The sequence below is a fragment of the Apteryx mantelli genome, chromosome 2 (genome assembly GCF_036417845.1).
Source record: "Apteryx mantelli isolate bAptMan1 chromosome 2, bAptMan1.hap1, whole genome shotgun sequence".
Taxonomy (NCBI): domain Eukaryota; kingdom Metazoa; phylum Chordata; class Aves; order Apterygiformes; family Apterygidae; genus Apteryx; species Apteryx mantelli.
The window spans coordinates 43,780,238-43,924,416 of NC_089979.1; the positions used below are offsets into that span (position 1 = coordinate 43,780,238).

General features: G+C 37.2%; 1 protein-coding gene across 2 annotated transcripts; it reads left to right on the forward strand.

Annotated features, from left to right (window-relative positions):
- The first annotated feature begins 49,900 nt into the window (after positions 1–49,900).
- Positions 49,901–111,552, forward strand: HNF4G (hepatocyte nuclear factor 4 gamma). Of its 2 annotated transcripts, none has more exons than XM_067290567.1 (10): positions 49,901–50,140; positions 93,354–93,522; positions 95,478–95,572; positions 98,955–99,061; positions 102,460–102,615; positions 104,845–104,932; positions 107,051–107,203; positions 107,398–107,634; positions 108,114–108,236; positions 108,633–111,552. In XM_067290567.1, exons 2-10 carry the CDS (start codon positions 93,377–93,379, stop codon positions 108,749–108,751), a joined length of 1,224 nt encoding a protein of 407 aa, XP_067146668.1. In that variant the 5' UTR covers positions 49,901–50,140; positions 93,354–93,376; the 3' UTR covers positions 108,752–111,552. The 2 variants fall into 2 exon arrangements, with proteins under 2 accessions (XP_067146668.1, XP_013798336.1); XM_013942882.2 differs by lacking the exon at positions 49,901–50,140 and adding an exon at positions 90,356–90,473.
- The last annotated feature ends 32,627 nt before the right edge of the window (positions 111,553–144,179 follow it).

Genomic DNA, 144,179 nt, shown 5'->3' on the forward strand with positions numbered 1-144,179 from the left:
CCTGTTATTCAAGATGTGAGCTCCCCATGGATTTGTAGAGTGTTTCAATAATGTTCTCTGTCTTATTCTCTATTTCCTTTCCAATAATTTTCAACACTCAATTTGCTTTTTCACAGCTTCTGAGCACTGAGCTGATGTTTTCCTCGAACTACCTATTATTACCCCAAGGTCTCATTCCTAAATGGTAATGATCAGTGCAGAGCACATCAAAGGGAATTTTCATTTCACTGAAGGAAAGTTTTTATTCCGTATCTGTACATGTTGGGAACAACTGGGCTGGTGACGTTCATTTTTAAATTTCACTTTTTAAGTGGGAATATCTTTAGGATTGATTTAGTGGAAATAAGTAGGATTTCTAACTCCTTAAAAAAAAAAATCATCCATGGTCGAATACGAAAGTGTGGAAGAGCTGAGAGCACATTTTTTTTTCTCAGTTCAGTGGCTATATTTCAGAACATACAATATGAACAATACGAGGACAGTGGATTTCCAACTGCCCACAGAGGGAAACTAAATGTATAGGTTCAGCGAATCCTAACAGCCATCCAGCTTTTCCAGTCCACCTTGCTGTTCATAGTGACTATTGTTCTGAAGCATATATTACAAAAAAATCCATAGAAGAACAAATAAAATTTTAGTAGATGAAGTCTTAGCATCTACTATTGACCTGCTCTTTAGAAATGAAGCACTACCATGACTTGACCAGTTTCTAAACAAAAGCTCTGGTTTTGGTGCCATATGACTTTCCTGAAAGAGGCCAGGCCATCTCATTAACTCATAGAGATTTTGCTCCTGCTTCTACCACTCTATTCAGAGCAAGTGTCATTAATCAGCTTTCATTAATACGGGTGGCTATATCTTGGCAGCAACATTCAAATTACTCAGGACTAACAATTTAGAAATATCCTTACCACTATATTGAATGGTGATTTATCATTAGTGCAAGGAGATGTTAATTAGAGCAGAACTATAGGCCTCACAATATAATCATATTTTAATGGTTTTTTAAATCCTACTAAAAATATTTCCAAAAATGCTTGGTGACAGACTGAAGTAATTAAACTGATGCCTTAGTTTTTCAGACTTTGAAGGGTAGCTAGTTACAGGCAATGTTTCAAAATCAAATCTCATTTTATAACACTCTGTACCATAATTAGGGATGAATAATGGAAATCAATACAAAGGCAGGAACAGGAGATGTAGAAAATGATCCTAGTTAAATCATTCATTAGTATAATATTTTATGTAGAATGTGAAAAAGAGCAACAGCTAAGTTTTCTTTTGCCCATATTTTTTTAAAAAGAGAACCTTTAATGAAGTTGCAACCTAGAATATATTTTCTCAACTGTGACCTGAGATATTGTATTTCTTTAAATACATATCAATTTCAAACCCAAGCCTGCTCTGCAAGATGAATAGAGCTCTCCTAATAAATCATCCATCCTTTGCACTCGTGCATGAAATCATTGTAACATGCATGACAAAAGATAACAGATTATTACACCAAATTCAAAAAAGAATAACGTATTCCTTTATTTTTCAGGAAATACGTTCAAGTAGGATTGTAGTATCTACTTAACTTCTCTACTTAATGCTTGATGCTGAAAGTTTTATAGAATAAAACACAGTTTGGGTGAAAGAAAAGTCTGAGCCCTGTTAACATGGCATTTGCCCCGACATTATAGCTGGCATAGAAAAATGGTTGCCAGGTTGCTTGACTAACAAATTCTGAAAATTAGAATGGGAGGAAATGGAAAAAGAACAATATAAAAGTGGTTCAAAGGGAATAGAAAGAAAAAAAAGTATTTTTGCTAATTACTCGTCACCTTAATGTAATTACTATATATGGCACTAGACTGACACCTAGCGGTATTGATTGGGCTGCAGTGCTACAGTTGGGTGGACAGTCAAATTCTAGTTGATGTCCCCAAGAAGCCATCAGCTATAAATCTTTGAGAAATCTGCTTCATAAACTGCATGAAGGAATCTTAGGATGGATATGTTCAAGAGTCACCCCCTGGCATAGCTGCATACCAAACATACATTTTCAAACAAAGATGAGTTTTCATCCTGAGGAAAATTCGCTTGGAACTAGAAGACAGAAAGACAACGCTCACTTAGAAAAAGCCTGTGGTACAGAAGAGACTACAAGTGGACAAGGAAGTTCATCAGTATAATATAAAATGTTCTCTTTCAAATGTACACGTATTCAAGCACACAGAGCAAATAGCCTGAATAAATCACCCTACAACAGTCACCATACAAAACTCAATGTCTACCTGTGCTTACCATAGTTCAGTATTACCTCTAATGAATTTGAGAAGAAAAGTGCTGACACAACACATGTATATCTTATTAAGTTTCAGGTAACTCTCAAATTCTTGAGTATGGTAGCTTTGAGTAAATTATGGCTCTTCAGTCTTACCAGTCTGCAGAAAATTGTATAGTGAAATGTATCTGGAGGATTGCATCCAGAGGCCTTTAGGTACAAGTGTTTTACAATCTTGATTTCAATATGTTAGAAGTTTAACAGTGCCAACCTTTAATCAGTTCTGAATATTGAAAAAAATAATCTAATCTATTTTCCTCTTCCCATTAAATCTTGCCTAGAGAATAGATTACTTTAGTTCACGTTTTCTGATACAACATATTGGATGAATGGGATTGGGTGAAATTGGTAAGTATGCATCATGGATGAAATCCAGTCTCACAGTGAATTCAAAGGGTTTTTACTTTTGAGTTAAAGAAGGTCAAACCTGAGCTTTGATCAAGTTATCTGACAGAAATGGTCTAATGATGCTATCTCAAATACTTCCATACAAAACACACAGAGGTTGATTCTGTTCTCACAGATTGTTGCTTCATTGAATCCATTGGAGGTACTGCATTATATATGCTGGAACAGGTGAGATCAGAGTCAGACCTATTGTTTTGTTTGATAAGAGTAATCAACCTACTTAGAAAATCAGGTTTGGAGGAGGTTTTTGTTTACATATTATTAAGCTTTTACAGGTGTACGTACATCTGTATGTGATGCACTCCACAATTACAATAACAGTACTTTCTATAGTTCCTATGTGTTACTCAGAGTGCTATACAAGCTCATCATGCAGTTCCCATCCAGACTGAAATATGGACATTTTTAAGTAGACCTACTCTAGCAACATATATGTAGGTTATGAAGTCTGTTGTACTATTAAGCATGTTGATGAAGGAAAGGGGGCTTATAGGATTGTACCTCCGTGTTAAGTCTGGGTGGACACATGTCATGCCCTCCTGAAAGCTGCTGAACTCACTGAGTAATTTCAGCCAATTTTATAGAGAGACAAAGGTCTCAAAAACATGAATTTAAAATAAGTTTCCTGAAAATTAGAAGTTATTAGTGCTCCTCCTGCCTTCCCCTATGGCAGAGGCCTGGAGACTTCTGCCCTGACGCACCTGACTGGGCAATAGCACTGGGGTGGCATAGGCTGCACCTTGTCCTTGGCTGGTGAAATGAAGGTAAGTGGGGGATGTGAAGAGAGACAGAGCTTTGTAAAGGGCCCGAGGAAACTTTGGGAGCAGCGAAAAAGCAGTTCTGAGACTACTGAAGGAAAGTTCAAGATCCTAAGGAAAAAATTTGTAAATCTGTTGTTTTGTGTCTTCAGGTTTTATACAGCTGGTTTCTTTCTAGAGAAACTTTCTGTCTGTTTGTAACCTTGGATACAGATTTTTTGCTCCACCAAACAAACAAACAAAAAGTTTCGATCCATATCGTAACCTGTGCATGTTAGCTATGACGAATGCAAGTAGAGGAACTGTAGGTGACTAAAACAGTTGATTTTTCACAGATTAAAGGGGGAAAAAAACCAAACCTGCACACATACCATTGAAAAGATCATGTAATTAGAAGGAAACTTGTGGGAAATACCTCGCTCTTACTCTAACTCTAAAACGTCCATAGAGTTTAATGAGTTGGAATCATGTCCTTACAGAGGAAAACTTCAGATGTTGTAATATTTACTACACTATAGTGAGTGCAGTGATCAAATAGCTTATACAAAATAAAATAGGCACTTTACATTTATTCACTGAGAAATGGATCTCTGTAACAAAGCAGCCTCTTAGGATTGTTCAAATGTACAGCAACCTTGTTGGTTTAAATTAACAAAAGTACTGTATTACAGAAATATTTTGAAAATATAAAATGATATATAAACTTTTGTGTTTTTATTTCTTTTAAATTGAAAATATACTGTTAGGAGAAAAATCACTTCTAGCAGTGGAGATGATAAATTATTATCTCAAACTGTTGGAAGAGTATACAAGAAATAACAGGGAAAGAGTGTTTTTGAGCTAGCAGAGGTCACATCTCAGGAAAAATAAAAAAGTGGTACAAAGTGGAAGATTTTGATGTAATGTAAGAACTCTTCCTGTGCTATTTTCCATTCTACATTGTATTTGAGACACATTCATAGATGCCATGAAAAAAAAAAAAAGAAGAAAATGTTTCTCTGTTGGTTTGTCAATGCTGAAAAACTTTACACCTGTAAGTAAGCTTTTATAACTAAATGATCTATTTGAATAACATCTACTTTTAACAAATACTACTTTTCCTCTTCCATTCCTTTCAAGATAAAGTTACCGTTATTAATGAAACCATTACAGAAATCACTTAACCAGAGAAGGGACAATTAAAAAAGACTTTTTTTTTTTTTGATGATTTCTCTTTCATTACTGATCTCTTCAGGAGTACATCAAGTGACTCACCTTCTTCTGCCTTCTTTAGAATAAACTTTGCAAATTCTTCTGAAAGACCAAAGAAGTAAAAGTATTGCTTTGTTCTTGTACAGTATCGACCTAACTCTCACTGAGATCAGTTGAAAAACTCAGTGTTGTATCTGTCAAGATAGACCCACTCACAGACTTTTCAGAGATGTATAGATCGCATCACTGCCTGTGCTCTGCCTCATTATTCTTATCAAGGTCAGTTCTGGAGTGATGCCTTGATATACTGTCCTAGGATAGGTTTTACTATTGAAAACACTGTTTTAGGTTACAAGCAAACAGCAGTCTTGAAAGCTTTCCTTCCAAACATCCCGATATTTCTTTCCTAGCTAAAATCACGTTGTAATTCCAGCGTGAAGTTCTACTAGTATCTCTCCTGATGCAGTGTGGGGGAAAACAGAGGCATAACTTGTTCAGACAAACAGGTGAAAGGCCAGATCTGGAGGGAATTTTTGTTCAGATACAGTAGGTCCCACCGTCTGTTTTAAATTCAACCAAATATACCAGGGGTTTGTTCCCATTCCCCCCTACCCATGCACACACACATGCTTTTGGCTTTCCTTTTCTTCTCTTTTCTACTAATGACTTGCAACTTGGCTTAATGCACTGGAGTGAATACGTAGACTAGCACTGATAATCTGGAGATTCCTCATTTGCCTTCCACTTGCTTTCTGTTGCTTGCTAAACCCTGTGGCTATCTGTCTCAGGCTGCCATTAACCAGTGCTCGGCCAGCCTCCTGCTGTGTTGTCTGTCTTTTTCTCCAGGCAAAAACCTCTGGCCATTGTGCAAGAGGCACAGCCATCCAAATATATCATATCTCTGTAGATAACCCGTGACAAAGTGATTTTAAGTTATACTTTGACTGAAGAATAAACAAATGTTTTGGGTTTTCTTTCTGCAACCTGGTTCCTAAATCTGAAAAAAACCACTTTCTAAAGCAGCATTTGTAATTGCTTGTGACAACAAGCTGTGCAAACTGTCCCTTAAATATATCTAAGAATATTTGAATTTTAACAGGAATTTTCTTTGACTGTTTTTCTAACCTGACTGTACTCATTATTCAAGGTGCCTTAGCATGTGGATTTACTAGCAGGAGTGCTGACCAGAACAAATCATCTACAATACACATTCACAGGTTCTTCTTTGGCTGATACTGAATTATCGAGAGAATGGTAAAATAACTATTGGGCTGATTTTTGAAAGTAATCAGCTCACACAATCCAAACCAAATTCACATAAGTGCTTTGCTTCCGTTTGGGCTCCTAGCTGATTTTCAGAAATATTTAGTATATCCAGTTCTTGCTTCCAATATTAAGTATGGAGTACATTTGAAAATTTGATTACTTCTTTTATATATATAAATGAGAACACTCTCTTCAAAAGCAGGGCAGTTATTTAGGTTCCTGAAAAAAAAAAAAAAGAATTCTTTTAAATGGGACCCCTTGCAGCCTTTGTACTCAATCAAAGAATATCTGAAGAAATATAAAGTACCATTCAGGAATTACATGTAGAAACTATTCAGTGTATTTGAGTATCCTATGAGGGACAAGAAAAAAGCTAAAAAAAGAAAAAAGGTAAATAAAATACAGGTTAAAACTTTTCAGCTGGGTCTATGGAAAATTGAATAGTACATTGCAACAATGCAGTTCTAGTATGATATAATGCTGTTTTGTGGTGCCAGGCTTCTATGCTGATATTTAAATTAAATGGACATAAATACTTGTGGTTCTATGGCTCTAGCTGCCTTTTTCTCCAGTCTCTTCAGGTTCACACTGTCTCAGACACATGACTCACAACTTCTGGCATGTAAAAGTCTGTCCAAGCACCCTCCAAGAGCTTCAGTCTTCTTCCATAGAGTGACTCCACAGGAACGGGTGTTCCTCTCCTTCATTCTTAACCACATTCGAATGCACTTCATTCAAAACCTGAAAAGGAAGCTCATATTATTACTGTGATTCCTGTAGGGGCAAGCAGACCTTTTCATCTCTATGTTTAATTTAAATACTTATGCAGCATAAATAAATCCAGACTATTTGTACTCTTTTTTCTGAAAATTTGGAATAATGTGTTTATATTTTCCTTGATTTCCTTTTATTACTCATATGACTTGAGATAGTTGGGAATATTCTGTCTGGACATGCTGCTTGACTGGAAACAAAATGTTTCCATGAAAATATGAAAACATTTTGTTCTTTTTTTCTTTTTTTTTTCTTATAAGATTTGTAAAAAATACAAATTTTTGATTTTTTACATTGCTTAAAAAACAGTTTTGATTTTTCTGAAACGAAGTCCTCAGTGGAATTTTTTCAAATGTTTTAGAAAGAATGCATTTCACCAATGTGCTCCTGTTGCCATTGTATCCCAGCATGAAAAAAGTCAAAATGGAAGATTACCTATGAAACTGAGAATACAGCTCCCACCTAGCTCAGGAAGGAAGGAAGGAATAGCAAGATTAACCACATGCACTCTTAAAGCCATTTATTTTCTTTTTAAGGATCAAATATTGATAAATAAAACTTTTCTTTAAAAGATAAAATTATTACTCCTACTTTCTACATGGGAAAATCAAAGAAAAAAATTAGGAACAGCATTTGCATTAAGTGCAATCAGTGCTGGATACCTCATATTTGGGATGCTCTGTATTCTGTGGGTGATGGATAGTTCTGAGGCCTTTTCAAAAGGTGATCTGAATTAATAACTCCAACTTAAACAGTAAAGAAAAAATCATAGTTCTTTTGAAGTTAACAGCAAAATTTCCAAAGTTTTCAAGGGAGCTAGGTTTTTACCATAAATCTACCTAATGTAATAAAACCTGGATCATCTAATTTCTCATCCTGGACTATAAGCACTGGACTTCCTTTTTACATGTACTGCTGAATAGTTCAGAATTGTAAAGAGAATACTTTTTCCCTTATTGATGTAACATCTCAAGGATCAGTAAATCTAGGTGGTCCTACCAGCCCTAAGAGAACTGAAATTTTTAAATGGAAATTGGAACATAGATGAATGAGCTAACAGCAGGGTTCAATTTTAATGACAGCAACAAGGAATTCTGTAATTAAGCACATTAAGGCAGAACATCCTCTTTGAATTTCAGAATATCTCTAGTTCATGCTCTAACATCTGTTTTTCTTACATTGCTTTAATCTGCATCCGCCCTTCAGGCATCTTACACTAAGGGCTTGACAGGCTTTCCTCGATGACAGTAGCTGGCATCCTTTTAATTGACAAGGGAGACCACTGTTGAAAGACATTGGGAAGAACATTCTCTCTTCCCTGAGGGTCTAAATGTTCTGCTTTTGCGGAACTCCTGCAGGACCTGCTAGCTAAAAACCGGACCTGAAAATGCAGCTTTCACAAAATCCAATGAAGAGTTCATGTGAGCTTCTCTCATATTCTAATGTCTTTTACTTAGGATTTTTGCCTGGTGTCCCAAGTGGAAGATGTTTTGTGTTTTATTCTCCATGTATTTGTTTATTTTTGCAGAAAGCAGGATAATCCCCATTTTTACAAAGCACTGAAGCATATGCTTATAGCCGGTTGAAATCAGATAGGAATGATGGTAAATGAAAGTCTATCTAAAATTCTTCTTGCGCATTTGGTTACAGGATTGGAGCACAGACCCATACTTTTTTGCGGCATCAGGCCCATTAAGCGTACCCTTGAGAAACTTATAAACCTGGTACAGAAAAGTATTATGTGTTGAAAATCACAAACAATCACAAGAAAATAATTTATATCCTATTTTACAAAATTCATTCACAAATTTGCCATCCAGTCATGCTGGTTTTCTTGGGCTTGCTCCCATCAAGTGCCTAAGAACTCTATTTAGATTGTATGCTTCTGGGCAAGGAATCATACCTTCATGTTAACATTTAATGCATCTGGTACTATGTAAATAAGAACAGTGGTTTTAATCACTTCTCCTCTTACTTCATAATTCTAGTTATTTTGTTTGCTGGCTGTCTATTGTTTAATCATTGCTGTTGACTGTATCCATCTTGTTGAATAACCACTACCTGGTGATCTGTTCAGGTTAATGTTGCATATTCTTTCCAAATGCTATTTTATGTGTGATACCAATGTATTATATATTTCATGATCTGATCTCCCATGAATGCTCATGGTTAGGTGCTGCTGACAAAAAAATCAGTTAAATTTATACATGATATTCAGAAAGACTGAACATTAGGACTGTTGCAGTGATGGTGGAATGATTATGGTTAAAACTAAGCTGATATTTCCACTTCTGCAGCCAGTGTTCCTGGTTTTATTATTCTGGTCTTCCAAAGAATGAAAATGAATTGTCCAGATGACTTTATTTTAAGAAAACAATACTCTATATCCATTAATCTAGTCTTTCTTCACTTGTAAAACAAACCAGTTCCTCTGGATAAAATTCTAGACATAATAGCACATTAAAAAAATAAACTGGTAAAGACAGAGATACAGCATACATTGAACCTTGCTATTAAAAGACTTTTGAAGAGGAAAACTTTGCTGAGGTGTTCAGAAGCCATTAATGGCAATTGTTCTCACTGTTGGCTCGACTCTGCATCCTGTTTGCTACTCATTTTAAATTCAAATACCTCACTCAGTCCAATGTGGGAGCTAAGCTAGCTACAGATTAGAAATATAAAACAAATAAAGAAACTTCCAAAACAGTGATAATTAGCATCAGGTACTGGTTTACCTCCCCACTGTACCTATTGGTTTTGTTTGCTGAAAATAAACATTAAAAAGCAGGCCATGCATTCCAAAAATGGCCATTTTTCGTTAGAAAGATATGCTCTTAAGTATATATTCCATTAGGAAGTGGAAGCCCTAGGCTTAATACCACAGAAAAATACACAGAGTGTAGTGAGAAAAACTAAATAAATGTTGCAAATCACTGTCAAGATGAGATGTACCTACACACCAAGAAGCCGCTCAAATGGAAATGATTTCGTCTAGTGGCTTATTCCAGCACTCTTAACCTGGACCCTGTTGAATCCAGAACTTGTCTGGCACACAGTCCCCCAGCAGAGGACTCCCCAGCACTGACGGATGCTTTGCACAGCAGCCCACGAGGAAAATATTTATTTCATCAACCTACAGCACGCTGAATACATAGAGAAATCACACTATTTTGCACACCTCTGTTTTGAAGAGCTATCCAGGATAAGTAATGTTGGCCAGTGCTATGAGCACCTCCAATTATTTTCTTCACTCAAAAACCACATGCAAACTAGTTGGCCCTTGCTGTCTCTTGTCATCTGATGTTACAAAGCAATCTACACTGTCTGTGAGCTTCAGAACACATACTGACAAAAGAAGTAGTTTCCTTGGTAACAAGGACCATATGAAAGCTTTCAGAACATAGCCTCCCCAGGAGTTAATTTGTTTCAGATGGGAAAGGTGATTACTTATAAGAAAAAAGGGAAAACAGCTGAGCTATTTAAGGATGAAATAGTAAAGAATAAGCAGTGTTATTTGTTCCACTTTCACTGTTTTCATTTACAAGTGTATGAGATATATACATATAATATATTAAAAATACATGTTTTTATTTGAATTTTTATATGAACTCATTGCATAAGTGCTAATATAAGTCCTGTAACAGACTTGGCTGTAAAAACCATCTCTGAGGGCTTCATTATATCACTAAAAATGAAAAATCCTCTTTCAAATAAGAAGCTTGAATATTTCACAAAGATTCCAAGGATATTAAATGGTGAAAACACTACTGGACCCATGCATACAGGTTTAGCCAAAAGATCAGGAAATGCAATATGGTTGGATTGCTAAAATTAAAGAAATAAAAAGCAGAGCAAATAGTGGAAAAAGCCACAGCAATATTTAAAAATAAAGCTACAGTTGAGGGTGTTGATGTTCATACTCATATATCAGTGTGAGGAAAGGAGTTAATTCTTTTCCTTCTAGAATAACTGGAAGTATTACGACGTGATCGATCCAAATGGTCTTCCAAATGTGGAGTATGGGTTATTAATGTTTTGTGGCACACTAGATTTCTCAAACAAGTACTATGTGACTTGGTTTGAAAATAAAAGTTTTCTGTGCATTCATTAACAGGGGAACCAATGTTCTCCCCAACAGGGAACAGCAGAAGGCAAAGAATGTTGCAACAGTCGCGTGGTTAAATGTGATCAGGGCAATGAACACTTGGGATGATCACTGATTCAGTAAAGTATATGTGCTGAACTGTTAAAACAATTATATCCATGGAGATCCTTTGTCCTAACATTTCAGTGAATAAGTATTCCTGAATCTTTTAACAAGGCCCACTTCTTTGAAAATAGGCTAAATAAAAGACTGAGATGCCACTGGGAAAATGAGCAACAAACAGATCAAAAATCTTTAAGATGAGAAGTTCTACCTGCATATGACTATTTATTAAGAAACAGCCTTTTTTGTTGGAACTTAAGTATTTTTCATCAGCTTTTTGTTGTTGTTCTGTTGTTCTGTTTTGCTTTTACTGAGCTGTAGGGAAAAACTGTAAAAAATACAGTTTTACCTTGGCCTTTAAACAATTAAAGCTGAATTAGGGGATATTAGGAATGTTGAGGTCTTTATCTACATTGTCATAACTGTGATTGTTTATGGGACTTATTTCCAAGACACTGTAGCAGTAGCAATCCTTTTATAAGGTTAAATCTATTTATTTTTCAGTTAGCTCTTAACAGCATTAACTCAGTCAAACCTCTGAAGACAGTATAAAGATTTCTCCTTTCAGCTGAAGGAGGTATGAAATTAATAACTGGTTGAAAAAAGATCCAAATAAGCAGTTAATGATAATTAACATATTTCAAACCATTTTATTGCAAAAAAGACATGACAATGTCTCTTTAATGTCTCTGTTCCCAGAAGAGAAGACATGAGCTAACTATTCCTACAACTCAGTCATATATTTAAAATGCATGAAGAAATTCCTATAAATCTTACTCTTTACAGTGTGCCACACCTCAGATTATTTGGAAACTTGAGCTAAGCTCCCACAGAAGGCTGTGGTTTTCTTGCTGAAGAGCTCTGCTTTCGGCGAGTATGTGTATTTCAGAATTTCTTCTTGCTCTCAGAGTGTTTCTGGTTAAAAATCAAGATATTGCTTTTGTTTTTAAAAGACATAACAGACTTGGAACAAAACTTTGAGGAATGTGTAAGTGGCTTCCAGTTTAAGTCTCAGTTTTAAAAGTGATTTAGACACACAGTACCTAAAGACAGATAGGCACATCAAAAGATTTCCAAAAAGGCTAAGGTGCTTAATACTCTCTGTGGGATGGCCTCTTACTGTATGGCTCTATTCTTGGGATGAGTTATTCTATAATACAACTCTCTTAGGTCCTAAACTGAGTGATGAGATGTCTTAAATGTCTTTCTATCAGCTCACACACTGGATGAGTCTCACCCATCTATGATTGGACCTCCTTTTATGTTAACCATTAGAGACCATTTGAGAATTTAAGAAATTCCCTTACTTCATGCCTTTATCCTTTATTCCTTCTCTTTAGCACAACCACTCTAATCCTAGATAGTACAAGTACTTAGAAAGTGTATTTGCTAATGTACACAAAATAAGAGAGATGTGATTTCCATCCCTTCTCTGAGTCTTTCTTGTTGCTAAAAGTCCTTGGATTCCATCAGTTTTCTCTAGGGAAGATATTATCTCCCACATCTTGATCTTCCCACTTTAGAGTCTTTGCCACTACTAAAGGACTGTGGCTTGAGGAGCCCAGTCTCCTTAATGGAAGATAAAATCACTCACACACTCATTTTTTACAGCTGAGCCTTTTGCTTCTGAAGGGCTGCCTCTTATTGAGATGACCTAACTCTCCTAAAACAATCTGTGACACCTTTTTCATTTCTGTTCTTTTGCTGCAGCTTTCTTCTCTCTCTTCCCCCTTACTTTTGGATGGAGAGTTGTTAAAAGTCAATGACTCAGCTAGTAGCAGCCTCATTGTCCTACCAGGGCTATTCATCATTGATGACTTCCTACTTGCCTTCTTTTAGCTTCTATTTGTGCTACAAATTGGAAGTTCTAAAATATAGATTACACCAGCAAAAAGGAAGATGCCAAATTAAAAAAAAAAAAAAAAAGGACTGACTTCCCATATTAATACAGAAATATTTCCTGGACTGACACATTAAGTATTAATATATATTGTTGTTTTTTTAAGGGTTCATTCTGTCCTACCTATCTGCTTTTTGGATTTGTCACATAGTCAAAAAGAACCAGGACATATCCTTGAATTAAAAGGCTAATCCATACTCTGATATATAGTAATGAGCCCTCATGTTGAAGAAAATCTTCTATGTTAATATTTAAGTATGGCATTTTTATTTTTTTTTTCAAAATTGATTCAAGATGCATTTTATCCACTTTTTCCAAGGGGCAGAACAAGAAGATATGCCAGCAGAATAGCTGTTGATAGCATAAAGCCATAAATACCATCAAATAGAGAACATAATTTCAAACTAAAAACTGGAATCCTGTCACAAACTAAACACTCCATCTGGTGCCATTTAACTGAAATAACTTCTTCAAGGCACCACTCCCATGAAACATACAAACTTCAAACATTATTTTACTACAAATGTGGGCTATAAAACTTGACAGAAAAAAAGGAAACCATAAAGTCCTCAAGTTTCCTCTGAGCCTGAGCTAGAATCCAGATCTTCTTGAATTAAGTCACTTTCAACATGTTGCAACAGATCTTCAGATGGCTTAGGGTCCCAGCAGATATAAGTTTTATTTTCATAATTCATCCTCAGTTTGGCTGGGAACAAAGTAGCCACCTCCACATTTTTGGCAAGAAAACTTTCTTTACTGGAATAAAAGTCTGCCTCTTCAATGGGGTGTTTGGCAAGAGATCAGGAAAAAAATAATATCTGATTTCCTTTACACTTGACTTCCTTTTTTTTATTTCGAGCTTTAGTAAGAAGTCTCTCTTTACCCTTCAAATTCTCCAGCCAAAATATAATCGCTTTGTTAGCTCCTTTCTGATCCATTCACATACCCAGTCATTTATATCTGCTTTACAGATATTGTATTTTTAATGATACTGAAACCCACCAGCTTTGGAAACCATCTTTTCTTTGCCTCAACTTCACAACTTACTAGAATCTGAAATTCCTTCACCCACAGGAAGATTATTATGCCAACATTATAAACCTGTGTTTTATTTTTCAAGCTTAATGAAGAGTTTTCTCTTCTTTTACTAGACTTTAAACATTCATCAAGGGACTCTGCTTGATATATAACCTTTGTCCTTACCATGTCCTTTCCTGGGTAATTTTCTACTCTAATTATATACCAATTTATGCTGTGGACCCTATAGCCAAATTTAACCTTACCAGAGACATCATGATATTCCTTCAGCACTAGGCTCTCGCATATTTAACACTATTTAAAGAAATGTGAGGGATTGCTACAATAATTAAGCCTTCATAAACTGAACATGAGTGATACTCTTGCACTAAGCTGAAAGAAAGCACTAGAGATTTTTGGTGCTAGTTAATAAGTGTAAAAATTATTCTGTACAAGTTTGTTCTTACACTGGTCTGAGCAATAATGAGAAATACTTAACTACTCACATAGCAAAACTGACAAATCAAGAACATGAGACCTCTGTAGACTTCTAAAGAGCACCATAGGCATCCTGCTATCAACAACAAATTTCCCTTGACTCAGATCATCTGCCTCATTTCCCTTTGAAATAGAAACTGCACAAAACCCTGATGGAAATTCTCTGACTTAGGAGAGAAAGCTAAGGAGCTTATGGTCTTGGAAAAAAAAAAGCTTATGGAGCTTGGAAAAAGCCATGTTTTACCTGGAGGCCATGAAATACTGTGGACTTGAACAGAAAGGATTTACATGCCATGCTGGAAAACTCCAACAAGAATAAGTTGCAGCTATCAGGTAACTCTGTTACCATGGGATTAAAGTTAGGATGGTTGAAAGATGCATCTATTAAATACAATATAGATCACTCAAAATTTAAGCAAAAACAAAACAAAACAAAACCAACGCCAACAACTTTTGTGAAAGTTGCAAGCAACTGAATATGGAGTTTTACATTATATTACTATTCTCAGCTTTATCCCATACCACGGATAATAGAGAAGAGTAAATTTGTTATTAAGCAACACCATGGTGCTACAGGGGAATTGAGTACAATAAAAACTAATAGAAAATTTAATAGTGGTGATGCGCCAAGGCCAATTTTAAAATGCTTATAACTTTATTTTAAAATCCATGGTACTTGCACATATGTATATATCCAAGGTTTTAACAGAATGAGATGCTGTGGGAAGCTCTCAAGGGTTCCTGGAAGCAACTTGTTAAAATTCTGTCACTAAATCAAAGGGAAATTGGGGATAATTTTAAAGCCTTTAATGCCATTCCTACTTTCTCTGGATAGAAAAAAAAAATCCCTTCTAGAAATGATTAGTCCCTGGAACTCATAAAAACAACTAACAAAAAGTAATTTATTTTGGCTTTGGAATGCCCAATATTGGTCCCAATTACATTATCAAAAAAAAGTCTTGAGGAAAATATAACCCAAGAATCTACAAGGTCTTCACCTTCACCACCCTTTCAATAACATGAGCTGAGGCTTGTGCTGTCCTATTACAAGACTACATACATTTTTTCTTCCTTGGTCATATTTAAGAGATTTTTTTTTTTCTTTTAATGGGAAAGTAAATGAATAGATTTTCTGGTCTAGCACTTCTGTCAAAGAACGAGGGTGGTAGGTAAGTTTAATACAAACTATAGGAAAAAATGTATTTTGGTGCCTGCTGGCAGTAGAGTGTGGAGAAGGAAAGCATTATAGCATTGTCCCCTTGACACACCTAAATATGCAGTGGCTTGCATATGATCCTAAAGACTTTGTGATTGACTTTGAAACAACTCTGTGCTTTCATCTCATTTTACTGTGTATTGTACTGTGCCTGTACCAATACAGAAAGAGCTCTTGTGTGAAAACTTCAGCTTCAGTCCTGCAAACACTCACACAAGCACTTAAGCACTGGAATAGTCCCTTTACTTTCTGAAAGACCACTCATTTATTTGAAGTGAAGCATTTACATCAGCATTTGCAAGAAAAGAGTTTGCCGAAAGTATTTTAGGCTATGTGGATTATCATTATAAATGAATTTCTGTTCCTAATGTGGTCCTTAATAGACTTTGAAGGTACATGTGGCACAACTCATTATCTAAGAAAAAATTAAGGTAGTCTGTTTGAGCTAACACTTCAATATTAAACTATAATTTTTCTGTGTAAGAAATATACAGAAATATTTCACCTAGCTTTTCAGTGGTGGCATATTCCAACACTTGAATATTGTAAAGAAAGTCTTTATTTCTATTTGGCTAAATTTCATAAAGACGTAGTCAATGTTCAGATTTTTCAGCAGTAGCCACTTTGAATATCAATAGTAATCTTGCCTTTGGCTTTAATAACAGCAAATCAATGTCATGTTAGAACTTATACAAATGAACACACAAAGTTGAGAAAACTGGAGTTTAGTCTGAACTGCTGTTGTTCAGTCTTACTGCTGTCTTCTTAGCTATCTGCATTAAAATATATTTTTTTTAGTACATGATTTCATAGTATTTTTTCTTGCTATTGCTATCAGAGCTACAACTAATAATACAACAGATATAAGGTATTTTTTGAGAACTGTCACCTTAGCTTGAGTTCAAACATGAGAGATTTCAGCTCAAAAGGAAAAAAAAACTTGAAAATAATAAAATACTTTTTCAGGGTTATCCCTTTGTCACACCACAGTGGAGACCAAATACATGTAACTGATCGTGTTGTGGTACCAACTCTGCCTGATACACATATAATCAATGCAATACTAGCAATGCAAAATGATTGCATTTTTCAAGTAAATATAACAACTGTACGTAAAGTAGAAGTTTCCATAGCCTGGGTCTAGGTTTGCTCCCAGTAAAATCAATAGGACCTCTGACATCTTATAATAGCAGAGTTAACTGGAAACTGTTATGTTCTTTTGACTAAAATTCTGCAAATATTTTCATTGCACAGCTGGTGCGTTGTATTTCAATCAAGCTACATTTCTTTTAAATATTCCAGTCATGCTCCAAAGCATTGGCATCATTCTTTCCAAGTAAATTAATGTGTAGAAGGAAATGAAATTATATGAACTTTTACTCAATTACAGTTTCAGCAGATAACACCGTACCATACATCACCACAATACCTCTCTGTTTATCCTGGTTTAAAGAAGGTTAAACTGTGTAAAGACAGAATTCAGATGTTTACTATAAGTAAAAGTCCTTTACAGTAAATGATACAGGCCAATGGTCACTCCTAAAGACAACACAATCTGTAAACATCAGGTGGACAGAGCAAGCTTTCAGATTTACTGGCTAAAGTAATTGTGACAACAGAAACACAAGACAGTGTTTTCTGGGCAAATTCTCCGTAGTCTTAAAATCACAAAATAAACATTATGCTCTAGAAGCTATAGTTCTGAAAGACATTCAAAAGAATCCTTGCCCGTAGCTTACAAAATGCAAGTTGTAAATAAAACAGACCCATGTGATCTTTTCTTCTGCAAGTTACAATTCCACACTTTGACATTAGTTTAGTATTAACCTTCAATCAATATCTTTTGTACATCTTCACATTTGCTTCAAGAACAGGCACAAGACTTAGTAATCTGCCTAAAGAAATTTTACATATGTGGAAGGTCAAATGCCAGCTAGAACCAATGAACCAATATAGCTTGTTTTGCCAGCAGTTAAAAAATATTATTATACTGCATATAGATATCTTGGTACAACCTACAGCTAAATGCTAGTAGACTATTGGTGAAATGGTTACTCAGAGCTAACAAAAGAGAATTAGCCACAATAAATTTTAATTGATAATCAAAAGCTGAAAAACAGGTAGTCAAAGGAAAACACCACAACTATCTTAGCACCCTGTAGTTCAAAATTTTTTCAAAGAATATGGCTATTTCGAATACATGCACTTATACATACAGTATGCAAGAGATGCAAAGCTAGGCATTCAACAAGTGCAAACCTGGAATAGCTCTGTTGATTATACTCAGCCCAGAATTCATGCCTGATTTGTCCTAATATAACTGAGATTGTTTCCTTAGTCTGAAAATTGAAGTTTTTCCTGCAGTAGAAGTTTTCCAAGCACTAGAAGGTAACCTTTAAAACTGGGGTTACAAATCTTGTGTATGGGTGGAAATGTAGAATTTTAGAATTAATATTGGTCTCTGTTAAATGTAAAATTTAGGTCTTCATCCAGTTGATACATATTCTTAGTATTAGTCCTTTGACAAATTACAGTTCTGGCAGAATTAGGATTCTTTAGGAGAGTGAAGGTGAGCTGCTTTTGGTCTTTAAGTCTGGCAAAATGCTTTTATGACCACCCTTAGGAACATGTGTGGTGTTGGGACTCCAGGTGGCTTCAAGCAATGACTAAGAGTTTTTTATTTCACTTTAAGCTATCCTTTTTTGCTGGAGACTGAATTTTAAAGATGAAAATGTTATAGGTTATAGGACAAAGGTTCAGCCTGAACATCCAGTTTCCTTGTGGGCTTCAGTAAAATAGTTTTTGCGATTTTGTTCCTAAAAATGGAATCGACTGTAACACAGCAGGCATTGAGTAACACAATGCAGACATTCAAAAACAATTAAAGTGGCCCCAACTTTATTAATAGCCAGGGAATATTGTATTTTCTAAAACAGATGCTTTAGTTATACCACAGAAATTTAATACATGACAGTTGTTATAGAAATGAGTCATATAACAGTGGTAGTTATTGATCATTAATTCTCTTAACATAATTGGCTTTATTTGAGCATTCACCCACATTCTTTCAAAGACTATATTAATTATTTAAGCCTGAAGAAGCTGATAGTGACTAATTACTCCTTAGAATAAACCAGAGTAATAGATTTTTTAATCGGAAGAGTAGTTTTTATCCCATGTACCAAAGTGAGAAATGAACTTAACTAGATTAAGCCACAATTCTTCAAGGTATTTGGGGCTAGAACACACTGCAGACAAGGGAAACATTACACAATGGGAGCCCCTAAGAAGAAAAAATCAAAACATGGCAAAATTTATTCCCATTATTTAATACTATCTAAACAAATTTGTGGTTGTTAGTTGGAATTCCAGGCCTTTTTTTTTCCCTCAGATACATACTGAAAATATATTTCTACTTTGTTGAAAGCATATTTCACCTACTAACTCATCCATAACTACATCCTATTGTGCTGTCATGCTTCTTTAGATAACCTGGTAATTTCAAGAGACAATCAAAATGTACTGGAAGTTTTGCTAGTACTTAACTTAAAGCCCTGTATCTCTCTGAGAGCCTATGCAGATCTTTTATTTGCATAAGATCTGTATCAGTCCTTTCTCTGATTCTCTTGGTCGACTTCTGTCCTCTTCATCAAGCCTGAGCTTCTGTGCTTTGTCTTCAACTTGTCCTTCTTTGTCATCCCATTACAATCTGTCTCAGCCTTTGGGGTTTTTTTTATAACTTCTATGTATCTGTTTGTCCTGGAATCAGTCCTGTGTGCTACTTATGTCAATTAAAATACTCTTTAAAATTAACTTGTTCTATGAATTCCATTAATACTAGTTTGTTCCAACAAAGACATTGTTACCTACTCAAATAAAAACACTGAAACACACTTTTGTAGATCTCTGCCATGGATCTTCCTATGCATGTTGGGATTGATTTATCTGGTCTGCATATTTAGACTGTAAAATCCTCATGGCAGGAGTTATGTCTCCATCTCTTCCTGATTCTGTGAAGCAGCACAATGCTGGCACCTAAAAAATGATCTGCAATAAGAATAATAATCTGTGTTTTGCCAGGAATGATCTAATGGTGTCCTTTCTAAGGTTATGTGGCAAGTATCAGAGTGACAGGGTATTTTTTTTCTGAGAAAAAATGAGGATTTTTTCTCAGAAATATTCACTTCTTAAATGGTAAAAATGACTATTTTTATGTTTAACCAAACTATTCTTTTTCTGACTAAAGCTGTTTAAACAATACAGCTGACCTGATTCTCACCTCAGATAACTGGCAAGTCAGACAGTTCCAAATATGAGACTTTTAAGTTTTCCAGAAAAATCTGTCCTGGATTGCTGCTGCACATTTGAAGGGAAATTAGACCGTTAAAAAGGACACAAATGAGCTCTAAAGGTAGAGAATGCAGAATTTAAAATTCAGGTAGCTATAATCATACCATTATAATAACAGCCAGATTCTTTCTCCTTGACACTCAGGCTTTGATCCCTCTGACTGCCTGGGACTATTCAAGCTAATAACTAATAACATAAATATTTGGAAAATTTAGGCTTATTTTTGTATTGTATTTTACAGTGCATAGTATTTTTTTCAGAGTATAGACACCTTCTCTCTCCCCATAGCCCAACCTCTGTGTGCATATGTAAATGTTAAAAAGTGTTAATACTTTTCCCTACTTCAGTATTAATATATAAGGCAAATCATAGCCACACTTTAAGAATGTTTTTTAAAGTTTGCCCTGAAAAACACCCAATGCTTCAGCATATGAAAGCTGAAGACACACAGTATCTGAAAGAAAGGTTGCTTGTCAAGTGTTCTTGCTTTCTCTTTGGGAATGAGGTCTTCCTCGTTTCTTCTGACAGTTCTCCAGGCTCTCCGTGACAGCCAGAAGTCTTGCACAGAGAAAAGTCTGTTCTATCAGCCAGAGAATTTGAGTGGGGGGAGTCTGCCAGGAGAATTTTCCTGTTTATGATACCAATTGCTGGAAGGGGTTACACTTTAATGCACAATAGCACAAGAAAGAGGAAAAGGGAATGCTACCCTTACTGTTTTGCCAAGGATTTTGTCAACATTTCTATCAGCTGCAGCAGCTTTGGTACTGTTTGTAGGCAACTATTGACACCTCCCATTGGTATGTTCGTTTGTATACAACTTCTGCAAATAAAATACTATTCAAGTACGTACTTTAAGAAAAGACATGGGGACTCTCAGGATGAAGAACAGTTTTACTTTTGTTTTTTAAAAATTGCTGGGTCAGTGAAATGGCATGTAAAACATCCCTTTCTAAATATTTTGTATTATTGTTCCAGAAGACAATAATAATCATAGAAAGCCTAGAGCTATCAACCACCGTGATTATCTCAGCATTTCAGCTAGTTTCACAAAGACTGATTTAATAAAATCAAGTCTGTCAGAAATATTTTTAAGGAAAGCATTGGCCAGACACATGTTTTCAGGTAACACTTCCCATCCGCATACAAACTGTTCCTTCTTGATCATGAAAGGATTTTTATATAGCTAGTTATTTGTATATATTTTAGCTTTCATACATATGTATATATGTATATATTCTAGATTTTAAACATAGCAAGAGAAATATATCTGCACATTGAGGAAGGAACAAATTTTATATCAGAAGCTGTGAAGTATTAAATAAAACATTCAAATAAGTGAGCTTGGGCTTATGTGAAGGACGGGCTTGATTCTAGAACTTACGTGAAACCTACTGAAGGCAATGAAAAATCTTCCATTCATTTTTCGGTGTGTTTCTCACACAGGTTTTAACTGTTAAAACACTTTATCCTTAGACCCATAACCAAAGAATTATGGTGCTAAGCATACTTTGTTTTTTGCTCTAAATTTATAGAGTGAGACATGTGAAGAAGGCAGAAGAGAAAGTTGTTCAGAATGCTTCTCTCAGCATTGCCAGGCTGTGGTCATTTTTCCTATTTATGTCTAGAATTGTATGGTTCTACATATAACTGCTTCCAGTAAATTTCAAAGTCAGGGCCTGAGTAGGAACAATTTGGCTGTTCAATGGACTTTGGATCAGGCCCAATAGCCAAATCAATAGTCAGAGCAGTGATACATATGCAACAGATTTTTTTTAATTACCAGTGATATCACATAGCAGCTTAAATTACAGTTCATCACAATTTCTCATATTAATATCATGAATACACATCTTAGAAACATACACATTACAGTGGCTTACTTAATCTTTACCTGGAATTTTAACTGTTTCTGAGATAATGGGATTGTAGAAAAAAGAGTGATCAGTCTTTTTCTGACTTTCTTCAAGGGTGGATGGTGTAAAAGGAGCTTATGAAAAGACATTACAACTGAGAACAGCAAGTATCCGCAGTCAGTAGTTATACACAAAACATGCAAGCAATGCAAAATATCAAGGTGCTACTTCCCCTTGCTCCTGGCCATGGACACTTGTGCTTCTCCACAGCAGTCCCTGCAGGTCCCTTCTTTGCTGGCTAATAAAAAGAAGTTATTCTTCTTTCCAAAAATTCTCCAAATATCCTTTGTGACTGACAGGCTGGGACTGTTGGCTGGTAGCTTTGTTTCACCAAACCACAGATTACTCAAAGGCTTCTGACATCCAAGTCAGGAACTCAAAACAAGATGAGTGATAAACTTATATCGACTGTCATGCACAGGCTGGACCAGATCACCTACTGATCTGCCTGGCCTCAAATTACATAAATATCTTTGAAACTGAAGCTGCACTGCCTTCTTCCTGAATGCTTTGAAGGGAGAAGGTTTATACAAAGAGAAAGGAAGAGCTCCTGGACTGAAATAATTTATTTTTAAATTCATTATTAATTTCAATAGGAATCTTTTATAGGCAGAGCTAGATCAGGCCTTGAATTAGAAAGGTGAACTATTGAGAAATGACAGCAGAAAATCAATGGAGAGAGCAGAAAGTAAAAACCATCGAAAACAAAAGGAGTGGAGAAAGCTACATTAGAGAGAGCATCATTTGCAAAACACTAAGGTCTTTGTTCTTTCATGTCTTTAATTTTGTATTCAACAAAAACAGGTTAGAAGTGGACAGAGGACCTACAACTTAGTGACAGGATAAAAACTGATAAACAGGAGTTTTAAGAAGAGACTTCATGAAATTGTAAGAGGTTGAACGACTCTCAAAAGGAAAAATGACCTCTGATTAGTAGGAAGCAGCACAAGCCAAGGATAAAATGAGGGGGCTAAGGGGTAGACAACAGCAACAAATCATAAAAAAGGAGAATGACAGAAAGGAGGGATGAAAGCATGACTATGAGGGCTTCAACTCTGTGTACAAAGACAGGGAGTCAGTAGACTGCCTCAAGGACTCAGAGGAGAGAAGGTGGGCATGTGATACGGTGAAAATGATTAATAGGAAAGTGGTTTGCCCAAAAAGAGACGCATACAGAGATGAAGATAAAAAGAAACATAAGGCAGAGTTTATTTAGAAATTTAACTGTACAAACCCTTGACCACAATTTTGCATACACTATGCGTTGTTTCTCAGATATTTAGCGAGAAGGACTGTTCTACATGAATGGAGTGTATCACAGAAAAAGCCTCTATTATATTTTTTTTCTGGAAGTTGCTTAAGTGGAGTCTTTTGCCATACTTTCCAATATGCAAATGAACAACAAGGTTGTCCAAACAGTAGGAATTTCAGAAATTAGAGACAAGGGATCTCCGAAAATGAAAGATTTTATCAAAAGATAGTTTATCAAATAATAATAATCCCAGGAAATAACAATTATTTGGGGACTTAAATGAAGGAAAAAAATCTCTAATTACAGTGAATTCTCCTTCTAAGAAACTCTTTGTTTGAAAAATAACAAAATTAAAGAGACAAGTCTATTTGTATATCTTCATAAATGTAAGGAAAATCTCAGGTTCCTCATATTATTAACTTTAATGTTACATGAGCTAATAACCAACATTATTAATTTAAAGTGGTCTTTATAAATCACAATTTTAAAATGGGAATATGTTTCTTTGTTGTTAGAATATGTCTTATGAGCATCAAATGAAAAAGTTACCACTATCACTTCTCTCATACTTTCCCCTTCTGTAAAATAAGGATAGATTTTTTTTTTCCTCCTTCCTCCATCTCTACCACTTAAATTACAAGTTCTTTGAAGAAGGGAGTCTGTCTTCCTATTTTTCTGTGGTGTGCCAAGCAGAGTGAGAATTTAACCTCACCTGGAGCTTCTAAGAAAAGGAAAACTATGAAGCTGATATTCAAAGCTGCCCACAAATGCCATATTTATAAGAGCTGTGAATGATAAATATTTACTTTGTGTATTCCATATAAATCAAAATAAACCCATTGTGTCATGTGACATTAGGATCAAAACCCCTTGTGTTGTAAATGGGTCCATAGTAAGACATAAAGATCTATTATTTCTGTTCACTGTCATAGTTTGGAATCATTCCTAATCCCAAATCGTAAACTTTTATTATTGTCATATTTTTAGACTTTAGCCAGCTCAGCATATTTTCAACATAATTATGAGTTGTGAAATTGGTATTTTAACATGCAGTATATCTGTATAATTGCAATCTGTACCTCAGAGCTCACTTTTCAACTGCTAAATTGAACTACAAACCTCTGTGGTATTGTTTATGGAAAATTCCATATGCTTTTTAAGACTTTTGACCTAGATTCCTTAATGTTTTCCTAAGCAGAACTTTCAGGACCTTACCAAGAGACTTGTTAGGTAAAACACACAGGAAATCAAGGAAAATTACATTTCAGTGTTTTGTTTTCTGAAGTTAAAGATCTCATAATCCAGAAGAAAACTCATTTCTGTCAAAACATTGCCACTGTACAGAATAGTCATCTGTAGGACCAGTATCCTATCATTACAGACATAACACAAACTCAAATAAACAGCAACTACAGTTAAAGGAAATGAGAAAGTTATTGATAAATGAATGGAGCTATATGAATAATCTTATAAAGAAATGGTGCATTACATACTGCCAGTGGAGAAATGCAGTCACAAGGAAGACCTAACAGTTTATAGAATTCCTTTTCTTTATCTTGATAAAATTCTCAAAATGACTTTTCTGCAAGGAACATCAGGTTCATAGTCTAAGAAATACATATTAATTGATAATGTTTTGCTGAATGGTTTTAGCTGATGGTATCACCAGCGCCTAGAGACTTGTGAAGTATTATTAAAAAGGGTTAGCTTTTTCACTAAACATTTGCATGAATATGCAGTGGTGCAAACCTGAAGAAAAATCTTTAAGTGTCTGATCTCGGGTTACTAGAGTCCTTTTCCTTAAATACTTACTTGACCTTACGCTGATGTGTCAGCAAATTAGATTTAAGTAATGCTGTTCCCAAGAGCTCTCATTATGGCTCATATGTATATCCTGCAATTCATTAAAAAAACATGCATTATAACAGCCTAACTGTATACTTATTTGCATACACATCAAAATAGAATCCGAATAACTCGAATTTACTGAATAGCTTTATTTTTTTGAAATATTTAGGTGTTTCATAAATACTCATAACTATTATTCATAGCTGACATGCATTTCTTGAACTGTCTGGGTAAGGATAATTTACATTTGTTTTTGGAAGTGGCTGGCACAGATAACTGGTCTGCTCAAGAATATCTAGTAATATGAAATATGATTCTTAAAAAAAAAAAAAGAAAGAGCAGATTGCCCTGGGTATGACATCTATGGAGGACAATGAGAATACAGTAATGAGAATGGCTTATGTTTGCTATTCCTCATTCACACTGCAAACTCGTCATAAAAATGGATTACTTGCAGTTCTGTGCTGTTTTCAATTCTTGTCTTGTCATGATAATAAGACATCAGAAGTTTAATGTTTAATATACCCTGCGAAATACAATAGCATATAAAAATGCCTAGATATTAAATATTTGCTACCTCAACCTCTTCTCTTTTCCTCATGTATCTAGAAGGCTGGCAAATCAGCATCACTTTTGCTGTTGCCTATACTTTTTAGTTTCTTGGAATAACATTACATGCTTGCAAGGACCATAGACATCCTCCTTAACCAAAAAAACCAAAACAAAACAAAATCCCTCAAAAAATGATAAAGTTTTGGGTTGCTGGCAACCTTCAAGTTTGGGGTTACCTAACTAATATTGGTAATATTTTTTTAGTGCCTGAGCTGCACTTCACCTTTTTTGACTCAAGAGGGAATTCTGCAAGGTGCTGAGTGTCTCTTGCAATGTGATGTCAGTTCTTGGTTTCTAGTGACAACAAGGAGACCCTCAGCATCTTATCAAGATGACTTTCTATTTTGCTAATTTGCTAACAGGGTTTAGTATTCAGGATTGATCTCAGTGAAACAAAGGAAATTAAGGATACCAACTAAAAACATTCAAGAGAGAAGCTGAGCCATAACACCTTAACTCACATTAAATTAGACTCGATGGGCCACAGCTTGACAGGTACTTCAAAGGTGATAAAAAGGACCAAAGTATTTGAGTGGCTGTGGAGGAAAACCCTAATTTCTTGTTGCTGTTGAGGGCTGAATCTGGTCTTTTTTCCACGAAAAGTGGCCACATTACTACAGATATAGTTTTACTTGTGATTTCTATATTAAAATGTGGCAAAGGCCCCTCTAATGCTGGTATAAGTACTGAAGAGTTATGTTTATTTATGCAGCTATTCATTATGAGTATCTGTAGTCTATCTATAGGTATACCTCACCAAGGTTCGCAAGTTAGGGTGCTATGGCTTCTCTCCCATTTAGTGTGTTGCCTCTGCCCTGGGAACTCTAGTAAAGACAATTCTATTTGTGGACTGACACTGCATTTACTTGGAAGGGGCAGAGGAGAGTGTTGAGTTAATGCTAGTATGGGACTGAATCCGTATCTAGCAACATCTATATTTCAAAATATTTATATTTATTGAGTTTTCTGAGCTCCTCCATTCAAATGTTGCTTGTCTGAATAACCTCAAACATAAAAAAAAAAAAAAAAAGCAGGAGTACGGCTGAAAACGTCAGGCCAAAAAGAGCTTTTCTGTGGCAGTTAAACAAAAGCAGTGCAAATTTAGGTTAATAATAGAAAAAGTGTCTCAATCTTACCCTATAGAACCATTGCCATAGTGTGAATGTGTGTGTAATCCTTCTAAAAATGTCATTAGAAGAGAATTTGTCACTCCAAACTGTAGTTACATTTACAGTAGAATATTTTACAAGCTAGTCACTGAAATACATCTATTTTGATTCCTTAGTAAAAAGAGAGGAAAGGCAAGAAGCTCTAGCCTGTGTTTACCATGGCACAGGCTCAAAATAAGCCTTAAAATTACCTTTTGGTGTCCAAACAGTGTGGTTTCCCCATCAAAAGGTTATTTGTTATAAAAGAGCTTTATTTGGCAAAACATTGGGAACATTCACTTTTTAATTAGAGCAGCAAACTTCTGAGCAATCTGAGGCCAGACTTATGACATTTTATGATGCTTCTTTCCCTGATTATAAAAGAAACAACAAGTGCAACAGAATCTATTTCATCCCCTGGGAACTCCCTATAGGTCAGCTACACTATGAAAAAATAAACTAGAAACTGTAACACTGAGTATGCTTTCTTAATGTCTTGAGGACTTGTTTAAATCCTGTGAAGCTGCAGATTAGCTCCTAGTGTTTTTTCTTTGTTGATCCTCATAGTGTTAGAAATTTTAAAAACATGTTTCATTATTTTCCTTTTTATAAATATATACATAGCCTTATTTTTAACTCCATTTTTATTTGCATTTAATTTTATTGGTTAAGTACAAGTAGGTCAAATGTTGGTTTAGGTGACTTTTTTTGTGTGTGTGTGTCCTTGAAAGAATGGGAGCTTTTGTTTCACTAGATATTTTTAGTACCTCTCTGCTCCCAACTAGACATTGTGCTGAGCAGTTATAAGTCTTCAGGTAAAACTAATTCAAATTTAGGTCATCGACTCTGAAAATTGTATCCAGACTTCCCAAAATAATACATAATCACATGAAATAGTTGACATAATTGAATAAATACTAGATAAACCAGATTCACTTTTTCGGGGGGGGGGGGGGAAGAAGAGATGCAACCTGCATTTGGCTTTTGGCCAAAGCAATGACACCTGTCCTTTCACATGATAAGGCCTAGTAAGCCCATTAATTAAAACAACCATAGTGCATCCACAGTAGTTTTGAATGAATGCAAGGTTAAAATTGTCCTGTCTCTCTTTATGGATTAGAATTTTATTGAGAAGGTCGGAGGGGCTTGTTACCTGCCCCAGAACACACTGCAGCTCAGGTGTTTGCTGTTCTCTGAGCAGGATTAGACACAATGGTGGTTGTCCAGATTGTGTTTATTTTTAGATTTTGAGTTTAATAAAAGTCTTCTTTAAACATCCCCCATGACTGAAAGTGTAACATTTTGCAAACCACATAGGAGAAGTTCAATTGTAATGTTTCAACTTTTGTGAGAGGAACATCTAACTAAAAACTACTATAGATCACTGCAGGGCTGCAAGGTGAAGATTTATTTGTCTGGAAGCAGTATGTTTAGGAAAGAGTTAAAAGGCCCTCATATAGAGGCAAGAGAATTTTTATATTAGTTTTAGTTTTACCAGCTTTCTAAAAGATATATGTAGCTCTGGGCAGTTCTGGAATAATTAAACTAGAAACAATACAACTACCAAAAAGCTGATTTGTTTTGTGGTGTGGGAAAAAAAAAAAAAAAAACAAAGATGAAGCTGCTTGAAATATATTTGGCATAAAAGAAATTAAAAGTTAAAATCCTATGAAAAACTTGTCATACCAATTTTCTAGACTAATTGCAAAATTCTAAATTTAATACTAAATTCAGTGTTAACAAAATATTAAATTTAAAGGAGAGCTTTAAAATAACCACAGAATCATCCATCATGCCTAAACAGTTTGGCTTATCAAGCTAAAATAAGTTTTGGAAAAGGCACAAAAGGTTACATTTAAGCAGAGAGAATAGAATTAGTCACTAAGGCAGTTTGTGCAGGAATAAACCTGAGACACTACTTGAAGGGAAAGACAGATCTGAGCCTGCCTCAGCTGATGAGGGTTTTAAGGCTCTCTTATCAGGAAAGGTATGTAACTGAATTTTTCATCAACCCTTAAGAACTAAAACAAAACAAAAACAATATTCTTAGGCCACTATTCAGCTTTGTGTTGGACTAACATCTTGAATGCTATGTCCACTGTGAAAAGGTTCTAGCATAACTAGAAAAAGTACAAAGAAAGGCAACAGGGATTATGAGTGGTATGGAGCAGCTGAACAGAAGTTATGTAAACTAGGACTTTTCAGCTGAGAAAAGACAGTTGAGGAAGGCTCTGATAGACATCTATAAAAATGAATTATGACAGGGCAAAGAGGATGTGGCGTGCAAATTACTGTACAAACAAAAGGAAATGCTTGCGTAAAGTAGAGAATTAACTTGTGGAACTCAATACCACAGGATGCTCTGGAAGCCAAGAGTATAAATGGCTTCAAAAAAGGACCAGCTGACTTTCATGAACTTTCATAGGTCCATTGGTAACGATTAAACACGATGGTCTATGCCCACAGTCTGGTACAAGATGTCTTTAAACTAGTGACTGCCAGGAGTTGAGAGACAACACTGAGGAACCATTTTAGGAAGACTGAAGAGGCAACTCATGAAAAAACAGGTCAGCTGAGGTCATAGATATAAAATTAGGATACTGTGTGGCAGTATCAAATGCTCAAACAGTGGCCACTAGCCTACAAAGGGTTCAGAAGATATGAAGACCCAAAGCAACAGAAATGCGGTCATATCCTGCTACTCATCAAGGATGCATTCCAGAAAAGTGTGGCAGTTAGTGATATGAGAGGAAAACAAATTAATTTAATAGTGAGGCATTTTAAAATACACAGGGATCACACATTGCAAGATAAGATCTTTCCCACTTGCTTTTGGTCAACCCGATGTTGTGAGGATTGTGACATTTTCAGAAATAGCCATGACTTCCTGTAAAGAACTCTTTCTTCCCCAGGGCAGAACTCATGGACTTCTGCCGCCTCAAGGCCATAGGCTTTCAGCTTTCTCCTTTCTGGTGAGCTGACTCACATGCCAGTGAGTCATTCAGCTCTTTCCATTCAGCTTTTCAGGCCAGGCCAACAAATGTTCCATTTTCCCCATGACAGAGCTTCTCTGCTGTATAACTTGCTTTGACAACAAAAGCACATAGCATGGTCAGAGGGCTGGAGCACGTGTTCTAGGAAAAGTTCTTCCCCTTGGGAGGACCTAGTAACATCCTTCCAGTATCTATAGGGAGGTAGGTCAGAGCATGAGAAACAATAGGCATGAGTTGAAATAAGAGAAGTTCAGAGTGGACATAAGGGAAAAAAAAAAATCACTATGCAGACAGTCAAGCAGTGAAGCAGACAGACCAGCAAGGCTGTGCAGTCTCCATCCTTGAAGGTTCTCAGGACCTGACTGGTTAAAGCCCTGAGCAACCTGGTCTGATCTCATAGCTGACCCTGCTCTGAGCAAGAGGCTGGACTAGAGACCTCCTGAGATCCTTTCCAGCCTGACTCTTCCTGTGTTCCTACAATCCTGTATTTGTCACTCTCATGAATTCAGTCCACACTCGCAATCCATAAGAACTAGTTTAACAAAGAAAGAAAGCATGAAGGATTTAAAGACCTCCACAAAGTTTAAATACAAAGAGGTAGTATATTACTCATTGGCCATACTTCAGAATGACTGGGTGGCTCAAGGATGTTTTCAATGGAAGATGGGTTCCAGGAGGGTGAGGGATGGAAAGACTAAATGATTGAGGATGAAAAGGCAAAACTACTGATAGACAAGATATATAGAGTGCAGTGTTACTGTAGCCCTTTCCTCCAGTGCTCCTCCTACTCTGAAGGATGGTTTCATTCTAGATCTATTATGGATGATTTTGCCAGTGGAAGACTAATGAGGAAGTTCTGAAACTCTGTGTGGATCCCCAATGAAGAATGCCTGAATCAGAAGGTGTAGAAAAAAGTGAAGGAATGAGAAGACTGCTTGGCACACTCAGTGTAAATAATGAATGCATTTTCCCTTTTCCACAGAAGGGTCATGACTGGAAACCTTAGGGGAAGGTGTTCAAGAAGGAAGTATTATGAAAGGCTTACTTCCTAGAAGACATCATGGTGTAATAGAGTGGATGAGACCTGTCTATAACTCAGGGTTTATCCAGTCCCTCTGTCAGTAGTCCATGAGCTTTTCAGTCACAGCACCTCCCAGAATACCAAACTGCCTATGCTATCTATAAACTGTTTTAGGGACTGTACAGGAACTCTGTGTAGAAACCCTCACAATGGCTACAGTGGAAATTGTCACTGAAAACAGCTTGCATGTTCTAAGGAGATCCTGTTAGAAAAATAGCAGCTCAGCATTGTCTGAGACACCTCCTGTGTGAATGTAAAAGAGCTGTTTTGACATATCAGAGTCCTTGGAGGCAGGGAAGGAAAGTATGTGTCAGTGTATTCTGTCTATCGCAGAGGTGATACAAGACTAAGAGGTACCTATGGTTGGCGTACAGCAGTGCTCATGTTTCTTAGCCCCAGCTCTTTGTATGAAAGAGCATTATTTGCTTCACAGGCAGCTTAATCTATAATAATGTCTGTATTTTATAAGATCCTTGAACAAAGTGTGTTCCTTCACTCAAGTATGCATTGTTGCAGGAGGTGGATTCTTGAAAATCTCTCATCCCCTTTCCCTGCCTTTGGCTACTTTTGCTACCCTTCATCTGAGTCCATCATTTCAATTATGCCCAGAGAATTGTTCATGAAGCTGTTCTGTGAAATGAATCAGAAAAATGATTTGGATTAAAAACCATGCTCCAAAAGCTAGGGTTATTTTAGTCTAAGGCAGGCAGGGGGAGATGGGAAATTTAGAGAAAGCAGTTGAATAACTGGTAAATTCAGTAGCAATATTCCTTGCCAGTGCTACTTTGTTCTTTATTTTATATCTAGATACTACCTACTAGAAGTGACTATGTATGAGCTTATATTGTTATAGGATTGCAGTCTGTTGGATCTTATTCTGCCACAAACATTTCTAAGAAGTGTTGCTACATTTTCTTGGGAAAAGCTGGAGTTTCTAGCAATTAAATGGCTATAGCTGAGAAATTTCATGACCTCTTAAAAAAAAAAAAAGATAATCTTCTATATTTTGAAGCTGAACACTACAAAAAATAGACCACAAAATTAACTGACTTATTTCAATGCTAAATATTGAACAATGAAATGTAATCTGTAGGCAGGTGTTTTCCATATTGATATGAAAAAATAAGACTCAGTACATAGAAGAAACAAGCAAATTATTGCTTATGGTATCTTATAGTTTTTGGATGTACAAAAGATAACAACATGTTGTGACCCATAGATAGCAGTAACTGGCTGGTAACTTGCAGTTAATAATAGGTAGTAGTCTACCAATTCTGCCAACAGGGTACTTCTCTGAGACAGTGATGACACATATCCTATCAGATGATACCTGGGAAGTGCAGAAGGAAAAGCTGGTCATTTTCTTCCTAGATTTTAAAGTACATAGCTAGTAGTTAAGAAAGAAAAGCAGACAATACAGAAAGATCTTAGCACTACTCTGATGGTTACATTTGATAGCGATTGAATATCTAATTGCAGAAACAAATTATACATCAGATGATTCAGAATTTCAAGAACTATGTGAATTTATATAAGTTTGGACATGCATTAAGCAACAGGAAATTTACCAATATCTTTACTTTCCACTAAATATGGTAGTTCTGGCTGGCCCCTCCGAGATTGTATAACCACACAAATATGGCTTTGTCATACTGGTTTGTTCAAACCTGTTACAATCAGTTCAGGCAAGACTGTGGCAGACAAGTTCCTAAATGATTTTTTTTATTTATAAAATTTGATTTCCTGAAGAGGATTTACCATTTAAAATATTTTTTTATATGGTACTATGGCAAAAGTGAAATCCCACACACAAACGCATAAGGCAGTGGGAAAGTAGGTGTGTTATAGTATATCGGCTTCAACTAGAAGAATGTAAAACAAATTGGGATGTATTTCTGAAGCAAGAGGTTTATCTTCCTGCCATCACATATAAGTAGGGAATGCTTCTCTTTCTATTTTTTATATGGAAGATGATGTGTGCTTAGTGATATCTCATTTTTTTACCTCTCAGCTTGAATTTTTATCTGGAATCATCATTAGTGAGGTGATATTTATTAGATATATCCTAAAGATGTCTTGTGTGTGCAGTGATTTTGAGCTACGCAGTTATTCCCTAGATCATTGATAATAGTGAACTTTCTCAGTCTCTCAACTAGGACAACTGTGGCTATGTATCCTGAATCTGACTATGGACCATACGGTGAGAAACTAAAAAAGTGAAAAAAAAGTGCAAATATGAAACATTGGTAGTCATGCAAAATATGGATTTCCTGATATTTCAGAAAACTTGTCCTGGAAAGAAGCCTGTCACTTAAAGATGAACATATACCCCCCTGCATTACAGTGTAGTTACAAAAGTAAACTGCAAGCTCAGGAAATCTGCTCAAGTAAGCCATTCTATGGAATTCGATACCACTGTAATTATAATCTGTGACCTCTATTTGATAAGCATCTGTAAGATGCTCCATGTGGAATAAGTGGCTGCAACTTTGTGAGTTTATTAAACCATCCTACTACAATGTCAGTGATTTGAACAGCCACTATAGCATACAAAATGTGAAAGTGCCAGTCACGCTGAAGAACAAATACTTTTATGGGCCACCCCCAAAAAGCAATACCTGTTTTTTGATGCCAAACAAATAACATTTTAGGCTGGCATCTGGAAAATGTGCTAAAGCTTTACTGGCTCACTTTATGTTGGGTGTTGCTCTGTGCATGATCTGTTTTCCAGTCTCCCCTCATCCAACTCCTAGTCCCTCAGACTAGATAGACTTTTGCCCTGACCCAGGCTGACTGTTGTTACGATATGCTTGCATTAGGTTTCCTAATCTCTCAAAGAATGAAATAAAATCCAGCATCCCCAAGACTTCAGAAGATCATTTCCTTCCTGTGATTCACCCAGAAAGGAAGTGCTCTTCAAACAATCAGAGCCAAAAAGGAACCTGAACATAACAAAACTTGCTTGCGTACATGGTAGCAAGATATCGCAAAGGTCACCGACTTTGCAAAGTCAGCACACCCTTCCACCTACTGATTCTGCAAATCAAGAAACTCACAGACTTCTGCAAGTAAATCCAAATCCTATAAACATCAGGAACATGAAGGTTCCAGTAAATAATTCCTGTCAAAGTCAAGTCTATAAACAACTTATTAAAATATGTCAAACTGTCAGACATCCTTTATATTTTCAATATCCTTTCCAGTACAATAGATAAAACAAGAACTTGCTGATATTACACTACAGAAGGCTGTTGGGCTTGATGGTACCTTTCCAAAGGTCCTTAAGAACTTTGGACCAAAGGGAAGGATCTGCCAAATTTCTTTACAAATACTCATATCTCTGGCAAATAAGAATATAAAGTTGGAAAAGTTATAGCTTTGGAAGCAAACAGTCAGTTCTACCATCTAGCAGCCAGTGTATTTTGCTGTACAGTGTTTATCACAGGTTGTTAAAGGGCCTTCTCCTCAAGTGACATCAACCAGGCTTTCAAAACACAAGTCCTGATAGAGAAAGTGAAGATCTGATTTAGTAACAATAGTCCTGGTAAGGTTCTAGCATAGGCCACCTTTGCAGAGCTCAGCTACCAAAAAAAATTTAAGGAACAGTTGTATTAGTTATGTCCCATTTGCAGGCAGTAAGGTCTGTCAGTTAAGCGTATGTTACTTATATTATCAAAGATCCTTAACTTCCACCCAGCTCTTACATTGTTCAACAATGTGCCCAACAGTAGAAGACCATACATGCTCACCTCAGTAATCAAATCTCAGCAGATAGGCTCACCCAAGACCCACTGCTTTTCAATCATCAGTGATATTTTACCTATCACCCCCTACAAATTTATATATGCAAGTGACTTTGTGCTTGCAATCAAGCCCAGTGCCTGAACTGAGGTCAGCAGACACTTCATGATGATCCTCAGAGCCTAACAGAAAAAATGAGCCAGAGACAGCTCAGCCCTGAAGACAAGTCACATTGCCCACCTCACATCTGGGCATGGAAAAATACTCTTCCCCTCCAGAACAGGATGGCTGCATATATACTACCTTCTGGGAATGTCTTTTTGGGAACGGCCACCTGTGCAAGAATATCTAAGCATTTTTCTGTCAGTTGTCAAACAAAGTCCTAGTTGGTAGAGGCTAAAGCAGTGCTAATGGGTAAGCTAAGAATTAAATAGCACGGACAGTTCTGATGCAATGCTCAGCTCCAGCCCTTCTTTATTCCATAGCATAAATGTAGATACATACTTCATAATTTGGCAACTAAAACCAGACCTTAGATTCCATAACTTTTGCTTTCGCTCAGAACAGGTAGAAAAATCATACGTAGTTATAGAAAAGTAGTAACTAGTAGAAAGTCATAAAATGGCTCAAGAGGTTTGTTCAGGAACAGTAATTACATCACAGAATCATAGGATAATACAGTTTGGAATGGACCTCAGGAGACCATCTAAGCCAGCATCCTGCTCAGAGCAGTGTCAGCACTGCATTCAGACCAGGTCAGAGTTGCTAGCTGAAGTACTTTGGAATCTGCCTGAAAGCAACTCACAGTTACCAAGAACATTTTGGGAACACCAAGCAAAAGGCAAAAGGCCAAGTAAATATTAGAAGGTAATAGGAACAACTTGGGGTAGTAATATATACGCCCTCAGGATTTTAAAACGAGGATTGGTCCTATCTACAGCTAAGGATTGCTCATCTGTTTGTTATAACAGTCTTCATACATAGTTGATCCCCCCTCAAATAAATAGCTCTTTGAGAGTAATAAGCAGCGCATTAAACTCAAATCCAATTCCTTGGCTTTCAATACTATTGAACATTCTGCCATTCAAATATTAAACGTGAAGCAGCTGCGCTATAGGAGTGCCAGAAATTTATGATCAATAAAGATCTGCCACTTGAGGCTAACATAAACGAAGAATGAGCCTTCTGCCTAAAATCTAGAAAACTGCTTTAAATATATGTCTCAAATCTTTGGGCAGTACATAACGATCTCACATCTCGATGGTATTTAGTATAGGTTGCCAGTAGTATCCTAAGAAATGCAATAAGAAATACATTTTTAATCCCACATGAGTAGTGCCAGGATTTACCATACCTCAGCTATAAAGGACTAAACTCATTTGCAGCCAAATAATTCACAGAAGATGTACACATCTGCATAAGTGGACATAACTTTTTGAAGAGAACTTCAGACCAACAGCCACATTATTAAACAACTCTGGTATGTACAGTGATGTGGGGAACATAAAGAAATTCATCAAGCCCTCCCAAAGCCTGGTGTAGCTTTTCTGTGAATACATAGTATATTGTTGCTTTTTTGAATGCCACTTATAAGGCAGAAAGAGCACGCTGATCACTAATTATGTAGATACATGCTATTTTATAAGATATCAGGTATTTATGATTTTAGGCATTTATGATAAGGCATGTTTGATTATTTCTGCAATTAAGTGCTAGGAGTTCTGTAGGCAATGGGCCTACCACTTCCAGAAAGGTTCCCTCTTACTCTAGAATGAACCAAAAAGAGATGATGGAAATTTCTATCCTTTCTAACAGAGCTCTTGAAAACATAGAAAGAAAAAGACTCCACAAGAAGAATTCTTTTTAACCTGAGGAAGTCAAAGGCTCTGTTAAAAAGTTGAAAACACAAGGACTAATGTTCCATTTTGTTGCTAGGAATTTTGGAACAATATTGCTTTTTCGAGGAAAGAAGACTTTAACACTTCTACAGAAATGAAAGGAGGATAATATCTTCCATCAAATTCTTTTTGATGATTCAAGATTTACAAATAAAGCTTAAGAAGGTATAGGTGCTGAAAGAAAAGTATGCATTTCCAAAAAGGATAGAGCAACCCTTGTCCTGAAGCAACATGTGTGAGGATGCTGAGCTCTTTTGTTTAATATAACATTTGTTATCAAAGAGATCTACGCTTTGGGACTGCAACACATCCATAGTATTCAGATCTTCTTACAGAATGATAGCTATGAAATGCATCTTAAAACAGGGATTAGCAATAAATGAATATTCATACATACCATGAAGCAATCTTACTTCATCAAAATAAGCTATGTTACAACACCAGAAAGTACCTTGAAAGGTTACTTTTGAACTATTGCGAGACATTTTTCTTTTCTACATGAAAAGATATTTTTTTTAATTGTTTTTTACTACATCTCATTTAGGACACAGTATGCAGTTATCAGGTACAATAAACAATTCTGTAATCCTGGCCCTGCTGAAATCAGTCTAACATGTGCTAAATTTTCTAGAGAAATTACATCACATGATATTATTTATGGTCGTCAAGAACACTATAAACTTTTTTTCATAATTAAGTTTAAAACATAGTAAGAAGAAGAAAAAGCCCACATGGCCATCTAGTGTTTACTGTGAGAAATGCAAGTGATCAGATTATTATTCCCCATTTGTCAACGACTTCAGAGGTCTCCTTAATGGGGAAAACACTTTCGCCATGCATGCTATTTCTGCAAATCTAGGATCTGAAATTCTGGCTGTAACGTCAAAAACCATATTAAACTGGCTTATCGCGTCGCTTCAGTTATTCCTATTAACTACGTCCTTCTATCTAGACTTTCACAACACACGTCAATATGAAGCAGAGACAGGTTTACATACAGGAAGGATTTTCAAAGGCACTCTCAGGAGTTAAGTGAAAACACTGAATTTCAGCTGTCGAATGGTGGTCGAGTATCTAACTCCATTTGGTTATGTAAATAATGCCACTTGTTATGCTAATACTCCAAATTATTATTTGAGGCCAAATAAAGATTTCCTGCCTCTTCACATGCATAGGCTCTCTGAGGCCAATGGCTACATCCACACTGCTCTGAAAGAGACTTGTCCTGGGCAGCCCGGCAGCTCTCTGCCACACACAGATGCCAGGTGTACCCCGACACATGGGGTCCTGACAACATGCTGTAAGCCTCAAATCTGGTCTTGCTTGGAGGACAGATTTAAACCCATAGCATACAAGATAAAGACAGATCTTCAGGTTCAATATTACTTAGAGCTGAACCAGAGCAAGTATTTCCAGAAGATCCATATGTCAGAGAGTGCTTATGGCTGTCAGCACATTTCAGGGTGGAGTTATGATAAATAATTGTTACAATTGTATTATAATGTTTGCCTGTACATTCTATAAACATATTCAACGGAATCAATTCATATTCTGCCACACACAAAAGTAGTTTTGTTTCCTTTGAAGGCAAAAGGAATTTTGCCATTGACTTTGGCAGCATTACATTTCTTATGACTTTGATTCATTTGTGCTAATATATATTTACAATATTACTTACTCTTCACTCTTCAGTTGCAGAAATGATCATGGACTCATGGAATAATTTAGGTTGGAAGGGACCTACAGAGGTCTTCGAGGCCACCACTGATGATGGGCTGGAAAGAAGGGAGAACCCATTCTCCTGTCATCAGGATACTTCCTGACAAGATCACCCAAAAACTCAGACTGAATCCCTTCTGCAGACTGACAATATTTTTAATACGCATTTACTATTTCAGTATGTTCTGCCTGTCACTGCTTGCTTCCATGCAGAAGCAAAGGTAATGACCAAAATTTTTCAGGAAAATCAACAACTCTTCCTGGAAAGGGAAATCTGTCATGAAAGCAACTTTTAATACATCTGAAGATGCAAGAGGCACAACTAAATGTCTCATCAGTATATATCCATTAGAAATGGCCCTTTTGTGCATAGTGAGTTTTAATTAGCACTACCCTAATCCCGAGAGGCGGTGTTCCCAATGACAGCTGAGTTCACTGGCTTGCTGTCATTCATAAACAGTGATGTGTGCCCCTGACATGAATCTATTCTTTACTCATATATTTTGGTTCTTTCTTGTCCTACCTCTGCCTTGTTTGTTAACTATAGCAACAGAGAATTATGCCATCAAGCTTTTTTTGAAGGCACTTTCAGCATAAAGATGGAAGAAATTAAATGACATTATAGCTAATGAGGGACCACTTGAGCCCTTTAGCAATCTCTACAGACGTATGGGATCTCGTGGACTATTCAAGAATGTTGAAGAAATATCTGAGGTGATTTAGCTCATTAAATAATTCCCTAGGTTCTCACTAAGTACTACATATACGCAGGTCACAGTGTTCTCCTTTTCTTTTTTTTCAGTATACAATTAATGAGATGGCAAGCTGAGGAGTGGCTGGATTTAAGTATAAGAAGAGATGCCACATATGCAAATATCTTGAAGGAAACTCAGATAGGCATTCCATAGGAAAAATGTTAGTGTAGTGTGGTACAACAACATTAAGGAATATAGATAACCGGATTTACCACAAAAGAGTGAGTATTACACTAAGCTAAAGCAGAAATCTTTTAAAAAAAATCTTAGGGGTTAGACATACATCTTCCAATAGATTTAGTGAAAAATGTGGCTAAGTCCCCGAAACAGTTTGAAAAATCTCATCATCCTATCATCCAAATATTTATCCCCATCACATTTCAAAAGACGAGATTCAAATAACCAGAATTCAAATAACCAGAATTGCAAATAACAGTATGCTGTAAAGAAAATGGTAGGACTTAGATGAATATGATGGGAAGACTACAAGCACTTCTAATTATATCTAATATGTCCAGCACAACCTGTGGCTCTTGTCACTTCAGTGTCTAGATAGGGGATGGTGCAGAAAGCATAGAAAGCACTATAATTATTTTCTAGCCTAAACTCTGAAGTTTTCCTTCCCATAAAAACCCAGGAACAGAGAAGAGTAGAGGTAGGACTGTTGACTCCTAGGTCTTACCCAGGTCCATTAGTGTGGATATACTTCAAGGGCCTAAACTTGTTTCTGCTAAAAACTGTAGCAGTTTTGCCTCCTTTTTAGAAAAGACTGAAATGAGAGACAGAATCTCCACCTTCCCAGTAAAAGCAGAGGACAATGTTTACAGCAAAACTCTTTACTCAATACTGCAAGAAGAGGAAAAGCCCTTCACTGGATGTACCTAACTCACTGACTACTGGAGGACAAAAGAAGGGTTTGATCTGGACAGGCTGCAATGATTCTAGGGCCGTATGTCCACCTTGTGTGCTTCGCAGAAGTCAAGCTCATGCCAGTTTCCAGTCCCTCATGTGATCCATGCATTTACACCTAACAGATAATGCAAAGCAGATTTCTGTACCAGAATCCCAAATTGTCTTGATACTGCTAACATAATTCCATGCATCCACCAAATGAAAATTCCTGGAGATCTTTGTGTCCACACTGCAAGTGGGGCACTGGGGATGATGGCCTAGCGTGGCACCTCCACTGGGAAAGAAACCACTTTGAGCGTTTCATTGCTGCACTAGAGTGCGTACCACCTGAAACTGAGTACAGAGGCAAGGCAAGTTCTCGCTCAAACAAGAACCCCTCCGGCACACTGGATCACTACTGTAGATGCAGCTGTAGTTCTCACATTCTCTTCCTCTGGACTTCAAGGAGAATGGCTCCATGCTCATGCAGAAATACAGAAGTACACATATAAAGAGATCAATCACCACAGAAACAGGTGTTATTTTAAGTAATTGCTCTTCTAACATTTCCCTGCAGCCATAACTGAGGAAGGGAAAGCCCTTTAACAATTAAAGGATAGATTCTGGCATAGTCTTATCTCAGCTTCATATCTGACTCCTTTATTGCTGCTGTATCAGAACACTTCATAATCTCTCTGTACTTGTCTGTGCACTGTATGACTCCAAGATAGGGAAGTTTTAGCAAATTTTCCTTACAGATGAAAGACAGAGGCATAGAGATATTTCTTTCTTTTGTTCAGATCCACAAAAAGAAACAACTGAACTAAAATCTTTGCAGTCACAAGGCCCAGACTGACTATGGTGTAAAATTCATACATGAAAACATAATTGCAATAGTAACAAAATTATTTAGCTTATGAAATTCTGTTCTACTTTCTCATTTAGTGAATTCTCTCCATTTTCCACAGTAATCGTAAAATCTTACTACCAGTTTAAGAGCAGCTTATTGCATTGAATTTAACTTCCTTAGTTGTTTCAAGGATTTCCTGATACCTTTTGAACTGCTATTAGATGCCATTTTGCAAATGAAATTGTTCAGGGGATTGGTAACAGAATACACAGCCCTTCATTTGCTGGTCTGTGGCTGACATCTAACTTCTATCAATACTGATTATAGTAATGTGTGTTATCTTAGCTAAAATAAATTGGAATTCCAGCTCAGCTTGCTAATTGACAATAACTACATCAGAAAACTACCCTGATGACTGACATCTAAGTTGTGATGCCTCAATAAAATTGGTAAAAGAAGAGTTACCAGACTTCATTGTTATCCTTCTGGGACAGGGTTAGATCACTGGATAATTTGTGGAATTACATACTACCCATACTGTATCTAGTCAATGACCAAAGAGAGAACTTCACTTTCCGGAACTGTCAATCTATCACCTTTCAGGAGCATTAAGTTCACTTAAAAAAATTAACTTTAGCAGAAAAAGGATGTTATTGCTTTTACTGAGGTCACTGAAAGGGTAATACCATTCTCAGGGATGCTAATGTGAAGGTACAGGGGTGAAATAAGTTAACTGCACAGTTACCACTCTATTATTGATTTATAATCTCCTGACATTCACAGAGAAATAAAATAGAGTTTACTTTATACACACTCTATCATGAACTATAGTCACAGAAACTACTGTAGAGGGTGGGGCGTTGAATTATTAAAATTGTTCTTATAAGGGAATGAAATTAAGAAAAATATATATTTTCTTTTTAAAATTTCTTTCCCTGAAGCCTTAAGGCTATCATTAGGGGGTTTTGAATGAAAGCAGGGAAAGGGGATTCATTTACTGAACTGGTCAACTTTTCCAGTAGCTTATAGAAATGTTCTGCCTCTGTGACTATCATAATTGTTGTAGTTAAGGCCCACAGGAGGACCATATAAATTTAGTTTGGTTTACATATATCCAAGTGTCAAAAAATAAGTATCTTCAGTAATAGATGAAGCATGAATGTAAGTGAATTGGTGTAATCTTACCTGTTTGTACTCTGACTATGACTCCTACTAACTCATGTAAATAGCTGTTCTTCCCATCTTTTGCTCAGTTTGGTCTCTTTTGTTCATTCATAAGCCAGGACATGAGACTTTTTGAAAGCTGTACTTTTCGAGAAGTCTCAGCACATGCAGGTTCTGCTGAACTACATCTGAAATTTGCTTCAGCCATAGGAATGGTTTAAAAATCACATGCTTCTGAATTTCCTTCCCTGTTTCATATAGTACTGTATGACTTAGGGTACCAGGAAGTGATGCCCCTGTAGACAAGCAGGTCTGAAATTCACTTCATAGTACACATCTCCAGCCCTGGGGCTCAAACAAGATAACAGAAGATGAAGCTGATATACGCTGATGGCTCAGATGCAACACAGACAGATCCTGAAAAAGAAGGCTCCAGTGCAGGTTTCATATTAAGCACCTGAAAAATATACCTTAGGTCTACTTATATGCACGTTCTGTATACTTATCTCAATTGCCATGCTAGACCTGTGGAGTGTACAGCTTTGTCTCTAGGCAGCATGGAGCCTGTTTTCTTTATTGTGTGTACCTAGCTGTCTCCTAGGTATTTCTACTTCTCCCAACACTAGGAATGTACCAGCTGTATGAATCAGGAACTGGAACACGGAGAGCCTAAGTGATGTAGTAAGTCTGTTGAGAAAGTAGGGGCCTCAGCTATGTAATCTCAAAGCTACTGTCATAACCATTAAGCCACACTTCCTCCTTTCAGCCTCCCACGTCTTTACCATTTTGAGTGCATATTCCACATAAAAAGCTGAACTGTGTCCCAAAGCGTTCTCTCAACAGTAACACATAGGCTCTGTCACAAGAGGCTCCAAAAAAAGAAAATACAAATGTATAAATATTGATCACCCCTCAAAGTCAAATCAGCTGTTCCATGATGATAATAGCACACAAAACAGAGAGGCAGCTCCCCAAGGACATCCTTCTTGGAGGATCCAATATATCCCACCCTGGTGAGAGAGTTTCCTTTCCAGGTACTCTTTTCCAGCATGCCTCTTTTGTTTTGCCTTTTTTGTATTACAGTGGCAAATCAATGAAATCCTAAAGCATTTTTTTAATAATGAGTTTGATGCATCTCCATTTCTTCTGACCAGCACACCATCCAACTCATATGGTCTTTTTTTTCTTTTTCCCATGAAAATGTGGACACTCTCAAAATTCATTTTACCACAAACTGGATGTGTTAGCATGATATCAGACTACATATACAAACTTTCCAAGAAAAAAACAATTGGAGTACTTTACTAAAATATTCTACTGTCAGGCTGGCAAAAAATAGGCATCAATCTTTCCCATCCCTTGAAAGAAAATACTTGTTTCTACAAATCAGTATAAGAAAAACACACTGCAAACTAACAAGTGTCAATTTATAGAGTGTGATATGATTTGTGCAGTGTGGTTATTTTTTATGGTGACCTTGACATATTTCCTTGTTTTCAGTGACTGTCCTCTACAAATGATTTAATAGATAAATATAGCTTTCTCTTAGCAATCTTAAGTAATGCTTACTTTTACACTTTTTTTATTAAGCTTTTAATGTAAAATATTTAAATAAATGACAACCTATGGTTCATGATCAATAATATAAAAATGTCTATGCTGTAATTAGGCTTTAGGCTAGAGTTAAGGGAGTTTGTATTCTTAAGAAGGTTCCTACTGGGAATGTAAACACTGAGTTTTGGATCTATAGCTATGTTAAATATCAATGCTGAAGACAAGCTTGCTAAAATGTCATTCTTCTCCATGTTTATATTAGCTTAGAAATTAAAATTGGTTTATATTGTTAACATAAATATGAGCATAATGGAATCTGAACATGTCTTCTGAATCTTGCTGTGCTCCATACAGAGCATTAGGAACATACAAAAATCTCAGAGATGCAGCTGGGTTCCAAATAACTTTATTTGGTAATTATATGAGCACATCCAAGGTACATATAGAATGAGCTAGCCCTTTTGGACCTGGGGACTTCAGAAATCAAAGAAAAAGAGAAGTTCTCCCGCTCCCAGATTATTGAAGTCATATCTCCAAATTTTTAAACACTGCAGTTGCCCTAGCATATAGGTACTCTCCCTCTGCTGCAAGCTGCCTGTCCCCTTTTAATGTATATTTTGAAGATTATATCCACCCTCAAATCTGCTATCAGAACTGCATGCATATTCAATTCTGTTAAAATAATCTGATTAAAGAGCGTTTCATTGCTGCACTAGAGTGCGTACCACCTGAAACTGAGTACAAAGGCAAGGCAAGTTCTCGCTCAAACAAGAACCCCTCCGGCACACTGGATCACTACTGTAGATGCAGCTGTAGTTCTCACATTCTCTTCCTCTGGACTTCAAGGAGAATGGCTCCATGCTCATGCAGAAATACAGAAGTACACATATAAAGAGATCAGTCACCACAGAAACAGGTGTTATTTTAAGTAATTGCTCTTCTAACATTTCCCTGCAGCCATAACTGAGGAAGGGAAAGCCCTTTAACAATTAAAGGATGGATTCTGGCATAGTCCCTGGATTAAGCAACAAGATCAAAATAATGTCTCCAAATACACAGTTACTTTATTTTGGGGGGAATAGTTTTCACTGTATTCATTCTCATTCTATCAGTAACTACATTTGTGCTTCCAAGTTCTCATTCCTGCTTTAGTCTGGTAGGATTTTCAATAATAAATAAATAAACACGGTGATCATGATTTGCACTTCCACACATTCACTGCTATTATGTTAATGATAGTGTCCTAGATGATAATGCGTCCCCCCTTTATTTGCATGATCAGAGGATGTGCTTTTCCTGGCTGGGGAAGGAATTGATAGGATCACGGACATGGGTCAGGTGGAACAAACAGGACTGACGCCCCGGCTCTTATACTCTGTTTAGCAATCTATCTACATGATGAATAATTGTAGGGTGAAAGGGTCGAGATGGGGGGTGGCGGGGAGGTGAATGAAGCGTGTAGGTAGTGGAAAAATCTTTTGGTAGTTGGTTGTTTCCTTTTCCCCGCAAAGCTTGGGACGCAACATCGTGGCATCGGAGCAGGCTTTTTGCTCACTTTTCTCCTTTTGAAAGCGGCTGCTAACGGGCGGTGCGGTCCTTCCGCGCAGCTGGTGGCTGCCGCGATCCTGAGGCTCGTGCTCTGCGCGGCCGCGGCGGGGGCGCGGGGGGATCCCGGTGCGCGGCGGCCTCCCTCCGCGGCGCGGCGCGGCGCCGCTAGGTGGCGCGGCCGGGTCTCGCACGGCGCCGCGGCCGCGCCGCCATCCGCCCGGCCCAGCCCGGCCCGGCCGCGCTACCTGCGGCGCTGCGCTCCCGCGGGCGCATCCCACCGCCCCCGCACAGCGCAGCTCACTAACTGTCCCCCCCCCCCCCCGGTATAAAGCGAGCGAGACCGGGGCAGCAGGAGCCCCTTCTTTCCTCCGCTGCTAATGAGGGGAATGAGGGGGGGAGGGAAGGGGGGCTGCCGGGCATCTTAAAAGAGAGACAGCAAATTACCATGGGAAACGGCCACGAGGCTGTTTTTGTTTCTCCGCTCTTGCAATAAACTCTTGTAATCTGCAGTCATTAGCATAATCTTCAAAGATGTTTAGGAGGATAATCTTTAAAATGCCTAGGGTGCTCGCTTGTGAGGCTCTTAAATACAATATCATTGGAGGACTGTCAATATCCTTTGAGGTGCCTTTCTTCAGATTCGAGGGGTTCCTCTTCGCCTTCTGTTGTGGAGGACAATAATGTAATCTCCGCCTTGACGGGGGTCAGGAGAGTATTAGAGACGTGAATACTGAAATCTGCTCTCTCGCGGGCTTTTAATTTACAAGGGGGAAAGGCATATATTTTCCCTCGAAGTTTACTTTTCGTCAAGGGTAATTATCTCACTTGCATTTGAACTCTTCGGGGGACTAGAATGAGTTTCCAATCATTTGATTTCCCTGCCTGAAATCTATAGCTCTTTTGTGTGAGCCTTCAGAGCTCTGGAAATGAACAACCCAACCCGCGGTTTGCAGAAATGTTCATTGCAGCGAAGGGCGTGTTTGGAGAATACAAACAGCACCCACAGATAGTTGCCAAGGGCACCTAATACATCTTTGCATTACACCTTGAACTAGTCTGCTCATATCTCCGCGTTTTATTGCACGGATCATAAATGATTGTAAAGTCTGCAAATCTTTCATGAAACCCCGGCAATTAATAGTTTAGCCAGGGAACCTTTAAAGAAAAGAGTCTCTAATGCAGCCCTTGAAATCAGTTCATAGCCGCGTGGTGCCGGCGTAATCTTACGATTCAGAGTTTTAAGAGGTTTACAGCTTTTCTTTTTCTTTTGAACAATGCACTTTCTCTCTGTGTTTTTCGAGACACAGGGACGTTAGTTAACACCAGAATGCCAGGTGTTCTCTGACCGAGGGAAAAAAGGCTCTGCAGAGCTCTACTTGAACGCTCAAAAAAGAACCTGTAAAATTTCCCATTTATGGTTTCAGGTAACCACATAAAACTAGCTGTTTCTTTAAACCGGTTTGGTCCTGGTCGTTTCCTGTATTGCTCTTTTAAAGCCAGAAGCACCCCGTGACCCTAAGTGACTATAGTTCCTGGCACCCGTTTAGATGGTGTTTGAAGGCACGCTGGGGTTCTTTATCAATTATTCGTGTTAACAAAGAAAAGACTCTTGCCTGAAGATATGAAAGTTTTCCAAGGGAAGCTCCTGCGAAGAGAGAAGTAGTGCCCAGTTCCCCATAAATGATTTACAAGGGATGGATCAGTAACAGGGAAAAAGCAGCCCGGAGAAGGGAGAGAGGGCAAACAGTTGCTTCACCCGGAGGTTAATGATACTGAAATGAATCGAGAGGAGGCAGTGAGGGCTGCCGCGATGGGGTGCCGTCGGCCCCCGGAGCCTGGCTGCACCCGATCCCCTGCCCGACCAGCTGCAGAGCAAGCCCCATAAGTTCCCCGTGTTTTCTTCCCAAATTAACTGCTAGGTTCCTGGCCAGGGGAAAAAAAAAAAAAGAAAAAAAGAAAAAAACCGCTGCTGGGAGCAGGTCGGGGAAGGGCAGATCATCTCAAAGGTGGCCGGCGGCTGCCCTGCGGGAGGGAGCCGGGGCCGTGCGGGCGCAGGCTGCTCTCAGAGAGGGACGGGGGAGGCGACCCCGCCGCCGCAGCCCGGCTCCGGCCGCCGCGCCCGTGTCTGCAGCCGCAGCCAGCGGCGGCCAACTGCTCAGGGGGACTTCTCCAAATCGGCGCAGAAACTGTACTGTCTGTGACTTTCCCCTTGAGGTCAGCCCCCGGAAATACTCGTTATCTGCCCTGTAAAAGGCTACGCGGATTTCCTCCCCTCCCCAAACTCAGAGCCGTCGCACAAACTTGCCTCCCAGCGTGTAGTTGAGGGGGAGACGTGGCGAGCAAAGAGATGGCACAGAGGCGTCGCCGCCTGCCCTGACGGCCCGGGTGGGGGTCCCAGGCAGAGGGTCCCCGCCGCTACCCCGTGCCTGGGTGCTTCCCCCAAACTGGTGGTGGTGGGGGGAAATGGGGGGCAAGACTGCAGGCGGCGGAAGCCCCCGCCCTGGTGGGAAGCGGGAAGGGTCCCGGCCGCGGGGGCCGGGGCAATTCACAGCTACTGCGACTCTTTTGGCGGTCGCATGATTTCGTCGTGGAGATGACACGTGAAAATGCTGCTTCAGAGGTAGCACTGGCAGCGAGGTGACCGTCAAGGGACTCTATGCTGCCCCCCACTCTTCCTCAAAAACGTTGCTGATAACTGAAAGAGGCAACCACTTCATAAAAACCATTTAAGGAAACGCTGAAGTCGAAATGAAAACCACTAGTTACATTAAGGTTAAATCAAACGTGGCCTTACGTGATGAGAAATAAGCGCAAATATTCCCCGCACAGCAAAGAAATTCCATTTACTATTCTGCAAGCTATTTGCTTTTGGTACAAAGCAGTACCTTTCCCGCAGAAAGAATAATAATAACGTTTGTATACTCTGAAGTGACTCGAATCAAAACGTCCTGAGCCCCATCATTAAATCTGTCCGCATCTGTTTTTACGATCCATACATAGTGTGGATATATAGCTGCTACAGATGACCGTACGGCTTTAGTATGTTAATTTCATTCCAATTAAGACGGCAAAGAAATTATGACCAACCCTCTTTATTCATATAAGGAAATTGATTATTAACCCCTGGCACTCTTAAGCATAGATGAGATTATAAGAAAAAAGGTAAAAAGAAAACAAGAAAAAAACAACCCCCACGCCTCATGTAAGTGACAGTCACTTTTTAAATCGGCTATTTGCTCCTGCAGATTGCTCCGAGGCGCGCTTTAGCCAGCAGCAGTAACGTTTATTTCACTGTCAGTACTGCCCTTGCCTGCAGTATTTTATCTGCGGCAGGAGATGGGCAAGAGCTCTTCAGAAACAACTCTTCCTAGGTGACTTTTATTGACCTTTCAAAAACACCTTTGAAATAACACGGGAGGACCTTGGGTGTATTTATACCTTCCTGGTGGATAACTGGGCAATTATTTTCACCGATTACTAATGTTTCGTAATGGGGGGAAATCGTCATGCAAAATTCTATCTGTTTGCCCCAAATGGCAATCGAAAGCCCCTAGAATTTGGATCCAGAATTCCCACGTGCGAACTCTGGAAATGAAGAATTGGCCATCTTAACGAGATATAATAGCATGGCAAGGTACCATCGGTAAGAAAGTAGTGCAAACTTGCTGATCTCCTTTCTGGGGAAACCAATCAATCATTGGCAGCTTTCAAAGGCTAGAGGAAGGAGACATTTTTCCTATATTTTTTTCAATCTCTTTCCTGTGTCAAACCTGCGTAGTCTTTCTACTGCGAGAGTGTCGTTAAATCATTGACACGTGTCTACTGTTATGGGAGTCAGACATGTTAACACATCCAAGGCAAAAGCGAGCCCCTTTGCACCGGGACTTCTTTCTCGCACGTGAACTTCTGCCAATTTCCTTCCCCTCGCACTCCCAAGGAGGCCCCCCCGGACGATACTTAGAGGGACAAGACACCACCTTCACTACCTTGAATTATTTCTTTGCTTCCTGATGCCTGTATGGGTGTGAGCTGGTGATATCATAGTCAAGGCATTAATTATTCTTTCGAGTCTGTGAATGTGCAATGTCAGAGGAAAGTAACTATTATTATTTTATAAATACTTCCTTGCGTCACGACTTTCCAACGGCAAGCGGCCGACAAAGTGCCTCCAGTGTCAGGAACCGATAGCTTGTAATGGATGCTAGGGTTTGCTCCAGTTTCAGGACATAATCAGGCGCCTGCTAGAAAAGGGTCTTTTCCCGTGACTGCTTCCGCGGAACAAAGGGAACGAAGCACGATGGGGAACGCGCGAGGTCTCGGCGCCCCCCAAATCTGTGGCTACTAAACAGCTGCAGAGAGCCGAGGGCGGCGGGGCCGAGAGGAGGGGAGGGCGAGCCGTGCCGTGCCCCTAGCCGAGGGTCGCGGGTGGCTCGGGGGCGCCGCGCGCAGCGGCTAGGCTCGGCTTGGCTCGGCAGCCGCCCGCGCCGGGGAGCGGGGGGTTATTTCCGTGCCCGAACTGCGGGACCACCTGCAGGGTCACTGCCTGCTGCACCGAGGTGGCTCCTCCCGACGCCGCGGAGGGGACGTCGCCGCGCGGCGCGGAGGCGCCGGCGGCCGGGCCGCACGTGTCCGCGCACCGCGCACCGCGGGCGGGGGTGCGGGGGGCCCCAGCCCCGCCGCCCGGCCCGGCCCGGCCCGGCCCGCCGGGAGGGCGCACGCCGCGCAGGTGCGGCCCAGCCGTCCGCACCGAGCTCACCGCGGCCGGGAGCTGCGCCGGGTTGGGGCCGTGCCGGACCGGACCAGGCCGTGCCGGGCCGGGGCTGCCCTGCCCGTCCGCCCACTGGCGCGGCGCGGGGTGCGCGCAGGGCAACCCGCTGTCGGCAGCAGCTTTCAGTTTTCATTGAGGCTGCTGGTTACTGTTTAACATCCCCACCCACGTTTCAGTTTGTTTAGTAAATCGATCCGATGCTTGGGCTGAGGCTGCTGCCCTGTCGCCACTGAGCAAAGTTAATTCCCCCCCCCCATACACACACACACACACACACACACACTTTCTCTCTCCTCCCCCTCCTTGCCGCTACAGCATATGGTAAAGACGGTGCCAGCGACACCAAACAAGTCGCGCAGCCCAGCGCCGGGACGCCCGCGGGAGCCGGGGAGCGCGGGGAAGGCAGGCGGCCCGGGGGATGCCGCGGCGGCCGCCGCCGCCCTGAGCTGCGACCGCGGCGCCGGAGGCCGAGGGACGGCGCTGCCCCGCCGGTAAGTTTCCCTCGGGCTGGCGGCGCCGGCGGTGAGTGAGTGACAGAGCGCCGCGCAGCCACGCGCAGCGCCGCGGCCCCCGCCCGCCGCTGCGGCCCGAGCCGCTCGGGAGCAAAGCTCCCCGCTGCGGAAGGTTGGCCCGGATCGCGTGAGAACGAACAACAGCCGCTTCCGAGGATTTATTTATTTATTTATTTTCTATATACTTATGCATACAGACAGATATATATATATATATAATATATATATACACACACACACACTTTCATACTGTTGGGGGGGTTTTTTGGTCACGTGCCTGTGTTGTCAGCGCCCCGGAGCAGGTCCCCGGGTGGGTGTGTTCGTGGCCGGAGCTCTGTCTGTGGGACGAGGCCACGGGAGTGTGGCGTGGCGCCCCGCGGGAAAGCCCAGCCTACGGTTTGCACTTTTGCACCCCAGACGGCGGCCTGCTTCCTGCCGACCGCGGCGTGGTGTTCCCTGGTGCTGTGCAGGTATTTGTGACACTTCAGCAGGTGAAGCCCCAGGTTTACATCAGGTTTAGGAAGATTTTTTTTAAAGACTGCTTCTGCCTCCCCTATTTATTTCTCACCGCCCCCACCCTCATGATTACCTGTGCAGCAGGTGGATGTATTATTGTAGGGCTCTTCCTAGCAATAGTACTTGGCCATTGCTAGACACCTTGTTAGGGAATCCTGGAATACTTCCCTGGGGCCAATGGGAGGGGACAACCAAAAAATAAAAAAATTAAAAGGACAAGTCAAGGATGAATTCTGTATACAGATCCAGCAGTGTCTGTGCTGCTTTTACACTGTTACAGGTGCACAGTTTACAGAGTACTTCTGTAACTTTGACAGAAGCCAACCTGCTGGAGGAAGTAGTTCAGCCTGTGAGCCTAACATCTGCTCCTGTACACTGACATGGGAGATGTAGTCAAACATCTGAAATAGACAGTAGATTGCAATGATAACAGTATTTTAAAACAACTAGTCTCATATGCAATAGCAAATAGTACCCCATAATAAACCATGGTTATCTTAAATTGAACTTTCCTTTGTGTAGGCCATTTTCTGTACAATGCTGCCTGTACTTTGGCTTATTGTGATTTCTCATCCATATTAAGAAGACAGTAGAGTAGTTTAAAGTGACATCTCTATTGTTATTGCTGCTGACTTTGTTAAAGCTCACTTAGTGAATGACTGATTATGCTACACAGCTTTCCGAGTCCCTGAGTCTCTTACATGCCTGAGAAAACTACAATGTGCTATGTAATTCTCCATGTTCCTTAAGAACAGTAGGTCTTTTGACTTATATAGGAGGAATATGAAATATTTATATACATACAGGTGTTTTTCAAATATTGTGAAGGCTAGATTGGTCATTTCATTCTTTACCTGTCTCCTTTTTTCTAGTCATATGATAAAGGGAAAAAGGAAAAAAAATGCTTAAAATGCTCTATTCTAACTTTGTTCACACCTCCCATCATCCTTGAGTCTCTCTGAGGCTTTGAGAGGAAAAACAAAATAAAATACATAAAAAAAAAAAGCAGGTGTAGGACAAGATCAGGATTCATTTTAGCAGCTCACACATTTGGAGCAACATTCCTGGAACTAATTCCTTCATACAAAGCATAACTTTCCTTCCAAATTATCTTTCATACCTAGAGGAACATCATAGGCCAAATTTTGCGCTCAGTAGAGTCACTATGAAACTAGAACAATGCAGAGGTCCAACTTGCATTTCCAGATGGCTATTACAAATACCGATGTGCAGTATATTGGGGAAAGCTTCATGTGGCATTGAGCTGGCACTGACGCGCAACAAAGGTATTCCTGTGGTTTGGCAATATCTGGTAATATATGAGTGCTTGAATGGTCAAGTGTGAATTAGGGCAGCCCTGATGCTGACTGCTATTTTCCACATATCACTAAATCAGTTCCAGGCCAGCTCCTTTTTAAAGGCACACTAGTAGAAACCCATCTCTGTCACTCCCATTCCCCAGAAGATGGCCTAGTACTGGTTGGCCAAATTCGAATTTCTGGATCGTTTCCTATTTGAATCCATTGAGTTTAGCAAGAAATTGCACCAGTAAAATATTAAAATTTGGTCTTTGTTCTGGACATGACGTCTGCTTCAAACTTTGCTACAGAACTGCTCTCTATGTGGTGCATATTGGCTTGATATTACCACAGGGTGGGTATCACCAATTCCTGTTGTCTCTCCAGACCTTTCAGGGTGGAAAAATGGGCTGCAGAACATATCTTTAGTGTTACTTGTAAATCTAGAGTCATATGCATCCCTTTGCATTGGCTTTTCATCAGCTACAAGGAATGAAACATTACTTGAAACAATACTAATTCTTTTTTTAGATCTCATCAGTTAAAAAAAAAAAAACTTGAAAAAATTCAAAACTAGTAATGCAGTACCCTACCCTACAATTGTTCCCTCCACACTGAAAAGATTCTACTAACCCTCAGGACTATGGGAGTTTCAGCAAAATTAGCTTTTTTTGTTGTTTTTGTTTATTTGGGATTAAATCTATTATAACAATAACAACAACAACAATAATTCACAGCTGAGTTAAGGCTCAATCAGTGCTATAATGTTTTCATTCTGAGTTGAACAGCTTATGCTTTTACATCTATCAAGTAACAAGGGCAATGTACTCCATCTATTCATTGATAAATGCATTTTTTTCAGTGCCGGATCTCTCAACCTCACTTCTCAATAATTTTAAAGTTCTGTTTCTTGCTCATGAGCTATGAAATATTGGTTAATTTGTTTTCATCTTTTATTTAATTAAGTGGTTCAACTGTATGGAAATCCTTCTTTTGCTCCCTTTGTGTGTTAAAAAGTGAATGAAGCAATCCGCATTGTTTGATATTAAGCCTGAAAATTAGTTTGATTTGCCTATGCTGTGTCGTGTTGTTATGAGGTATTTGATGTTAGATAATTACATTATTCCACTGGTAATATAGACTATTTTTGCATATAAAGAAATGTTTTACTTTTGTGGTAAACAGTTAACTGTCTTATAAGAGACAGAAATGAATTTCACAACAAAAATATTGCTGCAACATAATATAACATTACAGGAAGACATGATTCTTAGCTTTTAATTTATCTTAATGAATGATGCATTATGTAACATACAACAAGAAAATATGGAAAATGTTTTTCTAACAGATTAAGATATTTAAAGACATTTGTCTTTCAACAGGTTTGATTCAGTCAAATATTTTTCATTTCAAATTTTCACTCTTAAAACAGCACATCCTAAAAATCAGGTCAGAATGCTGTGCGCAATGTCAGAGCTGAGATCTATCAAACTGAAAGGCTCCAACAACATTTTCAAATCTTTCTCAATTGTCAATTCAAGTTAATTGAAAAGGAAAGGTCTTAGTTTCAGGATTCAGCCATTTAAATGGAAGCCTGCTGCTTTCATTTTGTAGAAGGGCAATCTCCCTCCACATATGTGTTTTTAAAAGGTTCATTCATAATTCTCCCTTCACACTTCTATTGGAAATGACAGAATTCATTATTTTGAGTTCTTGAACTATTTTTCTGCAACTTGGGTGATGAATTGTATGGGATCTAGTTCATAACATGACACGGCAACCCACAAGATTTAAAATTCTCAAGGCTAGATCTGTCTCTTTATGGCACTTGGCTGGCAATGGTGCAAGAAGCCTCCACGTGCATCTTCGACATGTTATGAAGTAGTAGGTTGTGATTTTTTATCTAATATTGTCTAGAAAAGAGACTTGCACCCTTGCTTGGTAATTCACTAGGGGTATCCAAGCAACAAGGACATACATTACAGTTAGCAGCATACAAGGTGCTGTGTGAATTTTCTTTGCCGCCTGCGTATCTGGGAATCTGACTGCAATAGACCTATACAAATAATGCTGTTTCCACTATCTATTCCTAGCATGGTAAAGTTTGCCCCTAGACTTCTCTTTTATAATTGTATTTAATTCTCCGACAGAAGAGGATTTCTCAATGTGTATGTGTGAAAATACCTGGCCGAACATAGGGATTAGGCTCAGGTGGGAGAGGGACGGAGAGGTAGTAATAAATGCTCTGAACTGTGCCCAAGAATAAGTTCCACCTACATGAAAAGGCAAATAAGATTCGGCTTACAAATGATAGTGCATCTATGACAGTGTTGCAATGAGAATCCCTTTGATCATTTTTATATAGGGTTGCTAGGCTACTTGAACCTGGTTTCTGCTTGGCTGAGGAAAAGCTAGTTACACTGTCCATCAGTAACCAGCTACTTGTTAATCAAAATGGTCCTTACTTACAGTAACTGATGCAGATCTTTGAACTTCCCTAGTCTTTTTTAAACAAGGCATTAACTCATTAATTGTTGACATTTAGAGTATCAGCACTGGGCACTGAATGGGACCAGCTTATACTCTCAGAGCTGTTCCAGATACTTGAAGATTGCTCACTGCAAGAATCATGTTTCTGCACAGATCTCAGGGCATTTTGTGCCTCTAGCAGCCAGAGATTTTCTTTTATTAGAACTGATGATTCTCATGGAAAGGATGGTTCCTATTCATACCGCCCTTTTTAGAATCCTGCCCAAAATTATCTTGTAGACAGTGTCTTTTGATGTGCTCTTCAGAATAATCGTATCTATTCCTCTTGTAAGGAAAATGTCAGGTTGCCATTGTATTAACAGATGAAATTCCTTCAGTAGAGAACTAGAGAGTACTCAGAGAAGTCAGACGGTGACCACACTGTCACTGCATGTTAACACCTACTGTCTTCTGTGTGCACTTGATAGGTGTAGTCAAGTGTTGCTTTGTACCTGCTATTGAAGTTACAACAGTAAAATTATGATTTTATGAATTGATAGCATTTTGTTCACCTAATTGCTAAGCATTTACTCTATTTATTACTCCCCCACTTCTAACTGCCAAACAAGGGATACAAAACAGTTGTAGTTTTTTTGCAGTTAAAGGTTTAAGTGAACTGATTTAAAATTAAAAAAACACAAAACTTTTGTACTTATTCAGTATAGATCAGGTAAAAGTTGGGGCAGGGTAGCAGCAGTATATAGTTTGTTTATAATACCTCACCAGATATTTCATTTCAGATTTGGAGATTCTTCTCATAAGGGAGAATAACATCTATAACATCCTTGGCCAATATGCTGACATTTCAGCACAGATGCAAGTTATATTTGTTTTTTTGTATAGTGATGTTTCTTTCATTAAAATTTCAGAGCTACGATAACATTATTCAAGTTACCACATAAGCATTAGATACCATAAAATCAGTTCATTATCAGTCTGGGACAGATTTCAACAGAGCTGCATGGAGCAGAAAAGTTCTGTATTTCATTTCAAGTGGTTGTAAACCATTTACTATTCATCAGTGTCAGTGGTTTCTCAAATAAGTTGAACGGAGTCTTTTCTATTGGACTGTTTGGTAGGCATGCCATGACTGTGTTAGGTTGGTTAGCTACCTCTTATGTTGCAGGCCAGATCAGTAGTTTCATATGATTTCTGGTCAGTTACCCTTTGGTCTTATGGTGTTTCTGGTCTTATGGTCTTAAGGTAGTTCTTACCTTGCCATCATCAAAATGAAAGGTTTTTTTTTTTTTTTTTACTTACTAATAGTGAAAACAAAACATAGTTTTTACTTCTAGATCTGATTTTGGTGGTAGACATTGTCTGCATAATAGGTGTGTGTATTCTCCTTGTTGTCTTTTGGGAGAACAGTGATATTCCCATTTTTAATGTCCAAATTCAAAACATTTCAAAGAGATTTACATTTTTAAAGAGCCTTTAATGTCTTCCAAGCCTCTTGTCTCAGTTCACTTTAACAGTGTCTTATATTATGTTATTGCTTTTAACTTTCTTTTTTAACTTTATTTCCCCCCCCCCCTTATTATCTGGCTCTTTCTTTGAGCTTCACTGACTTTTTATATTAATATTAAATATGTAATTTTAATAAGTGGTTTAGGGAGACATGGAGACAATGCTTTTTTATTTTCAGACAGTTTTGAAGTGCCAGAACTTGATCTGACGTACATTTAAGGCAGAACTTTAGATTTGAGTATTATGACAGGAGTAATTTTAGCCATGACAATAAGAGTGAACAAATTAATAAGCTAAGAAAGGCATACTAAGTTTTAGTATGAGATTTACACTTCTATCTTTCACTGCAGAATCCTGTAGATAAATTACAGGAATTCACACTAGTCCTTTTAAGAATTTGGGGTCGACGCCCAGCTTACATGGTAAGCCTAGTCATTATATCAAAGGCAACCCCCCATCTGCAAAAATAAAACAAACAAAAAAAGGCGGTCTTACACTGGACTTTCCCCAAATGGCAAAAAGTAGCAGCAGGATTATGGTGAAGTTCTTACAGTTGTAAAAACGTAAAATGTATTTGGCTAATTCCAAATGTATTAGGCTAACTTTGTGTATTTTCTTTTGCTTATTTTCTTTTTTGTTTTGGTTTGGTTTAAAGCAAGTCAAGATGAAAACAACAGATCTCATTAAAAAAGCAGTTACTGGGTCCATATCTCCTTACTACTGTTATTCAGCATTGAGTGTAAAACATAAATGGAATAAAACAGAGCCTCAGCTCCCAGGAAGGTACAGTCCATATTACATATAAAATAGGTGCACTCTGGACTTTGCAGAACACAAGTTTGGCTTGAGCTTTTGGATTGGTTTGAGATACATCTGCCCAGCCAAATTTGTCAGGCTTTTTTCAGATACCTTTCTTCGCAGGTAAATAAAAGCCAAGAAGAAACAGCAGGAGCTTCCTGACACAGGCTGACACAATTCACTTCCATTTTCAGACTCAGCTGAAATAACCGAGGCAGGTTAAGGCATTATTGCCACTTGCTTGTCCACTTCATCTCCCACCTCTCCTGAAGGTTATTGTCCCTATAACAAAAGTAACAGAATTAGTACAAGTCCTTGTCCACAGTTGGGAGAGTAGCTTAAATTGGTGAATACAGGGCAGCTTGCATTGATCTAGTGGATGTTGAACCGGAGGTCCAGGTGCATACCTGCCTCTGCTGTCCCCGCTGAAGGGAATGGTCACTTCTGAGGAAAGCTGAGGCTGCTGTTTTAAAGCATTGCAGCCAGACCTGAACAAATTGTTCTGTCAGAAAAAGCAGTCATTTCTCTTCTTGCCAAATGAATGAACTACACTGGTGGATGGGTATTTGCCTACTCGAAAACTGACGGAGGGCAACTCATTTCACATTTTTAACAGCACGTTGATTAGTGGTTAAGAGGAGAACAAACATCTCCACTATAGTAATCTTTCCAATAGCAAGTCAATAAAAATATCTTTAATAATATAGCAAATATGGGAAACTTTAAATTAATAGGCTTACATTTCAAGGGCAATGAAATGTAGCAAGTTGCAGGTTCTGGCTGAGAAAGGAATTCAAATTTTAACAAAAATTTCCTTATAAATTTTGTTAGTACTGAACTTAATAGTGGAATTTTAATCTTTTTTTAATCCAATAGGTCAAGTAATTTATTTCCCAAGATGTATTTGAAGCTGAAAGAAGGTAGAAAATGAAAAACCCTCCCAGTGATCATTCCCAAGTTTCTATGGTACCACAGAGTGCAAATGAGTATTCTGAAATTGATACATGTATTAATAGCAAAGGTAGAAAATGAGCACAGCTCTGACTGTTTGGAAGAACATACCTACAAGATTACAGCAACGATTTTAACCCTTTAGGATCTCCTTTTGAATGTAGTAGCCTCAGTTTCTTTAACTTCCATAAGTTTAACTTCCATAAGAGGAAGAAAAACAGCACTGTAGGGCAGTTCAAGTCAACAAGGCACTTGTTAAAAGTCTGCTTTAATAGGAAGGTCATTGAGGAAAACCTCTCCTTATGTAAATGTAGTTCATTAGTTGAGCAAAATAATGTAGTTACATAGATGTGGGGAAGCTGCCGTTTAGTAAGGACTAAAAACATCACCAGACTTGGAAAGATGATGTGCTCTGGGACATCACTATAGAAATGGCTTCTTTACCTGCCTGGTCTGGTAATTGTAGGTGATCAAAGTAATAGATTTCTATTTCTCAGTCTACGAGCTCTATTCTACCTAAGGCCAGTATAGCTGAAAGTAGAAACCTTAGGGAGCCCTGGCTTCAACCCAGTAACAGTTTAGAAATCTTGAAAATGGATTTTATGGTGTACTTCTCCACAAAGGATACGTCTGCCCACCACAACCACAGCTTATCATCCTGAAATATTAAAGATGCTCCATTGATCTTAGATAGATAAAGAATCCAACAGGTCCTGTACTCCTTAATGAGACAAGATCTATTTTCTCAGATGTCAAGGATATCTGTGGCTTGCTAGTGGCTGCTGTTTGCAAGAATCCTTAATTTTTACTTAAGATGCTCTCTATGCAGAGTTTGGATTCAGTGTGCCAAAGAACCCAAACTCTTCATCTTTGCCTCTTTCTCTGTATTCTGTCCTAACCTGACTGAACTCAAAATTCTAAGTCATTTTGGGTCAGGCCCAGTGTTGGTTATCTGAAACGGCCATGACCAGAGGGTCTATGAGGTTATATTAGAACTGTAAGAGGAGCTTGTGCACGTACAAGGACACCTTCTAAGTGGAAACACTGGGAATGACTTGTAGTGTATGTCAAGCTTTAGATAAAGCATTTGGCTGAGTGTATATTTTCTACAGTTGGGGGTAAATCTGCACATAATACGAGTCTGCAAGTTGCTTGCCTTCTTGCCCTGACACAAAACATTTAATCCAGTTATTAGTATGTGACATAGTTAGATTCCTGTTGAAAATCAATAACCTTCCTATAAAGTGAGCCTTGCAGCTTTTCCTAAATCCATGTAAAATCATTTTTATATGCCTCATTAGCCTTGCAATTTAAGAAAGAACAAAAGATAAAGAAGACAAACAAGCCACCTACTGTGAAACAAGGTATTTCATTTAATTTTTCCAACCAAAGGGGATGTTTATGATATTACATGTATTTGCTAGTCTATAAATACCTGTGTTTAGAGTTGAACAGAGCAGTGGTTCTCAAACTGAGGTCTGTCAAATGCTTAGTGATGATATACAGTGTACTGTACGGTAGTATGATACTACTAGTACATTTCTTCCTTATTTCATCTGCTACATTGCTTTCATGGGAACTAAATGTACTATATTAAATTCATTTCTCAGGATTCTGTGCAATTGTCCATTAGAAGGTGGGTGGTTAATGTGAATACATAGGGAAATTGTTTTAAAGACAGGCCCTTTGCTTAAGCACAGTCAAAAATTTAAAGAAAAAGGTATTGAGTTCCTGAAAGGAAAGATACCATGCGACATGGAAGAATAAAACTGACTTTAATATAATATATAAATATATAAATAAGTTATATAAATATATTTTTTTAATGTAAAACTTTCATTTTTTGGAAGTTCTTTGAGCAGATGACAGTGGGACAAAGGGTCATCTACTTTTATACATACTTGTCAACCTTTAATGATACTGAATCTTCAGAGTTCTTTGCAGTAACCCTGTGGGAATTATGCCAAATGAATTAAATGGGATGGGATTGATGATGACCTATAGAGAAACCAAAGATAGGCATTATTTGAATTAGAAGTATATTGAGTGTCATATGTAATGAATGTGTAAAGAAATAAGATTTGCTATCCTTATAAGGACAGCAGCACCTACTCTTTAATGTAGTAAAATGTCCAGCAATGCCAAAGCAGATGGAGCTATACTAGATATAGTTGCAAGGAAAAAAATACCTTTAATAGCTGTTTTATTAAACAGTTCTTCCTTTTTATAATTTTTTTGTTACTATATTTATATTTCTTTCCCACTGATAGTCAGTGTTTAGGAATTTCACTTACCTAAATTAAGCTGTTTGCTCACCTAAATTTTATTTGTTAGAATAATCCCCATCAAAATGAATCTAGAAGCAATAAATAATTTAAAGATTTGGATTTTTAAATAGGTCCTTAAAGTAAAGTTTAAAATTAAATAATAAAATTTAAAATAAAATTGAAAGAAGTTATTGACTAGTCTAGGTCTTGGCAACAGATTCTTCAAATTCCTTCGTTTCTAGGAACTCCACTTAGAACACTTTGGAATGATGTTCCACATATATTTTATATCATATTAAATTTATTTTTGGCTATTATTTAAATAAAGAATAGAGGTTTATTAAGCTATTCTAAGAAACAAAGTTGATTATAGTGAAGGAAAGAATCACGCAGATTTTAAGTTTCTTGAGTAATTTTTTTGTGTTTCGTCCTGTTGCTTTTTATCACATTCTGTGCCCACACTGAGAGGTTTTACTTGATAGATGTTCTGTCTGTGTTGACACCTGTGTTCAAACAACTAATTTCAAACTTTCTATGTGTGTCTCTGAAGAAGGAGAACAACTATGGACACTTATTTTAACAAAACTGTAAATCATTTACATTATATGAAGGTAAAACTTGACTGTTGCCATTATGTATTTTCCCCCCTGTTTTTCTAATATAGCTGGCTGCTTCCTTCAAGATTGCCTTACCCTACTGAATCAAGATAGGGTTGGGCAAGTTATTTATAGACATTAGTACTAATAAATAAGAATAGAGTGCAAAGATATATTTTTTTTCTGTACAAAAGCTGATCATATATGCTTTCTCTGGTTGTTTATTCTTGAGTAGCCCACCAGCTTTTGCTAAAGACACAAACAAAGCAAGTGGAATATTAAATGCTGCTGGTTGGTTGGCAGTTGTAGAATAAAAAAATGTGGCACTTCCAAGCAAATACTTTGGAGAGGAAGAGGGTGAATGTTAAGGAAATTTATTCTTTCTTTGTAACTTATTTTTGGGGGGAGGAGCAGGAGCATCATTCTATATGTTAAAGGGCGGATTAAAATCTGTATATTGTAAGACTGGAGAGCTTGGGTTTAGGGCAGAAGGAGATGTAACAGAATTGAAAAAAAAGATGAATTCCAAGATGACAAATTTGTGGAAGATGTGTGTACGGTCTGTTTCCAAAGGCTCTACTTTCCCCATCCTGTGTTTGAAAGGAATATAATAGAGTGACTGGCTTCCAGCAGCTGGACGTGCTATGGCCGGGAAGATATCAGGTTAGACATCAGTCCTAGCGGATACCGAAAAGTGGAGGACTTCTAGGTGAAGGTATTTTTGAAATGTGACAAAGCCTGCAAAACTCTCCATTGCAAGGTCTCTGTAGTTAAGCATCACTGAAGTGAGTACAGTGATTAAGTTACAGGTGACTCATGACTTCAGGTGAGATGCTTAAGAAGAAGTAGCAAGGTGATGGGAGAGAACAGAATAGAGGGCTCATAACTAAGCCTTGCAGGACTCCACAAAGGAAGGATTCTCTACTTAGAAGAAAATAAAACACTGAGATATGAAAAATGACTGTTTTCCAGATAAAGTAGTAACAGGAGATTTATTTTCCTGTACAGCATTGAGAAAGTAGAAGGAATTAGAGAAATATATATGTATTAAAATGAATGTATGCATATGCATTTTAGGTTATTTTTAATATGTTGCAGCTTGCCAAGTTCATTAAGATCTCATTCTATACCACATGCACACTTAAGGAGTCACACCAGGGTAAACCTGTTAACAATGAGGTACAGCCCTGAAAAGCCATGGAGAAATGCTGGCAATTTTCAAGAGCAACCTAATTTTTTAAAAGGCCAGCTGAAGAGTCAAAAAATCGCTTTTTTTTAATAACATACCCTATTTGCAGGTGAATAAAGAATTCTAAGTAATGCTTTTCAGCAAACTGTGAAACTTTTATTGGTCATGGAGACTGTAAGGACATCTGCATCAAACTACAGTATGCTATTATTAGTACATCACTGTTTACTATCATGTGGGAACCATTCACACCAATTCTGCATACTTGATTTTTTTTTTTTTTGCTAACCTAACTTCAATTAATTGAGTTACAGCAGTTTAAAATCACTGTGACAAAAATGAGTTCCACTATTTTATTTAAGATTAACAATTATTGTGCAAAACACAGTAACTTTTTAATTCAGGGATAACTCTCCTTGCATGTAATTCCAATCCAATTGCATGGACTTGTATAGATTGTACTTTGACAATGGTACCATATGGACACAATCAATGACTTCTTCTTGATTGCAGAAATTACCTACAGGCACTATTATCTGACAAGTCTTTTCTAACTGTAGAGAACTTAAATAGATCCTTTGTTCAATCCATTTAACTTGCAAGTCCACATGTAGTGGCTCAGTTTCAGTATATATAAATGTTTGGTACATAAGTGTTTTATTTTTGGTATTTTCCAGAGTTGCATTTGGAGGAAAGGCTTCATGATCTCGTCCTATGAGTTACAGCTATTACAGATTTCTCGGGAAGGCTTTTGCGGGTGGGGATCCTAAGAAAACCATTGTGGGCATATACAGAGACACATACACAAAACACATACAGAGAGTTGGGGGCAGAAATTACAAAGCTTTCAAAAGGCTGTCTAAGAAATGCAATGAATACCATACATCTTGAAACAAACACAAAATAATACTTCTTATCTAAAAGTTCTATAAACTGTGAGATCTGCTGTAGCTTAGCACTCTGTGTAGAGGTATAGGGAGCATAAGTGTAAAGCTTTTTCTTGCCTTCCTTGTTGCTAGGACTGTTAAATGTCTCATAGAAAACTCAGAGGAGCAAAAAGGATTTCTAGGTATTGCCGTTTCAATAAATAATTACTATTTATAGCAATCATGATTTAGTAAGTAATTCTGCCAGATGTGTGACAGTATGCTTCCTCATTTATTCAAACAATAGAATTTCTGCTGTTTGTATTTCACTTTTAAGATCAAGAAGGATATTTCAGTAGTGCCAAATCAGTGATTAATATTGACACTCCAGTGTCCCTGGAAGAAGTTCTTGTTTTATTAACACTTTCTCATTCGGCAATGGGAGAGGTGATAGCACCTTCCTGTAGTTCAGGTTTACTTGATGAAACAAAATAACCTGCAGACCTTGTGAGAATGGGACCCGCAGGATTGGTTGTCGTCCACTTTCTCATTTGTGATTTTCTCTTTTTCATTTTGTCTGAGATGATTGAATTTGAGAGAGAGCTTTGTTCCGGACAGTAGTTTATGGCAGTGGGCTGAAGAGATGAGATTTCATTGAATCATAGAACTAATACACAAAAAGAAAATATGTGAAAATTGAAATGACAAGGTAGAGGAGCTTGGTTGTTGAGGTAGATAAAATAACTAGGTTCTCAGGGAAATGAGGTGGGGATTTTTTCATGAACTAGATTTAGTCTGAAAGAGAACAGTTGAGATGGAAATCCTAGACATTATAAAAACTTAATAAAAATAGGGGGAAAAAAGTCCTTCTTTTTCTCATAACTTTTTGTTGGAGGATTGTGATGTTGTGATCCCACAGCCCAGAGAAAGCAAAACAGAGTCCATTTTGTCAAATTAACACAGTTTAAAGGAATCATGAATATATTTAATGAGAGGAGATTTCTTTTTACTTCATTAACTATGCAACACTGCTGTCAGAGCAGCTTGTGATACTGGAATGCACAGGAAAATCAGTAGTACTCAAAGAAATATGTGTGTTCTGCCAACTTTTTAACCTAGAATAATAGTATATTTATTTTTCTTCCTTTTTCCTTTAGAATCACTGGGGCAAGTTGTGACTGATCTAAGACATGTGAAGTACCTCTTTGTGAACAGAAGAATAAAGTCAGTTTGGTGTAATCATGCTGCAGCACTGACAGAGATGTACTATTTTGGGCTAAAAAAAAGCCAGGAGGGCTGCCAGGACTCTCCAGTTTCCGCATAACTGTCCAGTCCTCTCTGATGTGACTCGAAGAAGAGGAATTATTTTGCCTTTGATTAATAAACAGTTAATTTCAGTAAAGCTTCCTTTAACCTTTTTACAAACGCACAGGGAAAAACAATCGGCACTGGCATTGGTGGCACACAAGGGAGTACGCCTTAGGGCACGCGGAGCTTTGTATTGAGTGGAACAAGCCTGGGCTGAACCCCAAGCAAGGCAGAATTTCTGATTTTTTTTTTTAATTTTCTTGCTTTCAGTGCTTGAACAAATGTTCATGACAGTCAAATCTCACTTATTTTGAACTTAGGAAAGCTGTAAGAAGGAGATCAGATTTTGTCAATTTGTTAAGGTTTCATACAAAGAGATATGCTTTTTTTTGCTTTTAAAATTTTGAGTTGCTTCCAGTAGATTACCATGCAGTATTGCTTAAAAATGCATCATGTTTTGCTACTTTTTTCCAAAATTATTAATCTGGCACAAAGCAACCAGCTTCTCTTCCCTAGACTCTCCACTCAGAATTGCTTCACCTGTGAGGAACACTTAGCAAAAAGTGGCGGTAACTAGCTCCAACTACTCTTCCTCACATAAGCAAGTGGTGACATCTCACACTATAGTTTCACTTTTCTATTTTGCTGATGGCTAAATACTTCTGTTGAAAGCTGCCTTAATTTGGAAATATCTATGGGGCTATACAAAAATATATGACGGGGAAGTTTAAAAGTCAGTAATTTGATTTGAGTGCTGACTTCTTACTTTCCCTACATCTAAGGCTCAGAGCAGACCCAAAACTCATTTGGATCATTATTGTTTTTCACATATTACAGTGACGCCTGTTGGCCTTACTGAGGCTGCATGCTGTGTGCTGGCATAATAAAAAGATAGCCTTTGCTCTAAGACCTTTAGTGTTTTCTAAAGTATTTTCTGTAAAGTTAATATTCACTATAATAATAGTGAAGGCCTGACTTTCACAGCCCCTTCCCTCTATTTGCCAGAACAAATCAAATTGACTTCATATTCCACATGTGGACCTTTCTGGCAAAACTGGGTTAGATTTTGAAAATCAGAGTTTACTTATCTATTTGTTTGCCAGGATGACAATTTGCAAACAAGGGAGAACTTTTAACTTTCTGAAAGTATCTTAATATTTAGTTTTGTTTGCAACATAGAAAACTTTTGTGTTTTTTGGTGTAAAATTAATTAGCTTGTCCTGCTTGAAAAGCACGAGTGCCTCTGTTTTGAGAAAGCAGATGGGTTTTGGAAGTGTTAAGTAGGTGTATTAACTAATGTGTAACTTTGAAGAGCCACATAGCTCAGCCAAGATCTGCATTGTCCAATGTGACTGTAACAGTCTCCGTAATAAATTGACTGAACATTGCAAAACCAGTAAAAATTAGAATTTTTACTCTCTGATGACTTTTTACAAATTCTTTTCCCCCGCGGTTCTTGCTGCCACCTGCTGAGGTGGTTTTTGTTTGACATTGACACCTGGCCACAAGGAACTTGGCTGGAAGTGACTCTCTTGAGTCTTCTGGGGACAGTTGGTTATTTGTTAAACAACCTAGTGGGACTGCCAAGTTCCTTTCTTAAAACCCACAAAGTTAATTAGTCACCATGGATAGTACAAGAGGGTGATGAGGCATATTTAATATGAGTGAGAAGAGTGATCATCATAGGAGATAGGTAAGTTGACTAGGGTAATATTTTCATTAAGTTCACTTTTTCATTCTTATGTTGTACAATGTCATAGATACAAACAGCTCTGAGAGCTTCCCTAGGTCTTCCTACACTTACTAGAACACTGCTACAATTTAGGCTGCATTACAGAGGCAAAAACTAACTGCCATGGTATCTTGAGACAGGGAATATGTGTGATTACTGGGAGGTACTGATGCTATGACACTCCCAGTAAATCTACACTTGGTTTCACCCCACACAGTAGGTAATAAACTAGACCAGAAAGGTATTTTCAGGCTTCCACCACCATAGCTTCATATCAACTAATTTTGTTTTGAAGTACTTTTTGTTGCACTAGAGAATTAAACCTTTTGAAAGCAGAATTTTACTCCCTGGTTCAATAACAAGTTTATATAATATTTTATCTTGATATTATAAATCTATATGTTGCAGAAGGATTCAAAATGCACTGGTCATTGTCCAATAGTGGAGGAAGACACAGCCCTTGTCCCAGAAAACAGTTAATGTGATGAACATTTTCAACTGACTTTAGAAATAAAATTGTTTTCTACAGTTAGCTTGTCTTTATTCTTATCAAAACTGTGGGGCTTTCCAATGTCAGGACACTTAGGTGGGTGGATACTTCTCAGAAGAATAGAGGACTTATCAGTGTTTGCTTAGGATCTATTACATTCTCAGCCATAAAAGTAGCTATGTTGTCTATAGCACTCATAAATCTTCATCTAGTCAAGGCTACTGTCTCTTTCCTCATTCAAGCTTGCTTTTGAAAATATGGGCATAAACCAATTACATGAAGTAGTTATAATCTCAAAATACCTGATTTCTTCATTGCCAGTTTTAAAAAGTGATATCATAATTCAGTTTGCAAAATTGTCCAAATACTTATTAGCTCTGCCACAAAGTCTCTGTCTTAAACCTAGTAATGAAAGGATATTGCTAGGGCCCGTACTCACCAGAGGGCACTGTTACACATATTCTTACAGATAATTTTTCTTTTGGTGAAACTAAAGTCTGATCTTTGAGGAGAAGGTATATTAATGTTAGATTTTGATGCACACTTTATTTAGGGGAGCTGTTGCTAATAAGCTAGTTTCAACTCTATGTAAGTCTCTTTAACTGGATAGAGTACATTCTGCCTATTGAAGAATGTAGTGAATGAGGTGAGGTGGCCACTGCTATGAAAGTTGAACTTTCTGAAGAGGTTCCATCTTAATGTGTGTGAATTAAGAAAATTATGGCAAAACTCTTCAAATAATTTTAAAAGGTAACGTTTAAAAGCCCTGAATCTGTAGATTTCCACTGAAACAGTAGCAGAAGGGCAATGACATTTCTGTTCTTCCTGTTTGTTTGGGTGTTGAAAAGAACGGACAGGTAATATCAAGTAAAACCAGTAATTCAGCTTTAGATAATTAATATGTCTGCTGTTTATTAATTAAAAACATATGCTTAGGCATTGGGGCAACAATACGATTACACAGGAGATTTCTTGATCTACTCATTTACACTGATTTCCATTGCTATTAGGTGAATAAAGGTAGATGAAAAACCAAACAATGGTAAAGCAAATGCTTCAGGCTATGTTTTATTGTGTAAATAGACTAGTTTTGCCAGCTTTCTTAAGAGAATCTTACTCCAGTGGCTTTTTGGCATGGTTATGTGTTTCCTGAACTGTTTGCTTATATTTTTTTGTAGCAAAAGGTGTTTCAGGTTCTCCAGTATCCATTTGGGCTTTTGTATGTATATTTTTCTTCTGTTTTGTTTTAGCTTTTCCAAATAAAAGCATGCACACAACAAGCTTAGCATTACCACAAATTATATATGCATTTCAGAAGCCCTAGGGTCAGAAAAACAGGCATGACAGAGGAGGAGGGATTGGGTCTGAGAACCGATAACAGTTTGGTTCTGAGCCCTAGCAATAGCATCCGAAGTTTGTTACCACATGACAGCTCCTTCATGTTAATAGAGTATGCCTTCTCAGTATGATTCCTCACCACTTTAACAGTTGACATCTGTAATGGCAGCTTGAATTTGTCCCCTTGCATTTACTGGGAGAGAGTTAAGTGCACTTGGGCCTGTAAAGAATGCCCTAGCAGGTGCTGTCGGGGGGAAAAAAGCCCCCACAGAACATGAAGAAAAGCATTTAGAAAAGGAAAAACAAGAACAAATAATAAGAGATTTTGGAAGAATTTCCTGGAAGCCTGAAAATATTTTTGTGTTAGTAAGCTCTAAACCTGAGAGCAGAATTTCTGGTTTACTGTCACTGCTCAGGTCTAACTAGTTCGCCCTTGTACATAGAGGTTCCCTCAGTGTTTATTCTTGGGGGTACAAAATGCTTCCTGTAGGTGCCCTGGGACTGACTGAAGTTCACACTGAAATGTTTTCATTTGCCTTCTCATCTGACCTAGGCAAAACCAAAACTGTGAAGCAAGTGCAAATGTGATGGCTTTTAAGAGGCTGAATTTTCTTATCTCTGTCCTTCTGACAATAGCAGAAATTAAATAACATAAGTTATGTAAGATGAAGCCCAGCTGTACTATAGCTACTATACAGTCGTCTTCTTGATCCCGTTGCCCCCCACCCAAAAAAACCCCAAACCACCATAATGAAATAACATGCACCATACAAAAGAGACTTTTCTCTGTAAATAAGAGCAGACATTTGTTAAAGGCCAGATATGTTTCTTGTTTTTATTAAGTGTGCTCCAATGTCTATTATTTGTGAACTTCAGTATTTTTTTGATAACAGAATGGTTTTTTTTTGTTTTTTAAATGAGTTCATTTTCACTGATCTGTTTGGCTGTGGCTGAAAGAGAGAGAGCTGCCATCTAGAGTCCAAGCTGGCTACTCTTCATTTTGTATTATGAACGGTGAGGTGGTAATTTCCTTTGTCCCTGTGGAAGCAGTCTGCATGACTTCAGGAACTGGAGAACCAGTATTCTTTTTGTTCTGCCTTAAATGTTTTCTGACTCACCTGTTAGACTTTTCCACAAGAGGTTATTACACAGTGCTGGTAAAAAGGTGTGTTATTTTAGCATGCTTTTCACAAGTAGGAAAGGTACCAGAAGGTTTTATTATTTCAACTATCTTATTACAGAGTGATTCCTATTCTCTGATCTGCCTCACTGCTCTGTTATGCCACCCTATATCCCTGTATCAAAGTACCAGAATTTTGTGCAAGACAGTAAATGCCATGCAATTTTTTTTAAAAAAGGACTCCACTTAAAATCTGAGGAAGTGTAATGTGAGCTCTGTGCAGAAGAACATATTTAAATCTACAATAAATAAAATCTTCAGTGGGAATACACACTGTATAACCTTTGAATTCTTTTAAGGAAAAAGAGATATTATTGTTACAGGTTATGCCTCAGCTGACACCCTGGTGTTCTACGCTCCCTTTGTCCTGGTCCCTTGATTGCCCTGTCCTGAAAAAGTAAGAGGAAGCCATTGCTCTTCTTCCACCACCAAGGCTAGTGAGAGGGAAACACCTGCTGCCCATCCAGGTCTTGTCCCAGTACAATTTGGGGCACAGCTGAGGTATATCAGGCTTAGGAGCTTTGAAGTGCTTTCTGGTCATGGTTTTAGACGTGGTCACAGTACACATAATTTTACATATGGAAAATGTAGAAAGTTTCATTAGAAAAGGCAATTAAAGAAAGTAAGCCAGCGTGGGTTAAGATGGAAGTATTTCTCATAGATTAATGATTGCTTAATAGATAGGAAACAAAGGGTAGGGCTAGGGTTAGGCTTAAGGTTAGCTTTCGTAATGAAAGGAAATTGCTAACAAAGTCACACATAGATCTGTGCAAAGAAACAGATATTCCTGGGACTTCTGCTACTCAAAATATTCATAAGCGTTTTTTGAAAAGGGTTGATTCATGAGGTGGTGAAATTTGTTGCTGTTGCAAATCTATTGCCGCTGGGTACAGCCAGGGTGCAGCCACATCTTGAGCTGTGGCCATGGATCTGGCAACCTACTTAAAAAGATTTAAGAGGACTTGAAAAGATACACTTTACATGTCATTTTGGTGTCAGTCAAGACAGCAGCCATCAGGGTGGTACTGGACAGGTTTTTGTAACTACTTCAAGATTAATAGCTTTGGGAAAGGAGCATGATAGTTATGCGCTGACACATTAGTTCTGTTCTCCACAGACTCAACTCTAGAAATCCTAATAAAACGGATGTGTTAAAGTAGTCAAACAATGCTAAGTTTGTGGGACTTCTAAGCATGTTACTTCCTTTTGTATTAAGTGTTCTGTAATTTCTAGTGAGTTTTCTGCAAGTCCCTTTGATTATACTTAGCGCAGCCTTGATGCAGTGCGCTTGAATTGCTGTATCAGTGAGATTTGCTAAAATAAGTCACACATGAATTGTAGGCCGTTATCTATCATTAACTCATCTAGAATTCCATGGTGAACTAAGTGCTATGTATAATGTGTTTTCTCAGTTGCTATTCGCTGTGTTGACTGGGTACAGCAGAATGCGACTATACTAAGCCACAGGCTTAGTCCAGTCACGTGTAGTTCTAGTACATGGGAACTAATTTGGGGAGAAAAATGGGTTTATTTAATAACTGCACTTATTTAGAATGATTTCAGTTATTTCAATTAATTGAAAATCATTGTAATTAATATTTATTATGTGTTTATTTTACACTTATTAATTGCATACATTGCCCATGAAACTAACATTTCTATCCATGCAAAAAAAAAAAGAAAAAGAAAAGAAGAATGGAGCTTGTTTGGGCTCTTTTTTTTCAGGATATGTCTATTACAAAACTGAATTTTCCAGTTAATCAGTCCATATTTGTATTTTACAAGGCTTTGTTTTATAAAACAGATTTCATTTTCACCTAAAGCTGAGCTCTAAGAATTGTCCACTAGCCTTTATGAGTGCCTTAATTGCTTACAGTTAATTGACAACTGATGAGCTCAAAGCAAAAAATGGTCTAGCAAATGCAAACTCTTACGATTCATACTTCTCCAGGGAATACTTAGGACCGGAGGTCAGATTTTCAAAAGGGTTCATACATCAAAAGATGCAAATAGACAGCTAGTGAAATACAACCTGCTTATCCTATGCAGTGTCTGTAAATTTGGCTCCTTATCTGTCAGCAAAAAGGAGCAGGGTGATCAAAACTGTCATAAATAATAGCGGTTGCTAATTCTTTTTCATGTTTAGAATGGCATTACAGTAAATGCTCCATCTACCTCTGTGTGTGTGTGTGTGTGTACACGTGTGTTTTAGGGGGAATCCTCTTCAGGTTAGGAGAAGTCCCCATACAGGATACCTGCTCTTGCTTCAGCCTCTTCTGAATGAGTGTTCCTCTCCTTTCCTCTGTCAGTCTCTCAGCTGAGAATCACATGTTGCAGCATGCTGGTTCCCAGCAGAGTGTGGCCAGCTGCTACCAGGCGCAGTAGGTGCTCTGGCAGCACATATTTGCATCTTAAGGTTCCCGAATGCTTTTGAAAGTATCTGTGGCTCCTTTAATGGGGGAACTTGATCTTCTGCTGGCCTGTTGTCTGTGTATGTTTCTCTTTCAGTTTGTCTAGTGTTGTTTTGCTTAGACGAGTTGTAAGCTGGTCTAAGATCTTTGCCCTCAGTTTCTTTGTCAGTGTTTAGAATTGATGGGGACAAAATGTGGTCCATAAAAAGCACATTACTAGACTGGTATATTTCACTCTTTCTATTTCATTTCATTTCATTTCATGGAGACTAGCTAGTGCTTTGCTCAATGTTTTCTATACCATGTCGTGCAATAGTTAATGGTCTCTTTCAACTAAAATCAATGGCTACCTCTGAAAATGAGTATTTTTATGGCATAAAACAATTGCAGACTTTCTTTTTAGGATATAAAACAATTGCAAAATTTATTTTCTCTGGGTAAATTACAATTATCTTTTAATCAGTCTTGACATCAAGCCACCATCTGAAGCTCATCCTCAGACTCATGTGAGCTTCTATTTTTAGACTTATATGTCTTTCCTAATCTTACTTATTACTATGACTTTTATATAGCTTTCCTCCCAGGCTTGTTTGAAAGAAGCATCCTGAATGGTGCACCTTTTTGTAAGCTTAAAAGGGATTGTGCTCTTCTTTTTCCCTCAGTATAATCTAGAAGATGATCCGTATTGCTGTTTTGGTAATTGTGGTACTGCATTATCATAATTTGTGCATATCGTGTGTGGATTTGGTTTCTGAGCAGTATACTCTATGACTACCTTAAATTAAATTTTGGAAATTTATTGTATGAACGTATTTGTTTAGATTAATAAGGATATGCTGGAAAATCAAGAACAGTGGTTTAAGAAAGCACCAGTCTGCTAAAACTTGTGTCATTACTAGAACTGTTGACTTTTGCATACCTCAGGCCAGCAAAGATTTCACCGATGAACTTATCAATGTGAGTGGTAAAGTCTATGTTCATTAACATTGGAAAATAAAAGCCTAATAAGACTGAAGAGGATAAGAAGCAAGAGGGTTGGCATGAAAAGGTAACAGAATGACAAATTTCAGGGGGTTGAGTGACTTGGAAGGTAAGACATGATTACTGTCTCATCCAGATGTTGTAAAAAAGCTGGCTGAATACTCTGTTCCTCACCAGTCACAAGTTCCCAAAGAGAAAAATTGTTAATCCAGTTGGCCAGCTGGGTAGGTGGACTGCACTGTACTGTAAATCTGAATCTAATGTAGGAGAAAATTTGCATAATTTCATAGAAGAGGTAAAGAACAGGGAGAATAGGGAATAAATGTAAAAAAACCCAGTGAGTTTGGTGTTGCATCTAACTATTGTTAGAACAAGTTAGAAATTTCTTTTTTTTTTTTTGATAATGGTTTAAAAGATATTTTTTGCTTACTTTGATTGATAATTTTTCATAGCACTATTTGGTTGTTTATTTAAGAACCTGAGACTCCAACTAACATTTAATGATTTTGACAAGGAACTTGATCCTTTTTATCATTTTTTACTGCCAGTCTAATTATTCTGTGGATGTTTTTTCATAAAAAAATGTTGGATATATCAACTAAAATTTTGACCAAGTCTGGTAGCTATCATTCACATTCTGGAAAAGTTTTCCTGAAAAAAAAATTGAAAAATAAATCTATTATGTTTCTATAAATGCACATCTTTCAACCTTTCAACTTAGCAACAAATTTCTTTAAAGAGAATAAAGAATAACCTTTAAACATAACCCTTCATAAAATAGTCACCATCCCAAGCTGCATGACACTCACATTCTCTTTCTCTCTCTATATGCACACAAACACGCATATATATAGATAAAAATAAATATCCTAATACAAATTTTTCAGGCATTAATATACTTATATATCTTAGTTTCAGCATCCAGGCAAACTGGCACTGTATTTCATTCTGGAATCTAAAATTGTAACTATTAATGTGAATATATTTGCTTATCCAAGACTTCAGTGCCAACATTTGCAATTAAGATTAGGTAAGGTACATGTTAGCCAATGTTTAATTTTAACTTTGAGTTCTTAAAATAGTTTAAATATGTAAGTAAACAAGCCACAGTGTATATAGGCAGCGTCATTAAAAAAAAAAAAAGTAGAAAAGGTCATCTATGGAAGTCGGCTACAAATCACATTTTCTTTCTGTTGCCAGTCAAGTTTCATTGCCACTATTTATGTTATAAAAGTTCTATTTAGATATATTAAAACCGCTTTCGAGTATGTTATTGTTAGATAATTCAGACTTCATTATTGGCATTGCTTCCTGATTTATTTTTAGTTTCTTTATTCAGAAAAGTTTTCTAAATTTAGAGAGACATAAAGTTGACATAAAGCTGCGTGTGTTTTCCCAACTCTATTCCAATTGTCTGACACTTTGTCGACAGTATAAAATTATGTAGCAGAGAGTAAAATATGGATTAAACAAAATTCAGTCATCCTGAAAGGGGCACTCTTTTGTTTTGTTTTTCTCCTATTATTTTCTTCTTCTTCTTTTTCTTTTTTTTTTCTTCTATCTTTCCATGTTTTGTTCTCCCCAACTTTTAAACAAAATAGTGTGATTTATACATGGTGTTTTGCTTTGGACCCTGGCTCAGTGAAGTAATTCAACACATAGCTCTTTTTTATTGTGTTTTTATTCCAGCAAGCCAGTTTTGCACAATAGCATACTGTCTGGACACTTGAAAATTCATGTGAAAATGGGAGACTTTTTTCTTCAGGGTAGTTTTTGAGCAGCTTTCTTATTTAGAGCATGTTTTTTAGAGAATGTTACCATGCTATATGACCTTTCTATGTATCGTGTACACTTGCTTATGCAAACACAACGTGTTGTATCTTATTGCTTACAATATTAATGCAACATATCCCATGCTATTCGTGTCAGGTAATTTATTTGTTCTGAGCAGTTGCTAGTTTATGGCTGGGCTTCCACATCTTGTGTAGCTCATCCCAGTTTGAAAGAGAAGGACAGGTTTGGAGTGCTCACAGAAGAGGAACAAACCACTGCTGAAATCTCTAGTAAAAACAATCACTGACAAAAGACAGGGAAGAGGGAAAAATCCAGAGAAGATGGAGAGAACAAGAGCAAGCAATATGGTTCTGTGTTAGGAGGAATGCATTTAAAAAAACAAAACAAAACAAAATATTTAAAAGAAAACTGCAAATTTTATTTTGCATTGAAACAGACTAAAAAGGGAGTGATTCAAAGACCTGTTCAAATTGCCGCAGGAGTTGTATAGTTGCACTCAAATGCATTGCTTAAAAATTTACTATGAATGTTTTAAAGAAGACAAAGTGAAATCTGCTCACATTTCAGTAGGATACAGTAAGTAATGCAACAGTCTTTTCCCAGTTCAGGACTATAATGATTCTTTGGTCCTGAAAAATGCTTCCATGAAAGATTTCCTCAAATTTCAATACCAAGCTAAAGATGTGTTGACTTCATGATATATGCTATTTTTAATTAGTTTGATGTGCTTTTTATATGCAGGGAGTTAATTATGCAAAAGGGCAAAATCAAACAGAGAAGAGAGTGACTGAAAAGCAAATGGGGCAGGTAAAGAAGAAAGAGAAATATTAGGAAGGAAAGACTGGAACATACAGAGCTCATGGGTGAGGTGAAAGTAAAGTGACTCTGCAAACATTTTACGTGATATCAAAAGGCAACTCTAAAATGATAAAATAGATTAATTTTTACCAAAAAAAAAGAAAGACCCACAAAAAGACCCCCCAAAACCATAGAAGCCAGGAAAGGCTGAAAGGCCTCCAAACTGAAAATGAGTTACTGTTATTTGCCTTTGACAGTAATTCACCCCTAGGTTTTTGGTAGAGTCTATGTCATATGTCATCTTTAAATCAAAATGGGTTATTTGAAAGGACAAGCACAAGTTCTTGGTTCATATTAACTCAAGTCAAATTGCATTTTTCTGTGTTATTCAGAAGTCAGTGAAGAGTATCAGAATTTCCCCTTATGGGAACTGTTTTTTAAAGCTTTTTAGAGAATACTATAAATGGAAAAGTAAAGACAGAGGAAACTCTGCTTAATTGTTGATAGCAGATTATAGCTATTTTAATTGGAGAGATGTGGTATTTTAATAAGAATGGATTTTAGATCAACATAGTAGTGATTGTAACAGTAATCACAACATGTTATAGTTAGTACATTTTAAATTTGACTGCTTGTCAAATATTTTGAGGTGAGGAAATCCTGGCTGGCCATCAGATTCTCAAGCACATACTTAGATTTTAAATACTTTTCTTTTCACTAAGGATAAGTCTAGAGACTAATCACTACAGCCATTGAACACTATTCAGTATTTCAACCATTTGTGTAGGTGATTTGGATAATATGCTCAAAGATTTAAAGCATACACTGACAAATTTTAACACAACTTCGGTGCAGCTGTATGAGTCTTGCATTGCATCTAACTCAAATCCAGCCAGGTTAGAGTATGGGCAACAGAATTGTAATCTGTACCCGCCTGTAGAGACAGACCAGATGTTCACCTTCTCTACCATTCTGCCTCCACTACCAACACTTTATGTATTGCTTTAAAAGAAAATTGATTTTTGCTGAATTTGCAAACCCTTCTTCATAAAAGTAATCCTCCTTTCTGTAAGGGTCCCCCCCCCCCCCATGGTTTGTGTGAGGCAGGCTTTAAAGCATTGGACATAAATATGAGAATAGTGGTATCCAGAGCTTTGAGACAGAGGAGAATTAGTAGCAGCTCCAGGTATCACTGGGTACGAAGGTCTCTGTCATTAAGAACCACAACTAAATAAACATGCTGGGATATGATTGCTTTATTGCCCTTTGCTCATTTTATGTCATTTTATTGCCTTACTAATGACTATAGGATTAGGTGTGGAAGGGAGTTCTGAAAATGTAGAAATGAAAGAGGTATATAAAAAAGTGTGTGCTTCCCATAGAGATTCTAGCTTTTCCTAGTCGTGGATGATGAAGAGACTAATTTACCTTGCATACATGAAGGAAGGTAGAGAGAGAGATGCAGAGTGACTTAAATGCATCCATTTCTAGGCTTCGTCCTCACTTCAGTACAGCTGACGATTTTTATATGCCTTTATAGTGGCCCCAGGGGGAGAGGCTATGTTATTGCAAGTACTGCTCTTTTCCTCCATGGTTAGCCAAGTGGTACATTTCTGATCCATGGTCTATGTATGAAAATATGCTCACAAGAATTAGTTTTATATACACTTAACTACTAAACTACTAACTACCCTCTCATTTCTGATATTGCCAAAATCAATTTGGGATACCGGTGTTGCACTATCACTTCTGAGGACAGAAAGTACTGATGGGCTAATAATTTTACTGCTTTCTATTTTGCATGCACTGCAGTTTACAAGATCAATAAAGAATATAGTGCCTCAGCAGATCTACAATTTAGACTGTAAGAATCTCTGTTCCTGACTAAAGTCTTGTTGTACCTAAATAAGGGGAGCTATTTTCATCCCTGGTGTCCAGAAATGATTTTCTGTGTTGTCAGTTACTTCCAAGGGAAAGAACAATGTATGACTCATAAGGTTTCTAGTAAAATGAGAAGCAAAGCAAAGAATGCTGTTGTAGCCGAAGCTACTGGATTTTTTTTTTTAAATACAAAATCCTGAAAATGGCACGCTTTTATTTGAAATTTAATAGCAAGGAGTTAGATTTGGGATGCAGAAGAAAATTTGTCTTTCAGAACTTTATCAGTGGCCAGTGTATATTTTGTTTGTACTTAAGAATTGCTCATAAATATAATGAATGCATGTATATACAATGTATAGAATTAATAGGTAGCCTTAACATAAATATATAAAATAAAAAGAGATAATAATTCCCCAGCTAAGGCTTAGCATTCAAAACTGTAAGTCAACTCAGAAAAGTCGGTGTGTGTACAGAAGATGTAAAGGAGCTCTCAAGGTTACTGTAAAACGTCCTTTTGTTTCCCTCATAACTTCATCCTTCTTGAAATCCTCTGCAAATGGCCAAATTAAACTTATTTTTTATTTTGGGCTTTTCTACTGCAAATCCTATTTTAGTATGTAGTTTATCCAGTACCTAAACATTAGAGTCATCCAAAGAGCAGGGTATCTTTTATTCATATGCTTCTAGGTGTCAACAGTACTGCAGTCTTAAAAACATTTTGTCTTTTTCCCTATATTTAATCCTTCCAGATACTATTTCAAGACATTGTATAAGTTCTATGCTCTTTATTCTACTCTCTTCTCTATTCTCTTTTATTCTATTCTTCTTCTAAGTGGAAGAAAATCTGACAACACTGTTTGATGACTTAAGCATTTTCTTTAAGTTTTTTTAATCTTCAGAGATGCCTTTATACTTTGAGAGAAAGCACTGCACTCTCAGCCTTTATAAAACAAATAAGGATTTTCTTTAGCAGCATGGTTTGTTTGCATTAGTTTAGTATTAATTTTACTCTTGCTGGCTGCACGTATTAGCTACATGTAAGAATGGAAATGGTCTAGGAAATCAACCTTCCATCATCTGTATATGGAGAACTGAAACTACTATACTCTGTTGCTTTGCTTTTGAATGTAAGTAAAGATTTGCTGCATGCTTCAATAACCTACTTGTGTGCTAGACCCTACATAATTAACTGCCCAGTTTCAACATGCAACTCTTCCAGAAAATGTTGAGCAGTTAGAGACAGAACTGTTGGGAAGATAATGTGCTCCTGAAAGCCACATAAGTACCTATTTCCAGATTGTATTACCTTTTTCATACTATCAAAAAATGATATTTTGTCCCACTTTTGGAAGGCTTAGGGAACAGGGCACATGAAGGAGCTACAGACTCACTGGAGAAATTGGTGGCAGAGTGATGGAAAGTGCGTACACTTTGAAGATTTTGCCAAATGATATCAGTATGTTATTCACCTAAGGCTGTGTGATCCGTTTGAGGCAACTCTCATCATATATCCCAGCTTTCTCCAGCAATACGTATCTTCCAATATCCTTCTGGGAAAGATGAACAGAAGACCTGTGGACCACTAGTTTCTTACTCCTTTTTTAATTGGCTTGATTTAATCAGCTAAGTAGGAACTTTGCAACTCCCACATGTATTGCCCTTTCTCTCGCTTTCTTTCTTGAAGATCCAGTCCTGAAAGACGAGGAATTTTTCTACCGATTTCATTAGGCATTGAATGATCAGAAATTCTTCAGTTCTGGGCCTTAAATATACAGAACTTAAAAAGCATTTTTCCCTTTGCCACTGTTAACATTTCCCTCTCTCCCCCAGTGAACTCCATGATTCTTGTTCCTTCCTACCCAGCAGCAACTCACATTCTTTTGAGTTCAATCCCACTTGGTCCATCGGGATGACTTCTTGCACATTTTTCATGTTTAATTATATAATGTTTCTTTTGTTCAATTTGTGCAAACATCCTTTAGACTTATTAAAATTTGATTTTCTGTCAGGGATAGTTCCAAAGAAGAGAAAATGATGGGCAGAGGAAATGATGCTGGTGTATATCTTATTTGCAATTCTAATAACAGCTTTGTGAATTCGAACACATTAGTAAAGAGCACTTCAGTGAAGTGCACATTACTTTACTGCAGAACTTGCTAAACATGCCTAAGAATAATGCTACTCCAGTCTGGGCAAATTAGATGGATAACATCATTTGCAGCACTTGTTAATTATGTATCAGCTTCAGTAACAGCATAATTCTATTAACTGCTTATCACACTAGGTTAGCTTTCTGTCATTCAATGTTGTTTAATTCATAATTGGAATACCATGCATGGTATTGTTTACTGACTGATTTTTTTTAAAAATGGTCATGATAAAGATTTCAAGGAACATAAGAAGTAAGACTAGAAGAGATCTCCTGAGTCATCAAGTTGGCTGATGTCACTAATGCGCTACCAACATACTATCCCTTTCATAAATCTCTCTCTCTTAAAACCAGTTATGTTCCTTGCCTCTGCTACCAAAATGGAAGTTTATTACAGTGCCTTAATCCTCTCGTGTTTAGAAACTTTCCACTTCACAGTCTAAATTTTACTCCTTTGTGTCAGCATTGTCTTATTGTCTAAATAGTTTTTCCCCCTCTGTGATGTTTACTCTGCATGATTTGTTTGTAGAATAATCTCCCTCTAGTTTTACGCTTCCCTGAGCAGGGCAAACCAACTCCTTTTTGTCTGCTTCTGTAAGGTGTACGTTCTAATGCCGTGAACATGGCTGGCAAGCCATCAGTGCTCCTTAACTCTGGCTGTAATGGCAGCTTTTACACCCCCCCCTAGTGTAGATGGAAGTAGAAATACTGTTCACTCTCAGATGAATGACAGATAGCAGGAGGTGTAGAGGAGTTCTGATGGCTCTGCAAAAGGTATCCAGACATACTGGTGGAAGCGACTGGCTGATTTCCTATTCTGGCTAAGTGAGCAGCTACAGCAGGGTCTTAATTAAAACTGTCTGAGACATCTGAGTCAATCTTCTCAAATCAAATCCATCATGGTAACTTAGGTAACTTCTCCTTTGAGTCTTCTCTTTGCTCTTCTGTCCTAACAAATGAAAAATGTGAATTTACTTACACAAAATACAACTTTGCTTACAACAAGGATTGTGTCTTCATGTATTTTTAGGATTCCATTATTCTGAAGACTTTGGGGTCCCAAAACAGTGATTTCAGACACAGTTCTTCGGAATTGTCAGTCTTCATATTTTTTTAAAACTGTTGTTTCCAAGACGTGCTATAGTTTTGCTTCATTTTTTTTCCCCAAGAATGCTATTCAAATCCATTAGATAAGCCACATCAAAAATGTTTGTACATTTTCAATGGGAAAATATTTATCATGTTTCCTATCTCTAACCCTTATTACCCAAAAAAGCATAACAAGAAGTCACAGTGTTTTAGTTGTACTTATCCAAAGGCCTAGGCAAGGGTTTTGTAGCAGGAGGTGTCATCTTTTATTAGACCTAGCAAGACTACAGCAGTTCCTCCAACTCCAGACCTTACATCACCTATAAAAAGAAAATTCTACTACTTGTAGATTTTGAGAGTTTTAAAATATTGCTGTATTTGTAATAAAATCTTAACATAATGGTTAGGATACACACAGTAGTGACCTTCCTTTCACCTGTCTAGGTTAAGTCACCTTAGTTTCCTTGCACACCACGTCTACTGAGTCAGCCTTCCTGCTTCGTAAACAAATTAGTCCTACTGTTCTTTCTGACTAGGACCTTGTTTACTACTGTGCTTTTGCTTATTTTTGGAAGTTAAAAGACTAACTTTTCACAGGAAGGTATTTTTACCATTGCCCCAAATCAGTTAGGGGTATTTAAATACTAATGTATTAAATGATGATGTATTTACAGAACCTATTGATCAAGTGGACTGTTACCTTGTGTATGTTCTCACATAGCTAATTAAAACAATATTATTATGTGGAGAGTTAATCAGTTTTAGGTAGTGAGGATTACCAGAACATTTATTCAGTAGAGAATACAGTTTACAGCTGCTTTTTCTCCTTAATCAGATGAAAAGATGTATATCTTCACAGAATCATTTTCAAATATAACCAAAAACCTAGTGTGCAACAACTTTTATGTCTCTCTCCTGAAATATATTTAACAGATTAGATGTGATTTCTTCTTTCATTCAATATAGAGTATACTCTTTGATAAGGCAGCTTAATCTCTAGTGAAAAGCTGCTCCTGTGGGTTTTTCTACACTGTGGGATAAGTGTTTCACAGCCCTGGCCCCAGAGAATACACCTGAGTAGTGTCTCAAAAGGGTGGGGAAGTGAGCTGTGTCCACAGCATGCTCTGTATTTCTGGGTCCCCAGAGCAGAGGATGTATTAGCTTGGCTCTGAGCCAGTCCACGTGCTCGGTTTTCTTTCCAAAGGAAACTATGGCAGATAGAGGCGTATCCTCAGGTTTCATCACAGCAGGGATTTGGGATACGCATTCACAAACAAGGACTGCAGGCAAGACCGTGCAGTATATCTGTTCCGCATTTAAGTATGGTCATTCCACGTTTGCCTTGTTTATTACTGTTATGAGGAACATTCTTTACTTAGATTATTTTTTTGATTTTATTAAATATATCACCATTTTTATTGAATGGAGATATACCTGGATATGATTCTATTATTCATCACTTGGTACAGTGGCCATCATTTTTTGACTGCACACACAGCTGTTCTAGGTTGGCTGACTTTCTTCCTAAAAGCTCAGGCATTCTGAAACACGTCTTCAGCTCAAGAAGCATCCATTATATGAACTAGGACAATAATAATATTTTGAGTTTGTTTTAAAATGTGATAAAGGATGTGTTTTATCTGTTATTCATAATGTGTAGCAGAGGAGTAGTTTCAGTTTTGAAAAAGTACGATGGAGAGTTTTGGAGTTAGGGCTCCATCCAGGGTCTTGGTCTTAAATTCTGTCTTCTTCTGTGTCTTTTGAGAGGCATACGGGTGAGACTCACCTCACCTAACCTTAGGTATCTGCTTTGTATGTGGAAAGAAACTGATGTTTTTGAAAGATGACTCAACTCATCGTACTGTCAAAGATAGATTTGATGAATCTCTGTTTAGACACGCCTGTTTCTCTTCATTGTTTACAAGGGAGTTAGACAGCTAGTTCATATATAGATGACTATATTGCAGAACCATACAGTCAGGTGTCATAACCCCTTTTTTTTGTTGTCCTTTGCCTTGTTTCTCTGTTCGTAAAACAAGGAATGCAATTCAGCCCTCTTTGATAGGTACAAAGATAGTGTTACTGACTGCAAAATTCTCAGATATGGTGATGGTGGAGCCTATATGAACACATTAAAATCAAGGAATATGACCATGTGAATATTGCTGACATCAAGAAAACTCAACCAGACACAAGGGGTTATCTATAATATTTAAGATAGCATTGATCTTGTAACCTAAGTTGTTGTAGCTACACATAATTTTTCAGATTGGACCTTGATGATTTGCATAGTTTGTTGACCCATAATTGCACCTATGACCATTTCTCAAAGTTTCCTCTTGCTTAAGACCAAGTACAACTTTGCAGCACTGCTTCCCTCATAGTTTCCACACCAGTGAATTTTTCATGCTCAGCTCAGTGTGAGTGTTTTGACGTTGTTAATAAGAGATGCAGTCCATCTTATTTTTATATTTATCATCAGGGTTTTAAAAGGGACTTTCACTGATTTTGAACTAATTAAAATTACTGTTAAAAGTTCTGTTGGGATCAGATTTATTTGTAGCTCTTGGAAGGTACAGTAGTTAATGTTTTATTCCTTCCTAGGAACACACCAAGCATCCATTAAAACTAAGGCATAACCATTGGCCAATTGCAGAGCTGATCGCTACGTGTACAGCAAAGAGCAGACTTTATCTCCTTCCCCCAGAAGTTTCTACATTTTATTTGCAGTGAGATCTGAATTTACTGCACTTACAACTCAGATGCCTCTGCCCATAAACATACCAAGTGTACAGAACCTTCCAGATTCTTAGGACAGCCCTGTTGTTTCTGTTTTCAAGGAGATACTTCTGTCCTTTCACATCTGATGAAACCAAGAATGACTTGGTTCTCTTTGGAAAAAAGTAATGTAATAATTTTAATGTGAAATTTCTTGCTTTACGACCTAATGTAATGATTTTATTGACCCAATTTTTGTTTTTTGGGATTATTCATTTTAATAGGCTTTATGAGCTAGATTTTCAACAGTACTCAGTCCCATCATTAATTATTGTTCTCAGTGGAAAAAAGTATCCCTTTGAAAATCAGGTTATTTTATATACATTTCTCCCCAGCAGATGAGTTGTTCTAAAAATCTTCACATTTATTTGGTGCATAAAATGGACTTATTTTGATACTTTAAAGATCTGACCCCAAATATCATTAAAACAAAATGTATGCCTTTAAGCTTTCATGTTGTTCCTTAATTCAGGTAGTATTTTGGATTTTCTGTCTCTTTACTGTATTTTAATTTTACATTCATAGTCTTTAACACACTCTGAACTTCTCATTAACTGATCTTCATAACAATAAAAATGAGAGTTGTTGTTAAGCAAAACACAGTCATGACAGTGGCCTTGCAAGAGTTAAAGTGAAGTGTGTTGACACAATGTTTTTTCTGCAGGAATGTGATGAGTCAGTTTAGACTCTAGTTAAAAATTTTAATTTTAAATAGAGTAACTGAAAATAATGGGACTTGTCTGATTATTCAGTCATTTAAGTAGCCTTTTACTTAGGACCTAGAGTTATATAGTCACTAACATGGGCAGGAGTGTATTTGTGCTGAAACATTATGTAGAATATATATTAACTCATTCAGCGAGAGATAGACTATAGAAGACATGCTGTGATTAATTCACCACGCAGAAAAGAGCTGTTCTAGGAAAGCTGAAAAACCTTACCCAGATACTGGATAACCCTTTTTCAACTCTTGTGATGTATGACATAGACAAGGCTGTTTATCTGTGAGAAAGAAAAATATATGTCATTAGATGGTATCTCTGAAGATAAACATGGATGATTTTTATGTAAAAGTTATCTAATTAGCTATATAAAACATTGTTTATGATGAAGCTTGAATAAAAATCTGCCAGGAAGGCTTATTAAGAAATTACAAATCACGTGAGGATTTCTTTAACAGGCATGTTTAATCTTACTTATCAATATCATGATGGTTTGGTTTTATCTTACACCTGAACTCTCTCCTCTTTTCTTCTCATTTCATTCGATTTTCCAGGACAAGTCTCTGATTAATTTTCCTGTGTCTATCAGAAAATAATAAGTTACCTAATCTAAGCAAATAATTAACAAGTGGCTCCAGTCATTTAACTGTAACCCAGCAAATATCACCACAAAATTATATGCTACAAAAATCCTTTAAGCTCTCTAGACTGACAATACCTCGTGGCTATTGTGAGTTTTCAAAATAAAATGAACTAAAGAATATTCATTTAAAATATTAATATTAAATACTAAGGTCTACCTAATAGTAATTCACATACCTAACAGTAAACCTTATCTGCTGTCATGTAAAAAGCAAATGTATCCTACTTTTTTATCCTTTCTCCCCAGGAAAATGTACAATTATCTAATAGTGTCTGCTAACCCCAGATGGGGTTAGAATATTTACTGTTAATCTGGGCACAAAGCAAGCATTGGAATGGATTGAAGTGGCACAATACAGCTTTACTACTAACTAATGGAGAGAATCTGCACATGCACAGTATACTGTCAAGAATTAGTAGGCTCCAGTACTTAGGTAACTAGTGTCAAATGAGATTTTTTAGAACAAGAGTGAGAGCTTCCCCCTGTCAAATCCATTTTTGTAGGTCTATTCAATGATAATTCATGAGCCAAATCCAGCTGTCACAAAAACACTTAAAAGAATTTCATACATACATACATACATACGCACACAAATATATATATTATATATGTATGGATATATATGTGCGGAGATACATAAAACAAGATTTTAAATCTGCATGAAGTTTGATATCTACATGCGTCTCAAAGTCCAGTGTGCCTGTGCTAGATGCCTCCTGGAACTGCTAGATAAAGGAATATAACTACATTGTGTCCTCCGTCTTTATCTCCTAACCCCCATACCTGGCATACTATGTCCTGACTGTCATCAGATTTCCACTTTTTCATTAGCTGTCCCTCTAAATCTTGCCTTGTAAATGCGCTTCTTCAACAGGCACCATCAAGGCCTTGGGTTGTGCATCACGCAGACACGCTGCTCTCCATCAGTGTAGTTGCACTGCTACTGACTGACATTTTGTGGTGGCCTGTAGGCAGTGGTCCATGTGTGACCTCTTGGCTGAGAGCTGGCTTTCACTGGACTATTTCCTGCTCTTTAGTGGTAGTATTCCTTGGTGTAAAGTTGTCCAAAATCCCTATCCTAAGGTGGAGGCCAAGTAATCTCTGGGGAAAGTTTCTACATACTAGCTGCTAACATACAATTATTATAGATATAATCCAGCTCTCTGTAACTGAAGAAATTTAACACAATATGAAAGTAATAAAGGAGTAAAATAATAACAATAGCAGAAATCTTCCTGAATCTGGTAGTAGCTCAAGGGCTGGGGAGTGCAGCTGCAGGACCACCACACACACATACATCACTCATTTCACTAAACCATTGACAGAGAGTAGTACAGCACATGGATTAATGAATGTGAAAAAGCAAAAGATATTATCTTAATAATTTTGGTCTGTGCAGAATTTGGGTGAATGTGATATGAGAAAAGCCCTCAAAACACACCTTTCTGTAAAAGAAAGAGAACAACTAAGGGTTTACTATCTGAAATGTGTCTTGTACTTTGCAAGATGCTACACAAGACACTCACTAACATTCTGCAAACTGATGTATGTGTGTGTGTGTAATTGATCGATAAAATCAGATAAACCAGATAGCTTTGTTTATCTTGACCTTACAGAATGGGTTTAACATCTTCCCTTTATATCTGGCACCATTATATTACTGTTGCTATGCCAGTAGCATTTCCATTCAATGATACACTGGAATACAGAATGTATAAAACTTTTATTCCTTTAGAATAAGTTGTAGAGAAAGATATTTGGAATATGGAGGGAGCATCTGAAAGTCGGCTAAATCTTCAGCCAGAGTAAATTATCCTCAAAAGCTGCAGCAAGCATTCATCACAATCAAAATATTTTAGAGCTTTAATATTCCTTTGGTATGTTCCCCCAAGTACAGATATGGCAAAGACCTCAGTGAGTGCAAGATGAAAATTATAAATTGCAATTCATAGGATTTGGAGTATTGAATCTCCCACTCAGTTTTAAACTCTAATGTAGACTAGTCATTGACATCTCCATAACTATTTTGGACAATGTTTTCAGCTTGTCAAACAAGCTAAATATGGTGGGTCTGTAATGTTCCAAAAATCAGAAGCTGGGCATATTCTTTGTTTTGTGTCTGTATTTGTATTTGTGGCTGTTGAAGTTACAGCTGAATGTTCTGAAAAATGGATTCTTTACGAAGCCAAAAGCACAAAGACAATTCAGGTATCACAGTAATGGTCTGTTCCCTGTTACTCCAAAATGAAAAAAATACCCCTCATCATACCTTATTAAAGAAAGCTATGTGCTTTTTTTGCTGTATAATATAGCTCAACATAAAGAATCACCAATTCAAATGAAAATAGAGGCAGATTCAATATGTACAGGAATCTGGCTTTTTACAGAGTGCTTGGGGTGGTCTAAGTGTCCAAAAATGTGTATAATGGAAACAGGCTAAACCAAGATTTCCCACAAAGAAAGATTTATACTTATGTTTCACCTGGCATGATTTGTTGCAGCTAATCTTACTACCTAGCCCAGTAAGTGTGCCATGAAAACCTGTTATTCAATTCCGGTACTGGCTTTGCTTTTCTAGTGTTTTATTTAACCACTTTACCTCCAGGACAAAGTCAAAAGAAAGATGCAGCATGAAAAAAAGACACAACAGCACCTAAGTGCCATAAACGTATCCACTAAGGGTGATAGCTGGTCCTGAGTTTGAGAAGGGTGTATTGGATTGTGCCTTTGATCAGCTTACTCAGAGCAGTTGTTCTGCTGTGCATTTACTCTCATGATTCAGAAATTGTTCTGAAAATTCCTGTAACATTAACCAGCTCAAAAAGCAAGTTTGTTCTTGTTTGTCTCTGAACTTTTTTCGGGGGGGCAGGGGGAATGTCAATGTTTGATACTTGCTGTAATGTTTTAGAATTATAGAGGACTGCAGCCATGTTTCCATCATGGTATTTAGGTCTTAAGCACAAGAGGCTATTTATTTTCCAGAAATCTAAGAAGTCCGGTAATGCACATTTAGATTTAACATTCATTTTTAGATCTATCTGATTCAATTCTGACATTTTAATTATTATTTTCAAAAGTAGCCAATGATCTCTGTCAGATAAATATACTACAGTATTACAAATCTTTACATGTCAAACATTCATAATATCATAATCATTAGAATCCAAACAAATATATCAGTCATTCCTCATCGATCATTTATGAAACAATTAGGGGTGGGTATCGGCAGGGCTGAGGCAGCCGCTCTGTGACTGTGACTAGCAGTATTCTGCATAGCGTGAAGGGTGCGTTACAGGAGAGGAGCATTCAGTCTCCGATACTATATGGAGGTGTGCCTTTCTAAGCCAAAGGTGAGATTCCCTGCTGCAGTGAGGAAATGCACACACAGCTTCCTGTCTAGCAAGCTTTTGGCAAATAAACAGAAACTCTAACTTGGAGATCTTTGGCTCAGCTTAATAAGGTGACGCTTTGGCCTGGTGCATAAGGTTTCATTAGGCTCAGTTAGTACAGAATCCCTACATATGCGGCCTCTCCTGTGTGCCTGCAAAGGGGAGGAGAGAGCTGTAACAAAATATCTGTTTTACCAACACACTGGATAACTATGCCAGCTTATTGACAAAAATAGCATGCATTCAGAGTAGGTCCACCATAATTTACTGTTCTTATAAAACAAAGAGATGCTGCGATAATATATTCCTTACTCAGAGTGTATTACAAAAGCATATTGGAAAACAGGGGAAAACAGCAGCAACAACAAAACCTACCTTCAGATAAAGACCTTCTTATAGGGACCTACATTCCAACTAAGCAGGAATAATAAAAGGACCTATTGCTGCATTAAAAAAAGAAGTTTCCAATAGAGATAGTAGCTTGAGATTTGTTTTTCTTTTCAGGAAGACTTTTATTGAAACAACCTTGATTTTATTAGCTTGTTTTCTATTTTATACCATAATCAGAAAGAATGATTACATCTCATATGGTGAGCTGAACAATTAACAGGCTTAATAATCCTAAAGATAAGATAGGAATGCTTATTGTATGTGTTTGAGTGCAGTTTTAAAGAAAAAACAACAAAACCACATGAACAAAACCATTATTGTGTAGCTTCCTCGTTCTTCAGAATTGCTCCAAAATTAATTCTGAAAAATCATTTCTTACTCAAGTTTACAGAATCATTTATCTGCAAGGAGTGTTCTGCAGTCTGACTAGTTACACAGTTTTAAAAGTTCTGCTTATCTAAGGCTACTATTTCTTGACTGTCAGCAGTAGATGATTTGACTTAGAATTTGAAAGAACATCTCATACTACAAGCTGCAAGGTCTTACAGCATTTGAAAAACACTATAAGTGTCTAGCAAGAAAAGAATACTGCTGAGTGTGGGTCTGAATGCTAGTGAGCATTATAAAACTTGGACTGACATAGGACCAAAAGCTGTTGTTCATTATTGGCATCTCTTCTCAACCCTTCTAATTGCAGAACCGCACTGTGATCCACCTAAGACAGAAAGAAAGCATGTTAATATTTTACAGTAGTCATTTAATGTACCTTAATTGTTCATGATTTACTTCATGCCAGAATCCCCCCAGAATGCAGATTTTTATGAATGCAAGATTTGGCTGTAATAAGTTTCTTTAGCAAAACATGAAAAGAATAGTATAAAGAACAGCTTTCCTGTACTGTACATTTTTCCATATTAAAAAATCATTTGAAATGAGTTTTTATATGACAGAAGTACGAAGGGTCAATTCATTCCCTCTCTTCAGTAGTCACTGAGGGGCCTGGTTTGGCAGCACTGAAGAAGTTCTATTAACAGTGGTAGGATTTTATCATGTCATACAAGATACCTTCCACCTTGCATTCATTCCTTTATTTTAAAGTTATTCACATGCTGAAGTGCTTTCAGGGCTGGAATTTTGAAATATAACTCAACTAGTCTTAGATATCTTCATATTTGTGCAACATACAGGTTCTGTATGAAAAAGCCAGAGAAAATCCTATCAAAAATATGCCTTAAGAAACAAAGATAATTCTAATTAACACTAAAAACTGTATATCATTTTAAGTAGCGTACTTATTGCATTTTCATAACTATTAACTAGTTTTGTAGCAATTACTGCATTGCAACAATTTCCGCTATTGAAGAAACTTTTCAAACTGTGATTTCCTAAACAAATATGGGCTTTCAGTAATAAATATAGCTTTTCATCAATCTTAATTTACAAAAATACTTAATCTGTTTCTTTAAGAAAAAGAAAAAAAAAGGTAGCTGTGGTTAAAGACAGGGAAGCATCATACACTTCCAATTCTGTGAAATTATACTTTCTGAAGAGAATTTCTTCCATGTTTCTAGACGTGAAACAGTTATTGGCTCTAATTAATTAAACAAACTGGACAGTTCTCCTATATATGTAATCTTTAATGCAACTGTTGTTCAGTTGTGTAAAGAATAGCTTTCTGTAATAAATTACTTGAGATATCATATTGTTTGAAATTCTGCTCTCCAGCATTTAAAAGCTGATTAGCAAGTCAGATTCAGATATCTTCTTCCCTCCTGCACAAAGACTCAAATGGCTTTACAGAAGGGTTTTTACCGGAGTTTGTACATGCCATGTGTACCAACTAATGAATAATGAACTTGTCCACAATTTCTGCCTTCTTTTCGGAGAAGGTGAATATTTGTTTTCCTGTGCCTCTCAATGGTGCTTGAACACAACGTGCTGCCATGACATCCTTGTATGAAGAAGAGTAAAAGCAGGAAGCTCACCTTCTGAGAGTACGCGAGGTCCAGTGCCTAGAGCCATCGCAACAACACAGTTTGTGGTGGAGAGGGTCTTTAAACTGACATTCCTTGCTGCAGAGGTTGTGTTGTGTAGGGTGTCTGAACAGCCGATTCATTGCCACTGTTAAAGAATGCTAACAGTTGTAGAAATGGGAAGTTTGGCAGTTGTCTTTTAAAATGTGATGATGAGTGTATTGCCCGCTAAGACAGTCCATACTTGTATCACATTTTCTTACTGCTCTGAAGAGGGAGAGCAAAATGGCACATGGAAATACAGTCTCTTTACAGGAAATCACCAGAGTGGTGGATTTAGGACCCTTTACACCACACATTCACACAAAGCATGTAGTAGGGGATAAGAGACAGGAAGCTTCCTGGACATACTTGAGTTCACTCAAGAACTGGAGCCAGCACAACTCTTGATAAGGTTATTCCAGAAAGCATTCCAGGATTATCAGAAGGGTTGCACTGTATCATAAAAGAAAAAAATACAGGCAGAATATAGCATGCAGAAGCAGTTTTACAGCTCCTCCCACTGCAGCACGTAAGTGACACAGTTATAGTTAACTTTGGATTATCAATCACTGTGAAACAGAATGGAACGCTTGTACATTTGAGCAGCTTTTTTACTGTTTTTGCATTCAATGATGAGGCTCTCGGAACCAATGTTAGACATGGAAATGGCAAACTACAGTGAAGTTTTAGACCCAACGTATACTGCACTGGAGTTCGAAACTATGCAGATTCTATATAATGGCAATGGTGAGTTCTGCTACATGATGCAAAATCAAGCCAGTTAACAGAAAAAGGAAGTTATAGTATAGAAGTTATAAGGTGTTAGTTAAACGTTTTATTAATGGAGCATTTGGGGGTTGTTTTCAAACTACAAATCTGTTCTTTTACATATCATCACTAACTCTAAGTTAATAACATTATAATTCTTTATATTAAGGAAAATAAAAGAGAGGTTATATGTAATAAAGTAACTGAACTGTACTGTCATCAGTCAGTTAATCAAAGGAAGAAAGTGGTGTATTCAGCAGTTGTTTTATTTACTGTAAGACAAATGGATAACTAGTATTGACAGTTTGTACATGAAAGTATATTTCATATACAACATTCAGAAGGACAGGACAAAATTATCCAGAGGCTTGTGAGGAAATTAGGTCTTGCTTCTTGATGTCTAGTTTATAATTATTGGATTAATATTTTATTTATTTAAATGTTAATCTAGCCTTTCTAGATATGTGTACATACAAACTAGAGTGATTTTTTTTTAAACACATTGGCTTTCTACATGCTAATGTTTAGCTGAGAAAAACTATTGGTATTTGGCTAATGTAACTTTTTAACTTAAGGTGGAACCTTTTAATGCAATAAATTTTTTAGAAATTGAATTTAAAAAGTTATGCCTCAAACAGGAAGTACACGCTTTCATTTTACGATCATTGAGTACTGATAAAAATTTCAGTCTATTAAAGAGAAGAAAATTAGATAGAGAATTAAACTACTCTAAAATTACTTTCCTAATCTTCTATTCTACTTCAAAAATTGTTTTATTATATCATAAAGTATAATTCTTAAATCTATTATTGTATATAGATTATTTTAAAAGGCAGAACAAATATTTAGCGATTTGCAGGAAAAATACTTGGTATGTGCATTTCCATATATTGTCTTTGATCGGGATAATGATTGTTCTCAGTGCCTGCCATATAGAACCCAAGTTAGTTTTTATTGTTGGGTCTTGAAGTTTTATTTGAATTGCTGATATTACTTTATAGCACGCTTAGTAAACAGAAAAGTAGATTTGATTATTGATTTAGAAAGAAAAATGGACCTTCATATCCTAAGTGATTTTGAAGCTATCAACAAGGATTACATAACTTTTAGATGATTTCTCTGCTGTTTGTGGTCATTTGTTGTTTTTGCTGAATAGTACCCTTTCAGACCTGTTAATATTACATGAAATGGGAAAGCAGATTAGGAAGGTTTATAGTGTTGGTGATACAGCTAGTTAAATTATTCTTTGTAAATGATTAATTAGCCAATTATTGATTATTAAATGCAGCCTCTTTTTGGAGTTCACTATGAGCTTTGTGTAAATATTGCCCGGATAATTTATAGAAAGGTTGTCTTTTTACAGTGCTAGTCTGGAACTGAAACTTGGCTCTTCTGACCTCTATATGTGTCTTTTCTAACCTCTTAATTAATTAGAACTCTTCAGAGATATTTAATAAACCACATTCAGGCACATTATGCAATTCTTTTGAAATCAGAGAACTTTGCAAAATCATGTCAATTTCCCTGGCATTCTGTTTCACAATAAAACCAATATCATTATTTTCCTGATATCCTATTACAACTTATATTGCTATGAAATATTTCATTATTTAATCTAGATATAGTATTTTTTTTTAATTATTTTACTATATCATTATCATACAACATTTAAAAAAGTTCCAAAGGAAACATTTTATTTCTTTCCTAACCAAAGTACTTCTGTAAACCTTTTTTTTTGTAAATATTTCCCAGTCATAACAAACCCAATTTTAAAATAATAAAATCTTCACAGAACTGAATATTTTTCATTTTTTCATCTGATCGATTCTTAATCTGATTGCTCTCAACTATGTCTCTGTAAAAAAGGAAAAATTGTTGCTTCTTCTATCTTTGTCTAAAGAATTCTACTTAAATTGTAAGCTCTTTGGGACCCAATCAAAATGTTGTTGCATGTTTGTGTAATACATTTCAGATGGATCTACTATAATGAGAGTAATGATATATATGATTATACACAATTTTACTTTTTAACCTGTCCATTGTTCATGAACTCATCATGTCCTTAACTTTTTATGCATGCTTGAATAAATAACATGGCCCTCTTTCCTCCTCTCTCCTGACTGCTTAACTACAAATGTTTAGGACATACTGCGACAGTCTTCCTTTCATAGAACCAGAAGTACACGTAGAAAACAGCTATTTTGCAATTATTTATTTGAACACATATCTGCTAAACATTGTGACTCAAAGGAGAATAAATGAGGTAAAACAATATGTCCATTTGATTTCAGGTGAATTTCTTCAGCTCTGTTTACTGTATTCAATGGCTAAGTATTAATCACATGTAGATAATAGTCTCTTATATAAAAGTCTACACCAATGTTCCTTTGGAAAATTTGTTCAAGGAAATAACACTAAGATGGTCTTCTTAACATGTATTTTTTCATAAGCTATAACACGGAAACATTCTTTTCTTTTTTTATGAAGTAAAATGTACTTGGTTGAAGTATGCGTTTGAATCTTTGTATGATAGTTGCCAGTTATTGCCAGTTCTTAGGAGATTTGATTTACAAGGGCTTTGCCAGCTAACCAGGCAACAGTGCTTTATGCCAAAGTTCCTCTTCATGATAGTAAGAACATATACGTAATTATACATGCAGAGTTACACTTTAATTTTTAACCCCTTTCAGTCTGAAAGAATTTAAACAGTCATTTGTTGCTGTGAGCTTCATAAATTGTGCTAACCAGCCAGTACGCATTTGAAAGAGAAAAGGCCAGAAGAAAACGTGTAGATTAATCATGGCGTGGTTGTTGAAAGTCTTATCCATAACTACATACATTGTTCTTATCTTTCCTCAGACAATTCAGGAGAAGCTCTCAACATGAATGCTGCTGACAACGGGGTCAGTAGTCTCTGTGCAATATGTGGAGACAGAGCGACTGGAAAACATTATGGTGCTTCCAGTTGTGATGGATGCAAGGGATTCTTTAGACGCAGTATACGGAAAAGTCATGTTTATACATGCAGGTATTTAAAAAGTTCATCCTGTGGCATTAAATTAATTAATTTAAGCAAAAATCACTTTCACACCTTTCAAGATTTTTCATAAATATGTAGGGATATTTTCAGCTTTTTCTTAAAGGATTCTAATCAGCACTTTTGATAAAGCATGTGGTTGATGGTTTATTCTCATAAGTTGGAAAAAATTCCTTTCATTCAAGACTACTGAAGTGGATTCTCTATAATTGGATTCTCTGAAGTGGAATCTCTAAAAGAGCATACACACTCTTAAAGACAACGTACTAAATTAATATTTACTCTCATACAGGAGTCAGATTAATTGTTATCATTTTTTTTCACCTATATGACATGTAATCAAAATGGTAAGATTGAAAAGTTACTAGGAATAAAGTTAGAATCAAGATAGTACTTTTTGAAAGTCCTATCTTAATTCTAGAAGTTGGGCAGATTTTTTGCTATGATTTTTGCTATGAATTATATTTGGGCTATCTTTGATAGAACCAAAATGGTTATACAAGGACAGATCCTCAGGTGTGTTTTACTGGGGAAAATACGCGAATGTCACAGTTTCCAGATGCTTGTTGATGTCATTGATGTCATTACACCACTGAAGAGTCGTTTACTCTTTTATTTATGATTACAAAGGGCATCTCCTGAAGAAGAAAAAAAAAACAAGTTTTGACACTACTGGCTTTGTGTAAAGTTTGATTTCTAACTGTTTTCTAACAATTCCTTTTTTATGCTATTTTTCCTTATGAAGGCAGTTTCTGAAAAGAAAGTCTGATATTCTAAGAACTGTGGTTTAAAAACTGTAGAACTGCACATCTTCCCACTTTGAGTGACACACTGCTCCTTTTAGTGAACAGTTTCCCCCCATCAGTCTGAATGGCTATCTGATAATATCTGGATGCCTGGCTGCCCAAATTGTCACAGTGCAGGTCAGTGTGCAGTGTTCAGGGCGATTGCTTCAATCATGCGCAAAGAGTCCGTAAGACGTTAGTTTTAAGCCATGCACAGAACATATACAGAATATATGCAGAACATATACTACTATGAGTTTAGACAGATCAGTAAAAGAGAAATTTTCTTGTAAGAATGCCTTGTTGCTAGAAATGTTGTTTGCTACACTCTTCCTTGGTTGCTCAATACTCATATGCTTAATACTCTTGTAAGGAAGTATCTCCCTTACAGACATACCATAGATGATGTACCCGTAAAAGGGTGTGGCAGAGGCTGAGTAAGTGAATCCAAAAGGAGCTCTGGAACACATAGATTGATTTATCTGTTCATCTAAAGGTCTAAAACATGCACAAACAAAGGGCAAAAGCAAATGGAGAGGAGGGGCATGTCTCATACATATTCCCCTGATGTGCACCTGTATGTGCGCAGGAGAGCTTGGATAGGTTTGATTCAGCCCAAAATTTTTCCGAGCTGGAAGATGCAAACTTTCTTGCAGTGTCATGCTCTATGTGCTGTTAGATAATCTTCCTCTCATTTCCTGTTCAGGTTATCATCTTAATGATATAACATGTAGTTAGGTCATTGGTTCCCCCTACAAAGAGTAAACTCTGCCAAAGGCACTGTTTTCCCAGCTAAGGGCTCCTCAATGCTCTTTAACCAGTGACACTTATCATTTTCATTGATTGTCCTATCTTTTTGCTGTTTGTAGGTTTTCTTCTTTTTTTCCTATTAAATACTCTTTTGTGCAACTGTTTACTGGCATATCCCGTAGGAAAACTGAGGTGTAAATGATACACATAACTTCAAAAATTTTCACATATATTCCTGCAAAATGATGAGGTAGGAAACACCTCTTGAGACCAAATAATGAGAGAAAGAAAGGAAGAAATTCTGTGGTTGTAGACATTATTTTGACAGGCCATATTACTTGGTTTCCTCTTCATAATCAAGGTAATGTTATATTAATGCTTTATATATTTACCCTTTCATGTCTCTGATAGATTCAACCGGCAGTGTGTTGTTGACAAGGACAAAAGGAATCAATGCAGATATTGTCGTTTAAAAAAGTGCTTTCGAGCAGGAATGAAAAAAGAAGGTAATAGAGTTATTTATTATTTGATATAAAAAGAGAAATAATCTGAATGAGTGTTAAAATTTAATAAAAATTCTAAACAAAGCAATAATTCAATGAAAAAGTCAGTTGTAGTGCCTTCATGATGAAGAAATTATTTTTCTGATATAAAATATGATTCATTTAATTTTCAGGTGGGAAAGCTGTTTTAAAACTTGGACATTATCAAGCTGAAGGTTTCAAAGTGAATTTGCAACTGTTTAATCCATTAATATTGGCAATAAAACGAATTAATTTCTAACTTTTTAACCATATGCCTGGAAATGTTCAAAATGTGGAATTTTAATTTTAATTTTAATTTTGATATATAAAATCTGTATTTAGGATTTTATTTGTCATTACTAAGTAATGACAGTCAATGCCAATTTACCGGTTATTCCCTTCAATTTAAATGTTTGAAGTCTTTAAACAAAAAGAAGGAGTGTGGTGCTGAGAGGAAAGTAGCGATGAAAATAGTAGTGGTGACCGTCAGTGAAGGGTTCACATTAACTTTTAAATTTTCTAGATTAGGTCTTGATATTTGAACATGGGAAGATCGTTACTTATGCATCTCCCTGACAGACATGAAGAAATGTGGGTGTCACAGTGATCCTCCTCTCAAAGTGGAAGGACCAGACCATCGCAGGAACAGAGCAATAGCAAAGGAAACTGTCTAGGAATATCACAGGGGATTTTAGAGCTTATTGGGCCTATTGCTTCATTGACAATTATGATGTAGGGGCAAAGGGGAGCCTGACCTGGTTCAAATAAGCACTCAGAAATGGTTTTCTTCACTGAATTTCTGTTTGCTGTGCAGTTTTTCTGCAACCTCTTGCTACGGATCAAGTTTTGGTATGAGACTAAAATGGATTTTGCCCTTGCAACTGCATGGGGATATTCTTACCATAGTTACACTCATGTATCTATGAAAAAGGCTGGCTAATTTCTGTGGATCTCCTTGAACAGAGTTTAGCCCTTTGCATCTAAGCCATTAGAATCAGTAACATGTTGGATATATGTTATCAATCTGATAGGAAGGAAAAGGGAGACCGTTGTCATCCACAGCAGTCCTCAAATTTCTGCAAAAAGCAGAGCTTCATTGACTTTAAAAAACTGGAATCACAGAATAATTTAGCTCAGAAGGGACACCTGGAAGTCATCTAATCCAGGACCCTGTTCAAAGCAATTCTGATTTCTAAGTCCAGTCAGGTTGCTGAAGACCCCATCTCATCCAGTTCAGACTGTCTATAAGAAAGGAAATCATGCAGCCTCTCAGCAACCTCTTCCAGTGTTTGACTGCCATCATGGTAAATAATTTTTTTTCCTTGCACATCCTGTGATCCAGCCCCCCCATCATCTGGACTCTCCCCAGTTTTTTAGTGTCTTTTATCTACTTGGGAGCCCAAAACTCCCAAGCTGTGGAGCACGCAGTACTACAGATGTGGTCTCACCAGGGCCAAACAGAGAGCAATAATCACTTTCCTCGACCTGCTAATGCAGCCCACTTTGTGGTTAGCTGACACCATCGCAAGGGTGCAGTACTGACTCATGTTTTTGAAGTGAAGAGATGCATCCTGTACAAAACTTTTAACCTAATTTACACAGCTCTGCTTCCTCTGGTCCCACTACCACTTTTCCATTGTGTTCAAGCAATGTTTTTTCAAGGCTTCCCAGTCCTAAAATAATTCAAGAGGCTGAACTGTAAATTTCATTGCTCGCACATTGTTGCTGCATGTTGAGAGGCATGTATGCCTCTCTACAACATCAAAGGATGTCTCATAGCATAAATATAGCATAGTATACATGATGTCTTCTCAGCTTGTTTCCAGGGGCAAATGTGAAAAGTGCTTCAGCTGGTAGAGGCTATAAAATGTCTTTTTCAGCAGATATTCCCCCTTCCTCGTAAAGTCTCTCTTTAAGGTAGTTTTAGCCTGTATAGACAAAAAAACTATTATAAGACAGAAAATCCAGTCTGCATACACAAGAGAAAATTCAGCATTTCCCTATGATTCTGAAAGTGCTACCACTACATATTTTCACTAGTGACTGTCAGAATAGCTTGCTATTTTCCTAATGCTAATCAGTGCTGACCTTATTTTAATTATCTATATAGTACTTAGCTACTGAGATTGGAAGTGAATGGGTTCTGTTTCTCCGTTCTCTAAAAAAGGTTTTTTGCTTCATCTCTACATGAACATTTATCACTTTGTGTTCATTACTGCACAACTTTTCTCTTTATGACCTAAATAAAAGGCCCATCAGTGAACATCCTTGGCAAAAGTTCTGAGAATCTCTGGAATACAGTAAGTGCATTGTTCAGATAAACCCTGAAAACTGTTCACTGCATAGAGGTTTTTCTTTTTTCTTTTTTCTTTTTTCTTTTTTTTTTGAAGCCTTTGGTACTACTCCTAAATTCTGTAATACAGATTGTTTCCCACAAAATAACAAACATATCTTTGGAAATAAAGCTGTTGCTCTCAAAAGATGATGAGATTCCTTGTGCAATAAAAAGATTTTGATCAGGGCAATTCTGTGTTCTTTTTTTTTTTTTCTTCTTTCTTTCTCCTTGGCCTAACCTTGGTCATGATCTAAGTTTTAGAAAAACCTGAATGATAGTTTTATTTTTAATTCTTCCTTGAATTAAAGCCTTCCTTGAAGCAAGCCTTGTGGCTTCATAAACCTTGTCTGTGCTGATTAAGGATTCCTTATCCACAGTCTTTTCAACCACAATTTTTGGACCTGATAAGGAGAAACTTACCTTCTTGGGCCTTTTTTGGTGATTTTTTTTTTTTTGACCTGGTTAATATTCTGTAAACAGGCTTGGCCCTGAAGACTGAAGGAGATAACAGCCTTAAAATTGTCTTACTAGTGGATTAAGTTCATTATTCCTTCCTGTTTCAGTGTTTCTCACAAAAAAAGCAGAAGTGGGGCTTTCAGAATTTCTCTGGTTCAGATATTTTGTCAGTGGTGGGGCTGTGCCTCTTGACCCATTCAACAGTCTGGAGATGTCTATTTCTACCAAAAAAACTCGTTAATTAATGTGGGTAGAATGGCAAAACAAGCAAATAACAGAATGTGGTCAAGTTCAGAGGAAGAAAGATGGGGTTGTACTGTAATAAAGCCAGTCCACAAAAGTGCTGATAATTCGGTATCTATCTATAATTAGTTATACATAGTTTTACAGGCAAACATTGTCATGTGGATGAGGACCATAAATACCCATTGTCATTCCCTCTCATTACTCAGAGGTAAAAACACAAGGTCTTTCTTGAATGTCATACCTTTTGATTTCTATAGTTATACAACATCTGAAATGATATTGTGTGGCACTGTCTACAAGTCAATAAATCAGATAATTCCTTTTCAGCTGTACAAAATGAACGAGACAGGATAAGTACAAGAAGAAACACTTTTGATGGCTGCAACATTCCCTCTATCAGCACACTGTCACAAGCTGAGACACTCTCCCGTCAGGTACTGAGATCTATAACAACATTATTTAATGAATTTAAGACTATTTTTCCTATAGTTAAATACTTTTCTGTTTCTCATTGTATTAATTTTAATTATTGAGATTACTTGGGTATTTTTCTTCCAAAATGCACCCAGCTTCCTCTTTCTAGTGGAAGAATGAGTAATAGAATAAATTTTTAAAACAAAGTCAATAAAGAAAATTCTACTTTTGTCTGGACAGTATGTCCTAGGTGCCTTCCTTAATAAAACTTTATAATCCTACTGCTTTTAAATCAGTTGCTGTCTCAGGCAGCTGGTGGCATCTATCCATTCCTTGAAGCTGGATTTTCCAGAAACATTAGGGAAAAATTGTCCAAAGTCATTACTTTTCAAAGGGGCGTGGACACTCATTTCCTTAAAATTCCATTTTTAATATCCTTTGACATTATAAATAGGGCAAACAGAAGTGTTCCAACTGCAGAGTCTATTCACATCTCACTTTTAAATTTTCTTTGTCTCATATGAACTTGATTTTCCTTCCCCCCCCTCCCCCCATTCAATCAATTGCTGAATGGAGCAGTCTCCAGTCCTTTTCTACAACTCAGATAAATAATGGTCATTGATTCCGCATTCTTGCACCTCTTGCTAACTTACTTAGAATTTAACTGCCACCTTTATGATTTCATGCTGACTGATTTACAACCCCCCAAATGTTTTGTAATCTTGTGCTTTATCGGCCTCTCTCCTAGCGTGGAACTGTCTCTAAAAGAATTGATGCAGGAATTACCGGGTGATATTCTCTGGCACATATTGTATGTCAGGGCTGTCTAGATGATCATAATGTTCCTTCCTACCTTTAATACCTATAGAGAATCTATTTTTACCTCCTTAGTAATTCTTTGAACTTGCTTATTGTGCTTGTTTTGTGCTACCCCCTTAATCATCTCCAGCTGACATATACACTTCAGGAATAAGAGCTGTCTTAAACAGAACCACTTCTTCAGCCTTTCCTGCCACAAAGATCTTTTCAGACAGTAGATTTCTGGCCTAAAACATCAACTTGCATATATGAAATGCTTTATACTTATTATTTGGTTATGTTGTAGTAGGAGAGAATTGTTCCCCATATGCCAAGCAAATATGAAGGTACACTCTTGGCCTCAAAGACCAAGAGGTGACATTAACAGGATGGGAAAGTAAAGTCTTAAAATTCTATTTTTCTCTCAGTCAATAGGCCTGTAGGCTGAGTTTAGTTATGAGGAGAGACTTGGAGGAGAGGAGTGTCACAGGTCTGGCCAAATCCTTCAGCTGTGAGAAATAAGCAAAAAGGTGTAATTTTTCCCTTTTTAAATTTCCATGTGGAATTAGAGAAAATAAATAATTTTGTCCCTGAAGACACCTTACAAAAGTAAATTGTCTGAGTTCTTCTACTACAGACTGAAGAGAGGCTTCCAGGATTATACAAATATGAAAGGGACACGCTGGAGTCACGCAGGAGCAAAGATGTGTGTCACTGACGGTCTCAGAACAATAGGGATATAGTGCTACAGTATAATGTTCATCAAGTCAGCGACTTCCACGCTGCACCCCAGAAAAGAGGGACAGGCGTAAAAACAGTAGAGAAATAGGAAGAGGAATGCACATAGCTTCATCTCCTTGTGTAGTGATGCAACCTTAGGAATTCATAATGAACTCTGTGGGAGTCATCCAAAGAATCCCCAGAAAAAGTTCACCAAGTAATTTCAGAGCAAAGACCATAATTTGTCCTATAAGATATAATTTATAAAGATACATAGCTTTGATTAAAAGATATTGAATGATGGAGAATGTATTAAGTTTATGAGTCAGTAATTCTAATGATTAAACAAACTGGCTGTTCTTTGCCATCTTGAATTAACTTCTGGTTGGTGCACCTTGCCATTTCTTTCTCTGGTAGATTAGAGAGCCTTGTACTATCAGAACCCTCTCTCTGTGTAGGTGCTTTTGAAATATGATCAAGACTCCTCTTACTCTTCTGGAAAAAAGTGAAATATATTGAATTTCCCTACTCTTTTACTGTACTGCAGGTTTTGTAGACCAAATCATTCTAGTAGCACTTATCTGAATGATATTCAAATTTTTCAACTTCCTTTCAGTAGAATATGTGCCAAAAATGAGCTCATGATTACAGCAGGGATTTCACAAATGCTCTGTCTACAAAGAGATAATACCGCTAACCTTTTCCTACATGATAAACTTTTTATGTGTTTGAGGACTTTTCACCTGCCTGGCTTCCATATTCCCCTGGGAACTAATGTTCAGCTGGTTAACAACCATTAATATCTATTTTTTTCAGTGTTTTAGGCTACTGAATTATTTAGGAAGCACTGAGCTTTAGTTCAGAAGTGCAGCTCCTTTGACCATGCAAAGATAATGGGATTTCACCATGGATTCCACTGGGGGGATTTAACATGGATCTGAAAGTGAGGAGGATCTGGTAGGAATTAACCTAAATAGTATCAACCATCCTGAAATTTGGAAGGACACAGTACTGGAAGACCAAACTAATTTTTTTGGATAATCAAACCACAGCATTTCCTAAGGATGCTTTATTAAAAAGTCTGTAGCGTGAAATTCAGTTTCGTAGGCCCTGTGCATGTTTTTTTCTGGTATGATAGAGCAAGGACATATCTAACTGTAATGTGACCTCCTCTCCTCAGACCTGATTTTATCTTAAGTTGCCTTTCCTGCCTGACTTAATAACAAGCCTGGTATCGTTCCTTTACTTGAAAAGTCATTAAGAATTTCAGGATTTGGCTCAGTGATTTTATCAAAATGCACCAGCTTCAGACCCAGAAGGATATTGAGCTCTTCTTATTTCACACTGTGCATTGCAGGTGTCCCGATGCACACTTGCATTCACTGCATTCCCTGAAACATCTCAGGCCTCGGTCTATATTGCTGCTTCATCACTACACACCATTCTCCTCTAAGCATTAAAAAGCCCCTATTTTACCTTCTGAAGTTAATTATACTTACGTTTTCACTAAAAGAATATACTACCCCTCTCTCCCTTCGCTTAACTTTATTGCAAGCCTCTATGAGCCGTTTCTAAAGTGAGGTAAATACAGCCATTTTAAAAGCAAAACAATAGTACCTTCCTTCCCCTCACCCCCAAAACAGTGAGGACCTGGGTGTCTTTAAAAATAATATCTTGCAATGGAAGATCTTATAATTCTGAACACAGTTTAATATGCACTGATAATAATGAGAAGTAAAATTTTATAATTTACATCTGGACTAATGGTTTGCATGGTCAAGGAATTTCCCAATAGTTTGCACGATTACTGGTATGATTTTTATTAAATACACTCTTAACCAGTGAAAATGCATTTATATGAAATTTAACACTGTTCATTTTTCTCTCTCAATATGGCCAGATCTCAATCACCAGTCCTGGTGTGAGTACTGACATAAATGTTAAGAAAATTGCTGGTATTAGTGATGTCTGTGAATCTATGAAGCAACAACTTTTGGTCCTTGTGGAATGGGCTAAATATATTCCAGGCTTCTGTGAATTGCCATTGGATGACCAGGTATGAAAGGAGACCAATGAGAGAACTTTAATTACCATTCTGTTATTTTTGTGATATTTAAAATTACATGTAAACACTCATTTTTTGACAGATCAAATAGAACTGGGCATTAGGCCCCCATTTTAAAACAGTTTTGAAATAGGATCACCACACAAAACTAGAAGTCACCAAAATGGAGCTGGCATGTTAAAAAAGGAAGCAAGTCTTCAGCAAATCAGCATGTCTTTCAATATTTTGTGCTTTCTGTATTTTTTTGGAAACAGAAATATAAAGCTAGAGGCAAAAATGAAAAAAAAATCCTGTAAAAATAACATATTTTTTCCAACCTTGCAAAACATTTATTTCATGTTCACCTTTCATTGTAATAAGGTTTTAGTCAGCATGTTATTTAATTTGAAGCGTGTTTTCTGCACTTGCAAAAAATAAAAGCCATTAGAATCTTGAGCAAATGCCAAACATATATTGATGGCAATCTGTAGCAAATAATCTTTCATATAATATAATGCACTAAAATTATATTATATATTACAAGAACACAGGGAGAAAAATCATCTAACCTTGAAGATTCTTAAGGATTTTTATGCCAGAGGTCTGACATATCACCACTTCTGTGATACACCAAATGTTCACAGGCTTTCAGAATAAATTATAATGAGACATTCAGAACCTCTGTCTTCGTGTTGCAGTAAGCAGTTCTGTCACTAGCCAGCTGGGCAGAAGGTTAATTCATGCCTACGAATCTCCTGATTCGGGTCCTCTGAAATCTTTTTCAGCTTGAAAATGACTCTATTAAATGGCATTGTGTAATTCCTCCTCTTTGTCTCTTCAGTCTCTCATTTTTTAACAAAGTCCTATGAAGAAGGTTGTATCACAACCTGGTTTTGACTTGGTTTTGACATTCAAGCTGAGATCATTCACTCTTATACTCTTCTTCAAGAATATAGAGGTGTTTCAGACCACAGGAGACCTCTCAAATTAGGATTTTGACAATGTCTTTGCAGATCCATAGAATATAAGATACGTGCCCAAGCTCAAGATAGTGGAACAAGTTAAAAATCTATTGTTCATGTAAAAGAAATATTGCTTGATATTTAAATGTCCTGTTTCCAAAAGGGCAACAAAAGCAAGCAAAAAATATTGCTATTTTTACTTGTTAAGATGGCATGAAGGAATGGGAAAAGGATCAGACCTCATGAAAAAGTGTACGTATTCTTTAAGAAAAAGCAAAAAAATATATATATATATATATATCAGCTTAGAAAAATAATAGGTAACAATTCAGGCTGAAAAACATGTCAGCATTGTTTAAAGAGTACATGTGGGGAAATATTTCCAAACTTTAAGTACCTTAGAAAAACTGATACTTTGTTATTTAGGAATTAAAACAAATGATACTTTTGTATTTGTGATAAACTCTTTCTAACAGGCATTAGGCATTTAGCTATCCAATAAACCATCCAGTTTTGAGCAAATGATTCCTGACCTTGAAATCAACCTGGTTTACAAATCATAGAGAAAGCCAAAGCAGATAAATTAACTCTATTAAGAGTCTACTAAGAGTGTTGAAAAGTCTTAACACATCACAGAATCACAGAATAGTTTAGAAATTTAGGGAACTGCTTGCAGAAAGAGAAGTTCCATGAGAAAGTAGAGGTTAGCGCTAAAGCTTCAAGCAGGCATTAAAACCAAAGGGAAGTAACTAGATGACAGGGTAAACTAGTAACCATATTTTTAACTGCCCTCCTGGTATGAATCAGGTTTCTTCTTTGTTGACCGTTGTGGATACTTTAGCATATCTGAATTTGTTGGAAAAAACATTTTTTAAGTAAAAACATCACAGGTTTTTGGTTCAATGTGAGAAAAATGAAATACTGGTAGTGCAGAGTTTAAGGTAATAGTTCATTCTAGCCCATTGGAGTCTTTAGTATCAACTTAAAATTCCAGAACAAACTTTGTTAAGGAAATAAGCACTAGGAAATAAATGCAAATATTGTATTTATTGAGAAGTGTTTTGCAAAGCTGTATGTTTAAAGTCTAGACCAAATGCCAAAAGTGACAAAGTATGACAATTTAATTTTACTGTACTATTAGTACAATGTTACAAAGAGAAGGTTTTTACATTCACTTATATTATTCATTTTATGTTCACTGTGACATACATGCTAATTTATCTTGTCCCTATTGGAACTTATTGCTTTATCCTCTAATGAGCATGCTGTTTTTTCTAAGGTTGCCCTGCTAAGAGCACATGCTGGGGAACACCTGTTGCTTGGAGCAGCAAAACGGTCCATGGGGTATAAGGACATTTTACTTTTAGGTAAATATTGGTTTTGTTTTAATTAATAATAATGATAATATATTACACTAGCAACCATGTAATCATGTAAGTGGGACAACTGTTCTGGCACAATCAAAGCAATGCCTTCTGTGGATGCTAAACAGTTATTAATGACATCATGTCATGTGCTGTGTTCCAGCAAAAGCAGGTGGACAGTTTCCTATGAATTAAAATCACCAAAGGTTCATTGGATAGCAAAAGCCACAGCTTAGAGAGTTCTTGGCAAAATGTTGCTTTACGTTAACATCTTTTCTGGCACCTTTGCCCATTAAAAGTAAATAAGAAACCTTTATTTAAGAGAAGGTTAGCCAACCTGTGGTTCACGTGCTGAGTTCAGTCTTGGTGAAAAAAGTTCATCTGGCTCGTTCCCAAAAGCCCTTCTGACATGGCCACAGAAGAGGCTACAGGCTGGAAGAACTGTTTGGATACAGTTCCGGGTAACTCTCTTTCCTGAGGGCCTTCTCCCTCCTGCCTTGCCAGTCACAGTGTGGCCATCACATAACCAACACGCAGGCTCCAGCCATGCGAGAGATGTGCCCATTCATGGCACTGCGATAAGTCTCGTGTGCATAACAGGCCAGGAGAAACTCATGTTCTTGGTCACTGAAAGGACCCCCTTGTCTGATTACAGACGGAGAGCGTGCCTGTTCATAGAAGGGGGCATCACCACATGGTGGATGCATGTTTTCCATTCATTCACGCACCAGAGATGCAAAGTCGTATGATGAGATGTGTGCCTGTGTGCATAGTAATGTGATGAATGCTTATCCAGTCATTTGTTAGCATTATCTGACAGTATTCTGTCAGTTTGAATGCACCCTGCCAAAAATGTTTTCATTAAACATATGCAGTACTTTGGCTGTCTTGTGAGAAAGTGTGCAGGTCTTCTTGGACAGGATCTTTGATGCAAGCCAAGATTATGCAGAATATAGACTCAGACTAGTTTCTTCATTTGTGTTGTGGTACAAGGGATTCTCCCCTGTTTGTTCTACTTCCTTTTCAGGTCTGCCTTTTCATAGCTCTAAATCAACTTGAATTTACTTTTACTCATACCATAACATTGAAGGGACAGGAAGGGCTTGCTCTGGAGATGTTACTTGCATCAGCAATCTTTTCAACTTAAACACTATAAAGATGATTTTTTTGATCTAGTTCTTTCCTTCGATGCAGTTTTACTGACAGAATTAGCAAAAAGAAAAAAGAAATATTTATGGTTTTATTGGGACTAACACATAGTAAGGAAAAATAATGAGCAATTAATAACCAGATATTTATAGTCAGCATTACCAGGGTAAATATATACCACAAGAAGAAACAACCTGAGGTACTAAGGCTTATCTCTGTAACTCAAAGGTAGACATCTGTATAGCTCATGAGTCATTTTGGCATGGATTCTTTTGACATTATCATTGGCTTTTCTTCCTGAGAACTGTTTTGTAGCTTTTAGAAACTCTGTGGCTTTCCGACTGCTATCATATCTTATGTTAGGTGAGTTTTGGACAGATGTCAAATTAAATCATTAATTATATCATGATGATGTCACACCAAAAATGGAAATTAAAAATGAAATTAGCAGGGAAAATTCATTCTTTACTGAAAATTTTCTGATGCTTCTAAATTTTATTAGGAGTAACATAAGTGTGTTATAAAAAACACATTCCTGACATCTTTTCTGACGGAAGGCTTCTTTGTCCATTGACAAATTCTGGTCAGTCATCCTGGAATATATTATTTTTATGAGGGAAGAAGAAATTTAAAATCAGTTTAATGCTATATATCTTTTGCATAGACATGAAGGCCTACTTCATCCATGTTTGTGCATTCAAATAATGACCTCAGTCCTGTGGACCAATCAGGACATGATGACATATTCACATACACAGATTATTTTGATGGTGAGAGCTGTATTTTGCCCATATACTGTATTTTCAAAATAACAGTTTTGCATGGTGTGAAGGAGAGTTATTGCATGAAAAAAAATAATGTTCAACAATTTGATTATGCAAAAGGAAACGTGCTTTTGAAAATGCGCTTCCTCACTTTACATCTAAATGTTTACGAGATATCAATTCGTTTATTGGTATTTTTCTCTCCAAGGTAACAATTACATAATCCATCGCAACAGTTCTGAAGTAGAGATCAGCCGAGTGGCAAATCGGATTCTGGATGAACTAGTTCGACCCTTCCAGGAAATTCAAATAGATGACAATGAGTACGCTTGCTTGAAAGCAATTGTGTTTTTTGATCCAGGTACATTTTCCAAAATACCTCTCAGAATTATTGTATATGTGACTACAATGAAAATAATTATTGTTGATGTAGCATTGCTCACATTGTCTAGCATCTAGCTGGATGGAAAAAAGAAAAAAAGAAAAAAAAACACCCTAAGATGATACTCCCAAATCATAACCTGCTTTGACCTGAAGCTTTTCTCATTTTATAAGATGCAAAGGGCCTGAGCAATCCAATCAAGATTAAGAACATGCGGTTCCAAGTCCAGATCAGTTTAGAGGATTACATCAATGACCGTCAGTATGACTCCCGAGGAAGGTTTGGAGAACTTCTGCTTCTATTGCCTACACTCCAAAGCATCACTTGGCAAATGATTGAGCAAATACAACTGGTCAAACTATTTGGAATTGTTAAAATTGACAGTTTGCTTCAGGAAATGTTACTAGGAGGTAAGTTAACAACATTTTAAGATTATCATATTATATTGAATTTACCATATTGGAGAATTGAGGGAATCATGATGTAAGCATTGCAACCACTGGCCAGTTGACTGAGCTTTGGAGTCACATAATTGTTGGCTAAAGTCCTCTTGTCTTGGCTACTCATCGTTTCCTCACTCCTACATCCTCAAATTGTGCTGTGTATTTCTCAGACATTTCTGGTTATCTAGACATACAATTCCCTAGGCAGACTGAAGAATCCATACAAATATTTCATGAAATCCCGTATTAATACAGTCAAAGCAGTGAAAATAAACACAGTACTTAATATGGTTGAAGTCTGGTTAAATTGTTTAATGAATACCCAAAGGCAATTATTCAAATTACCAATCAAAATATTTGCTCTACAGAAATGTAATTATTGCAGTATAATTTGCTGACAACAACATGCTCTTTTGAATTGATATGTGCTCGTGTTATTTTTGCAGGTACTTCTAATGACGCCAGTCATCTACATCATCCAGTACATCCTCACTTAGCCCAGGATCCATTAACTGGCCAAACTATCCTCATAAGTTCAATGTCTGCTCCTGTACATGCAGAACAGATTTGTAAGTAATTGCAAGTTAGTCTTCTGTCATAACATTTCACTGTTACATTTAAATATATTAATTAAAATGGTGGCCTGTCAATGCTTGTAGAGTTATTTCATTGTCATTCTTAGTATTAAAATAATTGTGCACTAAAAACATATGCATACAAACAGTGCTATACAAGAAGCTTGACTTAAATTTAATCTAGTTTTAAAAGTTTGTCACCATTCTGATTTTATCTTTGGTTTCACATGCACAGTTTTTAGTAAACTAAAAATTCTGGTAATTAAAATGACCTATTTATCTAACATGACAAATGTAAAAGAACTTAGTTTGGGGCCATTAGCATGTATATGTGCATGCAGATTAGGCCAGAATATAAAAATTCATAATTGTCTCTGAATTCTTTTTCAGCAACTCCAGAAACTCCATTACCTTCCCCTCCTCAGGGCTCTGGGCAAGAGTACAAAATGTCTACAAATCAGGCTTCAGTCATTGCACAGCAATCTATTTTGAAACAAAAACCATTGTGATAATGTTTCTCTCTCTCTCCCTTCCATCCCTCCTTCCCTTCTTCCATCCTTTTTATGCACTAGAAAAAATTGTTAGGACACTTGCACATTTAATATCTCAGGATAACAAAGGAGATTATTCCCTCAGCAGCCACTACTGCGGGTGTTTCTCGTGACTTTTCTTTCATGATTCAGAAAGTAATACTGTTCTCACTGCAACATACAACTGTAACTGTACTGCAGTCTGAGAAATATGTATAGAAGTTGATATTATTTTTAGATCTTTTAACTGCACAGATTCATTTTTTACTTCCTGTTTTAGCTGTCATCTTAATATTATTGTTTTAGATGTGTATATAATTTTTTTTCATTGTGACTGAACTGGTTAATGCTTTTTTAGCTGTGAATAGTAGACATGAAAAAGGGGGTTAATCAAACATAAGATTCTATAAATAATGAAACAGTAAAAGTAGATGTATTAAGTAGAAAGGAGAAAATACTTAATGGACAGAAGTACCCAATTCATTTTAAAAATCCTAATATGAAAGAACTGTGTTCTTCAACTAAAATTTCAACAAAAGGTTTGAATGTGTTAAATAAAATTATCCTATCCTTACCTATTTGTTTGAATGAATCAAAGGGCCTGCTACATGCAAATATGTTTGAGGTTTTGCATACACAATAATGTCTATATTAGTCAATTAAACAGTGCCAAGATATGGGTGCAGGCACCAGTAGGCTAGCATTTATATTGTTAAATTGTTAGAATGGGACCTGGTATGCTTTTGGTCAGGACTAACTAGTACTCTCCCAGTTTTTGGGCATGGCCTCCTTTCTTTTGAGGCTCAGAGAGTATAACAGTATGAATATGTTCAGACCATGCCACTTGACCTCAGGGCTGGAGAATAGACTTTTTATTGTTTAATTTGCTAGTGTAAACATAGCCATTGTGTTTATTTGCCTAACAGGCTGGCAAATGCATGTTTTAGCAATCGCTCTGAACTTTACATACAGAATAGTTATAGTTATGTAGTTATTATGTGTCTGGAGAGATATGGCTTACTAACTGAAGTGGCAAACACACAAAAGTTTAGCTCCATATGTTCCTAGTTTGAGCCACAGTATTTCAAGCCAGAAGACAGCCAGCACACAAATTAATTAGTCTCTGGATTTCAAACTCTTATAGTTTTCAGAAGCTTACGATGAACCCTCTATTTAATGTGATGAGCCCCCTTTTGCTCCTCTTCCTCCCTCTCCAGTTTGGGGGGATCCAACAGTGACTAAACTTCTGTGTCTGGAGTCTATAAAATCCCATCTGGATTTGTACCCTCTGTGGATTTCACAAAGGAGACCTTATGACACATGCTCACTTGGGCATATGTTCACTCATAGTTAGAATTTGTGAAAATTATCTAGTCTGATATATAAAGTGATTCCATTGTTCATACAATATTGACGTCATAAGAAAATCGCCACTCTGCACATTTTATTTATTCCAGACAGCAATGGTTTTCCCTTTGTGCTTTAAAGTAAACATTCTTCCCAGAAGCTGTGTAATAGAACAACAGGGAAACAAGGAAGAATAACATTTTGTGGTTTGCTGAATTATTGAAATGAAAAAAGAAAAAAAACCCAAAAACCACTGGAGTCAGAAATTCTACAAGGTGAGATATTGATCATCCTGAGCCAAACACCTTCATTAATCAGAGCGTCAGAAATTCATATATCTACCATAGCATAGTTAAACCTATGGCTTTTAAAGTTATTCAAACAAACTAATATAATCCTAGAGATACTTTTTCACAAAGAGGAAATGCAAAAGAGTAAATGCTGTGCTCATCTGAACATTCAAAAGGCTTTAATAAGAGTACACTTGCCATCAGGTAGATGCTGTGTTTCTTTAGGCTATTTTGAAGTAGTTGCTTTTGTACTTAAATCTGTGTATAGTAGCTCTTAATGTTTCCCTTTCACTTTTTAGAGAATGCTTTTCTTTTTGCAGAGAATGTTTTCCTTTTTGCCGGTTACTTTTTTTTTTTTTTTTTTGCCAATGCATTTCTCCTTTTTCAAGGCTTTTTTAGCATGAGTTTTTATGACAGAATAAAGTACCAAAGTTTTGCCATTAACTTTAGGAGGATCAGGACTGCGCTATTTTTACAAGTAGGCCACCAATGTTTTTTGATGAAACACATAAAGCATGCATGAAAGCTGACTGACTGGGGTCACTTTGTGTATCTGTCGTAGGAAGAGTGTTTGTCCCCAGTTGGATCTGCATGCATTTAATGGATCGGATTAATTAAGTCAGATGCACAAACATGGTGGTATTTTTCTGGCTTAAAACATTCGACTGAAAAGAAAGATAGTCCATAAGTTGGCCACCTCTGCCTTATATAAGCAATGCACGGAGTAGCTTATTGGGTTTAGTTTTCACACTGTAGTTTAGATATCAGGTGTACAATAAAATGCTTTCACACACTGCCAAAATGTACTGGATAAAACATACTTTAGTATTTTATCTTACTAAAAGCTGTTATCTATTTTGTACGGTATACTACATTTTTGAATAAGAACACCACTGTAATTTATTGGGAAAAGCTGATTTATTTTATAAATGTAACATTATTTTTGTAAATGTAATTATGCAAAATCAAAAATGATTAGCTTTGTTAAATATTAAATTATAATAAGATGTAACATTATATGTTTGAACTCTGATACCAAGTTTTTGTGTTGAATATTTGGAATAGAAATGGTTGCTGGAAATGTTTCAAATGGACTGTTTTTCATCAAAGATCAATAAAGAAAAACGAATGATCTAAATGTCACATTTGCCTTTTGGTAATTTTTTGACTATTTACATAAACAATGATGACGTTTTATATTGTTTATCTTATGAATAAGTATAAAACTGTAGTATGCTTTCTTCTCTACAATATTGAAATCATATGAAAGAATACGATGGCAATATTTAGCTGATTCTACTGTAACATGGCTAACTATTACATAGCTATAGTTTTCAATTTTTAGTTCTGACTCAGAAAAGAATTCATGCACATGCTTAATTCCATCTGTGTTTAAAATGAAGCATGTGTTCAACAGTCTTCTTTTTTTCTGGACAGACCATTGCCTTTAGTTGCTCTAGTGCACTGTTATTTAAGCTAATTTGGTCACAACTAAGCATTTCTTTGTTTTATACTTAAAGATATTTTAACATTTTAAACTCATTCTTTCCAATATATTTTTTGTTAGGTAATCAGTATCTACTCAGCCTTGCAAAATACGTTTACTAGTCTGTCTCTTTTGAGCAGATTTCAAATAGTTTTTGGTTTTGCTTTTGGTTTTTGGGGTGAGGGAGAGGGGGATGACACACAGAGTTGGGTTGTTTGCTTTTGTTCAGATATCATCTATGCTAGAGTGCAGAGCTACAGGGCAAAGCTGCCATGGGAGACAGAAGACTTCTGCTGGAGATTTTCAGGTTCTTCTGCTGAAGACTTCTGGATGCTGGAGATCTTCAGGTCCCTTTGAGAAGCTCGTGTCCGTAACTGATTATTCTAGAGTAAGAATTTCTCTGTGTTTTACTTGTAAATACTGACTTGGACCAAAGAAGTTAATTTTTGAAAGAAGACAATGAAAGAAAATAATTTTAAGGGATAGATTTTATTTTTCAGCCTACAATGGAGAAAACATGGAAAATCCTCTAAATCTTTGAAGTGCTAACAGACAGACCCTTCTGTAAGGATTTCTATAAATCTGCTTTACAAACAGCTCCATATGTGTATGCACACTTATTTTATATAGAGAGAGATGGATGTACTAGTTTTCAGTTCTAATGACAGTAAAAAATTCCTCCCAATAAAGGAATTCTGAATGTGGGCAATGTATTTATTGAATTCCAGGAACCTTTTGTGACATCAACTTTAACATTGTCAGAGTCTAAGAAGAAAATCCATTATAGATCTTTGTTAATATTTGTAGAATTGGCAGTTCTGTTTTCACCTGAAGGATGTCTGTCAGTCTCTGACTGAGTAAAATGTTTGTCCTTCCAATAGATTATTTCTAGTTGCACATCTCTATTATTTGTATATACTTATCTAAAGTATATAGAAAGCAAAGACTTAACTCCACATTTTGCATTAATTCTTCCATAAGTCTTCTGTATTGGTTTGCAAATTTCTACATATTTAATATTCTCCCTGATATAGAGTCCTGATATAGCTTTCTTCTTTCCCTTTATCCTCCCTAACAACAACAACAACAACAGCAACAACAACAACAACATTATTTATCCAAGAGTTTAAACTCATTGTGTTAACAGATTTTTTCCTCTTTTGCCAGTTTTATAATATAAAAAGAAAGGGAACATATTTCTCATCAGGAATGACATTAATCACTACTTCCTTCTGGTTCCTTATTGTCTTGTGGCAAATCAAAATATTTTCATTAATTAGAAAGTCTACTTATAAATAAAGAGCCCTATATGAAATTAAAATCTAAACTTGATTACTGTCAGGAGCAAAGGTGCTGAACTACAGGAAATATATTTTCAAAAATCTCTTCCACAGAAATTAAATTAAAATTCATACCTGATTTCTAATCAAAATAATACATGTTTATAAGAAAGGGTAAGAAACTTAGAAACATAACACAATGAAAGAGGACTTTGGTCTTCTATAACTAGATGGAAGGAGACAAACCGTTTTCATTGAATACCAATATGTATAGATAGCATCTAAACAGAATGGACAAAAATCTCATTAAGATGGGGGAACAACTTATGCTTAAAATGTTATTTATGCTACATCTAAAAAAAAAAAAAAAAGATGATGCTCTCTGTTCCATAAGGTTGGGGTGGAGCTACAGTTGCTATTGACATTATCTGATAGTTCATCAGAGTTAAGGGTCAAAGATGCTACATCAACACTGATTTATTGGTGGAGCTAAGAGGGTTGTCAGCTCCTCACTAACACTGCCCGATGTGGCAACTGCTCCAGGTCACATCATTAGGGAACAGGCTTGTACCAGCACAGAGCTCTTAATTGCAATTGCTGATGATTCTGGGCTTGACACCACTTTTTCCTTTGGCAAAGGTGAAAGTCACCAGTGTCTACCATAATAGGGTGTGCTCCACAGGGTGAACAGCAGCAAGTCTTGTTGAAATTTCTTCACCCAATCTGATTAAGGGGTGATCTCAGCTAAAGCTCAGGCAAACTACTGGCTGTGCTCTGAAATTAGAGAAGAAAGCTTAGAAATCCACATTTTTGTATCTCTGTGACTTGCATCTGAATAGTGCTGGCCATAATCATGTTGTCTTTGAGAGCAGACCTTTGAACAGTTCAGAACCTCATATGTTTGAGTAGGCACAGTGGCTTTGTGGGGTTCGGCCCCCCACATAAATTCTACCATTTTGGTATTGCGTTGGCCTAACCGACAGCAGTTGTTCTAGTATGCAAATCCTGAACGTCTTCAAGGAAATGTAGCAGCAAAGATTGTACAGGCAGATGCATTTCAAGGAGTGAAATTATGTTAAAAAGTTAAAGGAGATAATGACTGGTTAGAGAAAAAAATAGAACAGAACGTATAGCAAGGTCAACTACAGACTTTCAAGAGAATTAAGTAAAAGAAGGAAGAAAAGATGGGCTGCACAAATCTGACAACACCACCAATTCCTTGGCGGCATGAAAACCTCTGCAGTGGAGATGAGAGCTTGGACAGCTTTGCTCAGTAGAGTATGGTTTGTGTTCTAGCCTGTCATTTGTTCACTGCAAATTTGGAATAGCTGATTCATTTGCAATTTTTCTTGAGCAGGTCATCAAACACACCCCAACAGCTCAGTATGCCCCCAGATGCCCACAGACAGCTTGTTGGCTATCTGTGGGGCAGATGTGCAGGCAGACCTGAGTGCCTTCTGCATCATTGCTCTAAGAACCTCCTTTAAGAGTTATTTAAACACATTCCCTATCATTGGGTACCAATGGCATAGGAAGGCTGATGGGCATCCTTGCACTGGGAATGAAATGGGACCTTCTGTCTAGCCCACCGCAGTGCTTGCTGTTTCTGATACCCTTTTTGTCATAGCAGCTTGTTCCCTGTGGCGTTGCTGAACCTGCCAGTCGCACCACCTGCATATTTGTGTGCCCTGACCACTTTTCCTGGAGCAGCTCTGCAGATTCACCCATTCTGGAAGCACTGAAAGACAGGAAGCATCCAGCTGATGATGGCCAGGAGCCAACCAGCAAAGCGATCACGGTTTCAGCTGAACCATTATGCTAATACAAGTATTTTTTATACTTGTCCCAGGCTGACTGACATGAGATAAAAATATAATCATGTTTTAGTTTATATATGGATAAGATCTAAATTAGAGGCAATGTCTGAATTTGATACAACTTTGTAGAAAAGACAACTGTTGGAGTTGGCAATGCCATTTTGATCTGTCACCTCAACAAGTGGTATTAGCCACAGTTGAAGCATTTTGTCTGTGGAGTGCTTGTGTCTCCTATTAGAATGATGTCTATTTCCTGCCTGTTTGAATAAAACAACTAAATAGATTGGGTTACAACTGCTATCAAGCTAAAAGTATGCCAAATTCATAGACAGCCAGTTTTGAGAACATATAAATACTTTTTTTGAGTCTACACATTCTTCTGTATGAAAATGAAATGGCACATCTTATGTTACGTTTTGAACAGCAAGCAGTTTTTTCCCCTGTTTTTTTGACCCCCTCACAATGGAATGAATTTTCATGAATATGACTGCCCAACAAAGAATCCCATTTTTCAAATGCCTGCCTTTTGTAATTTCAATAATGCAAGTATATGAACATAGAGATTTTGCATTAAGAGGCAAAGGCAATCTTACCAAGCTAGTTTGTTCAATATATTTCCAACATCTATTCCAAGATATAATTAAGATTACCATGGCTCAAGACTAATTTGCTGTAGTTTCCAAAAAGTGTAGTAGAGAGCAATTGCACTAGAGGATAAGAATTTGCCGTATAAAATTTTTCATTGTCATATTAGATTTTTAATGAGCATTAGTCTTGATCAGAAATGTAATAAAAGGGCACAATACTCTAAAATATGCAGACAGATGTATTATAAAATGACAAACTTTACATATTTAATTTATATACAATGAAGTAAACTTTTCTCTTGCAACACAAACATTAATATCCATTTTAATCTCAGCAGCAAAAACACAATTTAACTGTATCATGATCTGTGCATTTTTTAACTCCCTTTTTTTTGAAGGTTGATTAAAATTGGATCATGTGATTAAATACATATAGGCAGATATTCCATCCCTGTGATGCTGTATCTGTTCAGGGACCAACAGCCTGAGCTGCTGCTCATTAACCAAAAAAATAATTTGAAAATTAAAATAGGGACAGCATCCTTCTGAAAAGCAAGAGAAGAAGCCACATCTCCCTCATCTTGAAGAGAGCACTATTGGAGCCTTCCGTAGCTGGCCTACAGAAGGAAACATCCGTTTAAGGAGAAATTTGCACTTTAAAGATAGGGAGAATAGTTGAAAAAAAAAATCCCTTAAAAAAATAAAGTGTTGCTCATCTCAAGGGTACCCAGTTAGGGAGTATCAGTTCAAGAGGGATTGGTGACCACAGAAAGACAGTCAGTCAAGGAACTAACACAGCACTATTGCCTTTTGTAATGACTCTGGAGGCATATGAATTTGTGAAAGAGAATATTTATTTTTCCTTGTACAGAGCAAGCATCACGGCATCAAGAACCTCCTCAAACAATGAAACTTACACACATAAAAATCAGAAAGCATATTATTTAGATTTTGAAATAATTCAATATATTAATTTTTATAGAACTCAATCTTTCTGGTATTTTGAGTACCATTTCAAGATTTTAAGTGCTTGGAATTGACCGTGTTATGTCAGATGTCATCTCTGTGTTCTGCCTGGTGAGGGAAAAAATGAAGACATTAGAAGGCTAAAAGAAAAAAAAAAAACAACAATGGGAACTCTCAGGCCCATAGAATATGGCTCATTCAGCCCACTAAATAGGCCCATGGGACCTACTTCAACTAAAGCATGTTAATGGAACTATTTGCTCAAATTATTGTGTTCAGTCCTAATAATATTGCTTACTGGTGATACAGACTCTTTAGTGTAATAACTATTAATTGTATTACTCTGCCTTCTCTCTCACCTGAATCTTATCTTTCCCAGAGTAAGAGTCCTTATTTCTTTACAGCTTAATTTATTTTGAGTCCTGTCTCTGAGAATCCTTGAACCCATCAAGCTTACAGCACTTGTGTTGTCACAGCTACTAGCCCTGATTCACTTGAGCTCAGGCTGAGTTTCCTGGGGCAAATAAGCACCTATTAGAATAGCTAGAAAGACAGAGCAAGAGAAAATACCAGCAGATTTAAAAGGATGCAGTGCTTCCTGCCATTTCTGTTACTCACTGCCGCTGAATACACTCTCTACTATTTATGACCTCTGAACATGTTAGCTACTGCAAGCTACTTCCTCATGTCACAGGAGACCTCTCCATGGATGTACTGTGTGCCATGTCATGCCCTGTTTGGGGGTCCATTGGATGATGGACATCTAGGGGGTCCCAGCATCAGAAGGGACATAAGATTATCTATCCTCTTTTTCCTTCTTGTGTTAGGTCCAATAAATGGTATTTTAATCAGTACCTTACAGAGTCTGAGTGCCTTTCTTAAAACCATCATATGATACATAAAGAACAACTAGCCTTGGCGTCATGCACCCGTGCACAGCAGAGACATATGGTGACACAAAGGTCTATATGTTGCTACTTACTTTCTCTATGCAACCTATATTTGCATTGGTATGGGTAGGGGGTGTTTGGAAGAATGTAAGCAGCTCACTTAATTCATGCCATTTGTTTGTTTAAGAAGCATAAATGCATAAATCATCCTTTGTCTCTTTGTACTTTATTTCATTCCTAAATACTGATGCTAAAGTACTAGTAAAACGTAACATTTGGACAAGATCCTTAGCTGATATATTTCACTTTATCTCTGACTTATCCTGCTAAAATCAGTTTTCAATAGTACTCATTTTCTAGTACCAATGAATTTTATTACAAGGTAGTCTAAGATTTTAATCTAAGATTATGATGTGTGACTATGTGAAGGTAATGAGGAATACCAATATTACTGTAAAGGAGGCATATTACAGTCTGAGGGTTTGCATCAATGCTTTCAAGCTGCTCTTCTCTGAAGTTCTGTAATTTGGGTTCAATGTGTATTACAGGTTAATCCCCAGTGCACATAAACCAATTCACCAATTTAAACCTCATTATTTCATGTCACTCTGCTTTATACTACAACCAGCGCACAAGACAAAGCTGTGCCCTGCGTCCACTGTCATTTTCTTTATATATGGAGACACTGAGAGTTATTTGTTGACCTTTGAAGTAGAGTGTCAAGCTCCTTTAATATTCTTTCATTTCAGATGATGAGGGATACAACTGAGAGTGCTCAGTCAGTCCCACGTGACTTCTGTCCTCTGTGGTAATGAGGCTAAGTGGTGCAGATGACCCTTAATGTAAGAAGGGAGCAGCAGAATGCCTGCTCTAGCACGTCTGTAGGGCTACATCACCCTGTAGCTGGAATAGTTACTTTCTGCTTCTTTTTTTCCCTGTGGAATAAAGACAGTCCAGCCTCCACTAAAGCTGTTGCTCCATTGAAATGACTCTTATTCATTAATTAGCCATTTTGCTTTCTTATATTTAAAATATTATGATACAATATTGCAAAATAATACAAAACTTTTTAGTATTATTGGGAGAAAAATGTACTAAAGAGCATGACAAGTCTTCCCTGGAGTTTGGTCAAATTCTGTCATATAAGTAAGGAAACATGAGAAAAGATAGCAGAGGTACTATTATTTCTGTGCATACAGAAAACCAGAGTATCTGTGTATGACTCACTAAAGTAATGCAGTCTGTACGAGTAAGCACCCACCACACAGGGCATGAGGTAGAGCTCTTCAGGCTGCTAAAATGTTTGAGATACAATCTTAAAACATCACTCTGATTTGATCCAAAGGAGCACTTAAGCACATGCTTAACTTTAGAGTCATGACTGACTTCGCTGGAGCTACTCACATGCTTAATGGTGAGCGTAGTCTAGTGTGCTTCATTGTGGAGGGACAGGCTGCATGCCACCTCGCAGAATGGGCATTATTGCAGCCCTACAGCATACTCCTGCTTCAGTCACAGCATTTTACAAAACAGCAACTTACAGCAGAAAAGATGCTCTCTCCAGGAAACAATATAAATAGACAAGACGCGGACTGTGCTAAGCAGATCATGTAAAAGGCAAAGGATGCATGACCTCCTTATCATTTAAATACAGAATTAATCACCATTGATGGTGAGAGAGAGGGAGTAGCTCTTTTCAATTGTATATGAAGTGATGGTGGAGCTGACTGCTGTCATCAGCTGGGTAGAAACTTTCCTCCTATCACAAAGCTACACTCACAAGTAGAGTTACACACTACAAGTTACAAGTAGAGTCCCTGCTGCAAGGTCAGTTACTGAAATTACTATGAAAGACTGCACTATGTTCTAACACTAACACAGCCCTCCCTTAAAATGAATCTAGTGATGGAAACTTTGTGCTATAGCTAATATGAGAATGCGAACTTTGGTACCAATCTTCACAGGTATTTTGGCACCTAACTACTACTGAAATCAATGGAAGTTGGGTACCTATATAGTAATTATATACCAATGTATCTCAGAGAGTTTGTGCCTTTGATCTCAAAATCTGTCAGTCCAACTCATTACAAGCTCTACATTTACTTTAAAAATATGCGAGGAATGAATTAAGGATAAGATTAATTAATAGTGGCATTAACTGTAGCTAAGCAAAGAGACAGATCGCACAGACAAAGAAACTAGAATGGATAATGGATTTAATGGCATGTGTTCTAATGGGAAAAATAACCTACAGGAGACTGTCATATCTGAAAAAAATGTGGCTACCATTTACAGTTCATATAGGGACAAAAAGGTTTATACACTGGCAGGATATAAATCACTGAAAAGAGTAAGCTGAGATCTTTATAGTAGCAGTGATGTATTTTCCCTCATGGAAGCCCCAGTCCAATTTTGTGTCTACAGAATCTCCTTCTGGCTCAAAGGGCTGACCTATCTCAAATACGCAGCACTGGGGAGGGATGAATCCTGTGGAGACATTCAGTCCCTCTGAGCAAAGGCCCTTTGAGAAATAGGCACAAAGCTGTCTCTTCATTTTCTACTGGCTAACTTAGGGAACTCACCATTTAGCCTACTAGCTGCCATAATTATTATTTAAGGTTTGTCCCCCAGCAAGGTAGGGACAGAGCCCCTAAACGAAGACTGAGGACACGACCAGTTGGCAGTAAGCCAAAAAGTTAAATCTTCCAATGCAAGGTATCTCCTGTGCAGCAGTTCTCATCAGTGCTAATCACTGAGTTAGCAACTAAAAGGCGGGAAAGGACTTTGTCTCCTTCTTGAGTCCTTTTCTTGACCATAGGGAAACATGGTCATCATCAAGCTCCAAACTCTTGAGGCTAAGATGTTTCTGCCTCTGAATACAAGTGAAAATTTTGAAGCTTTTTTTAGAGGACTTTGGTTTTGGGCTGAGCAGAGTTTTGAGGATTACAGTTAGGATCTGCACCCCTCTGTGGTCCTGTTCAGATTAAATGACACTGCATGATAATGTGGCCTCTGAGCTACTTCTGGGCTGCCAATAACATGCCCAATATCATTTGTAAGCAGTATACCTGTGTTGCTATAACATTTAGCTCAAAAATATAATCTACTGATATGTCTAAACTGCCTTCGGACCCCAGTTAGCCTCTCCACATATTTCTGTGTTGACTTAGTATTCTTCACATATACTCCATTGTGCAGGGCAGACTTTTATTTCTGTTGGATCCCTTCATGGATCTAATTTTCAATTCTTTCTTCAGAAGATATTTTGCCACTGATCTGAGTGTGACTCTTAAATGATGAAAGTGATTAAAACTACAGATGCAGAAATGGAGGAGGAAGCAAGTAAATTTAAAAATTGAATATAACTGAATATAATAACTGATATACTAACTTATAGTCAATCTGTTCAAGAGTGCAAAACATGATGACAGCAGTATTTTTACCTAGAAGTGGTATGGTGAAATCTGTGGTGAGACCTAAGCACGGACAGGGTTTCATTCTCCTTAGAAGCAGGTGCCAGTAAGACCAGTTTCAAAGCCTGATGGCTGCATGCCAAATACAATTGGTCCCAGTTTGCTTTAAACATTCCCATTATGCTTGTTCTGAAGAAGAAATTTATGGGCCAGATCTTCAGGTATCGCTGACAAGTGCATGGTGCAAGTCGGGGAGGGTAAGGAAAGGAAAAGAGAGAGGAGCTCTTGCCTAAGCACTCCCCTCCCCTGGGGGCTGCCAGGGCCAGCCCTCAGGCATGGGTTAGAGCAGCCCTGAGGCTACCTTGCTAAATAGACAAATCCTGATGCAAGTGCAAGATTACTCCCCAAAGAATGTTATCGACTGCTGTGTTCAATTTGGTTTTAAATGATTCATGTACTAATTGAGCTTCTACCACTACCACGTAAAATATTATTTGACCTCCCTCTTAGGGAACACAGTTCTGTTCCAGTGTCCTGATAACTATTATGGCATAATTGACCATCACCACCACAAAATAAACAAGTGGCCCCAGAATGAATTCTGCTGATTGAATTTGCTGTGTGAGAGTGATCAGATAAATATAGTGCTGCAGCTGTTCTTTTCAAGTAACAGATCTAAGAAATGCTTCAGGGCACCAATGCAAATAGGCAGAAACCAGAACCTAGCACAAGCTGAAAGCAATGCTCCCCAGTGAATTACTTGTTCAAATGCCCTAGCTCATACTAGTAACAGAAAAATAGCAGACAGCAATATATGATCTTCTTCATAATGATTTACTAAAACACAGAATATTTGAAAGCTGAGGTAATAGTGCAACAGGGAGGTGATTTAAAGCATCCCTGCCAAAATTTCTTGGTCAAATATTTGGTCACTTGGTTGGCCTACGTTTCCGGTAAGTATATTCTGACTGAAAGAGTCCCTTCTTTCCCTCCTTCCTTCCTTCTTCCTGTAGTAGTTAATGCATCTCAAAACACTTCTTTTTGTTTGGGCACTACCTTTTTACAAGCATTCATTTGTTCCACAAAAATGTTTGGCACCCTGAACAATTCTGAGCTTAGATTTAAGAGCTGGATATGTTATTTCTTGTGTATTTTTTGTTTACCATTGAAAAAGGAGCTGAGGTAGCTGATCTGATTTATATGAGGCAAATTTTTCCATGAAAGAATTGAAGGACTAAGTGCTCAATGGAATCTGAATATCACGGTGATTCTGTCACTTGTGGTAACAAGAATTCAGCAAGTGAGGGAGTTATCTGTAGCCAATTTGTCTCCAAGACTGGTTCACTGGCATACCAATACTGCTGCAGTGCCAATAACTTAGTTACTCTTACCTGGACTTCACAGGCTTGGCCTGTGCCTGGGAATATTTTTATTTACAACCAGATATTCAATGGCCAGTCCAACAGAACTAGATTTTATGATATTGTATTTGGCCTCGTACATCCAGCCTCAATGTGAGCCGTTTTAGACTATACAGTAACTAAAAAGTTATAAGGTCTAAATAAATTGTCTTTATCTCAGTAAGAGGTAAAAAAACGGAAACACGAATGGACGACTGACTTTCAGTACAGTTAAAAGGATGAGTAAGATGCCCTGAAATTATGTAACACTGCTCGTGTTTCTTGGTGGTTTAAAAATGGGAGCAGGGGAGTTTCCCTGAAGGAAAAGATGAACTGCCTATGAGAGCAGGATGTTTTTTCAGTAAATATATTTTGTCTCCCATCTCACTTCACTGCGATGGCTACTTTTCATGTCTGGGACCCAGCATGCTACTCCACTGGTTGGTTTGCTGTCGAGTTACAATTACAGGGGAGGTGCCACAGCTGGAAGGAGGCTATGGCAATGCACAGCAGCCGAGGAACATCTGCTCATACTGGAGCCCAGCACCCAGAAGAGCCTTAATTCAAGGCACAGTCTGTCTTGCTAGAAACTTATGCTTAATGTGTTCCTAAAAAGAGCTTCCGATGGCAATAATTGGGATGGTCCAGGACCTGCAAAACACATACAGCCCCCATAACCCAGTCATACAGTCCTTTGTTTCTGGCTTTGCTCATTGGCCTAGTGTCATCTCTGACAGTCCCTATTTTTCATAGTATTTTTTGACTGAAAATAAAATGGATATTTTTTAATTTGCTGCTTTTAATCTTTGATTTATTCATAAAAAGATGTCAGAATGGATATTAATAACCTAATTTTCTAGGTTACACCCAAATGCTCTATAAGAACTTCACTGGCCAGAGATTTGTACAGGAGACGAAGTAGAAACTGAGATGCCATACTTCTAACACATAATAGTCACACACATCAGCAGACAAAATAACCCACAGCTCCAATTCATTTTAGTCAGATAAAAGCAATCTAAAAGAGAAATAAAAACAACTTCAGATTACTAGAAAGAATTGAACTCTGATGTATATTGATGTTCAGACCCTTCAGAATCATATTTTTTGATAGAAAAAGTTCTGTTACATTTTTGATTTTTTTTTATATTAAATGTGTGCATTTATGAGTTTATTTAAATAAAGTGTATATATTATGGTGCATGCACATATGAATTATATTTGTGCATGTTTTTATATTACATTATTCATCTGTCATATGCACATACATACAGGCACAATGTCTTAGGAATTCTTAGCAGATTCTACTTGGTTTTCTCTCAATTATACAATGAACATTGAATTATCCCAGCTGTATCAGTGGCTTTAGGAAGGAACAGATCCTTTCCTGAGTATATGTATACCCAAACTTAGATATTTAAAATAAGACAAATGAGTCTTCCTTCTTCCATGGAAACTTCAATTTACTGTCCCACCTGAAGACACTGTTTTACACCTCACAATCATAAAAATTTACCACATTGTAGAATATCATCCTAGTTTACTCACTGACCTAGACTCAGACCTTTCAAGTTTGAACTCAGAAACTCAGGTGGTAACCAAAGAAAGCTATTTCTGGCCAAGCTAACTTGCCATATGAGATCTTCTTCCATTTCTAATAACGATGCTCATTGGAGACATGGATACAGAAAAACAATCTTTTCATTCAGGAGGGTATATTAAAATGTAAAAAGTCTTCTGTTGTTTCTTTGATTTTGCACACTCTAATTGGAATAGACACATTATCTGTAAATACCTAAGTATTCATATTACACTTAACTTATGCACCTGAATAAAAAAATAGATGATAAAGAGTATTAAAATGGTGGCTACATAGCACAATGCGACTTACTTTATTGTATCATTGAATTTCATGTCCACAAATTGGAGTTTGGGGAGAAATCTCAATATTTAAAGTACAAAGAGAAAGGGGAAGATTTGACATCCCAAGGAAGAAAAAGCTGATGCAGAAACAGAGTATAAATATAGCAAGCTTGAAAAATAGCCTCTGGAAAAAGTGCCACAAACTAAACATATGGATTATCAAAATGTAAGCTCCTGAACAAATCCTGTTCCCTTGGATTTCTGTCAGAACTGAATTCCTGGATGTGTATTATGGATTTGGGATTTTTTTGGGGTGGAGAGGGTTCATATTTTCTGAGAAATGTCTATTCTTGCACTAGTTCTGCCCATCCCAATGCAAGCTGCAGGTGCTCAGAAGCTCTGGAAAACAGAAGCCATCTGATTTTAAGTGGAAAACATATATACATATACATGTACATATACATACATATACATACACACATATACATACATGCATACATACAAATATAAAGCAAACAGAATGTGCCATGACAGGAATTTGGTTTCATAATAAAATAGCAATACAATTATATATCACATCACATTTGAACACTGAAATATGGATGATGCTTCAACATTGACTTTATAAAGGTTTAAACTTTAAGAAATGAATCTCTCTGTTCTATGATAAGTCAATATTTATTATAAAAGTTGTGGCACAGATTTAGGTAGCCAGGCATTTACTGATGATATAAAGCTGGTCCAACATCCTTAACGGTATGTTCAGGATCTTGGCAGACATTGTAGACCCTATGATTCCCAGAATCTTTGATATGTTTTCAGTACCATTATGTGAACCAAATATTACTCTCTGAAAGGAGTAGCATAGAGTCAAAATGAAGAAGGTTTTAATACAGTGTTTCTTCTCCTTCCAACGTTAGAACTATGAACAAGCTTCAGCTCATTCTTCTTTTGTAGAAATTATCCAAAGAACAGTATTATTCAGAAAGCAGTGAGTGTGCAGAAAATCACAGTATCCTGGATGTAAGTTATAGGGAATCTCCTTACATCAGTCCCTTCTCAAGAAGAGAAACTCACTCTGCAGTAAGACTAGATGAAGCTACCTTGGAGCTCATCAGTGCTGTTTCTGGACTAGCACAACAGGTTGGGCTTTTATTTCAGTGAGGTTCCAAGAACTGAACAGATGACAACTGAGAAGCCTCATGGGTATGCAGAGAACAGTCTCTTGTAGTAAGCCAAACTGTCAAGAGCAAATTTTTCTGGTTCTTGCATGCCCATTTTTATATTCTGTTTTACTTTCCCCAATCCCAACATTATAAGTGAAAAATACAATGTAGGAAAGGTCAAAGAAGTGTTGAATTTTTCATTTTTAAGTCTGAAATTTGCTCTGAAACTGGACTATATTGTTTGTCATCAAACTTTATCACATCAGGCTGCACCTTATTGCATGTAATATATATTCATAATCTCAGTGTAGTTCTTCTTTCAAAACTAACATTTCTAATCCCTAAAGCAATCTACCTAACTCCTAAAACTCAGTACCTACTTTAGTTATTCACATCTCAAAGCCACTGATACACAAGTGGTCTTAATTGGAACCTTTGGGCAGGCTCAGTAAAAGAGAAAAGCTGAAAGGTTATGTTAACCTGACTCTCAAAGGCAGCCAGAATCACACAGATAGGACCACTGTGTGGTCAAAATTTTGTGCTCCACTTCTGTACATTAGAAAGGTTTCCTCGTGATCTTTGGTACTGTTCATGAAAAGTCGCCGTCTTTATTCTTATCTTCTTCTTCCTTTTTGTATTATTTAAATAAGAGCAGCAGAAGAAATATTTTCTGCTGTCCTAACTCTGGAGAACTTTTCTTACACTTTGGATAAATATACTCACCTTTGAGTGTGGTTAATATTTTTCCATGAATTAATATTTTTACTTGGGCTCTTCCTTCTGTAAAATGTGATTAATTTTAAATTAAAGAATGACCCAAACAGCACTTGAGACTAAACTGAAATGTTTTATAAAATATGAATATTGATTTTAACCAAATGCAAGCTTTTTAGATAAAAAGACTCTTTGATCCATATTCAGTGCACCAAAATCTAACTTTCCTGACTTTGATCATACAAAGGCATAGAGATGATCTTGTCAGAGATGAAATACAGAAGTGAAAAGAGGTGAAAAATGAATGAAGTGACATAACACTGGTTGAGCTTTGTTGTCCTTGCTGCACTATACTAGAACAAGCACTTCTTGCTAATATGATGGTACAGCTCAACAATTTTCAGGCACAAAGACTACTTGAGGGAAAATTCAATAAGTAAGTTAAGAATACCAAACTGTAATCAGGCCTTGGGGAAGAAGCAGTATTGAAACACAACTTTTTTTGACAGTTTTGAGTGTAGCTCTGGTGATCTGTTTCAAAAACTGTCAAAAAGATGATAAGTGGTCTTAGGAGTCTAGTTTGATTCTTAAACCAGATAATCTGGCTGCCTTCTGGTATTGGTGCCTTTAGCAATATAAAAAAAAATCTGCTTTTTGAAAGAGAAGAGATGTTAAAATAGAAATTTGACTATGGTGGATGTAGAGTAATTACTTTGCATGACATCCTCATTGAAATCAATGGGATTAACTAATTAAGACATCTAAGCTGAAATAATAGGATCTGACAGCTAACACCTCCCTATAGCAATATGCCAGCATCAACAATTTTGCATCTATACTGATGTGAAAACTAGGTAGTCCCATTTCTATCACTATGCAGTAATTAACATTTTCCCTAACAGCAAAACCATTCTGTACCTAGTATACTCAACAAGTTCCAAAATAAAAGCTAATGAAATTGTTATGCCTTCCATCTTGTAGTGCATATCTGCTGTTTGTTACAGCGAAGCTTTCACAGACAGGATATTTGGATTCTCTTTCCTAAGATACTGATGAAGTGTAACAGGCAATTAAAAGTCATGTCATGGCCAATAGGATCAAATGCAAAACTAGAAGCCGAGGATGAAAAAAAGGGCCCTCTTTTCTTATTCTTCCATTAATGAGGTTCTAATGGAAAAATCTATGGGTGGATAGAAACTGCAGCTCAGTGTTTCCTGCCTGTTCTTCCACTGAGGAAGCTCTACCTTCCTGCAGGTGTTCAGTTTTCACCAAGTGGATTTCTGTACATCTGTGCAAAGTCTGAGCCACAGTACTCCTGAAACTATTCTCCCTGTGCAGTAGAACAGGCTTGAGGAAAACATGCCACCTTGAGGTTTTCTCAAGTTGGAAGGGGGAGAGAGGCAAAGAAAGAATCTAAATAAAAAGTGGGCTATCCAACAGAAATGCAGCCTGAGGTGTGCTTTTTCTGCTAGTTAGAATCTGAGTCCTCTTGGAGCTTTTGTTTCTTCTGAATTTCTAGACAGAAGTAATCATCGATGACTTCTGCTTCCCATCTTTAGTTTGCAGTAAGGCTGTGGTTCTTCTTTCAAATCATGCTGATAAGTATGGTAGTCTTCATTAAGTTAAGTGCAATACACTTGGCATAACACATAAGGGACCTTAAAGACATATCAGAAAATTCAAGTAGAGAAGAATGTGTCAGCAATGTCTTCTGAGTTATTCTGTTGTCTCTTGTTCACTTCCTGATCATTTTTTCTCTTTCTGATTGCTACTGGATTTTTGTGCATTTTCTTTTGGTATCTAATTCATGGTTAAATGAAAATTATTGTTTTTAACACACTGGTTGGTGGTGGATTAGAACCATGTCTCCCAACCACTAGAGGTCACAGCTAACAGCCACTTGAAGACATGTTAACTACTAGCTGTGGAGCTGTGGACACATATATGTTTGCTCTTTCTCTCAGGTACATGCACGTTATTTATTTGGAGGTAGAGCATAAATTTAATCATGCCCATGTGAGGTCTAAGTAGTTTGACTCAGGAACTTTCAAGCTAAAATTTAAAAATCTTTAAGAACCCAAACTATACCTTGTCTCAATTACAAATCCAAACCAATCCAAACTGTATTAGAAATCAAAATCTTTCCAGCAAATTCTCTCTTTCTTATTTCAAAAATAATTTCCTGCTCCTCTGAAGGGTGTAGATGTCCAGAAATCAAGAGAAAAGAGGTTATTTGCTTCATGCTAGAGAAGAACTGAATTCCAGAGGCCTTAAGCATGCAGGAAAGCTTAAGGTCAGACATATCCAAAATTTACTGCGAGCATGAGTTTCCTTCCAAGAAATTTGCATCTGCATGCAAAATCTCCACTTGATTTGAAAGGAATTAAGCAGGAGTTTAAACTGGAGCATGTGTAGAATGAGTTATCCTGAAATGGGCTGGCAAGAATATTCTTGCCAGTGGGTGCTTTTATTATACATGTAATATCTTCCCTAGCTTTGTTAAAGTCAATGGAATTCTTCCATTGGATCAGGCCCCCTGAGAACTTAAGAACCTCTGCTGATCCCACGTGCAGAAAAATGGCTTAGAAGGAGAGAAAGACCTTCAAGTAGACAGTTCCAGTCCATCTAGGAAACTATGCTGAATCTGGTTCAATGACCTCTGAATTGTGCTCCACTACTACTACCACTACAGCTAAAATGACAATTTTAATGTTATTTAATTGTAACATTTTCTTCCAAAAAAAAATGGCTGCAAAGGAAATTAAGTTACCTACCAGGTGTTAAAAGATGGCATAATGCCAAAATTTTGAGATGGCAGGATGCAAATTTCATTATGACCAATCACAACAAATGCCATAACAGGCTGTCTACTCATTTTAGCAAGAAAAGAAGGTCTTATACTTAAGATGTTGATTAGGAGCAATGGGTTTAGTTCCTATTTTTAATTTTTTTCCCTGTGTCTTTTGGCAAATCTCTTGGCCCAGATCCACAAATAGTTTTTAGCTGCCATCCTCAACATTACTGTCCTAGAACATGTGGGAGGATATGCACAAATCTGCCTAAGACCTAATACTGTTCTAGAATTGACAAGTTGCTCAGAATCAGAGCTTATAAAGCAGGCATGTGAAGTAGATTTTTCTTGCACAATATTTTTGACTTGTGTGTCCAGCCAAGACCACTTCCTGTGGGTGTGAGGAAAACTAGATTCAAATCCCTCTTCTGCTTCTTTCACAGCAAAGAGACACAAGATCTCCCATATTGTAGATGAAAAATTGTCTGGTTAGAGAGACACTTCCTTTATTCTTTCTAAATAATTTATAAAGGATAGAGTAGCTCCAGTAAGAGAAATGTATACTTCACTGGAAAGCCAAGGATTTTGTGATTAAAGTCCTCACATGGAAACAGGCAGAGCTACAGTGAAAATTCTTATTCAAGCTTAGGCAGAGGCAGAAGTTGAATGCAGATCTCCTACCTCTGTGTGACTGCTTTAGACTTCAGGTTATTCTGTAGTGTGATACACACTCTTTCTATCATTTTCCTTGCAAAAGGACAAACCAGGTTTTGGTTCATAAGTCCTGCAGAGGGTTAATGACTGAGGACTCCATTAGGTGTTTGATTTAATTTTTCAATACTGAATCTTTGCATTTTTGAGTGGAAAACCCTTTAAGTTTCTCTCCCTGTTCCTTGTCTACAAAAATGGGATATTAGTACTTCCCACTTCCTACAAGCATAAAAATAGTAGGATGTTCAGGAACAAGGTTAAATGGGACCATGCAAGTTCAGTGCTGGATATCTAGCAGCACAACAGTGCATACACATGGTGAGCCGCTGTCATTATTGAGCAGCTTTCACAGAGGCTGAACTGAGAAACTAAAAGAAGAAACTCATCTGAGTTAAGGACCACACTAAGCACCACTTTTCTGGAGGTTCCAGGTTTCAGTGTAAGATGAGCTGCAACAGAGGTACTATAGAACACACATTTCCAAGACTGAAGGGGAAAAGGATTTTCATAATGACTAAGCCTGTGACGTGAGTTTTGTAACTATAAGGCTATGGCTAATCTCTCCTATCTCTGCAATATCAAGGAAGGAACTTCATGCAATAAATATTAAGGCAAAGAAATATTTTTACATTATCATTGCCATAAATTATTTTCATCAATACAGTCAAATAATGGTCTATAAGAAAAGCATTACAGAAGTTAAATAACAAGGTGCAGCTGCCCTGGTTTAAGCCTGTAGAGCTCTCTGTGATACTTCTCAGGAGAATACCTTCCATTTAAACGTATTAGAATCATTATTCCCTTCCTCCCTCTTCTTTTCTTCTTACTTTTTAATTCATTTTGCAGCTTCCTCTTCATCACATGGGCTTTTATTTTCAAAATAATCCATTTGTGCAGTACCTTTGCAAATGCTTTTGGAAAATTTAAATATATAATGCAGCTACATTCCCTTTATCTGTCATGCTAGCAATATCTTCAAAAAGTCTAGTGTATTCGTAAAGCAAGAGCAGCTCTTCTAGCACTCTTACTGCATCTTGTTAACTAATCCCCTTGTCACCACCTCACTTTCACTTTCTTCTGCCACAAATTAATCCATCAACAGTCTTGTAATTCGAATGATCTGGTTTCCTTCTTTTTCCATGAAGTGACATTAACTCGTATTTGAGTTGTAAGAAGGCTGCATATTTCTCACTGAACAAAATATAATCAAATCTTACTTCTTTTAAATGCTACTCGAGGGTTTTGCTAGTTACCGTGCAATGCTCTCAGGGTTATTTAAGAACCTAGACAGAGGTAAAATGCAGATTGGTTAAGATGTCTGATCCAGACCCCACTGGAGCCGGTGTAAAGCTTCCCATTGACTTTGCTGCCACAACGCTAACACTTCGTCTTTTGCTGGGAGCAAGTGACTTTATTTTCCTATATTCTGGGAAAATGAAAGTAGGGTTCCTTGACTGCCCTATTAAACTGAGGGGAGAAAATAAATATTACCCCATATTCCTCAATACCTCATATTACCCCATAAAAAACATCAGAAATAAAGCATCCCCAGTGCAACAGAACTTGCAGGTGGTGAAAATCATGTACATGAGGCACTGCGGAGACACCTGTAATAAGGTTTTTAGGTTTTCTGGACTGCTACGAACTGGAAAATACTACTAGCAGGCAGAACCAGCTCAAGTACAAATTAAAGCCATAGGCAGATGCTACTGACTTGCTTCAAATGGGAAACAAAGGACTGTGGAAGCAAAATTGCAAGAAAGTATAGTTCTAACAGGTGATTCCATTTTCTGGATGACTAGAGACACTTGACCTTCGCCCTTGCTTTTTACAGTGTGTCCAAAATAAATAGAAGTTTTGTGCAACATACACCTTGCTAGGTGCTCTTGCATAAAGAGGAAGGGGGCTGGTTCTCTGTTGTACTGAACTTCATTTAGCTGTTTACCCTAGTGAAAAATAATTGTAAATATTTTCCATCTCAGCTTGGCATCACTTTGTATCCCTCTTGCTCCTTATGATGGGGCACATTTGACTATAGAAGGTACAAGAAAACTGAGAACAAAACCAGAGAAAATAGCCCGAAGCAGCAATATAGTAGCCTTCTCCCTGACCACCCCTCAAAAAAACCCTCCATACAATCTTTAAGACTTTTAACCTCTTAAACTCATTTATCTCTAAGATTTTTGAAATTTGGAACTCCAAAGTCACTAGTTCCACATTAAAAATAGATCTTAAAACTTTGTGGAAAATCTTGACTACATGCATTAGAAAGGAGATTTATAGCAAGGAAAAAATGACTATTGTGATCCAGATGACACTGGTGAATCTCATTCAGTAGAGCATCCTTTATCATATTTTATATAGTAACATGGAAGATTCATTACTGTGAAAATTTTATGCATTACAGTTTTTAAAAATACAGTCCCCACAAGCATACTAGATATGATAAAATATACAATTTTAAAAGGCTAAGAAATAACTTCAAATGAAATGCACAGTTTGGGGACTAATCTGTACCCCATTCCTTACTCAGGGTATTTTAAGCCCCAAATTAGCTTTATCTCTAGAACTATTTGTTTCTGAATCTCTTCAAAATACAGGTTCACAGGAGGTTTTTTGTTTTTTTTCCCCCCCTGTTTTATGTGTCATTCTGCTAACACTTGGAAAGAACTGAAAACATTTATAGCCTAAATAATTTCATTTTAGGAAGAATCTACACTCAGGTAATTTCAAACCATAAAATCAGTACGTCAGAAAGTTATGAAGGTCTGAATTTGATATTACAAATATGAAAAGGTTTGCAACTGATGCTGTATTGTTATGGAGTCTGTATCAACAGTCTCCCATGCTGAGAAGGAAGGCTTATGTTTTATACATCTGATTCATATGATGCCAAGAAAGACATACTCTTGAAGATAGAGATGTGCTACAGTCATGCAGCTGAGCATGGGGATGCACAAGAATTTCTCTGGGAGGAAAGAATAATGTCTGGAGCTAGGAGTTAAAAGCTACAGAGCTGAGTCTGTGTTTCCAGCCAGAATTCTCAAGTTTTCACGACTTTGGCTCTAGAGTCCATGCTATAGCACCTATAGGCTTAAAGGTAGTCCACCTTTAAGGAGGCTCCCACAGCTGCTTTTTCTCCTTGCCACTAAATACCTAGGGGTTCATATGCAAATTCTGTCTTTTGTAGGCCTCAGTTTCCCCATTTTTAAACTGAGAACATCTCATCCGTGCAATCTGCACAGCCCTTGGAGATCCCTGAATATAAGCAATGGTCAAGTGTAGATGTCTACTAAATATTAGCACTGTTAGAAGTAGGTTGTAAAAACTGTGTGGACCAGCTCCAGAAATGTGTTTGGGCAAAGAAAAAAAATGCAGAGGCAGAACAGGCATGGAGAGAGCAGTCGCACGCAGTGGGACCCGATTGTTCATTATTATTTTTCATGTTATTTTTCTGCTTTTATAGCTTTGTTTTTTATTTCAAGCACTAGGCACTGGATGCAAAGGTAATTATTGCCCCTGCATGAAAGTTGTGCTTTTTCATTTCCATCTCTTTTATTATGGCAATTGAATTCTCATCACTGCCCCATATTCCTTCTTATCCCTATAGGATATAGACTTTTTCACTTCTTCTCTCCATTGCTCCACTGTATTGATCAGGCAATTTGCAACCTGTCCTTCCTTTAATGCCATTTGCAAAATTCCATCTATCTAGCCTCCTCTCTCTCCCAGGCAAATAATTGGTGGATGCAATCTTATCCAATATAGCATGACATTATTTCTGTGTTTAAATATGACAATATATGCATAAATGGATGCATGGTATGCAGAAATTCATGAAGAATCTCCCTGTAGGTGTCAAGCAGAACCTATTGTTATTATAAAGGCAAGTGAGATAGAAGAATGGCTTAAAAACAGACAAATAAACAAATAAAAATGATAAACAGAGAGATTTATAGAGGACAGTCCTAATAATTGTCTCCTTCAGCAATCAGACCAGCAAACCAAAAAAAAAGCCCCAGGACAGATAATAATCTTCCCCTCTATAGGAGAACATACATTTATTCAATTTCTCCTGAAAAAGCTCAAATGGTCAAATTCTGATTGGCTTTGTACTGATGTAACGCAAGCAGTTCCAGAAGGATGATTCCCTGCCTGTATCAGTGGTATAAAACCGGATCCTTAAAACAAAACAAGTGCTTTCACTTTCACTTTAACACAATTGCTCTTTGAGAAATTTTCTCCAGGCTTGTACAAGCTAAAACCAAAGCCTTCTGATAAGGGTCTGGTCTCATGGAGAGAGAATTTTTAAGTCACAGGAACACAAACCTGCTAAACAAGTGAATCATTTGGGGCAGAATCAATGACTCATGATATATTCACTTAGATTTTGAAAATACATACAGGGAAGTTGAAATAGGGGAAGAAAATGAAGGATTTATAATAGTACTAGCCAAGACTCCAAATTCTTGCAAATAAATAAGGTTTTGGTTTGCAATGTAGAGTACATCAGACTGTCAAAGAAAAATGTCTATTTAGCCTTTAAAAAGGAAATAAGATTATGAGAAGATCTTTCTAACTGAAGGAAATAAATAAAAGCTTTAAAGAGCTTTTCCAATTTGGTGGCGAACAGAATATATAAATTTATACATATATGTACTTTTTTCTTTTCCCACAGCCCTCCTGCTGTGGAAACCAAGTAAGTATCTGAACTCTGCTTGCTGTGCTGTTTGTCTTTCCACAAGTCCCCCCATTCCTGCAATTGGGATGAACTGCAAAGGGCTGGTCGCAGAGGTTTAACTGCAGGTTCAATACCTTAATATATGATAAATGGGAGATCTTGTGGGAGAGCTTCACTCCTGAGAAGCAGAAGGACTTCTGATCACACTTTGGTGTCATACCATAAACCCCTAGTGTGTTTCCTAGACTTGTATCTAAAGATTCTGCATAAAACATTGAAATAAAATCTGTTCCTAGCCTTTGATAACAGGCCTTTTCACACAAATTTGCACTTTGTTCCTCCCTAAGTTTGCACAGTAACCAGATTGGTGAAAACAGATGAAGAGTAGCTTTGTACTCCCATCTGATGTTGGTTCAGATCACTGGAAGGATGTTCTTATAAACAAAGAGCTGCAGGCCATGTCAGAGCCCCTTTCCTCCTCCTAATCCACAGCTCAGTTAAGAAAGAACATGTTTTTCTTCATTCAGTCCTCCTTTTATCTTTTCTCCTTCTCATGTGTCTGTGGGGTGTTTTTTTTTCTTTCCTCTTTGCTATTGCACTGCTACTGAATGTTGATGAGAGACTACTTAGGCCAAAGCCACAGAATCTTTTTTTTTTTTCCCCCTCTCTCTCAGGTCTGGCAATACCTGATCCTTGCATTTAAGAATACTAGGTGGCTTAGATTACCTGAATAGTGGGTGGTGTCCTACAATGCTGTTGATGAAAGGTGATGCATTAAGAGAAAAAGCTGAAATGTTTCTCACAGTGAATCTTGCAAAAGAACAAAACTTCTGTTTTTTGTGCCATGTGAGCAAAAATCACAGGATGGGGTCATATTGGAGAGAAGAGAAAACAGAGGTTCAGAGCTGGTGTTCTGGGTCAGTAGGTTCCAAATGTATACTTACTTTTACATCTGTTGCACTGATTTATATACAAGGTGGAGGTTAACTGTTTTCTGTTTGCCTTTTGCTACAACGTTCTCTGAGCTCAGACCATATGCTTTCTTGATACTAATTCCAAAGAACCTTACTTTTTGAAGATCATTTGACTCGACCTGGTTAAAAGTCCCATTTTAAAATTGTATCCTCTATGCTTTATAAAAATGTGCAGAACTCATTTGCACTTTGCTCTGTTTGCTAGTCACTAGCTGTTTTTTTAGCGGTGGTGGTTAGTAGAAAAATACATGCTCAAGACTTTTTCTGCCCACTGCAGTTTTGGTTGCTAGCGGTGCTCTGCTGTTGAGGGCTTTCTTCACTGGTTGGCATTGGAGAGATGAAAACATTAGTTTGCTCTGTGGAATGGAAAGTAATGAGGTACAGCAGGACAGAAAACTGCTGAGAGAAAATAATGCCTAAACCAAGGAGACAACAAGGGGTCTGGCGTCCTACCAGATAGGGTCAGATCCGGTTAACATTGATACTGTATAAGCCCCCACTTCTATCTTACATTGATGCACTTCAGCCAAAGGTATGGGAGGGAAAGGACCTCTGGTTATCTTTCCTTGTACCAGCTAATGACAGCTGATATTGCACCAAAGCAAAACCTTTCCATAACGCTAATGAGGAAGGTGGCAGAAAGGAGTGAGGGTTTCCCGAAGTTGTGAGGAACCCGCTGGTGCTGGGCAGTGCGGCAAAACTTTTACTGGAGGGTTTTGCAGTAGGGCAGATATAGCTTTATTAGCAGAACAAAATATCTATTGTGGACCACTTAAGTGTACACTTGATGAAAAGCATGCAAATCCATTGGCTTCAATAGGGCTATTTATGTATGTAAAGTTGGACACATGCATTAGGTCTCTGTTCGGGAAGGTAGTGATGTCTTTTGTTATTTCCACCCCAAGCCATTCTGTTGTTAGTTCATCAAGAAAGCAAAGTAATTTCTTTAGTTTCTACCTTGGTAACATTTGTGAAAGTACTGGTAGGAAAAACTTGCATTGAAAAATGATATTGAATGTTTATAATGAAAATGAAAATATGTTCCAGCTTGTCACCAAAAATTTCAATGAAAAATTTGGAGGCTCTTGAAGAAGCCTGAAGTGGATACCTGCTGCAACCATGAACAGCAAAAGCTTGTTGCTGTCCCAGATTTGCCTGATCCTCACAAAACAAGCCATGCTCAAAGTTAGTGGGTCTGCTTACAGAAGGTTGCAAAAACTTTCGATTGAGTTCAGTCCTCTGAGGTAAGTGACATATTGCAAAAATCATGCCTTGTTTGAGCAATGGTGGCTTGGAGAATACGGTTCACATAAAGCACAGTATTGGAACCATCTGTATTAGAAAGTAGGCAGCAACAGACATATTTCTCAGTAGAAGTGTGTGAAAATACAGTGATCTGTTTTACAATGGAAATCTCTGTATGAAGCAATTCTACAGTCTCTCAAGCAAACACCTAAAGAAAAGATGCTAATAGCATAATGCATATTTTAAAAGCAAGTGGTAAACCTACTAATTTCCTATATCTCCATGTATTTCTTACTTACCATATAATACTTAAATGTTTTTGCATTGTTTTAAAACACCTGCCTGACCATATTTAAATAAAAACCTCCTTTCACTTCTCATGCTACAGATTTCATTTTATCTGTATGAGAAATGTGAAACTAGGGAATTAATAATTATTTCACTTGTAAAGGTATGAAGCAAATTCCATTGCCTTTGTCTGATTAGAATCTTCCCTGCTGGTTTAATTAAAAATGGCCATGTGACAAGCAAAGAAAGCATCTCTCCTTTGGGGTGGAGGGGGAGGAGGGAATGGTATTGTATTTTCTGGTAAACAGTGAATCCTGAAGCTCCAGAGTTGTAAAATTTAAATGCTTAATGCAAATGAAAAATGCAGACTCAGGTCAGCTATAGACAAATGTCACTAGACTGGATGCAAAATGCACTGCAGGCAGAAAAGATGACATTTATCAGTCATCCATACATCAGTAACTAAAACAATTTTAGGGTTGTCTAGACAGGCATCTATTATTCCTTAAATTTAAAAGCTTTAGTAGAAAGACAACAGCAAATGCTCTATTTATATTTAGGGCTCTCCCCCCCCCCCCCCCGAAGAGACAAGATAGAGAAAGGAAAAATGATAGTTTTCAAGATGAAAAGTACAATTTTTTTTTAATCTCTTTTGCTGCTTGGGTAAAGGAGGTTTTCTTGGCATGTTCTGAAGGCAATTTAAGTGAATTATCAGAGTGTGCATGCAATGCTGCCTGTAATTATTACAGTACAGCCCTGTAATATTGAGCTTAATTACTGTGTACAGTGTTTGGCCTTTATGTTTTCTGCTTAATTTACCCTGTATAGTTAACGTGAATTTAGCGAAATCATTATGCACCTTTCAGGTTTCTTCTTTGGGAAAAATATTTACATTCTCAGGAGAAACAAACTAGAATAGATACAACTATTGAAGTAAATTATTCTGGCGGATGGACCCATTCCCTCTGTTGCTTATGTGGAGCCATAGTTCTGCAAATACATATTCACATGCTTGGTTAAAGTCTGTGAACTGTCCCATTAGCTGCAATAGAACTACTCACAAAACTTCATTCTCAACATCTGACTAAATATTTTCACTATCTGAACCACATGCGATAAGTGCTTTTTCATTTTTGCCCTGCATAGTACCAAGCATGTTTGCGCGAATGTGCACAAAATTGCAATTGTTCTCGTTGCTTTGCAGAATACATACAACATATTTTGGAATGAATGAAATTATTTGTATGATGAAATTATTTATACTGCTGCTTTAAATTAAAGATAATCTAAGCATATGCTATATTTAAGCAGAAGCAATATAGCCCTACTCTTCTGCAGTCTGTTGTCCATTAATATTTCTCCTGTTCACAGGTTTCTTCTATATCTCCTGCTCTAGTAGGAGGAAACAGCTCAGTGTCAGATTACCCTTCTGGCAGCAGGGCTGGAGTGTAGGCTATTCAAGCCCTGATCTTTACTGCCAGCGGTTTAAAGCCCTGCAAAATGTAAGGTCAGTTCTGGCTGTCACATGAGGAGCAAAGAAACTGAAGAGTGGAGAAACTTGGTAAAAATACAGAAGAAAAAGACATTGCTTACATGGTAGGCTTTAACACAGTGCTCTGAATTTTAAAAAGATGGACCTTTTTAATGGGCCAAAATAAAATTCAGACTGCTTGTGAAAGAAGCATTTAGGGAATTTTTAAAAAAGTGAAGAATAAAGATGAAATAAATTAAGAATTTCAGCTGAGAATATTCCACTATATTTACTTTCTTCAGAAAGAAAAACAAAATGATATCATAAAACTGTGTTATAAAACATAAACACATTGAAATAATTTGGTTTGATTTGTGTCTTTTTATTTGTTTTGTGTTTTCTTTTTCTTTTTTTTTTCCTACTCACAGCATCTGCCATGAAAAGATGGTGTTTGTGTGACACAAAGAACCTCTCATTTTGTCAACTTGGGAATGCCAGGAAAAGCTAGAGAAACTGAGGCACAGGGAGATTTCAATAACTGTTCTCTAGTGGCTATTCATGTCACTTTAAAGCAATTAAGCGTGTTACAGAAGTGCAAATTGCTACTGCAGTAAAGCGTGTGTGTGTGTGTGTGTGTGTGTGTGTGTGTGTGTATGCATCCTCTTGCCTTTACTTTGACTGAGTTCATAGGAAATTTTTGAGTGTATTTAAAAATTTAAACACCTTTTGATTAAAAGCATATATAATTTTGACATATACATACACACACACACATATATATATATATTTGGATGGATGACGCTGCCAGTATTAATGGATGTTATTTTCTGACACGGCTGTCATGTGAGTAGCAAAAAACCCAAAGCGATCCCTCCCTCTTTGGAGTCTAAATTAGAGTATTTTTCGTATAGCTCCAACCCCGATGCCTGAATCCTGCAAGGGAGAGCAGCGCCTGGAGCCGGCGCGGGGGCTGCGGCCCCGAGCTTCGCACAGCGCCGGCCCCGCTCGCCGCTCCCTGCTCCCGGCTCGGAGACTTTAACTTCATGCTGTAGTTTTTTTCCTGTTCCACTAGGTGGAGCTGCAACAATATTTTTCCCGTCTTTATGATAAGAAGGAAATAGTTATGAACCTATTTGAAAGGCAATGTTCGTCTTAACAATTCAAATGTATTCCTGTTAATTTGTATTTGATAAAGGTTCAGAAGTCTTTTGTTGTATGTCTAGTTACCCTGCATGTTACAGTTAGAGCATTTGCAAATTTTCTATTTGATGGTGAGACTTACTGTGAATTTTTATGTGGCTGTATACCTGCACTTTTGTTTATATACACATATATGTGTGTATTTTTGTGTTTATAACTCTGTGTGTGTATGTGTGTGTGTGTGTGTGTGTGTATTTCAAGAAGAAAAAGCTGTGTCTTTGCAATTGTTATTCTCATGAATGGATTGAAATAGTAAAGCACAAAGCAATGCCTAGTATGTATACAATGCCAACACATTATTTAGAGTCAGGTGCAGATTAAGGATTTGATTGTCCTTCCACGTAAACTTAGCAGATCCAGTGTTCAGTACTCAAAACTGAGAGGGAGGACGGTGCTTAGTTTTGAGGAAGCTCCTTTTCTGTTTGTGTTCCTCTTGGGCAGCTAATTCAAGTGGGAGCTCAACACGCTTGTACCAGTCTTTAGCATCTACTTATCATGTCCTCCTTTTAAAGCCCCTCAATATCAGATACCTCTAACACTGATAAGTGAAAAAAACAAAAAAGTCAGATATGGCAGATGTACAAGTGTGCTTGCTGTTGGGATTGAATCAGGACTACCATTATTTATGTGGAAGTGCCTGTATTTTATTACCCAGATTCACAACTGCGGACTTCCTCTTAGATGTTAGCTGAGGGCAAGATACTTGAACTCACCAAATGTGTCCTCACTCTTCCCTGTTATGCATGGGTGTTACAAAATCTTTGTTCAGATGCGAAATCTTCTGGCACTAACTAAATCGTTGACACCTCTGGCTTGTTTGACTTCAATGAGCCCTTAAAGACACCTCAGGGTTCAGCAAATAGTAGTATATCTGGCTAGTGGAAGCATCAGTTGATACTTGTTCTCCAGAGATTGCACTGTCTTCTAGTTTCTTTCTTCATTAAATGCAAGATGTAGCTATGATTATTAACACTTTCCATATTTCAGATGCTGTGTAAATCAGATTCTCCCTCTTTTGATGCTAATCAACCTAGTATCAAACTAGTAAACTAATGACTGACATTTTCAAAACAGCCAGGTGATTTTGACACATAAGTGGAAGAAGGATTTAAATCCTCCTGTTCTGGAAATCCTGGTCAGATATCAGGTTCTTTCTACACCGGGGATTGTCTCTTCATAATATGTCAGCGTCTGGACCCATGGGCTTGACACACCAGCAGCACCTTTTAGGTAATACTAATGATAACCTGGAGGGAGGAGTCTCAGTGGGTGTCTCCAACCTCGAATACAGTATAGTCTTAATTTGATATAGTTTTCAGTTCTTTTCCAAGTGGCAAACCTTGAATGTTTATATCTTAATAGGTCAGAATCTAAACAAACCTGAGCACCTCTGGTCTGAAAATTGTGTAGGGTTATGTTTTTAGTTAAGCACCTTTCTGAAACGTTACTATGACAGCATCTCTCAGTGCTTAGATGATGTTTCACTTTCATAGCTGACTAGAAAGAAGACATGAATGCAAAAATATAAGCAGGAAAAAACATTGTGAGCCTGAGTTTTTGGTGAAGCTTTACTTTATTTTTTATTTTTTTCCCCCATGAACCACATTACTGAGCTCTGACACATGTAGCCTTTAAATGGCAGTCTGTGGGACACATTTTTTTTAGTGCCTTGCTGAAGATGTGTGTCTGATAATGCCTTCTAATATCTCAGTATATGACAACAATAAAAAGAGCTAGACTTTTAACTCAAATTTTTGTGCTGATCATCTCTACAAATGCAGAGTGATTTTTCCAACCTCTGTGTTTCTGTCTATGCTTTTTCTAAACTTCAGCTAAAGTTGCTGTGCTGCTGTAGATCAAACTAAAGTAGGAAGCACAGGAGGATTTCTAAAATGGCATTTTATCAACAGGAGAATGCCTGTCTCTGTCCTTTTCTTCTTTTTCTTTAAACTGTCCTGTAAGTTTAAGAAAAGGTAAGAGTGTTTTAGAGCCTTTTGCCTGCAGGATAATGGCTGAAAGAACTGCAGAAAATGAGAGAAACACTTCAGAAAGCTACCTGAGCCCATGTGAAAATGACTAGTTGCAAAAGGAATTTGTGAAGCCGAGACTTTCATGGCGTGACTAAGTAAATTGCTAACACAACTAGGTAGACCACATGAGTAGTTTCAGATGTGACTGTCCCAGGTTCTGTATACATACTATATTCATCTCATAGTACACGTGGATTTTGAATATTAGTTTTAGATAAAGAAGTAGGCAAGTTCTGCACACATACATAATAGAGTGAAAAGTTACCCATGAGGTACAGTGTGAGATGATACAGTAGGAATGACAAGGCTTTCCTACTGTGTGTATTGGTGGGGAATACAGTACCTGTGATGTAACTTGTTACCTGTAATATCACTTTTTCTTTTTTTTTTTTTTCTTCCAGGCAGCCTTTTGTACTTCAGAGCCCTTGAAAGGCCATCTGTCCAAACATTGGTTATTAGAAGTTTTGCATACCATGACATATTTAAAATTGAACAATCTTTTCGGGCTCCTTTCTTAAGACACCAGACCATCTATAAGTAACTCTTTGAGAGGCTGGGCCTTTGAATCCAGCAGAAGTTGCAGTTCCAGAAGGTTTCTGGTCAACCGCAGGAGGCTCTGCACAGCGGTCTACCATGCATTATAGCGGTGTTTCTGGAATGGATTGGGGAAATCTCTACCAGGAGATTGGCAGCAAAAAAGTGAGTCTGGAAAAGGGTAAGCTACATATTATTTCACATTAAGTCCTGTAAAAGCTAAATCACCTCTTTTTGAGGACTGGAAACTGTATTTGTGTAAGTGGTGTGATACAGGGAGACCTGTAGGCAATTAGTTTACATTCATAGAATAATCAAAACTGTTGGAGGTGTGTGAACTAGTAAAAACATTTGTCAGGAAAGCAAGTATCTGAACTTCTTGGAGTCATGTAATTGAATTCTAATGAGATGTGGTAACCTAACTCGGCAAATGGATACTCATGCTACAGTTGTGGAAATGAGGGAAAGGGAGGAGGGAAGAAATAAAAAATATTTTTTTTTTTAAAAAGAAGGATTTTACTTCCCTAGTGGTTATTCAAGTTCAGTAGTCAAAATAAAGATTTTTAATTGGATTATCATTTTGTAAAGACATCCTCACATTTCAAGTCAGAAGCAGTGCTATGAGCATCTTTTAAATGTTTAGTGTCTCAGAGAATTCTCAACATGTATTATCTAGTGTGGGTGGAATATACTAGAGGATAATACATTCTGGTAGCTCATAAGGCCATCACAATTCATGATAGCTGAGATGTGCAGCTTTTCCATAATTATCTGTACTTACAGAAGACTCTATTGATGTAAGAAATACATTGCAAGCCAAATATACAGAACAATCCAAAGTTAAAACAAAGGTATTTTCACACATTGCTTTCCCGGCTTTGAGCAGGCCTTCATAGCAAGGTGTTATTCTACCTACTGTGATTACTCACTGCATCCAGGAAAGCTACATGGGGTGAGAAATTACACATCCTTTATTTTTGGTAACAGAAGAAACGATAAGCCGCTTAATACTTATGAACACATACAGCCATATTGGCTATTGCAAAATAGCCAAAAAATAGCTTAGAAAGGAAGTACATACGGATTTGACTTCTCTTCCACTTGACAGAGTGTGAGGCTATTGTGATAAATTAAGTTCCACCCCGGTATAAAACTGAAGCAGGTAAGAAGACGTTCAGGCCAAATATGCTGGAATAGTTTAACATAGTGTCAATCTGGAACGGAAGCCGTTGATCCTCTGATCATTGCTAGAATATAGTGTAATGGTTCCTTTGACACCTTTGTCTTTTATTTCATCAGTGTGTAGTACATGACATTTTGTACTTGTGAAAGGTGCTGAACTGACAGGCCCTGAGACTGAAGTCTTCTCTTTGTACACATAACAGATGATACACAGACAAATACAGCATCCGCTCTCTGCCTCTTTCTGTCTTTCGTGCGCTTCAGCTGCTTTCTCGCTGCTTCTTTCTCATAAGACCACCATTTGGTGTGAAAAAGATAGTCTGGACTCTACTGCCATTCAGTAGCTACTGTTTGCTCTTAATGTTACCAGTAAGGCTGCTAGTTCTGATTCTTTTGTGATACGGACACCTATTTACCATGAATTTAAATAATTCCAGCTCATTTCATGTGGGTCACAAACCAGCCATTAGGCTGTAATATCTTTAGGTTACCAGTGACCTGAACCAGACTTGATCTGGTAACCTATAGCAAAGGTGAAATGCTCCATATCCTATTTCCATTCCTGCTCATATATGAATTTGTTCAGTATAAGGTTAATCATGCATGCAGGAGAATTTTTTTTTTCTCTGAAATGCACAGTAGATCTGTATTTTTGTCCTTTCTGTCTGTTTGGAGCAGACAAAAGGGATTATGAATAGGTAAAGTAGAAATTATAGTGTTAACGGTACTAGTGAATGCATAGTGAAATTATTATGTTTCATAATATTAGTGAAATTCGTCTCTTTATTCACATAGCACAGAATTCCCATTGGGAATATTGGATCCACCATGCAGATCAGAGAGAACAATTTTGCCTGTAGTATGGAGTTCTAATAGTTTTACCATTCTCAGATTTGGAGGGGAAAGGGCTGAGGGGGAAGGACTTATTGTCTCCTCTCAGTGTTGAATAATGTGACCACTTAGAGTAAAATAAATTATGAAACTATTGACATTCAGGACCAACAGCTTGCAAAATTTAACTTCAAAATGTACAGCTATTTTCTGTAGTTGGCACCTCCCAAAAGTACTCAAGAGTTATTTT

What these genes read in the sequence shown, in the direction of transcription:
- HNF4G (XM_013942882.2), top strand. Translation starts at nt 90,356, where the DNA reads ATGATGAGGCTCTCGGAACCAATGTTAGACATGGAAATGGCAAACTAC. An exon ending in AGTCATGTTTATACATGCAG is followed by an intron (nt 93,523 to 95,477) that starts GTATTTAAAAAG and finishes TGTCTCTGATAG; the next exon opens with ATTCAACCGGCAGTGTGTTG. An exon ending in TCAGGAAATGTTACTAGGAG is followed by an intron (nt 107,635 to 108,113) that starts GTAAGTTAACAA and finishes TTATTTTTGCAG; the next exon opens with GTACTTCTAATGACGCCAGT.